Raw genomic sequence first — 144,179 nt, forward strand, 5'->3', positions numbered from 1 at the left:
CACCCATAGGTGCCATTAGGCTCCTCACTTTTAAATGCAGCAGCAGTAACGATCCGCATCACAGCAGCAAACGCATCATCTTCAACCTCATCAAAGTCCAGCTTTCCTTCTTTTTTTTAGGATTTTTGTTGTTGTTGTTGTTGTTGCTTTTTCTTCTGCTCATCTTCAGGATCCTCCAGAAAGCCCTTTCTGCACATCTGCGTCTCCCTGTGAACGCGAGGGATCATCAGGGTCCAGCTGCTGTGCCCACCCACCACACACACATTCAGGGAGGGACTCTGCCTTCCACATTAACCAGTGAGCACCCTGATCCCGGTGAGACAGGGGGACTTTTCAAAACCTGGACCTAACGCGGCAGACCAGCAGTGAGCCGAGGAGCCTCGCGTCACTGGGGTCAACAACGCGCGTGTAGCCTAATGGATGGATCCGCTGGCGGCGCGGTGCGTGGATCTCAGAGTACCGGACCGGGTTTATGTTCGTAATTAAGTGGATGGACAGACTGAGTGAGCGCATCCTTCCCGGACTTCTCTGCCTCCAGGATCCGCGTCTGGGTCGGATGATATAAAGGAGAATGTACGGAATCAACCAGCGCTGCGTTTGCATGTAAGAGCCGCTGACCGAGACGCGACTGTGTGTTGATGATGATGATGATGATGATGATTCATAATCACTCTTCATGTTGCTTCTGCAGATCCTTCCATCTGTTCGTGCTGTGGTGTCATGCTCAGGTAACGAATAACTCCTTCTGGATGTTGCATGTTAATATGAATAGAGGGGATCACTTGTTATACTTTATATCACTTATTTATACACTTTATATACTTTTCTTCATCCCACATTCTCAGATTAGAAAGAAAAACATTATGTATTTCATTTTTCCCTTTGCATAAAAAAGGGGGAGAATCACCCGTCTCCTAATTTTAACCAGTATGTGAGGACGCAGGGCGCAGTGACGGACCAGCTCAGCCGCAGGCAGGTCCGGGTCTACCAGCTCTACAGCCGCACCAGCGGGAAACACGTCCAGATCCACGGCAAACGGGTCACCGCCACGGCCGAGGACGGGAACGTGTTCGGTGAGTGCTGATCCCAGACATGTAGCTGTGTGTGGACTATAGTGCACCCACACAGGGTTTCCATAGACCTGTACCTACAACAGATCCAGGACCAAAGCAGGTCTGGACGACACAGCTGTTTCTGAGAAATACATAGACTCCCTTCTGGATGAAATAACATGAAAGATGTCTAACTGTAATTCAGAGAGCTGGAAATGAAACAACACTATCAAAAATATGAACTCATTATTATTATGAAAATGTAAAGTATTGGCCGATATGAAGGACAACGTGTCCATGCCGGGTCCAGACATCATCTTTGCCTGGATTTGTTTTCATCCTGACAGATTAGTCTACAAATAACAAGCATCAGCTGTTTAATGGCTCATTCTTCTCTGATGTAACGCTCACATATGCATTCTTCTGATTTCCTGCAGTCATACTCTCAAACCTTCTGCCTCCTTCTATAAAGTTATATATGGGTGTGTTCTTTGATTGGCCAGTTCTATATTCAGTGCAGAGATATTACAGAGGAGTTAGATGAAGATCCTGGATGGAGCAGGTCTTGGTCCCTGACAGTCCAGGCTCAGAGGCCCTGCTGGGGACCAACGTCCTCGGGCACAACCGGCCTGCTTGTCCCTCCCTCTGTGAGCTGTTTTCAGGCTTCTATGCTAATTCAGCCTCCCTGCTGTATCCATGAAGCCATCGTCTGGCAAATTAGCGGCTGATTAGGACACGGCCTTTGTCTCTGCAGCCCAATACACAACGCTCAACTGCCATCATTGACGGCGGGACACATTCAATTGAGAATGTGTCTTCTGCTTCCACTCTTTAATGTGGAGCAACAACAATTGTTTAAGGGTTTGTTTGAGGCACAGAGTCTCTTATTATTATTATTATTATTGTTATTATTATTATTATTATTATTACCATCCACTGAAAAAACACAATTCACATTTACTAGAAAGTAAAAGCAACAAAATTACCAAAAATATAACGTTTTCTACATTTTCTACATGTCAGATATATGAAATGCAGATAATGACCTTTAATGAACAACTACAGATTTTAATGCTGTTTATTTGAACATCAACATCAATGGAAAACAATTCTAAATTATCTTTGCTATTCATCAAGTGACCTGCATGATTATGGGATGTTCCTGTCTGGTTTGTCTCTGACTTCCTCGTCTCTCCTTGTACAGCTCGTCTCTTCGTTGAGACGGACACCTTCGGCAGTCGAGTGAGAATCCGAGGAGCAGAAAGTGGCCGCTACCTCTGCATGAACCGGAAGGGGAAACTTGTTGGAAAGGTAAGACTTTTTTAGATGCGTGGAATCATTGCTGCGGTTCTAAAATGGAGACAATAATGAGTGGCAAGCAGGAGTTGTATCAAGTATCTTTGCACATCAAGGCAACATTTATTTGAGCAAGTTAGCATTTATTTTAAATGTGCACTCTTTGGGAGACATTCAGATCCAAACGTAGTCTGTAATATCATATATGAGCGGGTGTTGCCTGAACGGAGCTCCGGCTTCACGTCTCAGTCAGCAGAGGATGTGATGTGCTGGAAACGAGGATTCTCACAGGACTGCGTGCTCGTCGCTCAGTCTGATTGGCCGATGATGGCGACGAGAGGAAAGTACCCTCCCATCATGCACTGCTGTGTGTTTGGTCATAAGTCAACTCTCCACTTCCTTCATGGAAATGGAAAAGATAGATTCTCATGACAAGTCATAATATTTCTCTTCATGGTTCAGAAGTATAGAACTTGTGTTTAAAGAAGGATATTCAGAGAAAAGCTCAAAGGAGAGCAGATGAAATTCTTTTTAATTTCTTTGTCCCGCTGAGTTCACGGTAACGTAACAACTCCTGCATCTCGTTACGTCTCTGTTGATGATGTAACGTTCACCGTTCATTGTTCAAAACACACCACGACAATATTTCTGTTAAAAAATGTTTCCAAATGCAGCACTTTGCTGAACTTATATGATTGTTGCAATTTGGATAAAAGTGTCTGATAACTGAATGAAATGTAAAACAAAAAAATACGAGACATAAAATCCAGAAATTTTCACAAAAACATAACGTATTACAATGGAATATCTAAAAGTTTGCTAACATTTAAAAAACAGTGTTAGAACTTAAAACTGTTGTTTTTGTCATGAATCATTTCCCACAGAACGTGAATATTACCCGGCAAAGAATGATATTTATATGTAACTACGCTCATTTTTCTGAAGTACAAAAATAAGAATAAAAAAAGGAAAATATTGAGAATAATTTTAACAATAATAAAATATTAAAACAGAATGCTCATATATATATATATATATATATATATATATATATGTATAAATATATGTACAGAAAAGAATAACTACATTTTCCTCCTAAAAATTATTTCATAATGATTTCTGATTCCTCCAACACTGTGGTTCAGTGGAGATTCTAACTCCTGATTGCATTTTTGGGGTGATAAAGATTTTTCTTTTGGCATCCAAACAGAAGTATGTGTTTTTTTATGCGTGTGTGTGTCTGTCGTGTCCAGCTTTAACATATGAACGGTTTCTGTGTCGCCACCAGCCCAACGGCCGCAGCAGAGACTGTATCTTCACCGAGATCGTACTGGAGAACAACTACACCGCCTTCCAGAATGCCAAGTATGAGGGCTGGTATGTGGCTTTCACCAGGAAAGGGAGGCCCATCAAAGCCTCCAGGACGAGGGAGAACCAGAGGGAGGTCCATTTCATCAAGAGGCTCCACACAGGCCCGCCCCCCTTCCCCAACACGGACCAAAGCAAACACTTTGAGTTCATCCGATTTCCGGCCACACGGCGGGCGAAGCGGAACAGGAAACCACACACGTCTTCCTAACGCACAGCCAGAGACTAACGGACTGATGACAGTTGTGATATAGGAAGATTTTATTTTTGTATATTTTTGATAGGCAAAAGATGGTTAAAATGCCATAAATCTAAAGTAATATTGCTGTAAAATGATGAAGTGTAAATAGTGAAAGAGAGTAAAGAAGATGGATTATATTTATCGTCCCGTGTGCATGTGTTGACTGGTGGAGCTTCACCTTCATCCAACATGAACAGTGAACCAAAATACACTGAGAACAACGAAGAAGCTGTTTCAACGCTCCAATCCACCCAAACATCAGCTTCATATCGTGAATGATGCCACACAATAACAACAGGAGTCCCGTTGGAGCGGTCTCACGTGTTTAGTGCTGCGGGGGGACAGAAGAAGCAGGTGGAAGGTTTCTAGAAGAGGATTAAGTGTCAGACTTTGAAATGAAACACGGAAAAAAACTCCAAATGTTCTCAGCATCCGTCAGAGAAGTCGCTCATTTAGTCGAACACACAGCTGACGTTGACAACGAGGAGCCGTTGTCACGACAACCTTCGTTCCGCCATTAAGTCTTTACATGTTCATTTGTCTCTCCTGTACACTTTATCATGCACTAATTATAATTATCAACCTTGTGTGTTCTGATATGTTTATCATGACTTAAACTGCCTCATAGTATCGAGTAAAGTGTTCACCTTCTATTTTATGAATGAAATATGTATTTGTCCAATGTTATAAAAAAAGGAAAAATAGAATCTTCTATAAGGTAACTCAAAAAATTGAAGAAGAGCAATTTAATTCTCAACATCTGGCGTTGGACATTTCATTTACATTACGTAGTGTAACAACGTAGAAGAACGAAGCGGCAGGAAGCAGCAGAAGAGATGTTGGCGACTTGAAGGTGAAATATCGGAACGCTGGGTAGAAAATGAGTCCACGTCAACAACCGAGTCACAGGTCAGACTCGGTCTTTGTGTTGCCAGGACACACTCGGTGTTGTGACGGATCTGAATGCATTTTGGAGATCAGCCAAACAATGAAGCTGTTTAATGAAGCTGGCAGAAGACGGATGGCCGGAGACTCGCACTGAATTAACACTGATTGTAGGAAAGATGGCCGAGTTTGTGTGTAATGAGATCTATTTTTACAGCGATGATGAAAGAAAAACATTTGATAACAGGTTGGTGTGACGAGTCCAACATTGCCAGACAAGTACATCCACCGACGCTGAGAAATACTTTCATTGGTGAAAACACACCTTCTTTCTTTCTTTCTTTCTTTTTAAATGTATCTTTTTTTACAGAACTTTATTAAATAAACTGCACGCATGTGTATCACATAGTGTAGATGAGCTGCTCGACGCTATGTAAAAGTAAATAATAAAAATACTAAAATAACCAAAAAGGTAAATAGATACATTGATGCAAACAAAAATACAATATTCTAAAGACTTGCATATATTTGTCACAGTAGCAAATGTGACTAACAGTAGTATTAAGAACTTGATAATTATTCTTTTCAATCAATCATAAGTTATCTATTCAGTGGATCGACGTTATGAATCTTGAATGAAACACACTTCTCCAATTCCTTCTTCTAATAAGACTTTCAGCGGTCTGAGTTAATTATTATTTTGTATCATTTTTTTGGGCCATTTATGCCACATTTATTCAATTATTCTTAGTTCAAAAAAGCTCTTCTCCTCGACAGCCGTGTGTGAGGTCAAAGGTCAAGCTGGACTACAGGGCAGGCAGCGTGCACATCGAGCAGACCTTTCAACGAAACTCATGATCTTCTTCCTCGGACCTCCTGCTAAAAGCCACATTTCACTTTCTCTACCAGCCTCTGGCGCCCCCCAGTGGAGGCTGCAGCTCAGTAACTGCGGGTCAGGTGGAAAGTCAGCTGACTCCTGCACAAACAGGAAGAGGAAGTCAGAGTACAACAAAGTAGTCATGTAAAGGTTGCTAACTCCTCCGTGTACTTGTTTCATTGATATAATAATATAATAAGAAAAGGCTCCAGACTGAGACGATGTTCGGCGGAGACGATGAGGACGGGGACTTCCTGTCTCCATCGGGGGGGTGAGTCCGCCGAGCTAACGCTCTTAGCCTCGAGCTAACTAGCTTACACCACTTTGCCACGGCTAGCTCTTCTTCTTCTCTTGAATGAGCCAATTTTAATATTAAATCTGGTTATTCTTTGTCACAGCGGTTTTTTAAAATAGCTTTAAGAGATGAAAGTGAACCATATGCCATTTAAAAGTTTTCTTCTTCTGCATACATATTATACCATGAATCACATATTTCAATCTATATTTCAAAGTAATTATTGTTGTGTCCATAATTCATCTTCCACCAAATACCGGAGAATCTCTGTTAACCACTTCCAAAATAATATTTCGATTTAGACAATGACCTCTGATATTCATCACAAGTATTCCTGGTTTAACAGTGAGCCTTCATAATTCTGTTGATCAGATTTTTTAATCGCTGAGAATTTTATGAATAAAACAATCACATCTGCAACTTATTTAATTAGATTTTATTTATTCAGCCCCAAATCCCAAATTAGCCCTAGAGGTATTTACAAGCTGAACAGAAGGACACCGTCTGTCCTGACCCTCCATCACATGATGAGGGACACGAAGAAACCTGCCAAAAATGACACCAGCACGGATCCTCCCCCCACTGGGACGGATCCCAAACCCGGACGGATCCTCCACCAGGACTGTGTGTGTGTGTGTGTGTGAGTGTGAGTGTGTGTGTGAGTGTAATAACAGCCCGGTGTGTGTGAGCTGGCGAGGGAACGCTGTAGAGGGAGGAGTGTTATGGCACCTAATTCCTATCACATGCTGCCTGTTAGAGGAGTCAGACGAAGCCCATCTCGGCCCAGCAGAGACCAGCACCAAGGAGCTCCTCGGTTTCTTCCTCTGCTACGCTGTTGAATCTGCTGGTGAACGAGAGACCAGCGGAGCCCGGAACCGAAGACTGTAGAGTTGAAGACGTTCACACATGCAGACAGGCTGCCTCTTCCCGTCCGGGTTCCTCTCCATGGGAGATGAGGGCCTCAGGGCCTTCAACATGTCCGTAGTGGGGGATTCCAGTGATTACCAGTGGAAGGAGTTCCAGGGGTCGGTATTTAGCGGGGCTCTTTTTTAACGCCTGTCTGCTTTAGTTTAGATATGACAAAAACTTGCAGGTTTGATGCCAGGTGCCTGTGATTTATATAACAATGTAGGAACTGTCAGGTTGCTTCTACACTATTAGTGTGGATTTGTTGATCATCAGAATCAGTAATCAGTAGTTTGACCAAGAACGTAGTTCCGTGATGCCGAGCCGGAGAAGAGACGCTGAGTAAAGATCCGTGAATGTGGTCCGTCAGCAAGCTGCTGCCTCCATGACACACGAGATCTAGTGAGTAATGTTCAGAGCAGCTGAAGGAGCCTGACATGGAGACGGGAGGCTTCACCTTGTGTGTAGGAACTAGGGGCACGTCCACAAGTTCATCCTTTATCGCCATGGAGACGGGAGGCTTCACCTTGTGTGTAGGAACTAGGGGCACGTCCACAAGTTCATCCTTTATCGTCATGGAGACGGGAGGCTTCACCTTGTGTGTAGGAACTAGGGGCAAGTCCACAAGTTCATCCTTTATCGTCATGGAGACGGGAGGCTTCACCTTGTGAGTAGGAACTAGGGACACATCCACAAGTTCATCCTTTATCGTCATGGAGACGGGAGGCTTCACCTTGTGTGTAGGAACTAGGGACGAGTCCACAAGTTCATCCTTTATCATCATGGAGACGGGAGGCTTCACCTTGTGTGTAGAAACTAGGGACGAGTCCACAAGTTCAACCTTTATCGTCATGGAGATGGGAGGCTTCACCTTAGGTGTAGGAACTAGGGGCACGTCCACAAGTTCATCCTTTATCGTCATGGAGACGGGAGGCTTCACCTTGTGTGTAGGAACTAGGGGCAAGTCCACAAGTTCATCCTTTATCGTCATGGAGACGGGAGGCTTCACCTTGTGAGTAGGAACTAGGGACACATCCACAAGTTCATCCTTTATCGTCATGGAGACGGGAGGCTTCACCTTGTGTGTAGGAACTAGGGACGAGTCCACAAGTTCATCCTTTATCATCATGGAGACGGGAGGCTTCACCTTGTGTGTAGAAACTAGGGACGAGTCCACAAGTTCAACCTTTATCGTCATGGAGATGGGAGGCTTCACCTTAGGTGTAGGAACTAGGAACGCGTCAACAAGTTCATCCTTTATCGTCATGGAGACGGGAGGCTTCACCTTAGGTGTAGGAACTAGGAACGCGTCAACAAGTTCATCCTTTATTGTCATGGAGACTGGAGGCTTCACCTTGTGTGTAGGAACTAGGGACGGGTCCACAAGTTCACCCTTTATCGTCATGGAGACGGGAGGCTTCACCTTGTGTGTAGAAACTAGGGACGAGTCCGCAAGTTCAACCTTTATCGTCATGGAGACTGGAGGCTTCACCTTGTGTGTAGGAACTAGGGACGGGTCCACAAGTTCATCCTTTATCGTCATGGAGACAGGAGGCTTCACCTTGTGTGTAGGAACTAGGGGCGCATCCACAAGTTCATCCTTTATCGTCATGGAGACGGGACGCTTCACCTTGTGTGTAGGAACTAGGGACGCGTCCACAAGTTCATCCTTTATCGTCATGGAGACGGGAGGCTTCACCTTGTGTGTAGGAACTAGGGACGCATCCACAAGTTCAACCTTTATCGTCATGGAGATGGGAGGTTTCACCTTAGGTGTAGGAACTAGGAACGCGTCAACAAGTTCATCCTTTATCGTCATGGAGACGGGAGGCTTCACCTTAGGTGTAGGAACTAGGAACACGTCAACAAGTTCATCCTTTATCGTCATGGAGATGGGAGGCTTCACCTTATGTGTAGGAACTAAGGACGCGTCCACAAGTTCATCCTTTATCGCCATGGAGACGGGAGGCTTCACCTTATGTGTAGGAACTAGGGGCGCGTCCACAAGTTCATCCTTTATCATCACAAGTGACTTGAAAAAGCAGAGTTTGCTGTGTCATATAGACAAGCGAAAAATAGAGCCTAAAATGCATTATTCTGTATTTATGCAGGGAGGCCTTATGGTTTATGATCATCTTATTTAAGATTATTTGATACTATTTTTTCACTAAAAAGTATGTTCCCTTCAAAAAAACGTGTTTACGTTTATATATTTATCGTATTGTGGTGAGGGTGTTTCTATTCTCTGAGTGTTACCATCGACGGAACCCAACGTTTCGTGGCCAACATAACAACATGGTGCTGGTCTGGTTCTCCTCACAGGGCGAAGCTGGCCTCCCTGTTTGGACTGGACCAGGAAGGTAGTCGGGGGAACGAGTCTTTCCAGTACACGGCACCGAAGCAGCCCAGAAAGAGCTCCGGTTCAGGTGAGGCGATGAGAGCGGAGCTGTCGGGGACTAGATGAAGCCCTGATGTGGAGGTTGAACAGGGATCTGAACTGGGATCTGTCTCGTTTGCAGCTCCAGCTTCCCAGAAAGCCGCTCCACCAGCTGGAGCTTCTGCAGTGTTGTTTGCAACAGCAGTCCAGGCCTTCAGACAGTGAGCACCCATTTCTTTCATTAAAACCATGAATGTAGCTTGAACTGCTTTGAACGTGCTGTTTTCATGTGTGTTCTCAATGGGAAACTATAAGATGGGTTCCCATAATAAATGCATAAAAGAAGTCAGGATTCCCTAAATCGTCTTATACTAAGTCAAGTGAAAAGCTTTTGTGCCTCGTGCAGCCTGAACGGCCAGTATGTGAAGCAGGGGAAGCTGGGAGCAGCCGTGCTGGGCAGCCACGCAACCAAAGAGGTTGGACATTTGCTAATTGGTCACTGGTTTCAGATTATTGGTGTGACTTCTGATTTCATGAATAATGCCTTTCTCTTCTCTGCAGTACAAGCTCCTTCTGTACTTGAGCCAACAGAAACCAGTGAGCGCTGCCAGGATTCACGTGGGTTTTGTGTTCACGGTGAGTGGTGGCGTTCAGGACGGAATCATTACAGGAAGATAGATTAATTTATATCATATAAATTCAGTGTTTCTGTAAATAAGTATCTTTTTATTTGATCTTATTGAGTGTATTTAACGTAAAGCTTTAAACCGTGATGATGAATAAGAGTTGAAAGCTCAGCTGCTGTTTCTCACCTGCAGGTCCAGCCAAACAATTACTGCACTTTTTATGATGAGCAGAGGCAGAACTGGTCCCTGATGTTTGAGTCGGAGAAAGCTTTATCGGACTTTTGCAAAGAGGTGAGTGACACCGGGAGTAACCACGGCAACGGGCTGCCTGCGTTGGGGGGTCCACAAGTATGAGGATTGGTCTTGGATTATTCTGACCTGCATAAGATACTAGTTATGTTAATTAGATGCTGATTTACTTTTTGTTTCTCAGGTGTGTTTAGCGAAAGCCAACAGTGCGGTCTCCTTGGATGCTGTGGTGGTCCAGGATCTGAGTCTTGGTGAGGGCCAGGCGGTGGAGAATGGAGACTCGGTGGAGGTGGTGTACACAGGCTGGCTCCTGCAGAACCACGCCATCGGCCAGGTCACACTTTCACCATTATTTCATTAATTTACTCATTCTGGCCCGGTCCCAATGTCCCCCCCTAGGCCTTAAGTCCTGAACCCTCTGGGACCTAACTCCACTGGTATATGGTTGAGTGAGGGACATGTTAGTTACTTTGTTAACTGGTTGAGCTAAAATAATCTATTTACTTGTTTTAGTTAAAACAACTTCAATTAGCAAAGTAAAATTAATGAATAAAGCAGATGGATCATATTTCCTGTTTATGTTTTATGTTCCATATTAATACTCAATGTGTGGTTGTAATATACCAGTCTGAACTTGTGCAGCCCCGGGCTTCCCTTGGTAACCCCATGTTTAACATCACAATGCTGAATTATGGGTAATTCCCTCAGGCAAAGTCTGCAGAAAGTCTGACAGAAAGAGTTCATAAAGGGCTTCAAATCCCCGGTGGTTCGACAAGGGGGGATTGGGATTGTGATTGGGCCTTTGTTTTCACTTCCTGTGGGTTTAACTATTTTGATGGAATTTTTCAGATGTTTGACTCCAATCAGAACAAGGACAAGTTGCTACGACTGAAAATCGGAGCTGGAAAAGTGATTAAAGTGAGTGAAAAGCAGCTTTTGATCCCATATAATTTTCTTTTTATTACTATCCTTCTATCTCTGTGTATCTTTGATAATGACTGGTGCTGCTGTGTCCACCAGGGCTGGGAGGAAGGGATGCTCGGCTTGAAGAAGGCAGGCCGGCGTCTCATCGTCATCCCACCCACCCAAGCCTACGGTTCCAAGGGGGTCCCCAACCGGGTCCCCGCCAACAGCACTCTGATTTTTGAATCAGAGTTTCGACGGGTAACAGCCGTCTTGTGTTCTCTAACATGAATACTAAGTGATGTCTGTGTTTAAGGAGCTTCTCTTGTACGTTAGGTGAAGTTTTCCAAGGATAGCGGCAGCGTCAGCTCCAGAGACTCTGCTGCTCCCTCCCCTGTTCCCTCCCCAGCCCCAAGTGTGGAGAACCTGGCCCCAGAGGCTCCAGTACAGACCACCTCCAGTCCAGGCAGACCAGGGTGAGGTTTCAGCATCAGGACAGAGTTACTAGCATGATCCTGAACCCTTTTGTCACTGAAGATGATTTCTCCGGCCTCTGTTTGCAGGGAGCCACCTCTTCGTGCGAAGTCCAACTCGTTCAGCGACCAGCTGGCAGTAAGAAATCACTGCTACTTAGCTTGTTAGCTTCTTCACCACAGAGTCTGATCACATTCACTTATTTTGCCTTGATGGACGCCTTCGTTTTCAATTCAGAATCCAGAAAACACAAAGGCCAAGCTCATCTCTCGCATGGCGAAGATGGGCCAGCCCATGTTGCCATTTCTGACAGGGGGGGCCGGCCAGCCCGAATCCAGTGACTCTGAGCTTGAGGTGGGTCGGCTGGAATCTTGGGAGGGCTTTTTCTCTACGTAGCTCTGCTCTGATAGCACCGGCCGTCAGAACACCATTTTTAGCATTTGCTTAGTGTCATGACATATGAGAGACATTAATCAATACCTACTTATGTTATTAAGTAATTCAGCTACTGGGCACCTTTTTTATTTTGAACAAACTGCTCTCAAACTAGTCTTGTGAGATTCTGGTCTGTTGTGTTGCTCTGATCTCAGGACACTGGTGGCGGCAGAGCGAAGGATCAGTCTGTGGCTGCGTCTCCAGTACAGATCTGCACGGCTGCTCCAGTGTCAGCACACGGTACGGCTGCTTACAAGGAACACACTCTTCTATTATGTAGTACCCTTTATTACAGCCCGACCCAGAGGGTCTCTGATCAATGTCCATATTATAGAGTTTAAAATGGCTGGATGGCTGGTTAATTTATGCAGTGTTAAATGTCATAGGCGTACAGTATTTGGTGGTAAATGACAGAACTGTATTGTTGCTCCTGCAGGTCATCCTCAACCTCCCACCGCTCATCCTGCCTTACTTCCTTTTGTGAGCACTGTTGTCCCTCAGCCTGGACTGTCAGGCACCAGCCACGCTTTCCAGGTGAGAGCATCTTCTGTGATGCACGCGTTGTGTCTCGACTCATCCTCCCACCATCATGGACATGCGGTAATATCAGTGCATTTTATTGTTCCGCAGCCGTACTCCTACGCAGCATCCCAGCTGCAGCCTGTTAGCCAGGTTTACCCAGCACAGACCGTCCCATACATGGGTAAGCGTTCACTTCTATGACAGGCCGCCATTATGACCAGCCAGTGGAGTGTTGCTGTGGAGGGTTGTATGAAGGGGAAATGACAAATGTCCTGCAGCTTGTCCCCTAAGATCTTGACTCATGGTCCTGAATGTAACTACACGGCTGTTTCAATTTAAATGGTGAAACCTGTGTCTGTGTTGTTCTCACCAGGCTCCAGTGATGTCACTTCCTTCCTGATGACTGAGGCCCGACAACACAACACAGAGATCCGGTTAGCTGTCGGAAAAGTAGGAGACAAAGTGGATCAGCTGGCTTCACAGGTATAAAGACGAGAATATGTTCATTACTGTTATAGCGGTGACCTCATTCACGCTGACACTTCGGCAGTATTATGGTATTATGGGTATTTAGAAATCCAGACATAAATCAGTCCACTTCCTATGACGGTTTATTGATGTGATGTGTTGTAGTGACCAGCAGCCGCCACCAGGGGTCGTCTCTGTAGTGCAACAGGAAGCTGAGCTCATAAGATGGAGACTCAGTGTTTCCATATCTTTTTTTTAACTTAAAAAGCTTGTGTCACTCTTCACGCTGTCACTTTTGGTTAATTATGCTTTAGAAAAAAACCCTTGAGTCACTTCACTGACTTGTATCAAACTCTGCCGCCTTATTTTGAAGGCTTATATCCATCCAGTGCTGTTGGTACCCGCTGTGTGTGTGGTCGAGAGACAGGGAGGCTATACTAAATAGAGATACATCTGATCTTATTTTGTTTTACCAGATAGATCAGCTTCAAAGACAAGGAAGTCTCTCCGTGGGCATCCCCAGTATGTCCATGGAGTCCTCCATGATCATGAACAACCTCCAAAGAATTGTCCAGGTATGATGACTCGGCTCCTTTCGAACACAAGTACGGATCCTCATCTTCTGGTGTCCTGGGATCTAATCATTTTCTTATTTTACTTTTAGGAAAATGAATGTTTGAAAAAGGAAGTGTTTGAGAAAAGCTCTCGCATTGAGGAGCAAAACCATAAGATCGGGGAGCTCATCAACCAGAACCAGAGGTGAGTCAGGAAGCCAGAACATCAGAACCTGTTTAGAATCGCTGTCATCAGGATGTGGAGCTGTTACCTTTAAAGCATCATTATGGGACTTAGGTTGTTTTTTTGTTTTGTTTTAAATGTCTTCAAATCAGGATCAAATTCCCTTAGTTTTATCTGCAGCTGTGTTTTTATTTTAGATATCGTCTCACTGTCCTTTCCTGTTATCCTGCTATGTGCAATGATGGGGGGATTTAAAATAAATCCAGTGTCACTGGTGATGATGATAAAAACGATGAACTGATCTTACAGTCGCCCCACTGTGTCATATTTACATACCAGGGAGATTAACAGCCTGAATGCGAATGGATGTGATGTGTTTTTTTAGGTACATGGAGCAGAGCAACCTGCTGATGGAGAAGAGGAACGACTCCCTCAAGTCGTCCACGGAGCAGAACCAGGCCAGATTACTGCTGGCTGAGCAGGACAAGGTGAGGACCGTAACCATAGTTACCATAACCACAGACACAGAATAGTGACATTTACCTGACCAAGGCTTTTAAACACCACACAGCCGGCTGGACGTAGCAGTGGTCCGAAGTAGAGCCCCCCGATGCAAGATCAGTCTTAAAGACCAGAACCCACTATTTTTAATACTTTCACTATATAAGGGCTTCAAATGTAGAAAAGAAATTTACAATTGAAATGTTCACCTGGAGCAAGTACCAAGTTGTTCCAGGTGTCAGATACACACGCATCGTTATCTTCTATTCTACGCTATCTGATTTTCACTTCAGTCGTTCCCTTAATATCTATGAAATCATTCACTGTCTGTTTCCTGTTACACTCCTGATGCTTCGCCGCTCTCTGCCTGCTTATTTGTGCTGCAGTGCTGCTCTGGGGACAATCTAGCATTTCCTGCTCTCTCTCCTCAGGACCTGGTCTCCGGCCAGGTGAGCCTGTTTTCTCTGTGTACCGCTACCAGACGGGTCAAAAAGTATTTGCAAAAAGTAAAATAGCGTGAGCCGTTGTTTTGCGCAAACAAAGCAAAGAATGAATGTCCGTTAAGAGCACAACAGATAAGTCTTTGCTAGCAATTCCTGCAAATTATTTCAAATTCCCTTTGGATGTAATTCTCTATCATGTTTAGCTACTGTTTGACCCGGATTTGACTGCTGCCCCAGAATCCTCCTTTTTACATCAGCTTCCCTTGCTTCTTTTTCCTCCTCCATCAGTCACTGCTCACCCTTTTCCTCCCACAGGGTCATGCTGCTGACATCACTAACAGCAGTAGCCACTCATCTAAGGTTTCTGTGTGGTCCCTCCTCTCCTCTCACCCAACCTGTCTGTCTGTCTGTCCCCCCAGGTCCGTCTGAAGGAGGATCTGGCTTCGTCCACGGCCCAGCTGTCTCAGCTGCAGCTCGAAGCGACAGCTCACCAGCAGAGTGCCATGGTGCTGCAGAGTAAACTGAGCTCAGCGCTGCAGAACAGTGAGAAGCTCTGCCAACACATCGCTGCCCTGGAAACACAGCTGGAAGGTTTTTATTGTTGTAATACAACAGTGGTTAAATTGGGGTTTAGAAGGCCCTTGTTTACATATTCCTCCCAAAGTCAAAGTTTCAATGCATTTTTATTTACATCTGTGGGCTCCACCAGCTCACAATACCATAGTCGAATTACAAAGTCAAAGCATGGTTCACTTGTTGCCCCTATACTGGGTGATTTACGGTAGTATGAAAAGCGTGGTGGCTCCACACGCCTCTTTACAGTTTTCTCATATAGTTTTTACTATGTTTACCTAAGAAAGTAAAAACAGCCATTTACAGTAGGTTTTGTCACCAAGGCAACAACACCGCTGCCGAACACCAAATATTAGCTAATATTAGCTCAGAGGTTTCAACAGAGTTAACGACTGAATGGTGAGAAGTTAAGGATGGAGAGCATGTTGTCTACCAACGCTGCTTCTGTCTGTTCAGAGCTGAAGGAGGCAGCAGAGAGGACTCAGACTCAGAACCGCTCGGAGAAGCAGAGACGCAAAGAGGCAGAGCTGAGAGTCCACAACATGGAGGAGGAGCTGCAGGACCTGAAGACCGACAAAGAGAGTCTAGAACGGGTAAGTGGGCCTCATGGTTCTGGTCACTGAAAGGGGGACATTATGGTTCTCCAATGAGGGGATGCACCTAATATCAGTAGCAGTGCATATATGTATGTATGTGTGTAAATATACTGTATGTATACTCTACTATGCATATTTACTGTATGTATTAAGGCAGGAGTTTTTGAAGTGCTAAATAGTTGTACTGTCCCTTTAAGACGCTTTCAGAAAGGAAGAGGAAGTGGCAGACTGAGTGTCGGCGTCGGGACGAGGAGGGGGAGGAGCTCCGTAAGAGCAGCCAGCAGGAGGTGGACCAGCTTCGAGCTCAGCTTCGCCAGACCAGGACCAGCACCCAGAACACTGCTTCAGACCAGGTCTCACATTACTGTCGAAATATGATGATCTTCTGTGTGAACCGCCTTCACTATATCTCTCTCTCTCTCTCTGTGTGTGTGTGTGTGTGTGTGTGTGTGTGTGTGTGTGTGTGTGTGTGTGTGTGTGTGTGTGTGTGTATCTCTCACAGCTGGAGGAGCAGTGGAGGGAGAAGTGTGAGCAGCAGGTGAACTCTGTTAAACAGCAGCACAGAGTCGAACTGGCCGGACTAACGGAGCAGAGAGATGCTCTGCAGGAGCAGGTAGACGGGCTCGCCATGATTTTGTTTGTATTATTAAGTGTGAATAAACTATTTGTGATGCCTTTTTTTGGCTTCTCTCGTTTTCAACAGTTGACGGTTCTGAAGCGGTCGAGAGATTCTGAAGAACAGACGTTCCTCCAACAGACCGAAGAGCTGCAGGAAGTCCAGCAAAAAGTAAGATGGAGGACTAGCTAACATTAATGATCAGGGATGCATTTGTCACCTTCCAGGAACTGTGGAGGAACTGACTGTCTTTCTCACACACACACACACACACACACACTCACACACACACACACACACACACACACACACACACACACACACACACACACTCTTCCATCATAGTGATGTGTGTTCCTATCTAAGTATGCAGCGCTGGAGCAGCAGGGTGTCACTGTGAGGGAGAAACTGGAGAGAAGAGTTGCTGAAGTGGAGAAGAAGCTGGCCGAGCAGCAGAGTTCAGGAGACACTTCAGCAGAGGTGAGGACACACACACACACACACACACACACACACACTCGTACATACAGGAGTCAATGAAATGAGGGTGGCACAATTATTACCTCCTGTTTTCCATCATTCATGTCACATAATGAAAATCAGAATGATCAGTGATAGCTCATTGCCACCACCAGATGGCAGTGAAGACTTTTCACCACCAACAAACAAGGAGCGTTAACAGAGGAGATGTTACACCTTATCATTGGAATAATCTGGTTTGCTGGTCTAAAGGCGCGCTAGCTGCTCCAGGATCAGCGAACATGAGGAGGATTGATTGGTTTCACCGAGGTGGGCTTCCCAGGAGCCTATGTTATGGGTGAGAATTACAAATCTGGGTTTCAGTATCTTGCCCAAGGACACTTCGGCATGTGGACCGACTTTGCCGGGAATCAAACAACTGATCTTCTGATTGGAGGAAGTGTGAATGTCAGAAAAGTCCTAGAATACAGAATAGTGTCTCCGTCCCCGTACAGAAGAAACAGAAACGTTCCAGTAAAGTTCCAGTTATCCCATCATCGATGACTAAAGCTGCATATCAGAGCTCTCAGGTTGCATTTCATGTCTGCAGACGTGTGTTTGGTTAGCCTGCATGTGCATGTGACATGGTGACATCACTCATCATGTGACCAACAAGGCCGGCTGTCTGTGCCTGCAGGTGAAGCGTGTGATGAACGGAGTGTTCCATTCTCTGCGGGGCGAGTTCGAGCTCCGTGAATCCTACAGTGGGCAGGCGGTGCTGGGGGTGATCGTCACCACCATTAAGGTGAGTTCATCATGCTGACATCACATGACATCATCACATGACATCATCACATGGCAACCAGGTCTGTAGTAGGTAATAAACCCACTGTTGGTCAGCTATACATTATATTATATTTATATAGTAACATTCAAAACAGAATTACAACAAAACACATATTAAAAGTAAATAACATCCAAACACAATAATAATTACAACAAATAACATCATTTAAAGTGACAGTTCAAAACATCTGTTTCTTCTTCTCAGGTTTTATTATGAGGTGATATTATATTGAAGGTGTCACTAGCATGCACACTACCGGGGCTCCGCCCACCTAAATGGACCATTTATATTTACATCTGTCTGCTTTAGGGGCGGGGATACCTGCTGTTTTAACTTCATACAAGTTTCATACTTTTTGTTCCTCCAACATGTCGTATGAAGCATCTCAGTTCCTCTCGTGTCTCTGATTCCTGATAGTAAAACAAAGATGGTGGTGGCGAAATCACAAAATGCCAAGCCCGAAGCTTCAAAAGGGCGTGCCACAGACCAACAGCTGACTTCTATAGAGTCTAGTGCCAAGCATGTTTAGTCATCTCTCTTCATATAATCCTATTTCTTTTCCAGAATGTGACTCTGCAGCTGCTGGGTGACTCAGACGGAGCTTCACTGAGGGCGAAGGCTGAAGAAAGACGGGAGACTGGACATCATGTCCACGTGAATGGAGAGGGAAAACAAGACCAGGTCAGTGAGACCCAGACGGATCAGGAAGTAGCAGCAGACCAGGAGACGGGGACAGTAACTGGGTCAAAGACACAGAACCAGGCGGACGAGGAGACGGGGACAGTAACTGAGTCAAAGACACAGAACCATGCAGACCAGGAGACAGTAACTGGGTCAAAGACACAGAACCATGCAGACCAGGAGACGGGGACAGTAACTGAGTCAATGACACACAACCATGCAGACCACGAGACAGTAACTGGGTCAAAGACACAGAACCAGGCAGACCAGGAGACGGGGACAGTAACTAAGTCAATGACACACAACCATGCAGACCACGAGACAGTAACTGGGTCAAAGACACAGAACCAGGCAGACCAGGAGACGGGGACAGTAACTAAGTCAATGACGCAGAACCATGCAGACCAGGAGACAGTAACTCGGTCAAAGACACAGAAACAAGCAGAAGAGGAGACAGTTACTGGGTCAAAGACACAGAACCAGGCAGACGAGGAGACAGTTACTGGGTCAAAGACACAGAACCAGGCAGACGAGGAGACAGTTACTGGGTCAAAGACACAGAACCAGGCAGACGAGGAGACTGGGACAGTAGCTGAGTCAAAGACACAGAACCAGGCAGACCAGGAGACAGGGACAGTAACTAAGACATTAGAGGCCACTGAAACCAAACCGCAAGAGACGACAAAGTCAGCAGAACAGCTGGATCAGGCAGGACATTCTGGTCCAGAAGTCTCTAAGGAGGACAAACACACCGACAAGTGTGCAGATCCAGATGAAGAACCTGATGAGGTTTCACCACCTGAGGATGGACAGGAAATGATGTCAGAAAGAGATGCGACAGTGAGCAGGGAGAGTGTGGGTGATGGACAGCATGCTGCCTCTCAGAAAGCCTTCGGACCCCCAGCCAACCCCCCTCCACCACCCAACAGCTCAGCAGACGACACACGGTGAGTCCCGGATCACCTCTACTAGATACTATATGGATGTCATAATGGAGACTCACGTTTCTCTCTTGTATGAATGTTTTAACAGAGATGACCTCAACCTTAGTGGGGATGTCAGTAACATTCGTAATGTTACAAACACAACCAATGCTGAAGTGCCTTAAACTTGCATTCTCTCTACTGGCCACCGGTGGGCCCTACGTCATTCACGCAGTATGAAAATTAATACTATAATATAATAATAAGACTTGATACTTTTAGGAAGTGATGAAATCAGACAGTCATGAACCCTGAAGTCTCCCTGCTTCGATAAAGGAGAAATACATTTTCAAGAGATTGTATTTAGTAACATGTATTTTTGAAATCAGGCTCTATTTTTCATGTCTACCATGAGAGCAGCTAGACGGCTTTTTCAAATCACTCGTGATGATCATCACACTAATGGAAACTCACCACTATCAACTCACTGTGAGGGTTTTTATCCCCATCCACGATCAAATCCTGCCTCGTTCACCGTAGTAGAGCCTTTGTTCCCGTGGCGACGTCCGTCTGTCTCAGTGATGATGATGATGATAAAGGCCAAGGTGAATGACCTCTGACCTGTTTGTGCTGCTCATCTCCACTAATGAACCACAGACTCCTGCCAGCTAACCGCCCGTCTGAACTCTTCTTTCTCGCTTGCTTCATCTCCTTTTTCCTTTTCTCTTTCTTGCTCACTCTCCGTTTGTGCGACTCGCCCTTCTTCGTCTCGTCTCTCAGCCCGACTCAGGCGATACGTGAGCAAAACGGGGAGGAGCCTTTCTTCCAGAACCCAGCTCTTCCCAAAGCGCCTGCAGCACCCAGCGAGGAGGAAGAGGAGGATGAGATGGTGAGGAAGGATTGAAACACTGCATCACACTGTAGACTATTACAGCGTTTTATGATTTCATGTGTGTGTCGTCTGCATCCAGAGCTTGAAGGGCTGCCCCCCCCCTGCCCCCCTCTTTGGTGACGATGAGGAGGAGAATGATCTGGACTGGCTGAGCTGAGACGAAACCAGAATGATCCTGGTCTGGTTCCACTAACTAACTAACTAACTGCTGCTGGAGTCCGACGTCCTGCTGCAGCTACGATTTTAAATCACAAGCCGGTAAATCAAAGAGAAATCAAATGTTTAGTAATTCTGTGAGATCTGTTGTTGATCTGTTATTTAATCCAAAATGTTTTCATGGCACTGTAGCAGATTAGTCAGCAGTAATCCTGTTGTTTGAATTATTATCTTGCTGCTTTTACACTATTTTGCTAACCTGTAATTAATTCCAGAAAAAATAAATTACATGTAAAATGTGGCCTTGGCTTCTCTCTCACTGCTCTTCATGTTGTCGTGGTCAGTAGTTTATCATTCTTTGGTTTGATTTCAGAAATCCTAAACCGGTCCGGTGGGCTTTGATTGGTTTCTGCAAATTTAACAACTTCTGTAACTAACGTAACATAGTCATGGAGGTTTCAGCTGCTCGCCGTTAGGTTTCCTCTGGAACTCTGGTTCCAACCAAGCAACAGGTAGCTGAAAAAAGATCCAGTGAATCCACATTAACTGACCAGAGACTACCTGGCAAACGTCAGGCAACACCTCCGCTTCTGAAGTGAATCCAAGCTTATCTTCCTTAAGCGGGCATTCTTTCTGTTGGCCATCAGGGGGCGACTCTTGTCTGATTGTATAGAAGTCTATGAGAAAATGACTCTACTTCTCTCTTGATTTATTATCTCAGTTAACAATGTTAACATGAGTTTATGGTCTCAGTCTCTGGTTTCAAGTCTTCTTCATTCCAGCATGATGGTCATTTAGTACATTATGGTCCATTTAGAGTCAAACAGACCAGAAAGCAGGGGATGCTTTAGGGGCGGGACTACTTGCTGATTGACATGTCACTACTAAGATGACTTTAACACTTAGCTGTAAAGTTGACCTTGAATTATGAAGCTAACTTTGTTAGCATCTTCACACCAGAATCCAGATGGATGGATGGATGACAGCCAATGATCTTAGTGATTAGAAGTTCACAGCGCCTCCCTCTGGATTCTCATCCGTCCTGAGAGGAGAGTGGATGACGTCCCAGGGAGGGCAGGGCCACATGTGTCTATAAGTACAGGACCCACACAGGGAACCTCTCTGTGAAGGACACCAGTCCAACAGAGACCAGGAGACCAACAGAGTCGCAGACCAACAGTTAGGGGTTAGGGTTACTTCCTTTTTTTATTTTGGTTTAGGTTTAGGGTTAGGGTTAGGTGTTAGCTAGTCAGTAAATAAATAGTTTCCTGTGTCTCTCCTCCACAATGGGAGGAAGTGTCAGGAGTCTGTCCGCCCCCAGGAACTGGGCCCAATCACCTTCGCCGGATGCTGTCATGTGGATCCAGCGCTGCAGCTGCAGTACGAGACCCCGTAGCCTACACATGGGGGCTCCGGGCCTCCAGTCAGCCCGCACAACAACATGCACACCTTCAGGGACTTAATGCATGTACTGTGTGTGTGTGTCTCCTTCACAGTTTAAATACAATAGTTATTTTTGAATATTGAAATGATTCTATATATTTAAGCACCCGATGATGGTCAGCCCTGTGATTGACTGGTTACCTGTCCAGGGTGTACTCTGCCTTCGCCCAATGTCAGCTGGGATCGGCTCCAGCCCCTCGTGACCCTGAATACAGGATAACTGATAGAAGATGGATGGATGGATAGACCTGATGATGATTGTTTTGTCTGTAAACTCCTGCACATCAAATACAAATACATTGACCTGTAATGTGTCTGTTTTTTTTAGTTAATGTTTGAATTCCGTGTAGCCTATGAAGAGAGTTTTAATGTTGTGAGTAACTCGACCATTTCCAAGTGACTAAACTGTTCTAGTCCTGAGTGTCCTGAGATAACTTTGGTTTGATATGACACTATAAATAAAATGTAACTGAGTGCATTTAGAATAATGAGCGTCCACTGCCCTCTAGTGCACTTATTGCATCACTTAAACGCTTTATTTTTTATTGACATTTTCCCACATTTCTACAACATCCAATTTAAGAAGCTTAATTTAAAAAGATGAAAGATTTGCAAAGTCTTGTTTATTCCAGAAAAATAATGTTGATTTCTGATAATTTAAGGAAAACACACAGTCACAGTTTGCTATTTCTGCTCTTTTCACTCATCCGTCACATCTCACCTCATATATCAGGACATTCAGTAGAAACCTGCCAATGCCTGCTGGTTGCACCATTATGGATGCTGTCCTATACTGGCAGTCCACCGGACCTACAGCAGACCAAGACCAGGACCTACTAAGACCCTTATCCGCCCTGCTGTCGTACCCTTGAGCAAAAATGAATCCCATCACTGTCAGAAGTGCTGTGTTGTCCGTCCTGTGAGGTGAGTTAGAAACAAAATGTCCTCATCATATTCCATACTTTGTACTTTTATCGCTTTATGCAAGTAGGTTGTTGACGTTAATGGCTTTATTCAAATATTTCAGTGACAGATGATGGAACGATACGGTTATTGTGACCAAAATAAATAAATCATGATAATATGTAATGATAATATATATATATATATATATATATATATATATATATATATATATATATATATATATATATATATAGAGAGAGAGAGAGAGAGAGAGAGAGAGAGAGAGAGAGAGAGTCAATTTCATCTTTAACTTTGTTTATTTTTAATTTTGTCTCTTTTTTGGCAAATTAATTACAGCCAAATTAAAAGTGTAAGGAGGTGGAGAGGTACTTTATTGCTTATAAGATACGTGTGTAAACATGTTATCAATATTTCATGTTATTTAAGATGACATCACAGCTATCAACATCGTGACACACACACAACCACAAACACACACTCACTAAAATAAGAATGCGTGGGTTGTTGTCGAAAGGGCCGATATAATATTTTATGTTATTTTAAGTTTATCGTGGTGAATTTTCATGATCCTATCGCACACAGTGACGTTCTACGGGGCGTCAACGTGCATGTTAATGAGCCAGTAGAAGCTCATAAATCATTTTGACTGAGGGCACGCCCCCTGCTCTCCTATTGGCTGCCGCGCGCTTCGTGTCGACACGCCTCCTCTTGCTCATTTAAATAGCCGCTTGATGGATCGCGCCGCTTTCAGAGCATCGCGCGGACATGAAGGCGTGTTGACGGACAGGAAGAGGAGCTGCGTCATGTCTCCTCCTCGCGCTTACGTGGAACAGCGGTTGTGACGTCGGGGAGAGTTTGCTCAACTATCCCGTCACCGTCCGGCCGTCTCGGCTTCACTGGAGCCCCGGAAGCCGCGGAGAGCAGGACATGTCCGGTCCGAGTCCTCCGACTCAGACCGGCTAAGATTCTCAGAAGTTCACCGCGGGAAAAAACCAGAGAACCAGGTTAGTCTCCTTCCTGGGACTCTCCCAGCTGATCAGGATCCAGGTTCATTCAGGATCCAGGTTCATGTAGATCTCTTCTTCTCGGTTACTCTATAATTCCGGTTACTTTACAATACCATATATATATATATATATATATATATATATATATATATATATATATATAAAAAATAGTATTTTATATTTACTCCTGTTTCCCTCTCTAGATAATCACAAACAGGAGCTTAAACCACGTTTAGTATTTATGAGTTCACATGTCAACATGTTTAATATGGTTAACATGGTTAGTATGTGACTATGGTTACCATGGTGAATATATTCACTGTGAGCTGTAGCAGGTTGACCTGGACTCAACATGACCAACACATAGAAGAATAAGTGAAATATTCCTACATATACCATATATCATGTGTTGTACCTTTCTTCTGTGTTAGGGGCCTCTGAGGGCCACATCAGCATGGTGAACAGCCAGGCAGCAGGCGCCCCGCCGCCCCCCCGGTCCTGTGCAGGATGTGGGGGGAAGATCGCCGACCGCTTCCTGCTCTTCTCCATGGAGCGCTACTGGCACACTCGCTGCCTCAAGTGCTCCTGCTGCCAGGCCCAGCTGGGGGACATTGGGACCACCTGCTACAGCAAGGGGGGCATGATTCTGTGTCGGAGCGACTACGTCAGGTGAGAGGAAGGTGGAGGCGGAGGGAGGAGGCTGCTAGGGTTAGATTCTGGAGGCTGTACAAATGCAGCAATCTGTGTGTGTGTGTGTGTGTGCAGACTGTTCGGGCACAGCGGGGCATGCAGTGCCTGCGGCCAGTCGATACCCGCCAACGAGATGGTGATGAGGGCGCAGGGAAACGTTTACCACCTCAAGGTAGATCCCCGCGCTCCGTCTCTCCTCCAACAGGAACATCTGGGGGGAAGAGATGCCGCCCTCCATCTTTTTACCTCACATACCCACTTTAAAACCTTGATTTGACTTCATGTGTCAGTTCAATCACAAACGTGATATGATAATAATACATAGGTTTTATATATCGCTATGATACTCATAATGGAGCACTATGCTTTAGCTCTGCTTTCTTTCTGCTCCTCTGGAGTGTTTCAGCTGTGCCACCTGTAGAAACAGACTAATGCCTGGCGACCGCTTCCATTACATCAACGGCACGATCTTCTGTGAGCATGACAGACCCGGCGCTGCCTTGCTCAACAGCCACCTGCCTCCACTACAGAGCAAGTCTGTGCTGACGGACCAGAAGGTGAATATGGGCTTTTGTATTTACACTCTGCTGTCATATTGTTGTTATTAAGAAGAAATAGTGCAGCAAAGTGGGTCAAAATAATAATCAAATATGTATCATGATGCAGTGTTTACAATGTGTCGGAGCAGTAAGGATACGACATTAATGTTGGAAGAGTCTGAAAAAATACACTCCAGACAGAAGATCTAATGTACACACATGTAGTACTGTAGCTGCATTATGAGGTGTACTACAGTATTTCCTTTTTATTTCCTTTAAGTATAAAAGTTACTTACAAAGTCATATTTTATATACATGCCACATCAATTACTTATGAAATACATTGTTTCCCATTAATCGGCTTAGATTTACAACATTACGATACTACTGACACGTTAATGCATCAAACATAAATATAATCAGAAGCATTTGTGTTCATGACTCAATGCGTCTGTCGCGTAATGTACTTACACAAAAATAGAAGTAAACGTTAATATAGATAAGATGTAAAATGTCTAAGTATAGGTCAAGTAATATATAATAACACAATGAGAGTACATTCTGCAGTAATACTTTTTATAATTTGTAAAGTATTTTTTTCTAGTGTGATATTGCTTCTTATAAATCTGAATACTTCTTCCACCACTGAAAAATTAAATACGATCAAATATGATTGAAGAACAGTGTCGCTATGGTAACTGAACTGAAAAAAAGCTTAGAATTTACTTTAATGAACTCCTGATTTTACATTGCTCTAACACATGCTTTTATCTTGTATTATATTTAGTTTTAAGAATTGATCCTCCATTGATTTTGTCTGTTATGTGGGAGCATTTAAGGGAGTTATGACGGGAGCAGTGTCGGTGTTAGGCCTATTTAAGCTACCCTTAATTGTTCTCAAGCCCCCCCAAATAATTTGGCTTTTTATTTATTTATTTATTTTATTTATTACATTTTTTTTTTTTATATAATATATAAAATAATATATAATAATATATATATTATTTTATATATAATATTCTCATACTGATGAAACGGTAGACAAAGAGTTTTAGGATTATAGCGTCATAGTCTGTAGAAAGAATATACTTTTTTTAGAAGCATTTCTGTAAAGCCTATTTATCTTTTTATTTTGGATTTTGATTTATTAATTTTTTTACAGACACGTTATCCTCATTAAGCCGGAATAAATACAGAATAAATACATGCAAAATACAGTTATTTGGGTAAAGTTCATATTTGTGTTGTCAGATTTCACTGTGACCTTTTAAAATCCGTCTTGGTTTATTCTACTGTATACTTTATGGCAGGAAATTACAAAAGTTTGTGTGTAGTTCTAATACAGTACAATAAAGATGCAAGCGCAAAGATTTTGTATGTTTCTCCTGGGGGCTAAGCCCCCCTGTCTTTAAATCCTAGTGACGTTCCTGGATGGGACGATGTAAAAATGTCACGATTAAAATAACTGCGATTCACCAAATTATCCTGATTGACAACAAATTAACTTAAAACAATAACTCTAAATCATTCTGGAATCATTTTACATAAGTTTTTAAAACAAACCATCAGACCAGAAACAAGAAACGTATTTTAAAGTGAAGATCAAATATCATAAATGATAAAGTCATATCCTCTATTTTTGGTACATAGAAACAGAAATTGACGTTGATCAACTTTAGTGTGTAAAATCCTAAATTGTCCCGTTTATACCGACACATGAAGATGAACCTGACTGTGACCCTCGCTCCCTTCCCCCCTCTGTCTGCAGGTTTGCTGAGAGGCAGGATACTGCGCTGCCTCGTTGTTCCTCCCAAGCTTCACTTCTCCTCATCCACTCTTCTTCTTCTTCTTCTTCTTCTTCTTCTTCTTCTTCTTCTTCTTCTTCTTCTTCTTCTTCTTCTTCTTCTTCTTCTCTTACAGTCTATTTTGTTGTGGATTCTCATGGCGCTCCCTACGAGGACGCCGTTTCTCACCCAGCCCCCGTCCACCAGCCTGTCGGAGACTAAATATACCGCATACAAGTCACATTTCTGTTCTGTTCAATGTTAAAGTGGTGTGTGCATCATCAAAGACTTGCAGTATGGGGACCAGTATGTGGACCAGTATGTGGACCAGTATGTGGACTGTACTGGCAGTGGGAAAAGGGCAGGGAGACAGCGAGGATGAAAGCCGGCGCCACATGGAAGAGAAGATGCTTGAATGAACGTTTGATGGACTTCTGTAAAGTGACTGTCAAAGCTTTGCTGATGCCGTGTGGCATTATTTCCCATGAGCCTCTGTGTTTTTAATGAACTCTTGATCTCTCTCTTTTATGTTAATCTGAGATTTTAGACACGGAGGATGGAATATAAAATCCAGAATATCTGAAACTGCTCAGTTAAAAGGAGATGCAGAGCCACACTTTTTAAACTCAACTAATATGTAATGTTGCTGTGTGATTTTTTTTAATTTTTTTTTTTATCAGACACCAGTTCATTGTGTGAAAAACTAAATGTGGAGTTAAAAAATCCCATTAAAAAGATTTTCCTGTAACGTGAGGAAATGAGCCGAGGTCATTAGAGTGGCATTGTGTTGCATGGGACTCTCTCTCTCTCTCTCTCTCTCTCTCTCTCTCTCTCTCTCTCTCTCTCTCTCTCGCCCTGTATGGTGAAAACATGCCTGATTACCCTGAGGAATGGAATTAGGGGCTTGAGCTCTGACCATTTACAGAAGCAATTAAACATGAGCCCTGTATCTGCTGCCGGAGCTCCTGGGAGGCTGAACTGGGGGCCGATCCCGCGGCTGCCTGGCTCAGTGGCTGCCTGCCTCCAATAAAGCCTAATCTGAAAGCAGGCTAATTAAAGGGGAGTGCCCCCCCTCCCCCCACATCCGGGGTATTTGAAACAATCTGATGTATTTACTGTTTACCGTGTTACCAATTCAGGCTCCAACACAGACTGGTATTTTCCCATCGCGGCTCTTTGTTCTCCACCTCTGCATGCTTCGGAACATTTCGAGCCGAGCTGCGATGTGAAAGTTCTCATCTGGTGTTGGCGGTAGGAGGTAATGTTGGCGTGATAGAGGCGGTAGGAAGCAGCAGATAGGATCTGCTCTACTTTCACACCTTGCTGGGAGCGCGGCAGCCATCAAACTCACACCTTAATGCGCTTAGCTATTTCAAAAACATCCCACTTGTCATGGTAGGTGCTGATACGGCATCAATTATTTATTCCACGTCTGATCACGGAGCGTCACGCAAATTCATTAACGTATGCAAATGATCACAATTACAGTTATCTTTGTATCGTGATGGTGAGGAAATCAAACTCGGCACATTCCCGGTCCCACTGCACCACAACTTACACTCTGCATTCAAACTCATCAAGCCTCATCTGCCGCCTCCTAATTAGCCGGAACGTTTTCAGATGCCAATTAGCAGCTCTCATGAAAAGGCTCTTTGCCACGAGGCGTTGTCTTCTATCAGAGCGTCTGCAGGTGTGTGGCTCACCATGCAGCCGGTGACATAGAAAAGTGTTTATTCCTGCTAATTAATCATATTAACACATGCAGACGGGTGTAATTGCCCAAGATCCTCCACTTCACACTGTGTGAAGACACAAGACGGTGCTCGGGTATTTTTACATGCTATGAAGAGGAGGAAGGGGAGCTCTGAAGCCTCCTCCTTGCCCAGACACTTTTGGGATCGGGATCCAAGATGGCTGCCCTCCTTCAGTCCGGTTTCCTTCTCATGCTTATCCTCTTTGGAACCCTATTTCTCATTCGCCGACAACGTGAGAAAAAGTTTAAACAGCCGAAAAAGACGTTGTCACTCACTCTCATCACTCGTCTGGTTCTCACTGCAACATAGTACTTAAATATGATTAACAACTATAAAAAATCTATTTATTTTGGGGTGCAGCTTTTGCTACATGTAAAAATGTGGTTGCCATGGCAATTAAGCCCAAGTTTGCTCTCAAAGTGGTGAAGTGGTGTAATGTACATTTAGCTCCAACTTCAGATAATGAAGATGGAAACATCGCTGATTTCTGTTGAACTCGGATCCAATGAACTTCCTCGTATTTAAATGGAATCATAAATCACGGCTATTAATGATTCTACATTTCTGAAGACGAGGCCGATGAGCTGCCGATGAAAGATGTGAGACAGGTATGTGTCTGTAGATGAATGCTGATAGACAGGTCTGGTCCACCCTGAGGCACGGAGCTCAACATAAGTATGTTTGCTGTAAAACCGCCATCTGGCTGTCACCATTTCCTAAATCCAAGCATGGAGACGGTGTTGAAGCTGCTGTCGGATCCCCGAGCAGCAGATGCACCTCAACAACCACCAACATGCAGCTCATTTGTCATAACCACAGCGTGTAAAAAGCGTCTCTGAAGGTGCCGGGACCCTGCATGGGAGTGAAACATGAGCCGCTGCAGTAGGAAGGGAGGCATGCTGCAGCCATAACTCACTGCTTTCACAAAGACAAAGAGAGACTTTACTGAACCTCATACAGGAATGTCAGCGAGGGGAGAGGGAGAAAAGTTCTCCTGGCCAATCGGAACGCTTTGAATAATTAAAGTGATCGGCTTAATTAGCTCAATTACGTTAATTTGACCACGGAACACGGCCATATGGTGAAAGGAAACAAAAGAGGGGGGAACTAATTAAAAGTAAAATAATGAGGATTTTAATTAACTGGCTCCCCAGACAGCGGAGCGCAGGGATCAGGAGCCTGCTACCATAATTAAAGTGCTGTAACGCTGGCAACATCTCCTCTCTTTCTTATATCTGTGAGGGCTCTATCCATCTAATTAAATCTGTAAATAAATTAGCAACATCGAGGGTTCCTGCTTGACTTAACACCGCCTGCAGTCCACCCCCACCTTCCCAATAACACGCTCACCTTACTTCCAGCACGCTGCACCACCCATATGTAGGCAAAGGTTGAGCTAAGGTCTGTCATTAACAGTGTGGTGGAGGAGTGTGTGTGTGTGTGTGTGTGTGTGTGTGTCACTCTATTATGTTTGTGCAGGCTGCTGCTTGTGTCTGCTCCCTTTCATAATGTAACATCACATTCGGTCTATCTGCTGGGAACCCTGACAGATCAGGAGGCCGAAGCATCATCACCTCCATGTTACATGTTCAGGCCACGCTTCCATTCTCTGCACCACATCCAACAGTGACTTTCAGGCGGGAACCTTCAGCTTTGATAGGAAGCCAATGCTAGTGGCCACCAGGGGGCAACTCCTCTCTGATTGATTGATTGTGTTATTATTCAGAATATGACAATATTCTGAATGTAAACATGTAAACATCATATTCCGTTGCATGGCAACAGTGTGTTACTGACTTCAGACAAAACCCGCCCCGTTCAACCTGCACCAACCTGCAGGAGCCCCGTGGAAGTATCAGCCTTTTCATTAAAATGCATTCAGATTGACAGGAGACTTATTTGCATATTAAATTAATAAGCACTTAAGAGTTCTGAGCTGTTCCACTGCAGCTCCCAGTAAATGAGCAGCGAGGGAGCGTCGGTGCTCGCCGGCAGACACGTTGAGGAATGGCGTGTTCAGAGATAGCGACGCACACACTGATGGATGTGACGGAGTCAACAAACGAGTCGCCTCCTCCACCTCCAATGGCCCACAATGCATCAGTCTGATGGTCATACGGCTGATATGGGTTTTTATTACAGTCGCTCCACATGATGGAGTTATTGTATTGATCAGCGCTATACACTAACCTGATAATAATGAACTGTTGCTACACACAAAAACACTAACACACAACATGTTGCTACACGCTAACACCGGAGACACACACAGAGGTCTGATTGCAGAGTGAACACCTGTTTAAGCCCCTCCCCCCCCACTGATGGAAACAACACCACCTCAGTTTCCAGACTGCAGAACACGACTTTTACAGCAACGATAACAGTTGGAGTTGATCTTGTGTGGTTTTTATTTTCTCAAATCAAAGCAAATTAATATTGAAATAAAGCGCAGCGTTGCCACTTAATTGGAACCATAACATTTCAGCGACTTTGTTTACGATGGAAACTGGCGTCTACCAGCGGCGGCCTCCTCAGCACGGCAAACTTCCTCACTCACTTCCTGCAGATCACTAACTTTGACAAAGTTGCCGTTCTCTGTTTGTGATTGATGCTTTCCCCTCTCTGATTGTCATTCTATTATGTGTTTATTTTTATTACTGTGCTCTATGATTTACAATCTGTTCATGTTATCATTGCAGTTGTATCACTTTTTCATTTTTGGTTTATTGCTTTTACTCTCATGGCACTTTGTCTCAAAACAACTTTATAAATGTTATTTATGAAGTTATTTATATTTATTTATAAAAAAAATATGTGTATTCCTACTGTTTCTGTGTATCTCTACTGATTCAGTGTATTTCATCTGTCATTACTTAAAATGCCTAAGAACATTCTGTTTCTCTGACAGTGTAAGGTACAGCAATCAGACTTCTCTTTGCAACCAGAGGAGTCGCCCCCTGAAGGCCAGCAGAGAGAATGACAGTTTAAGGCACTTCAGTTTTGGGTTTACTTTTCAGACCTAGGAGTTGCCGTCTGGTTCAAATGTATTCACTGTTGGCTCCACCGGCACAGCGTGTCCACCAGGATGTTTAAAAGCTCCGTAGCAGCTTGACAGACAAGCTGGTGGACGTTCAGGCTCCCTTCAGGTCCTCCTCTCTTATGGGAATCTGGTTTGTTCCAGGTAGAGTTACAGTCCTGCCGAGCAACGCCGCCGCTGAGCATCACCTTCATCATTAGAGGAGGAACTGCCAAACTGTTGTCAGATGAGCGTCTGGGGATCGAGCTCCCCTGTTTGTCTTGAGAGCGTTTTTATGATGGCGGAGCTGGGAAAGGCCGCGCCCTCATCAACCCCCTGCCGCCGCCAAACCAGGTGGAACCCACGTGCGTTCATTAGCGCCCTTTAATGAGGAGCAGATGCAACAATGCTGCCGCTCACTCTCTCGCTCTCCCACACACAAAGAGCTGGAAACACAGATAATCCTGCTGATGCTATGGAAGGTCATGGTGGCAATGATAATGTGTATTTATATTTATGCACACACACAACCACACTGGCAGGCATTCACATGGGGACCCGTACTGTGTGTGTGTGTGTGTGTGTGTGTGTGTGTGTGTGTGTGTGTGTGTGCACGGACACCACACACACCACCTCCATTACATTGGCCCATTCATTCGTCCTACTGGGCGGGGGAGGGGCTTTCACAGCTCAGACGTGTGGACCTCATTTGTCCAATTTAGATGAATGACTGAGATCATATATCATTCCCCCGATGTCACACTATTTTTATCTCGGCGGAAGTCCGAGAAACGCTCCATCTGTGGATCAGAGTTGAGTTTTAGCGAAAGGCTGAACTTCTCATCACGGACAAAAGAAGCAGAAAGAAACACAAACCTACAAACATACCGGCTCTACTTTCTGTCGGGGAGGCAATCCCTAAACTCGGGCTTCAAATATTTAGCAAAGCCAACAAATCTAATAGATCTTAGATGGAAAAGCAAATTAGCAGCAGCACATATAATAAATAATCTGAGACATCTAGACAGTTTTCAGATTTATATGTCAATAAACACATTAAGTCCCTGCAGTAGCACAACTGGAACTGGAGCGGCTTGAAGCTCTGTTTTCGGAGGCCAGAGGCAGAGATGGGCAGGTAAAAAAGGGGTTTCATGAAAGAACAGGGACGGCAGCGGAGGATAATTATCTCTGGAGGGGATATGAGAGCACAAGGAACAGACACAAGAGCAGCGAGCAGCGGAAGCTCATGGGAAATCTGCACACACAAGAAAAACCACTAGTGAACTCAAACACCGGTAGCTCACCAACATCTATGTAAAGCTCTGCCAGAGTCGTGTGAAGACAGGCTTTTATTGTCAGGGTGACGAGGTGAGAACAGGTGTGCCTCGTTAGCTGTAGCAGGAGAAGCCAGGCCCCCAACCACGCCCATGGCCACGCCCCCTGTCACACACATGCCCTGCAGCAGGAAATGAACAGGAAGGGAAGGGGGAGAGGGAGAAACCTCCAAGCTGCCATGTTGGAGGGTTTCTCCACCCAGCAGACCGTTGTTCGGGTCCCACCGTAATGGCGGCAAGGCGAGTCAAAATATGCCGAAGACGTGGGATTCGTCAAGATGAGAACACAGGTCCAAACATTTCTGTGGTTTAAGAACACGTCATGAATCCGGCTTAGCTTCCGTCTGCTCACTGTGTCATCGAAGGCATGTTTCCTGCTCCCATTCCTGCTGTTTCAACAGGCACGTGTTCGGGTGATTTTCACCCAACATTAGTGATAGAACGTAAAATAAGTTTCAGGTGAATTTTTGCATTTTACCTGGGAAAGGTATAATGCAATTCACTTCACGGGACAAGGCTCACATGTCCCAGGAATGGGTGGACCGAAGACGAGTTCCCTAGCTCCAATATTTTTATTTTTAGGAATATTAACAGTCACTACTTTTAGAGCCTTTTTATGGGGTCCCTCCATGATACCTTGTTCTTGTTTTATGAGAGGTTGTATAGGGGGAAATAAAAGAAGAGTACTTCAATTTGCCATGTATCGTTGTACTTTAATATATTTTGATGAGAAGTATTTTTTATCGGATGATGTAGTCACCCATCCATGAGTGGACTGCTGATTTGAAGTCTTAAGTCAGGTATATGTGAATAAATTCACAACACACTGTGAAGGGGTTAAAGTTGTAAGAAAAAAATACGAACAACTCCCATAATGGACAACGACAACGTCAATCAACAGGTAGCCCCGCCCCTAAAGCATCCCCTGCTTTCTGGTCTGTTTGACTCTAAATGGACCATAATGTACTAAATGAACATCATGCTGGATTGAAGAAGACTTGAAACTAGAGATTGAGATCATAAACTCATGTTTACAATGTTAACTGAGATAATACATCAAGAGAGAAGTACGGTCATTTTCTCATAGACTTCTATACAATCAGAGAGGAGTTGCCTCCCTGGTGGCCAGCCGAGAGAAAGACAGTTTAAGGCACCTCAGACTTGGCTTTACTTTTAAGAACAGGAAGTTGCTGCCTGGTTCAAATGTATTAATTTCTCATTTAAAATGTGTTTTGTGTTCACATAGCTTAGTGGACCATTGAGAGCAGCAGACATGTTGCCCTTAAAACAGCCTTTTGTTGACTCTCCCGTTCTGCTGATTACATATTTGAGGCAACAATAAATTAACGTTCACCTACAAGCGACAGCCACTCACCATCGATATCATTCTGAAGAGCCGAGTGCACAAAGGAGAGTATGCTGATCAGGAGAGGTGCAGCTGAAATGTCAGTGTTAACGTGTGTGAGTGTGTGTGTGTGTGTGTGTGTGTGTGTGTGTAGGTTTGGCATTTCAGACAGAGATATCATAGCAGAACAGGGTGAGAGGTGTACAGTCCCGGTTCAGAAACGGAGGGGGGTGTTCAGGCTCACCCTGAGAGCAGGGCCCCGCTGCCAGACACTGTTGGGTGAGATGCTGGGATACAGGCCGGGAGTTCAAGTCCCCGTGGCTCCGCTGGGCGCCTGGTCCTCAGTCAGTCGGCTTGATAAGCAGCTGCTCCCCTCGGTAGATGCTCCCCGGTTTGGAAATGCCAGCGCAGGGCCGAGGGCCCGATGCTGCCTCACCTTGATGAACCACGGGCCCCCTACACTTCTTATCAGCAGCCATACACCTGCACAGCTACTACAATAGGGGGCCATGGATGTGGTGGGGGGCTGGTCGACAAGGTGGCCTCTTACTAGTTTGATGAACTCATCTTTAACCAGAAAAAGAATCCTGACAGTTTGAGGTTTGTGGGATTGTTTCTGCTGAACTGAACTTTCTCTGTGAAGGTTAGCGAAGGTGCTGCTGGGTAAGAGGTCTAGAGGCCTGGAGGTCTCCAACAATCTCTAGCCTCATCTTCTGCTGTGTTTATTCTGCTGGTCATGACCTCAGAGTGAAGCAGAACCATGTCTCTCCACAAAACCGCGAATCTTTTAGGTTTTTAAAATACATTCAACTTTGATGAACATATTTGAGGCATTCTATTATGGAATGCTTTAATAGTGTGAAGAGCTGGTAAATAGGACGCTGTGATGGATTCTAGTAATAAAACCACAATATTAGACTTTCTGGTCTGTGATGGATTAATAAAACCAGTATATCAGACTTGTCTGTGATGGGATAGGTTAATTGACGACTCTAAATTGCCCGTAGGTGTGAGTGTGAATGGTTGTCTGTCTCTACATGTCAGCCCTGTGATAGACTGGCGTCCTGTCCAGGGTGTATCCTGCCTTCACCCAATGTCAGCTGGGATCGGCTCCAGCCCCCCCACGACCCTGAATACAGGATAAGCAGTAGACGGTGGATGGATGGATGGATGGATGGTCTGTGATGGTCTGTGCAGCCACTCTGCTGCCACCAGGAGTTAAGTTGATCTATTTTGGATTTAGGTGGGCTGCTAAATGCCTCTTTGCGTATGTGTGTATGGACACACACACACATGGCTTTGAGTGGATGCATGGCTACACACACACACACACACACACACAAAGCCATGTGTGTGTTTTCTCTTTCTATAATTACGTAAGCCAATGAGAAACTGATAAGCCGAGTGGAGCCAGACGGCAGACACTTCCAGATGTCTGCGCTGATAATGAACGGAGAGTTTAGTGAAGGCAAGCTCTCCTCCAAACACACACACACACACACACACACACACACACACACACACACACACACACACACACACCATACAGTCGCTCTATCACGGTGAAAGTGGTGAACACAGCTGCATGTCTGAATAAAAATTCCTTCAGGAAAGCCGGTGAGCAGCTTGAATCTTGGTCTGTGTGACGTTATCAGGACGCCATTCGTTGTGATAACCATGTGAGAACAGCTCTGCTAACGCTGCTAACGCTGCTAACGCTGCTAACGCTGCTAACGCTGCTAACGCTGCTGGTCGGCTGAAGAGAAATATCAGCTGGTCCATATTGGGAGAGGAAATGTAAACAAGTGGATGTCTGCTCTGGTTGTTGAAGATCAAAGCCTGAAGTGGGCTTATCTAACCGCCGTGGCAGGAGGTCAGCGGGCGCCACACCGCCACGATGAGCTAATTTCAAGGAATCCTCACCCTGAAGAAAACAGCTTCATTGATTGATTGATTGTAGTCAGAGTGCAGGAATTGTGTCTGTGCACGTGAACATACTCACAAGGATTTTACAAGTGCCTCACCCCCATCCCTCAACCCCATCCCTCAACCCCCATCCCTCAACCCCCTCCCTGAACATGGAAGAGACCGGCAAGCACCCTCGTCTCCTCCTCTCCTCATCTCCTCGTCTCCCCGTTTCCCCATCTCCCGGTCCCCTCATCTCCCCATCACTTCGTCTCTTCATCTCCTCGTCTCCCCGTCTCCCAGTCTCCCAGTCTCCCAGTCTACCAGTCTCCTGGTCCCCTCATCTCCCCATCTCCTTGTCTAACTGTTTCCCTGTTTCCCCATCTCCTCGTCTCCCTGTCTCTTTGTCTCCTCGTATCCCCGTTTCCTCATCTCCCCATCATGTCTCCTTGTTTTCTTGTCTCCTCGTCTCCCGTCTCTCCTCTGTGTTCTTCCCGACTGTAAAGGAAGATTGTGTTTCCGCTGTAGTTTGGATTGGCAGCGTTGATAAGCGTCGCAGGGACAATTAGAGGAAGGAGTATTCATCGAGAGGCTTCCTGTCGTAGGAGGCTGGTACCCGTCGGGATCTCCTCCTCGGGGAGGAACCAGCCCGCCTCGAGGTGGAGTCCATGTTTGGGTGCATCAACAACCTTTTCTTGTTACTGCATCATTCTGAGTAAACGCACACATAGATGTGTGCAGCAGCTGCTTTGAGTCCCTTTTCATGTTGTTATCTTGTGAAGCACATAATAAAGACAACAAAAAGCTTCAGCCCGGTTGTATCTGGATGTGTGTGATGAACCCGTCGTTCTCTCAGAAGGCTCCGCCCACATCATTTTGACGTACCTTTCCTCTTCTCCCAGAGATGGTGAGGAATGAGGGAAATGTCTTGCTGTGCTGCAGTCCCTCAACTAATTACTGTTAAAAGGTCTGATGTGACTCAGAGGCAGGCAGCGAGAGGCAGACAGGAGTATGGAGGTGTGGAAGGGGCTGGGGGGGGCTTGTTTATGAGTGAAGTGAAGTGGACCATCACAGAGGGAGTCAAGGAAAGGCCAAAGAATTGATGGAGGGAACGATTAGAGGAGCGTGAGGGGGGAGGAAGGCCGGGGTAGACAAGAGCAACATTCCTGCATCGGACTCGAACCCCCCTTTCAGTAACAGGACACTCGTGTCTCTGCTGCCGTGTTAGAAGCAGCCCGGCGACCTCATCGTGTTCCTGTTCAGCGGTTAAGTGGAAGAACTCAGCATTTTTACACGGAGAGGAGAGCTGTCGAAACGCCGCAGTCGCAGCTTTTATAAAGAACGCCACAACGGCGTCTCCTTCTACAGAAGCGTCCCGGCTTTGAAGAACCAGTGAGACTGTGACGTGGAACACACCGACGCTATAGTGTGACGTATTAAATAAGTGTCAAAAATATGATAGGCGCTGGCGCACCAAAACAGTGTAAGGTGAACTTTTGCTAGTCGTGCACATTTACAATACTCTTCAAGTTGCTGTGCATCATAAACATGTTGATGATACAACGGCGGCCTCATGGCATGGCTTTAATCTTCTTCGGATCAATGCCTGTTAAATCCCTCTGTTGGCGGGTCGCCCACATAACACGTCTTCAAAACATCTCCTTCTGTTCCGGCTCTCCCTGTTGAGGTGCTCTCTCCTCGTTCCTCCTCGGAGACGACCTCTGAGACAACCTCTGAGATGACCTCTCAGACAACCTCTGAGACGACCTATGAGACGACCTATGAGACGACCTCTCAGACAACCTCTGAGACGACCTCCGGGACGACCTATGAGACAACCAAGTGTGTTTAGTTTACTATAAAACAATAATCCTCTCTAGCTAGTCATCAAGGTCTGCCCCTCTTCCAAATCTCAGGACCAGGTCTCCAATTCTCTCATGCATCTGGGGTCAAGTATGCACCCAAACCTTAAAAACCTGCCACGTTTCTCATGAACTCAGATGAAAGCTGGAATAACATCAACGCTCGTTGAGTCAGCGGCGCTCCGTTCACAGCGCACTGCTAATTGGTCATAAATGAGCCCATCTGGTTTGGTTTGCAGTTTGGTGAGGCAGCAGAATAGCGGTTCCCTCCAAGATACGCTGCCTGCTCAGCCCACGGCCCCACCAAGACCCAGGACCACCTAAGCCGAGCTCATAACCTGAAACCTAAACTACACCTCTCTGCACCAATAAAAACACGGCTCATTCCTTATTGGCTGGGTTAGGGCTAACCCTTGCCTTCAGGGACATGTTACACAGATCCGTCACACAAGGAGAACATGCAGTAGACTTTCAATAGAAAAGCTGCATTTTATAGCTACATCACAATAGATTTCATATAGCTTATTCCATCGCCATAGCAACATATCTTCGTTTGGCCATCCTTCCGTCAGACTGCTTGTTTTTTTATCCTCGGGTCTGATTCCATGTGAATGCATCAACACAACAATAAAGTTACATCCCCAAAGTCACTAACTCCAGTAACCTTTGCTTAGTTTAAACTCAAATAATGGGAGCTTTGACTGGTTCCAGTCTGTGGGGTCCAGACCTGTTGGCACCACTTCCCCCCCACCTTTAGCCTCAGATCAAACCCACATCCTGCTGGCTCTGTTTGCACAGCTTGCTGCCTGTGCTCATACTAATACAACACATCAGTTCCAAGCAGAGCAAACGATCACAACCTGTCAGGATGGCACGTGGCTGCAGCTGGATCCGCGGGCAGGTAGATCATCAGGCAGGTGGATCATCAGGAAGGTGGACCCGTGGCTCCCTGGACCTCAGGACTGGATTTGAAGGGACTTAGAAGTGTTGGTGAAGTTAACTGACTGATACTTACAGTGTAGTTGTGTTTCTGAGGTCATTGGTTCATTTAGCTCCACAGGCCTCTATGAAGCTGCCGTCCTGCAGGCACAGACAGCAGGAGACGATGGAGCATCAATCAGGAAGGAACACATTGACTTATTGTAAGTCGCTTTGGACAAAAACGTCTTCTAAATGATCTAAATGTAAATCTAACACAAGAGGACGGGAGGTCAAGATATCTGAAGGTAGAACAGGAAATTCCAAAATAAAACAGGAAATGGAAACAAAAAGATGATAGCGAATAAAACATGACAGAATTTAAGGAACAGATGTGACAAATAGCAGTTATTGTCTTCTTAAAAGCATAATTTTTACCTCCCAGTCCAGTTCAGAGTGTATGCATGTATGTGTGTATTCGTGTACGTGTGTATGAGTGTGTGTGTGTGTGTGTGTGTGTGTGTGCGTGTGTGTTCCTCCCACCCAGGTGCTCTAATTGAGAGGATTCTCCGTTATATAAACGAGAGGTACCCCTCAAGTAGAAAATTAAATATTTGGAGAGCGGGCGTCGTGCGTTTCCAACTGATGTATGTTCCAGTGGGTGAATGTGGAGTCGCAGGGTGCTGATGAAGAGGTGGTTATTGGCTTGGAGAGCCTGCTCTCTGATCTGGAGTCAGTTCTCACCTCGTCTCTCCTTCACAACGATGAGCACAACAAAGCTCTATTTCTGTGAGCTCGCTGGTTGTTCTACATCTCAACAGGCTGTTAGAGTGCTAACCTGCATCCTTGTCATTGCACTTTTGATTTTGTCTCCATATTTGGTGCGAAGGACTCGTTACTGCAGCTCTGCTCTCCGTTTTCCAGAGATCGTTGGCGTTTCTGTACGTAGCACACTTTTGTCTTCAGCTGTGTGCCAGTGCTGCTCAGGCTCATTTGTGTTTGAGACATGGCAGAAAGTGTGACTCCAAGGTAAATGACTGCTGAACAAATTGTGTTTCTTTGTTGCCATAAAGTTCAGTCTGTCAGACTTTTATAAATGTACATCATTTAAACATGCTCCAAAAGGACATTTGAGCTCAACCTATGAACTCGTTCTGACTGTCTCAGGTCACATTATGGTACCTGAGCCAATTCAAAGGATGAATACTGAGAGATGTGGCTGAAAGCTCTGGAAAAGCTGGTAAGTTGTGAAACACAGAATGACATGTGACCTTTGTGGGTGCTACCGCCGGATGATAGGCACAGTCCAAATATGGTCACTTCCTTCACTGGTTGCAAAAATTCCAAGCTGGCGATGGACAAAATGCCAAATTTGAGACTTCAACATCGTAGTCCACACCAATAGGGTCACCATGACAACGCCCACTTCTACAGACTATGTAACTATCCCATGTAACAACCAGCCCCAGTCTCCCCTAAATACAACCAGGGATTATTCCTGCTGCAGTCACAAAAACATCTGATCTGGATTATACTGCACACAAGTCAAGGTCAAGGTTCTGGTCAAGGTTCTGGTGTCCTTGAAATATTCCTTTTCCTGCTGGTTTTGTGTGTACATTCTTGTGTTATAAAGAAAGATTGAGGTTGTTTATTTCTTGTTATATATATATATATATATATTCATGCAATTAATGGGAGACATTTGAACGTAGAGTAACTTTAATTTGAGATGTAAAAAGACAACGTTTACTTCTGCCTACACTGATCAGTCCTATCGGTAGAACAGAATAATACTCTGAACAATAGGTGCTCTGCAGATACAGCTGCTGTCTAAAAGGCTCGTGCAGCATAGCAGAGAGTAAACGGGAACTGGGGAGTCTGATGTGAATCGATAAAAGCCATCAAACACCCGAGGGGTCCCCAATTTTCCCTGAAACCACTCGGCCCCCCAGGCAGCCGGAAACAATGGCAGGGCATCAATACCTGCAATTGGTAGAAGGTGGGGCAGGAGAGAGTGAGCAGCCATACAGGCGGGTCGCCTCTCCTCCAGACGGCAAATGGGGGCTCAATCGTTTGCATCAATTGAGTCGGCCGGGGGACGGGACGGGAGGGGGGGGGCATTAGGAGTGTGTTAGTATAGAAGGTGGAAGCAGGAAGAAGGGGTGTGGAGGGTTCAGAGCAGGTAGAGATGGAGACACAAGGGGATAGAGGTGTTTTCAATTACCTAGAAATTCAGAGCAATTTCCTTCCCTTTCTGACCAGACCCCCCCGCTGCGAGGCTGATGGGAGTCCTGAACGGGAGGCGTGGACATGGCGATTGTTTGACTGTGGGTTGGTGCGGAGGAGCAGTGGGAGGTCGCTTTCATCCGTCTGCTTTGTTCAACCTCTGTCACCTTGCGGCTTTTAGTGGAGCAACGTAGAAACTTCGAAATTCATTTCAACTTCTGTGTCCATGTTGATAAGCTGCTTCCTGAGAGCAAGAGATGCTCCAATGCTGCCGAGAGATAACAGAATAACACACACTGCATTGTTCCACGGAACAAACCACTTCTGTTTCATGTAGTTACATTTACTCAGCGACGATGCTCCTCGTCTCACCCATCGCTTTCAGGGAAAAACTCCTAATGGTGAAGGTTTGTAATGCTTTGGATTAAAATATTGCATACACTGTTTGCGTGTGTGTGTGTGTGTGTGTGTGTGTGTGTGTGTGTGTTCATTAGAAGGTGGGTGTAAATCATGATAACAGCATCCACCCCACCCATACAGACCTGTATCCACTCTGACCCAAGATTGAAACTATGCCATTTAATTATTTTTGATAATTAACTTTAATTAATTGTTTCCCTTTGGTAGTAACCATAGGGAGAAAAAAAATAATACAAAACTTCAAAGCTGCAAATAAAACAAAGCAGGCAACGCTCCCTAAGCCTCTCAAGTGAGTATCAATCAGGCAGCGACCTCCTGTTCTAGTGAAGTGAAGACAAACTGAAGTGCCTTAAACTTGTATTCTGGCCACCAGGGGGCAACTCTTCTCTGTTTGTATAGAAGTCTATGAGAAAATGACTCTACTTCTCTTTTGATTTATTATCTCAATAAACATTGTAAACATGAGTTTATGGTCTCAATCTCTAGTTCCAAGTCTTCTTCATTCCAGCATGATGTTCATTTAGTACATTTTGATCCATTTAGAGTCAAACAGCCCAGAAAGCAGGGGATGATTTAGGGGCGGGGCTACCTGCTGATTGACAGGTCGCTACTAAGATGACTTTAACACTTAGCTGTAAAGTTGACCTTGAATTATGAAGCTAAATTTGTTAGCATCTTCACACCAGAATCCAGATGGATGCATTTGTGTAAGTTCTAAGTTAATACCGGTTCATGTTTCAAGTTTTGGACAATTAAATTAAATAAATATGTTTGAATTAAAATCTGACGATAAAATGTTTACATTTAATATGTATAAATTTAAACTGGTTTTATCCACCCAGCCCGTGTTTACATCATGATCCCTATTGATCTTGTACCTTCCTCCCCGATCGCCCATCTACACATCAGAACCCCTAGAGAGACAGGAAGTCGCCGTTTGCAGATGTTGTCACACGAACATGTGAGCGGCCTGATAGGAGCCTCTATCAACCAGCCACTTCCTCTGCTGCCTGGCTCACAAGTAAATAGTCATCTCACACACACAGGGGTTGTACATCACAAGGTGTGTAGGTGTGTGTGTGTGTGTGTGTGTGTGTGTGTGCAGCGGTGGGTTGGGCTTCGTTCTGGATGGTTAGCCTTATCTTCCCTCCCATGCAGTCTAAATGTGCGCTGCTCCAGATGGCCGAGAACACAGAGCTGCTAATGGAACCACTTGATCGTGTCTTCGCTCTGCCATAAATCAGTTTATTAACAACGCACATAACCAAACAAGCGCATTTGATTGATCCCCATGTGACATATGAAGCCATTCGATAGAAGGAGAGTAAACACTTAAGGGACGATGGGCTCAGGCAGCATCCACCATTTCATTATATTTACTTGAATCTAATTAGAAGTCATGTTTGCATTTACATACATTTCTGAGTTTATAGAGACATAAGATTACTGATGAACATGTGCTTCAATGTAAACAAGTGGATGAGTTCAAACACAAGCTAGAGCTATCGAATTACAAACACACACACACACACACACACACACACACACACACACACACACACACACACACACCCACAAACACATACACACACACACACAAACACATACACACACACACACACACACACACACACACAGCTAAATGAGAGGTAGTTCCTCCATTAATACTTTACTGCTCCCATGTGGCCAACGACAGAAAGTCTGGCTGCACTTTTAAAGGTTCAGTTTACCCAAATAGGAAGAAGTGTTTATCAACGCTGTTTGGCCTCCATTGACTTAAATGACAATTTTCCTGTCCTGTAAATTGTAACATAATAACCCTAACCCCAACCTTAACCCTAACACCTAACTCTGACCCCTAACTCTGACCCCTAACCCTAATCCCTAACCCATAAACCTAACACCAAATCCTAACCATAACCCCTAATCCCTAACCCTAATCCAAATATGGTTATTTCCTGTCTAATGTTAATACTAATTGTATTTGGTGCTTTGGGCCATCTAGTGGTTGTAATGCTTATGTTGTGTCTTTTTTTTTTTTGTATGTACATTGTTGTATTGCCTTTTCTCTCTCTCTCTCTCTCTTTTCTTTTTTTGAAGAGACACAGAGGGGGGTCACGAGATGATGTTCATTACTTTTATTCAATATATTATAACAATTTATATGATTTTCTTCTGGTAACATGGAAATTAAAGTATTGTGTCAAATGAAGTTTGCACATGACAGCAACAATGTTCACGCATACGTTAGATGGAGATTACTTTGACAGAGATATTCTGCTTTTATCTTATAGTAAATTGTTTATGTGAAATCATATCATGGTTGTCAGGCTGTTCTGTTATTTTATGTTGTAGTTATGCCTGTATTTGGACGCGCCTATTAGTATGTGTGTCCTCTACGCACATATTCTTATTCAGTTTCAGTCACCTCGGGGGGGGGCAAATTTATAAGGAAAATGAAAGCCACTACTGACCTCTTGCTGCAACTGTAAATAATTACTTTTACAGTGCATTTTTCGTGTATTTGTTGGCTCTTTAAGCCAATAGGAAAGGTGTATATTACCTTTTCATTTTGGACTGTGAACATTGAAATTACGAGGACATGTTCCCTTGCTTATGTGAATTACAACATCTGCCTGTAAAATTGATATGTTCAACTATGGTATCCTAAGGGCAATTAAGTGGGAAATGTATTTTGCAAGAAGAGCACTATTTACAACCCTATTTACATTCAGGCTGGCTCTGGCCCTCTCTGTAGCTGGCAGTCTGACCCTCGCTGTCTCTGCTCTGGACTCACTGACCTATTTTTAATGAAACAGTTCTGTATATCTCCTTTCCATTTCATTGTCCGTCCAACATATCATAAAAAAAATGTGTACAAAGTATAACTTCACTAAACTTCAATTTAAGTAGTTGAGAAGTAGCTGAAATGTTAGCCTATAAATGAACATAGAACTTAAAGAATTACTTTTACACCCATTGCATTAAGCTTTGCATCGTTAGAAACCCAGTAGTATTTTTTAATGGTCGTGCAACATTCCCTGAGCCTGCGATGACGCAAATATTGTCGTTTTGCATCATTGGAGGCTGCTTTGGTGAGAGGGGGTGAGACTACAACACTAGTTCCTCACGTTTTCAACCCGCCTATAGGGGGCGGGACCCACTGGGGCTACAGACCTATCACAGATCAGTGTTGGGACCTCACTTAAGACTTGGGGTGTGAGTAGAACTGGACCAGTCCTGTTATAATAAAAATGCTGCTCTGTGCTGGGTCCGGCAGCAAGTCCGCAATCGCAGCCACCCCTGGTCTACATGGATGGTGGTGGTTTACCCACAATGCCTCTCTTTAGCCTAGCAACCAGTCTGGCTGCAACATATACAGAAACTTCTGTCTCACATTTGGACATTGGTAGTTGTAGCTCCTGTTATCACAGTAGAGTACTTGTAGTGGAGAAAGGCCAAGCAACACTGCCACCTAGTGACCACAACCAGAATGCCTCCAGCAGGGAGCTAACCTACCAATGAAAATTTCTGCATAGGTTTGAAATTTGTAGAACCTTCTAAATCAGAGAACTGGTAGAATTCACATCACCTACTGTTCCTGGAACACTTTCTCATAGTTAACCAGACTTGCTTTGGGTTCCGCTTCGCAATCGGTAATACCTTTTAAAAACCGGCAGTCTCAAGTTCTGATCCCAACAGCAGTTGTGCAGCAAATTGACACGTAGTCCAATCCATATTACAGAGCAGAGTGCCATGCACTCTAATCTGGTTCATTAAAGACATTACTAGTTATATACAGCTGTATCATTTGTTTTAAACTTAAGATTAATGTTTGTCCATAAGCAGATACAGCACACAGAAGAAGCTCATGTGTTGCATATGTACTTTACATTTCAGTAAAAACTTGCATTTTGTGCTTCATCACCTAGAATTATCTGTACATTAATTCAGTGAGGAGTATTATGAAAACCAGGACGGCAGAAAAATACACAGGAGAACTTTTATTAACATGAACAGCAGACAAGACTGACTACTGGAAAGAACGTTGAACATTCCAATCAGAATTTTGGAAAAGACATTTAGGCCAGCTCCTCGTCACCCTCTTCATCGAACTCGCCCTCCTCCTCGGCGGTGGCATCCTGGTACTGCTGGTACTCGGACACCAGGTCGTTCATGTTGCTCTCCGCCTCGGTGAACTCCATCTCATCCATACCCTCGCCGGTGTACCAGTGGAGGAAAGCCTTGCGCCTGAACATGGCTGTGAACTGCTCAGAGATGCGCTTGAACAGCTCCTGGATGGCAGTGCTGTTGCCAATGAAAGTGGCGGCCATCTTGAGACCACGGGGAGGAATGTCACAGACGGCGGTCTTCACATTGTTGGGGATCCATTCAACAAAGTAGCTGCTGTTCTTGTTCTGCACATTCAGCATCTGCTCGTCTACCTCCTTCATGGACATGCGACCACGGAAGATGGCAGCCACGGTCAGGTAGCGGCCGTGGCGTGGGTCACAGGCAGCCATCATGTTCTTTGAGTCGAACATCTGCTGGGTGAGCTCTGGCACGGTGAGTGCTCGGTACTGCTGGCTGCCTCGGCTTGTGAGGGGAGCAAAGCCTGGCATGAAGAAGTGCAGACGGGGGAATGGCACCATGTTGACAGCAAGCTTACGCAGATCGGCGTTGAGCTGACCTGGGAACCTGAGGCAGGTGGTGACGCCGCTCATGGTGGCAGAGACCAGGTGGTTGAGGTCTCCGTATGAGGGGGTTGTGAGCTTGAGGGTACGGAAACAGATGTCATAAAGGGCCTCATTGTCAATGCAGTAGGTCTCGTCTGTGTTTTCTACCAGCTGGTGGACCGATAGTGTGGCGTTGTAGGGCTCAACAACTGTGTCCGATACTTTTGGGGAAGGCACCACGCTGAACGTGTTCATGATGCGGTCTGGATATTCTTCACGGATCTTGCTGATGAGCAGGGTGCCCATCCCGGAGCCGGTACCACCACCCAGGGAATGTGTGAGCTGGAAACCCTGAAGGCAGTCGCAGCTCTCTGCCTCCTTCCTCACCACATCCAGGACAGAGTCCACCAGCTCTGCACCCTCTGTGTAGTGACCCTTAGCCCAGTTGTTGCCAGCTCCACTCTGGCCTGCAAGAGATTAATCAGGTTATGAGTCACACAAACGGTGCAAATTATGGGTAGCAGATTCAACAGTCTCCATATATGCAGAAAAAAAAAAAAAAAAAAGTTACCAAAGACAAAGTTGTCTGGTCTGAAGACCTGGCCGAAAGGACCAGACCTCACGGAGTCCATGGTACCCGGCTCCAGATCAACCAGCACAGCACGGGGCACATATTTGCCACCTACACAAGAGAAGTTATGGTGAGCAAATCTCTCAGAAAATATCATGTAGTTCATGAAACTAAAAAAAAATACTTATATTAAAAAAATAATAATAAATTTACGCACCCGAGGCTTCATTGTAGTAGACATTGATCCGGTCCAGCTGCAGGTCGCTGTCACCATGGTAAGTACCAGTTGGATCAATACCATGCTCGTCACTAATCACCTCCCAGAACTGTCAGAGAGAGAATGCAAACGTTAGCTCTTCACAGGCAACGTTTAAAGCAGGACATGGTGCAGATTAAATCACAAGGCAGCCTCATTTTCAACCCAAGATGGTCTCAAATCACTATATACACTCCATGTCATTGTGAATGACAGGAGGGCGGGGCTGGGGAATATAGGTTGATTTAATAATATCCAGAGAATAGGGAGTGAAATTAGCTGGTAAAAGAGAAAAGGACGATGACGTCATATCTAGGGCGATTTGGAGACACCAGTTTTAATAGTTCATGTTACGTTGGAGTTCAGAGAGGGCATGAGTATTTTAGTAATTAGGGGATTAAATGTAGCACAGCAGACAGTCTCATGCACATTCCAGGCCAGGCGGCGGCGCTGTAACGCGCCTAAAGGATGTTTGCTACTTCTTCAGGCAAAAAAAAGGGCGCTGTTCAAACGGCATCTACGGGTAGGCCTCAACGACCAGGCCTCGTTCACCACCAGAGAACCGTTACAAAACCGATTTACAGCCCGTTTACAGAGAAAAGCTCGGTGTTTCATCTATATACACACACACTACTCGTTTAACGTTACGAATCGTACAACGCCCATTTTCATGTCACCGAAAATGCTCACGTCACTTTTTTCGCATTGCGGCAACGTTAGCGAACGAACAATGCGGATTTTCCGCCAACGGTTAGGAATGTTAACGGGGATTTCATTTATATTCAACATAGACGGTTTGCTAAAACAGACGTTAATTTAGAGACACATTTTACAACATTAAATCGTTTTTATTCGTATTTAAATGATGATACATTAAAGCAAGGAAGACAGTCCGAAAGGGGATTCGTTTAAGTGAAACATAAATGTTAACGTTCACAAAGAGGCGCATTGATATTCCATGGGTGTGGTTTCTCTGGCGCGTAAGAGCACAAAGCGCTGCTTCCCAGGACCGAAACTCGGTGTTTCGGGATGAAAATAGTCACTTTAGGATTAAAAAATCGAAGACACTTTACTGACCTTGGCACCGATTTGGTTACCGCACTGGCCGGCTTGGAGATGCACGATTTCCCTCATTTTTCGTCTTCAGATGCTGCGGTAGAATCCTGTATAAATGGCGTTGCCTGTCTCTGTGCTCGTACTCGATGACTCGACACTCAGTTTTATACGACACCAAGGCCCGCCCTACACGCGTCAGCTCGGCTGTTTATTGGGTCATTTTTGGAAATCATTCGCTGACACAGTTTTGAACCAATCAAGTGTTGACATGCCTATCCACTATTGGTCTGATCCGCCTGTCAATCACGTTTATTTTAACACGTTATATTCATTTTGAGCAAGTTTAAAGTTCCATACAACAGGATTTAAAATACAATAATCCGTTATTTATCCCACAACAGGGACATTTGCGGCGTTTACAGCCGCAGGGAAAGGGTAAATAATAAATAATTAAACACGCAAGAAATACAGACCATAACATCAAACAAACAATATGAACACATTTAAACATACATTCAGGTTTAAACTGGTTTTAAAATGAATCCTTGTCGGAGCCACCCAGCCAGTCTTCATCTTGAAAAACTGCTCCATGGATTTGAGTGGCGAATACAATTTACATCACAAGCAAGCACACACGCACACATGCAGATAAATGAGAGGTAGTGCCTCCATTAATACTTTACTGCTCCAATGTGGTGAAAGACAGAAAGTCTGGCTGCATTTTCAAAGGTCCAGTTTACCCAAATAGGAAAAAGGACGTTCAGGTTTCTCTCCATGCAGAGCAGCCAGCCTCCACCCAACTACAACGGAAGCCAATGGCCTTTTGTTCCTGGCACACACTAGCTATTAAATATTAAAACGGCCACTTAAGCATTTTAAGGATATCTTCAAACTGAACTTTGACTGGAAGAAATAACATTTTAGATATCTAGAAATACGATTTATACTGGCAATGTGTTTCTCTATTGACATTCTAACTAGACGACGATTTTTACTGGGAAAATGTCATTATATCTAAAACTAAGTATATGTAGTATAATCCAGATTAGAGCAGACTGGCATGTACTCCATATCTGGGTCACTAAAGACAGTTAACATCTGTATGGTTTTTTGGGGGAAGGTGTTGTAGACTCCAGTACAAAAAAAACACTTAATTTTAGCATTAATGCTCAAATACAGAACACCATACCAGCTCATGCACTGATTGTGTACTTTGAAACATTTCAGTATAATAGCTGCATTATGTTCAAGATAACACATACACCTGGGGCACAGCTGCATTTAGGCTTTCATTACATAGTTATGTTCCCATGCATGTTCTTGTCTGCATGACTTTGCTTTATTGTTTATTCTTTTTAACTATTGTGCACACTTAATAAGGAAACGTTTTGGATAAGAAAACATATCTTGGGATAAACTCATTTTGGATTCTAGTTCTGGCATTTTACAGGAAATCTCACCTGACAAAAAACAAAAATAAAATAAAGTGAAACATTCTCTGGGTGGAGTCTATCACATAGGATTATCTTTACATTAAATCAGTGAGCATCTTCATATATGCGGTCATAAAAACCAGGACAGCAGATTCAAATACGCAGAAGAACTTTAATAGAACAGCAGAAAGAACATTGAAAACTGGAAATGACTGAACATTACAACAGACAGCAGAGCTTTGGGAAAAAGACATTTAAGCCAGCTCATCACCCTCTTCATCAAACTCGACCTCCTCTGCAGTGGCATCCTAGTACTGCTGGTACTCAAACACCAGGTCGTTCATGGTGCTCTCTGCCACGGTGAACGCCGTTGCATCAAATATACAGGAAAACTTTAACATTAACAGCAGTCAGAAGACTGAATACTGGAGAGGAATTTGAACATAAAAATCAGACAGCAGAGCTTTGGAAAAGAGACATTTAGGCCAGCTCCTCGCCCTCCTCCTCGGCGGTGGCATCCTGGTACTGCTGGTACTCGGACACCAGGTCGTTCATGTTGCTCTCCGCCTCGGTGAACTCCATCTCATCCATACCCTCGCCGGTGTACCAGTGGAGGGCCAAGCAACACTGCCACCTAGTGACCACAACCAGAATCCCTCCAACAGGGAGATAACCTACCAATGAAAATTTCTGCATAGGTTTGAAATCTGTAGAACCTTCTAAATCAGAGAACTGGTAGAATTCACATCACCTACTGTTCCTGGAACACTTTATCATAGGTAACCAGACTTGCTTTGGGTTCCGCTTCACAATCGGTAATACCTTTTAAAAACCGTCAGTCTCAAGTTCTGATCCCAACAGCAGTTGTGCAGCAAATTGACACGTAGTCCAATCCATATTACAGCGCAGAGTGCCATGTACTCTAATCTGGTTCATTAAAGACATTACTAGTTATATACAGCTGTATCATTTGTTTTAAATTTAAGATTAATGTTTTGTCCATAAGCAGATACAGCACACAGAAGAAGCTCATGTGTTGCATATGTACTTTACATTTCAGTAAAAACTTGCATTTTGTGCTTCATCACCTAGAATTATCTGTACATTAATTCAGTGAGGAGTATTATGAAAACCAGGACGGCAGAAAAATACACAGGAGAACTTTTATTAACATGAACAGCAGACAAAACCGACTACTGGAAAGAACGTTGAACATTAAATCAGAATTTTGGAAAAGACATTTAGGCCAGCTCCTCGTCACCCTCTTCATCGAACTCGCCCTCCTCCTCGGCGGTGGCATCCTGGTACTGCTGGTACTCGGACACCAGGTCGTTCATGTTGCTCTCCGCCTCGGTGAACTCCATCTCATCCATACCCTCGCCGGTGTACCAGTGGAGGAAAGCCTTGCGCCTGAACATGGCTGTGAACTGCTCAGAGATGCGCTTGAACAGCTCCTGGATGGCAGTGCTGTTGCCAATGAAAGTGGCGGCCATCTTGAGACCACGGGGAGGAATGTCACAGACGGCGGTCTTCACATTGTTGGGGATCCATTCAACAAAGTAGCTGCTGTTCTTGTTCTGCACATTCAGCATCTGCTCGTCTACCTCCTTCATGGACATGCGACCACGGAAGATGGCAGCCACGGTCAGGTAGCGGCCGTGGCGTGGGTCACAGGCAGCCATCATGTTCTTTGAGTCGAACATCTGCTGGGTGAGCTCTGGCACGGTGAGTGCTCTGTACTGCTGGCTGCCTCGGCTTGTGAGGGGAGCAAAGCCTGGCATGAAGAAGTGCAGACGGGGGAATGGCACCATGTTGACAGCAAGCTTACGCAGATCGGCGTTGAGCTGACCTGGGAACCTGAGGCAGGTGGTGACGCCACTCATGGTGGCAGAGACCAGGTGGTTGAGGTCTCCGTATGAGGGGGTTGTGAGCTTGAGGGTACGGAAACAGATGTCATAAAGGGCCTCATTGTCAATGCAGTAGGTCTCGTCTGTGTTTTCTACCAGCTGGTGGACCGATAGTGTGGCGTTGTAGGGCTCAACAACTGTGTCCGATACTTTTGGGGAAGGCACCACGCTGAACGTGTTCATGATGCGGTCGGGATATTCTTCACGGATCTTGCTGATGAGCAGGGTGCCCATCCCGGAGCCGGTACCACCACCCAGGGAATGTGTGAGCTGGAAACCCTGAAGGCAGTCGCAGCTCTCTGCCTCCTTCCTCACCACATCCAGGACAGAGTCCACCAGCTCTGCACCCTCTGTGTAGTGACCCTTAGCCCAGTTGTTGCCAGCTCCACTCTGGCCTGCAAGAGATTAATCAGGTTATGAGTCACACAAACGGTGCAAATTATGGGTAGCAGATTAAACAGTCTCCATATATGCAGAAGAAAAGAAAAAAAGTTACCGAAGACAAAGTTGTCTGGTCTGAAGACCTGGCCGAAAGGACCAGACCTCACGGAGTCCATGGTACCAGGCTCCAGATCAACCAGCACAGCACGGGGCACATATTTGCCACCTACACAAGAGAAGTTATGGTGAGCAAATCTCTCAGAAAATATCATGTAGTTCATGAAACTAAAAAAATAATAATAATTCATAATTAAAAAAAAAGAAAAAAAGAAGCATTTACGGACCTGAGGCTTCATTGTAGTAGACATTGATCCGGTCCAGCTGCAGGTCGCTGTCACCATGGTAAGTGCCAGTTGGATCAATACCATGCTCGTCACTAATCACCTCCCAGAACTGTCAGAGAGAGAATGCAAACGTTAGCTCTTCACTCCAACAGGCAATGTTCAAAGCAGGGCATGAATAAGTCTATATGTCCAGTTACTTTAACTAAATTGCTAAAGTGCTAAGAGAATATGGCAGTTTGTGGAGAGAACGCACTTTAACGGACAACACTATAAGTTAAAGCATATTCCCGCCGTGCTGCTTCGGCGCGCGCGGCCTGGCCCCCTTATTGGCTGGAGGTCACGGGTTATGATTTGAACGACTTACGTCGCTAACCGCCAAGCGGGTAGGCCAAATGACAACCGTTACAAACCGGCCCATTTACCGGTCTAAACACGGTGTTTGTTCTCATTAATGTCATAACGTGAAAAATCGTAACGAACCCGTTTTCCTTCCACCGAAAATGCTCACTTCTCTTTTTCGCATTGCTGCAACGTTACCGGACGAACAACGGTTATCAAGCTAAAGCCGTTAACGGCTTCATATTTTATATTGCTACAACAATAGGATAGACGTTAATGAAGAAATACATACAACGTTTTTATTAGTATTTAACTACGACACATGACCGGATTGAAGACTAGTCGAAAGAGAAGTCGTTCAAATGTGAACGTTCACAAAGGGGCGCATTGATATTCATGGGTGTGGTTTCTGGGGTTCTGTGGCACGTACGGGAACTAAACGCCGGTCGAAAGAGAAGAAACTCGGTGTTTCGGAATTAAACGAGTCCATTAAAAACTAAAAAGGCGAAAGGACGTTTACTGACCTTAGCTCCGATCTGATTGCCGCACTGGCCGGCTTGAAGGTGGACGATTTCCCTCATAGTTTATTCTATTGTCGGTATAGAGTAAAATCAATGGCGTTGCCTGTCCGTCTGTACTCGACCCGGGCTCAACGCTCCTTTTTATATGACAGAAAGTCCCGCCTTCTTCTTGTCAGCTCGAATGTTTATTGGCTTATTTTCGGAGGCATCTTTCGCTGACACAATTTTGAACCAATCAAGTGTTGACATGCCTATCCGCCATTGGTCTTATCCGCCTGCCAATCACGTTCATCTCAGCCGTGTGACTAACGTCTGATCCGTAGACTTTGGCCTTCTTCCCTTATTGTGGCGGAGTTATGCGACAATGGCGACAAAATTTATTCTGCATGTCAAGGCGGCACGTTGGCGTCTGTAAAACACAGGGAAATAATTGTTTTCGTCGATCAACGGAACACATTTTGATCACTTTTGAAACCGCAATGCGAGCTGAGCCGAGACTGGATCGGCTCACAGTCCACGTGGCTGCCTAGCAGAATAAAATAGTCCAGTTGAGCCAACAGAACTGGACATGGAAAAAATGGTTCGGTCTGGGGCCCATGACACAAATATCTCCATTCTTAGCCTGGATAGTGCCTCATTGGAGCCACATGGCAATAACATATTTCCAGAAACTCAACATTTGTGTGGTGTCAAAGAGACAAACATAATGAACACACTTAGGAACATTTACCTGGCCTCGGCCATTTAGATTATCTACTAGGCAGGCGACCAAAAATAGCCCTGCAGTAGCAGCTGTGTTGTAATCACAGATTTGATATTCAGAATGAAGAAACAGAATTATTTTACACATGATAGGTATATCACACCAAATGCCTATCGTCCATATCTTGTGAAGTGACTTCTTCCAGTCTGAATGTCGTCTTTTAACCTGGGGACATCACTACTATGGTTGTTGCCATGACGATTAGGCTTTCCCACTGGGCGTAATGGACCTTTATGCCAAGGCACAGGGCTTTATATGCGTTTACCGCAGCGGACTACACAACCTTTAGCACAATACTTATGCATACCATACATTTTTATGGAGATTTAGGCTTGTTCAGAGTAGTTAAGTCTTTTGGGGGGGGGGGCTAGATATTTTTTTTTTACAGGAACACCACTGCTACACTTGTAATGATACAGTATGTAGGTCACATAGTCTCTTCAGTGTATGCATTGTAGTCTGACACACAAAGGCCTCCTCTGTTTGCTCCATGATAGTGCTGTGTCACAGGGAGGATGTGCTCTACTTACACAGCATAACCATCTTATACAAAGTAATTCCTCAAGTGAGTGCAGACAAAACAAATGAAATATTATTAGATAATGTTTTGACCACATGCGGTGGCAGAAAAACCATGGAAACAAGATAAACAGAGTAAATCATAATATCTTGTTGTCGTAGGATGTTAGAATAAGAATTCAAAAGAAGATGATCTTAATTTTTATAGAACACCATCGTTGAAGACACCATTTGAAACAAAACGCAGCCATTACAGACTGACTGGCCTGATGACATCCTTAATTCAGTTAATATCAGTCTTCTTCTTTATCACACACAGTGATAAATCAATTCGAGGGAATAACAATAAATTAGAAACAGCAGAAACCACAAAGCTGGCATCCTCCTAAGCAACATTAGCATGTTAGCAGAAGAAACATGGAAACAGTTTAGCTAGCTAACATTATAGCACCACTGATCGACCTTAGCAACATTAGCGTGCTCGCAGAAGTAGCATGCAAACAGTTTAGTTAGCTATGTTGCAACAGCACTGATCAAACTGAGCAACATTAGCATGTTAGCAGAAGTAGCATGTAAACAGTTTAGCTAGCTAACGTTCTAACAGCACTAATCAACCTTAGCAACATTAGCATATTAGCAGGAGTAGGATGTAAACAGTTTAGCTAGCTTACATTAAAAAAGCACTCAACGAAATTAGCAACGTTAGTGTGTTAGCAAAAGTCACAGACGGATTGTTTTACAGACAGCCTCAACTAATTGTAGATATTCCCTTTGATTTTGTTTTTCTACTGTGACCTTTGAGCTATTACCGGTCAATTATTCATTGATCTCTTTCTTTGGGATGATGGTGCATTCAGTGTTTGCGGTTAGCTCAGCTGTGGTAAAGGCTTTCAGTGCACTGGAAGGAGATTTTGTTCTTTGATGCTTTGTATGAGTAGTTCATGATGAAGCATTTTCATGGCAGTGTGTCTCTTTAAAGCCCAGATGAACCAGCGCTGCTTCCCATGACTCAGCATCTCTCAGAACACTGCCGCATTCAGCACTCAGCCTCCAGCCTCCAGCAGCGATCAATATAACAAGAAGGAAAGATAAGCTGTTGGGAGAGACACGCCCGCATTAGAGGTCATAATGCTTTAACTAGATTACCTGAAACATGAAACATGTTCTGCATGTCTGTCAGGATGGGATGATATAGGATTGTATTGCAAACTGTAGGATACAATTTTATTGCAATAAAAGATACAAAAAATACATTGTATTTAACATTTATTCATGCAGGGAAATGTAATGTTTCATTGTCCACTAAATGTTCAGTAAAAAACATCTTATCTGTGACATCATCAAACTATTGGCTTCTTAATGATTCAAGTTATTTAAATACCATTTTAAGTGTTTCAACCATTTTTTGATGGTTACCGGGATACTAACGTGAATCACTATTATTTTGTCAGGATAATCCTGACATGACTGGTGGAAAAAAACAAGATGGCGACGCCCAAACACAAGATGGATCATCCTCTGCACGTGCCTGGTAACAACAACAATGGTGTAGTATATATGTGACATTGGTTTCCAAACGTTTCAAATCTGTAGAATAACTACGCAGGCACAGAAATCACAGCTAAACACGTAAATGCATTTTGAGATGATGCACCAGCAGGGGGATCAGCCTTCTGTGACTGGTCCTATAGATACTGGTGGTTGTTGGGTGACAGGTGTGAGACAGGAGCAGCTGTCTGTCTGCTGAGACACTGATTCCCTCCCAGATCAGGTTACTGACTCCCCACTGCATTCAGCTTCACATTCTGCTGCAAAACCACAACACGTTCAAGGCCTGGAGACGCACTAGACACGGTGGAAAGGTGAAACTGGGATTGTTGGACTGCAGGTTTCACCCACAGAAACAAGCAGGATGAAATGACACAACATATCAGAGAACGTTTTTCAAATCACATTAGAACTAATTAAAATCTGACATTGAATGGCAGAAGGCGCGGCTTTGTCCCTTCCATTTCTTTTCTTGTCAAGTTTCACTGACATGGATGGAAAACTAGCTCTGCCATATTTGGTGTTAAAAAGAATGGTGCATCCTGCCTTTTAAATAATGCAGAGGGAGGAAGACATCCTGACATTGATTTTTCTATCCATGCATTATGTGCCTTTAAGAGAGCTGTGTCTGTCTGTCTGGCTGCTTTCCAGACAGTCAAGCCAGGAAGCCCATTTGATGCTAATGTAGTCAGACAGTCACCAGCAGGCTATGCAGGGCCACCGCCCAGCCGCATAATGGTCAACGTGGTCCGGGGAAGTCCACCATGCATCTGCCCCCCTGCTAACACAGGAGATCATGTTACAATCATATCTGTGCAGGCCCAGCTGGCATTCTACTGACCCATCAACTGTTCATCTGGGACTTTTACAGGGTTCTGAATGGATTCATTTCACCTCTGCTCATTTCACTGGTCTGGTCCTTTAAGTCATCTTAGTAGCTAACTGCATTGGTAGCGGTAGCGACCTGTCAATCAGCAGTTAGCCCCGCCCTTAAAGCATCCCCTGCTTTCTGGTCTGTTGGACTCTAAATTAACCATAATTGACAAAATGAACATCATGCTGGATTGAAGAAGACTTGAAACTAGAGATTGAGACCATAAAATAATGTTTACAATGTTTACTGAGATAATATATTAAGAGAGAATTACTAGGTAATTTTCTCATAGACTTCTGTTTAATCAGAGATGGCTCGCCCCCTGCTGGCCAGCAGAGAGAATACAGCTTTAAGGAACTCTGAATACCTCTGAATTAGTGAGCAAATTATTTTGGGATTATTATTTGTGTGTGTTTGTACTGTTTTATTGTAAAGAGGGAGCTCCTTCGTTTTAATATAATCAAACAATATTTGACCTGTCAAAAAACCTTTTATGTGATTTTACCATACAGGTTTTGAAAAAATTATAACGCCTAAGAACAATATAATATAATAAAGTTAGCGCATATGACTTTATAATATTCATAATTTACTCATATTCAACAAAGCCTTTTTATATGAGGTTATATTATATAACCCCCTAATATCACACTGTTTACAGCGTTCATGGACCCTTTTGAGCTGACGTGTTGCACATTGATGCACCCCCCTTTTTAATGTATTTTATTTTTACATAATTAAAAAAAAAAAAATCATATTGATTAAAGTTTCAAATAGACCTGCGAAAGACTGGTGTCCTGTCCAGGGTGTACCCTGCCATCGCACAATGTCAGCTGGGATCGGCTCCAGCCCCTCTGTGAAACTGACTACAGGATAAGCGGTAGACATGGATGGAAGAAGTTTCAAATGTTTTAATTTCTGTTCTTAATGTTATGTAATTATCTTGGCACACCAGAGTTACACATGTAAATTAAACATTAGGCTACTTTTATGAAAATAGTTGCAATCATATCTCATCTTATTTAATGTTAATTTATAATAAACAAATACTGTCCTGCTATATTTAATAAAACTAAATATATATATATATATATATATATATAGATAGATAGATAGATAGATAGATAGATAGATAGATAGATAGATAGATAGATAGATAGATAGATAGATAGAACACAGAAACCATCAGATTTCCTGCAGGTCACGTTTTTCACGTTGTGTTACGCTGCCATCTAGTGGTACATTTATGAATTATTTTCACATCGACAGGAGAGACCATAGTTGTTAAAAACTATTAAATATATATATATATATATATATATATATATATATATATATATATACACAACCTGATCTATATATATATATATATAGTATATCTCAATATGCTGAATTTATTTATATTGAACTTCAATACAAACACACATACACATACAAATATTGTGACTCAAGACAATTTCATTCAACATGTTTTATTTGATTGATTAATTTACAGTGCGTGTGGTGTGTTTGGGGTTGCAGCTCAGGGCCGTGGTTCATCTACAGCAGTGTGCATGTTTTCCTTGGCCGCCCTCCACCTCCCTCACCACAGCTGCTGTCTGCTCCGCTCACCTCTCTGCCGGCTGCAAAATGCCTTTACGCTGGAAATGACAGTTAATACTGGTGATGCGGGCGTTCTAGTGTCCAACTGTCCAAGCATATGAATATGAATGAGTCGCCATCTAGTGGACTTGAGGTTGCTGCATGACAAATCCTTGTCTGATGATTGAAACTGGAGCATCTACTTACACGCTTTGAGCAGAAGATATTCATTAAGCTGACTGTTATGGCTTTTAAAAACCAGACCAGGTGAAACCTTGTATCTGGACCCTTTTCTGAATGTGCTTCATTGCAGATAAGCTAAATTTCTCAACCTCAACGATTATCTTGTGAAACACCACACGAAATAAACTCCATCCGTCTCTCTACAACCTGCTCGTCTTTAGAGCAGATTTAGACACCAAGAGAACTTAAAGGCTTCGTTATGTTGCATTTACAAGACGTCTGGAGCCTGGGAGGAATTCAGACAATGTACACATTATTGTGTGAATGTTACCTGGCAGCACGTTTTTCTCGAAGTATCCCGGCATGTTCATGTTGCCGGCCGGCTGGTACTGGCCAACCACAAACACCTTCTTGCCATTGGTGGCCACGCCCACGCCCAGCTTAGTGCTGTCGCTCCACACCACCTGAGTGAAATGACCTGCAGGAGGAAGCATCATTTAAAACTACAGGACAAGATCATGACAAACAGGAAATTACAAAATAAAAGAAGAAATTAAGAAATGACACAAGATTTTACAGGAAATTATGTAATAAAAGAAGGTTGTGTTTTACCAGTGTTACCGCTGAATCCAGGGTTGGTCCACTTGTAGTCCTTTATCTCACTGTACCACGAATCTACAGCTTCTTTACCTAAACATGATAAATATTAATAAATGAATAGGAATATTTGAAGCCTAAACAGAGCTGCTATGGAATCTCCTTGTTTGATTTAAATCTCAGTCAAAAACCGTTTAAATAACCAACGAAATCCAAAGGCAAAGAAGGGATTCTCGTAAAAAGTCACTCCAACTACAGTGTATTAAAAGTTTAAAGTAGAGTAGGTGGCTAACATTAGCCTCCACAGCTACTTCTCATACCAACTTTTTAGAGTGAAGAGCAGTTTTTTTTTTAAAGTGACAGTTTTCTTTAAGCAGGTGAATAACTAACTAAATAAATAAATGCTATTATCTCTACCTGTCAGTTTGATGGGTGCTGAGCTGTACATGTTGAAGACGTTCTCTCCATAATCACCCTTGCTGTGCTGAAGGGCGCCGATAGCCAGCAGGTGATTGGCCCATTTCTGAGCTGAAGCAGTGAGATCGCTGCCGAGGGTCATCGGTGGAGCGCCGTGCTTCGCCCTGTAGGCGTTGTGGCTCTGCAGGAACTCCTGCTGGAAGCTGGTGTCTGTAGATACACAACACATTATCCATGGATGAGCTTTTAGTGCTATCTAAGTGCTTGTTTCGTGCCTTGTGCATCACTGAGGCTGACATTTCCAAACACTGTAGGTGAAGACGTTGCACTAACCTGCCATTGTGTCGGTGGTGATGGAGGCTGAAATGAAATAAAAACAGAGTTAATCAAATCAAATTACAAATATGATTTAGCCAGGCGCTCAGGCGTAGTGTGGAGGAGATGAAAGGAGTAAATGTGGTCTAACCTGGTTGGAGGTCTGGAAGGAGGTCCTGTAAAGATTGGGTCCCTTTGGCTCTCTGAGGTCTGTACTTATATCCTCTCCTCATCGTCTGAAGGAGGAGGAGACACACAACCAGACCTGCCTCAAATTATTTCATGTATCCTGGTTGAAAATGACTCATTCTTCACACGCACATTAAATTCATTAACTGAGGATTAAATTTTTTTAAAGATAACAAACAGGTGATAATGAGTATAGGCGTTGTCCTGTTCTCTTTGTCTTTGTTTTTGAGGTGCAGGTTGTAGAAAACCCTCCAGGGGAGGACGGATCCTTCCTGCCGCCATCAGCAGCGATGCCAGTCAACGTGTTGAGGCCTGAAACAAACACGACCTCACACACACATGGATCTCATTAGCTCGCTATAAAACTCCTAGATCCATGTTTACGTTCACCACAAACCTGGAGAACGGCGCCCTCATCACAGCGATTCTCACATCATTCATCAGTATTTCTGCTAAAGCTTTATATCAAAGTTATTTAATATACAGCTTTATATTAAAGTTATTTAATAGGTTATAAGGCCTTTACATTTACACTTAACATTCATGTGTTAATACGATTGTATAAGTGATAATAACAGCATCACAGACACGTTTATTATATTTATTACACCTTTATTATAGCGCCTCATGAGTTTATTTTATATAATTCTATATAATATTATTGTAGCATTACAAACACATTTCTTGAGTTTAAGCTTTTTTGATGCTGATATATGATATATATATATATATATATATATATATATATATATATATATATATATATATATATATATATATATATATATATATATATATATATTATAACCATACAACTAAATTTGAAATAAAGAACAATGCTGTATTAAGGTTAATAAATCCTCATAATGCACTTAACAGATGCTTGTTGCAGTGTCCCCATCTGGACTTCATGTTGGTGAGAAGTTAAACACAGAAACGTAACGACCCAGAATGCACCTCTGATTCCGTCTTTCAGTGTAAAGAAGACGTTTTCCAAACTGGCAACCAGCAATCTGGGTTTGGTGTCGGGATCGAACCTCGGATGTTCTGATGTACCGTGTTTGTTCAACATCCATATTGTTGTCTTCACTATCAACAACCTCTCATTAAGGTCTCCATTTAAAACACTATTCTAACAGCATCCACCTATCTGATTTCATCTCTTTTTTATTATTATCATTATTTTTATTATTATTATTATTTCTATTTCTATTTCTAACAGAGAGGAACATGTGACAGCAAACGCTCCAGCCGGCTGGGACTCGAACCTGCGTGACGATCTGATTTGCATACAGACGCCTGTCAGGATCCAGTTTTGACTTGTCAAAGAGACGTCTGAAAAGTATGTAAAGTATAGATTCCTCTGTTGTGTGCAACGATGAAACCTCTCATTATGAACAACCTTTAGAGATGTAAAGATCTGAAGCCCCGAAGGCCGAACTCCGCCTGATGTGATGAAACGGTGTGAGTTTGCTCGATAAACACACATCTCACTGTCTGTCATTAGAGTAGGGAGGGCAGGGAGGGGGGGCGGATTCACGTATGGATGGATCTTAAATGTGAAACCACAATGGTTTTATTTCCTATCACAGACAACCTGATGTGTTGTTTCTTTTTATTATGTTTTCAACACAGATGATACATTTAATAACTTTTTTTTGTAAATGGTAACATTTGCTTGTTGATTCTTCTTCAGCAGAAAGGGATTTGTTGCCATTTGTATAAAACGACTTTGTGCTTTGAGGGTCGACACTGAGGGGTCATTCATGAGGGCCTCGGCCAGGAGGTGAGACAGCATGGTAGAGGTGAGACAGGACAGCCCTGTCCATGTGTGGTAACTTATGTGTTTGGAAGATCTGGATCCCAGGTGATCAGGAGCTGAGGATGTGTGTGTGTGTGTGTGTGTGTGTGTGTGTGTGTGTGTGTGTGTGTGTGTGTGGTTTTCAACATGTTGTTCCCAGTCCTGTGACTCCCACTTCACCTTTTTGTTTCTGTTTTCTCTCTCTCTGTCATTCTGATAGAATCAGTGTGAGGCCACTTTACACGTAGGGTATTTAGAGAAATTAATATTTCCCTCCCTCCATTTTAAAAAATAACATTGTGCACACAACATCGTTTTCAAAAGTTGTCATTTACATCAACCTGCATAAATCCGCTGTCGAGCACCAATATAACTATATGCCAAACTTATGGGCAGCAGTGTCGGGAGAAGGATAAAGCCATGCAAGCCAATCAGAATCCTCAGAATCAACAACAACGAATAACACGAGCGACTTCCTGTGACGCTTGAGAACCTAAAATCCCGTTTCTCCCAGTTGACACGACAACACATAACCGGCATCAGAAATCTCCACTTTTGGCCGGAGTTTTTAGAAATAATCGTTTTCTGTGATAAAAAGTGAGGTTTCGTGTAAATGAGAGGCCAAACCGCGTGGAAATATCTGCGTTTTCCCTTCGTGTAAACGGGGCCGGAGACTGATTTTTAATTTCTCAAGTCATCTTTTTGAACCCCCATATCTGTGTTGTTGTGCAGGATTTTGTCCTTCAGGCTCTCATTTCTGGGATCTGAAATGAACCTGTCATTTGTCATTTTGAAGCTATTGTGTTGGCTCGTTCACAGCACACGTTATGGAGTTCAAGTTCGACTCATGTGTTGAGAATCCATCTTAGTCAACTTATGCAAAAGGAAGAACTTCTCACGGTGACAGCAGGAGGCAGGAAGGACTCGATGAGAAGGGCTGTAGTAACAGTAAATGGAGGAACAGGTCCTCAATGTTGACTCGGAAGTAAGAAGGTGCAGATGAACCTGCTGCTGAGTTGAAACGGAGTTCAGGCTCCGATTATACGGCCGTTCTCACAAGTCCGATGCCAGAACTCATGTGGAAGTTGCGAGAGAGCGACAGATTTGATCTGACTGTTGGTGTCACATGACGTGAGAGATTCCGAGGAATTGAAAATCATCATGTTGTGGTAACGCCGTGTTCCTGAGAGGACACGAAGGTCCAACTGGTTGAAGCTGCTTTTCCAGCTGACAAGTCAAAATTTCTAACTAACCGACACACTGCCTCAAAACCCCCTGAACATGTGGCCCTGCCCGACGCTCTCCGTTAATGAGGCCAGGTTATGTAACTTCACTGTAAAGATCATAGAGGTGGAACTTCTCTTGTGGAGAACCCTCACATGAATACCGGTGAAGCCCGAGGCCCGAGCCACATTAAGGAGTGGTGGCATCCGACTGAGGGATGGAAACGGAGAGAAAACTGGCTAAATTTGAGGAGAATAAAATCAGCATTCTGCAGTAAACATTCCACTCAACTGAAGCACTTAAAGCATTAAAGCATTCCCCAACTCTTGTAAAACACACTGCTGTTTACAACATCCAGGCTACTGTATCACTGTATGTTCAGGTGGAACAGACAGACAGATGGTCCTTAATGGACAAATACATCATTAAGGATTTCAGTTGACTCATCTCTTTTGGAAGGTTTTTATTTTCTCATGTCCTTAAAATTCCTGGGTTCGATTCCCGGGTCGGCCCGGGTTCCTTCTGTGTGGAGTTTGCATGTTCTCCCCGTGTAAGCGTGGGTTCTCTCCGGGTTCTCCGGCTTCCTCCCACAGTCCAAAGACATGCAGGATGGGGATAGGTTCATTGGTGACTCTAAATTGCCCGTAGGTGTGAATGTGAGCGTGAATGGTTGTTTGTCTCTACATGTCTCCCTGTGATAGACTGGCGTCCTGTCCAGGGTGTACCCTGCCTTCGCCCAATGACAGCTGGGATCGGCTCCAGCCCCCCCGTGACCCTAAATACAGGATAAGCGGTAGAAAATGGATGGATGGATGTCCTTAAAATGACATGGTGTTATTTTTGCAGAAGGATGACAAAATAACTGTCTTATGTAACCTTTATTTACTCCAACTGAGATCAAAATATATTTTGCAAGAGAGACCTGATGCAGCAAAACCGAAGGACAAGTTCATACAGAGAACGTTCCCAGACACAACATCATTAAACGGATTCCAAGTTAAGCGTCTAAAAAAACAGTCGTGGAAGGCAGTCTCTCTGAAGTTGCATATATATATATATATACATATATATATAATAGGACCTCTGGGGGACCACAGGTCAGGTCTCTGACCTGTGGACAGGTCAGGTCTCTGGACTAATGTGAGCTACTACCGTAGTCCTCTTGGGGACCATAGATGGTCTCTGGTTCTCCATTTAGGATTCAGCAACGTCAGGAGGAGAATCTGGACATTGAGTCGAGTACAGATGTTCTTTAGGATTAATTAAATTGGTGCCCAAAAATCACAGAATGAATCCTTTATGAGTGTTATGATTTTAAGTGAACTTGGACAGGATCCATGTTTGAGGGTCCGGAGATCCCACCAGATGCAGAATTTACTAAAGTAGTTAAAATATGAGATACATTTGATCCAGGAAAGAGTTCTGAGATAAACTATAATTTTCTACGAGTTCACTGAATTTGATTATACAGTTTTTCTCAGTTGCTTTGGTGCTTTTCTCAGATCAGAATGAAAATTCTCATAACTATTAGTTCAACCTCCGCAACATTTAGTCATTTGTGCACATCATAGTAGCAATTCCTCCTTCCTCTGAACAAATTGCAAATGCTTTTGGACATGTATCAGTTGCTTTCATACAATTCTCTGCTGTTTTATAACATTATCATTTGCTTATGTCATGTCAGTCAAAATTAACTATACTTATGGATGCTGAAGAGTTGTTCCCAATAAAACTAATAGTCTTCATTTCATTGCTTGAGTCATTACATACAAACTTGTTGAACTCGTTATCAAATTCTGTCAAGCAAATTTTATACCTTTATTTATCATTTTTTCCTGGAAATGTCTCCTAAATTGAACAATTGCTCTCAGATTAACTTCAGCTTTCACTCAGGAGGAGGTGTGAGAAGTATTAGTTGTAACCAATGACGAGCCACTTGTTCACAATCACTCAGGGATGAATCCCATGAACCGTCACTTGGCAAGCATAATGATCCGAGCAGGACATAGGGTGGACCATTTCTACAATTCTGTGACACAGAAATGGAAGGTCAGCATCGTGAGGATGCAGGGTGGAAGGGGAAGGGGACAAAAGAGGGGAAGAGTTCAAATACATCGGCAGATTCCTAATGAAAGGAGGGCTACGGTTGTGGACCATGTCATCAATCACGGCCTCACGATGGCTGAGGCTGGTCGGAGGGTACAACCAAATGTTGGAAGAACCACTGTGAATTCAATCATTCAAACATTTCGTAGGGAGAACCGATATGTATAATATTCGACAGTTATCCAACATCTCATAATATCTTTTGTTTACTGTACATTACTGTAATTTAGTAACAAAGTAACAAGTAACATAGTCCCTGAGAATGAGAGGGGTGGAGGCCAACTCAGCAGGTATGTTGTTGTGTGGGATAATGTCTGTTTTCACCACTCACATCTAGTCAGACAGTGGTTTGCAGCACATGACAGGATGCTGGTCGAATATCTCCCTGCCTACTCCCCATTCCTTAATCCAATAGAGGAGTTTATCTCGGCCTGGAGGTGGAAGGTTTATGACCGGCATCGACATGTGCAAAGGGCCCTGCTAGCAGCCATGGATGCAGCATGTGACGACATCACAGCAGAGTCATGCAGAGGGTGGATTCGCCACTCCAGGAGATACTTTCCTCTCTGCATTGCAAGGGATGATATCCGTTGTGATGTGGATGGAAATATGTGGACAGACAGACAGGAACGTCTGGATGTGCAGGAATGATTTACCTGTGTTCAGTTACAATATGTACTGTGATATTGTTCACATTTGTGCACAGCTCTACCACGGTTTCTTATGTTTGTTCTAAATAAGTGACTGTAGTGTATTTTTCTTTTACACAATGCTGTAGAATTGCAAAGAGCATATACAGTAAAAATGTGAAACGTACGTTTTCAGTGTCTTGTACTCACTTACTCCCCTAAGCAATGTGTAACTTTACTGTAGTTTTCAAATGACTGTACCAGTAGTGTATACTGCTGTCTTGAGCATTTTCGATAGCATCACTGAGTTCTGACCTTTTTTTTGCATTGGAAAACACAGAGAGAATAAACTGTCATAATGAAAACATGACAAAGCCATTTGAATATCTTGTTCATAAACAATGGTGTCAAGACTTCTCATTTTGATGACACTGGCAGTTTCACTGACATGAATACTTGCTTTTGAGGAATGGACTATCCATTTTGAGCAGGTGACGTGCTTTTGCAGGTTATCTACTAGGTTTTGCAGTTTGAACTAATTGTTTTGAGAAATGCACTAACTGCTGTGCAAATGTTAATAGTGATGTGAAAAAAGCACCAAAGCCACTGAGAAAAACTGTAATGAGAAGATCTCAAATAAAGAGAAGAAAGATTGATAAACATGTTAACGTTTGCACCTTTGAGCTGTCAGTCACATGATCTGCTTCAACATTTTGTAATCAGAGTACATCTTCCCCCAAACAGAAAAGGGCTGAATATATTCCAGTTTTTCTCAGTGGCTTTGGTGCTTTTCTCACATCACTATTAACATTTGCACAGCAGTTAGTGCATTTCTCAAAACAATTGTCACTTATTGAGAACAATAAGAAACACTCTTTTAGAGCTTCAGTTCACAGTGGTTCTTCCAACATTTGGTTGCACCCTCCGACCAGCCTCAGCCATTAGGCTGATTGACAGGATGATCCACAACTGTAGCCCTCATTTCATTAGGAATCTGCCATGTATTTGGCCTCTTCTCCCTCTTCCTCTGTTCTGTAGAATATACACACTATGTTCTGCTCGGTTCATATATGCTTGCCAAGTGAGGGTTCATGGGATTCATCCCTGAGTGACTGTGAACCAGTGGCTTGTCATTGGTTAACTAGTTCAACAATTTTGTATGTAATGACTCAAGCAATGAAATGAAGACTATTAGTTTTATTTGGAACGACTCTTCAGCATCCATAAGTACAGTTCATTTTGACTGACATGACATAAGCAAATGATAATGTTATAAAACAGCAGAGAATTGTATGAAAGCAACTGATGTCCAAAAGCATTTGCAATTGGTTCACAGGAAGGCGAAATTGCTACTATGATGTGCACAAATGACTAAATGTTGCGGAGGTTGAACTAATAGTTATGAGAATTTTCATTCTCATCTGAGAAAAGCACCAAAGCTACTGAGAAAAACTGTAATTTAGCTCCAGCACCCTCTGGTGAACAGCGGTGTGAATAGCAGCTTGGTGTTCTCCTGCATCATTAGCGCCCTCCAGTGGACTCGATGAGGCAGCTGCAGTCAGCCTCAGATTCAGCTGGATCCTCCTCAGTCCACTGATCCATGCAGGATGTTGTATCTCTATGTGTTTATAGTAGAATAGTCACTACTCTGTTTATACTCTGAATGCACCCAAAAAAAAAAAAAAGTAACAATCTATTTTTCTTTCATTGCATTTTCGTAAGAGCAAATTTCAGCTTCCGCATTTGGAATAAAATGGTTGATGACAAACAGTTAAAACGGATTGATTTTTAAACGTTGTATGGGTGAATGTCTTATATTCACCGCCCCTCTGACAGGATTTACATCATCTAGTCAGCTGTTCCACTCTGACAGGATTTTACTTCCACAAAAAAACACATTTGACTAAATGTTGACTGTTTAGCTTCTGTTTGGTTTTTCTCCATAGAAAACGTCTTCTCATTCTTCTGGCTTGGCAAGGGTTTGATTGACAGATGGTTCATCCAATCACCTGGCATGTATTTTTTTTTTTTTTTAATTGCCCTTTCCAAACCGTTTCCAACAGCTGCTTCTCAGATAGTTCTGTGTAACAACCTGATGGGTTAATAATATCAGGGTGATGATGATTTAACTAATGTTCCTTCTCGCCAGTTGACCACAACACGATCCTGCTGATTTACAGACGTTTCTTCCCCAACGTGGATCTATGTGAAAAGGTCTTTTTGGGCCAGTGGCATTATGGGATGGAACCAGAAGTTATAATTCCACCATTTGGCCACAATTTTGCTTCAAAGTCTTCTGCTCTGCCTTCATTGAGCTCCAGAAATACTGCGTTTCCCATAATGTCACTTGAAATGATGACATCATCAGGTTAATGAACACATCCCATAGTGTCAACAGGTCAGTTAGTGCACATTATGACCTTTTATATGTCAAATCTGCTGAGTAACTACATTTTACAAACCTTTTTAACTGATGTTTGGTTGCATGTCGTGTTGTCTTATTACAACATCTGGCAAAAACAGCCCATAATAATAATACAGTAGCATGGCTGTCTGGTCCGTCGTCCCCTGCTGTGAATTCCTGAAGAAACAAAGCGAAGCGGAGGGACTCGATCTTAAAAGCTATGAGGAATGTAATGTTTACTATTATATTTCCTTCCAAATATGACCGTAGGACGTTTGCTTTCATCCTTCCAGCTTTCGTCAAATCCCTTTCATTACTTGAGTGTTTTGGGGGGGGGGGCATACTTCAGACCTGGTCTGGGTGATGAAGGGTTAACAGAGGATGTTTTCAACGGTTGGGGGCCCACTGGGGGGCCACGGCTGGGAGCAGCTGTCTCTCTGGCTGATTAGCCCCTCATGAAGATTACTGCAGACGGGAGGCCAGAGGACAAGACGATGGATTCAGCCCGACCATCTCTTTATACGCACTGAGAAAATATCAGTAGGGAGATGGTAGACAAGGTTTACCTTCACATCCGCAGGCAGGTCAGAGTGTTACAGACCCTCAATAAGAGACAGGAACAGAGACCCTCGCAGACGTAATGAGAAAAGCCACAGTTGGCGTGTAAATCACTTTATTAGATAATCAGGTATTAGACAGAGAGCCACAGAGATTTATGGGCCGGCCGCCGTCATTTCTCCCTCCATGTGAAACCTCGAGGATTTGGTCATGGATCTGCTGCTGTTGCTCTAAGAGGACCAGAATCCTCTTACTGGGAACCACCAGCATCCACACTAATTCCCAGTGGAGCACACAGACTTTATAACATTGGAGTTATCATCGCTTCAGCTGTCAGACCGATGAAACCTGCACACATGACCCTATAACATGGACATCATCTCATATATTTGTAAATGTTTGCTGTGTTGAACATTTTTTGTTGCCTAAACCGAAGCCGTCATTTCACCATGTTCACCACGACACAAGGCTGATATGAAACATTTTATGACACGTTTTTCCTGCGTCGACATTCAACAAATCTGTTGTTCACAAAATTGTAAATTTACATTTGTTTTCCTGCTGTGTTTTTCCACCTCGATTATTTTCAAATGCATCAAAAGAAACGCTGACATTTAGCTGAATGGAGTGTGAATGCCCTGAATGTGGAGGGTTAAGTTAAGGGTCACAAGGCAATTGGGGGGACTTTACAAAGAACCCCATAAATTGTACTCAGACCTGGTCCTCCTCTCAAGGGACAGGAGGAAACGTAAACACAGAAGAAGGTGCTATCTATCTATCTATATGTTTTTGTATATATATATATATATATATATATATATATATATATATATATATATATATAAAGCCGCACATCCCAAAAACAAACTAATAACATTGTTTCTACAAATCCCATAAAAAGACGAATGCCCAGAATGCATTAGTCCCTGCCTGTCTGTGGCATGCAGATCCAAACCCCTTCGGTTTACTGAAGATATAAAAAACATAGTTTCATTTTCCAAGGCTCAACAACTTCATAGTTTTTATTAAATGTTACTCAAACAGGAGGAAATGGTGCATGTGTTGGGGATTACTTTCAGTGGAGGAATAATCCACATTTGGGGTTTTAGTGAGTATCTGTGGGCAATATTATTATTGTTATAATAATATATGATATTCTTTCTTGGCTGCGTGTTGGCTGGATTATCAACAGCATTGTTGTCAGTGTTTCCCTAAATGTTTCTAACAGTTAACGAATCATTTATACACGTGTTTCCTGATGCGTCGCCACTAAAACCATTTGGATGATTTGAGGGGAAATCATGGCCGTTGTTGTAAGAAGGTATTGTTGACTGTTGGAAGGTGATGGGACAGGAACGATGGCGTCGTAAATGTAATATCAAGCCAATGACATCAAAGATTTTGACCTTTGAACAGAAGTACAGGAGACAGTTCCCCTTCAGGTGTTTGTGATGTTGTTAATCCCTCTGGATTACCACACAGTGGCGGTGGAAGGAGGTGGAGCTGAGTTAGCTGTTGTTCTCCAGGCGTGAAGGTAAGAACTGCACCCGGGCATGTAAACTGCAGTCAGAGGGGCAGACTGGTCTTGGGTCTGTTAATCCAGCTTGTTTATCAAGATGATGGTCGACTTGTCTGGATGAAACTGGATTATTATCCTCATGACCTGTAGATTAATAATGTGTACTTATTTTGAATGATTAGCTCTGTCAGTGTGAGATGATTATTAGTAATAATACAGTAGAAACAATCCTTCAGTGTGCTGGTATAATTAACATCATGAGAATGATTGATTGATTGATTTTGATTCCCTCAATTCTTAGCTTTTTTTTTTTTTTATAATTTTTTTTTACAAAATTACTCTATTTCTAAAAAAGTCCTTGAAGAGTAATGAAGGTCATATGTGTACTTCTACTGTTAAATGTTAGACTGTTATAGTGATTTGTATGTTTCTTGTGTTTAATCTCTCTACATTTTAGTTTGATATGTTGTATGTATGGTCTCTCTCTCTCTCTCTCTCTCTCTCTCTCTCTCTCTCTCTCTCTCTCTCTCTCTCTCTCTCTCTCTGCTGTTTCTCCTCTCTGTTCTGTCGCTCCATCGCTCCTCTTCTCACTTTCTCCTGCACCAAAGCATCTGAAACTGATTCACCATCACTGAGCTTCCTGAAGTGGAACTGACCTGGAGTCAGACTGATTAAGTGTATAAGTTTGTACAAAAGTCATGAAATTAAAATCATGCCGATTTGTCGACATTGGACACTGATTTTCTATGTTTCTGTGTTGCTCAGCACAACTTTCATATACAAATGTATTTAAATTGGAAGTTTTATTCTGTCATTACACTACAAAACCAACGTTAGGTTGAGGAGACATGTCATGGTTGGGTTTAACATATGTACAGCTCTGTTTTGGCAACACGACCTTTGAGACAGGATTAGGGAAAAGGTCATCTCAACCTGCAGAAGATTAACGAGCGGTGGAGTCGCTCAGCTTCCCCCATCGTTCAGAAGTCACGACCCCGTTCATAGTGGACCCTAAGAAGGTCCCACTTCTATCTATCTATCTATCTATCTATCTATCTATCTATCTATCTATCTATCTATCTATCTATCTATCTATCTATCTATCTATCTATCTATCTATCTATCTATCTATCTATCTATCTATCTATCTATCTATCTATCTATCTATCTATCTATCTATCTATCTATCTATCTATCTATCTATCTATCTATCTATCCATCTATCCATCTATCTATCGATGGTTAATGGTGGGTCATTGATAATCTACAGAGAGACCAAAGAAGTATTTAGCCTGTTCTAGACAGTTCGGGGAAACCTCGTATATATTACAGACGAGCAGAGAGACTAAGACTCTACTTTTCATTGTGTTTCTGCTTTAGTGCTCAGCAGCCGGTCACTGAGGAATGTGGAGCTGCTGTGACTCAACTCTACTCATTTGCATGTTGCTGGTTGAATGCCGCCCCCGCCCCCCTTGCCCACCCTTGCCCCCTCCCCACACACCCCCTTGCCCCTCCCCCTCTCCAAGTGTTTAATTAAACTTTTTTGTTGTTGTGAACGCAGCAGGTTGGAGTTAAGCCCGACGCTGAGATCAGGTCTGTGGGTGGGTGGGTGGGGGTATGGATGGGGGTGGGGGTGAGGGTGGGATTGGTAGTGGGGGTGAGGGGGTTGGGTAAGCTCCCAAAGGTGGGGGTGAAGGTAGAGGGTCTGGGGAGCAACAACCCACCGATCCACAAGCAACATGTGGAATTTTCGTATTTTATTGGTGATACAACAAACCATGACGTTACTTCTTCCAAAGAGTTTGTGTCGTCACTCATTCAGGCAGAGCAACATTTTTCATATCGGCGATGGAACAGAAAGATAAAAGGCCAATTCATGAAGTAGCCTATAGGCTATAAACAGTGACATTTTTGATATTCTAATTCCCACCAAAAGATTTGGATGTCTGGTTTCTTTAAACAAATTTTTATTTAAGCCAGCGATTGTTTAGGAAAATGATAGAAATGACTTTTGATAAGTAAAATCTTTATTTTTTCATCTAATGTGATAGAAAACTGAATATCAGCCCTGAAAATGTCCACATGTAGGAACTTGCATTCCAGCATCTTTCTGGATTAAATGCAGGTTGTTCAATGAAATACATGTGGATCCAGTCCGGTCCTCCAGCCCACGTCTTCCTCCCCTCTCGCTCTGCTGGGCCGATTACTCCGCTTTACTCCAACCCTGCTCTGTCTGAAGAGGGACTCAGTCAGACCAGGAGTCCCTGTGGGGCATGCAGGTCTGGATGGAGTCTGCTGTGAGCTGATGGGGAACCGGTGGACCGACAGCATCACTCTACTCTGAGAACGCAGCTTCCTGTTCACCATGGAGTTTGGAAGAGTTTGGTCCAGATATCAGAGGACCCTGCTGATCACCATGATGATGTTCAAACTGGGTAAGACTTCATGTGCACTTTACTACTGCTGCAGAGATGGAAACATATAATAGAAACATAATCATAACAACAATAATAAGAATATATACACGTATGATGGACATCAGAGGAGGAACTTTTAGGCACTCTTTGGGGGGAAAAACAAACGATTCACATTTTCATCTAATATCTGCATCCATGGCTTGTGTGTGAAGTGCACATTATGCGTACAACCCTGCTGCTCTTCAGTGTGTGTGTATGTGTGTGTGTGTGTGTGTGTGTGTGTGTGTGTATGTGTTCACATGATAGTGCGTGATGTGATTTGTGTGTAAAGAGTCACTACAGGTCCATCCTGTAGAGGTCAATGATTTTCACTTCATTTTGATGTTAACTTGGCACACTTGTATATGCTTTATAAGCTCTAATGACCTGGAACCTGGCGGGTCTTTGACTCCGTGCAAAGCAGGTCAGCTGAACATACACTAATGTAAAATCTAAATGATCCAGAAACTATGAACAATAAGATAATGTATCATATTAGCTCATAATAATAATCATGCATCATTGTTTGTCAATACATCACAGAGAGTTTATGAGACTTGATTCATGATATGAGAGAGTAGTTTCCTTATGACTCCATCGTGTGTGTGTGTGTGTGTGTGTGTGTGTGTGTGTGGGGGGGGGGGGGTTCCTTGGACCCCACCACCTTATGAAACCCTGTTGACCCATTTTTCCCGCGACCTTCATTTGTGAAGCTCGTTTAAACGGTGGCAGACCAGCAGCAGGGATTGGCGGAGGGCGGCATTGTTGAAGATCGCCATGGTAACGAGCTCAGCGTCCGGCTGCACTGCTACACAGCTTTTTTGTCTTTGCTTTGAATGGAAGGAGAGACGGGTGTTAAGGAGCACGGCGAGAGACCTGGCATTGGATTTAAAGCAAAAGACAAAAATAACATGTGATGATGGAGGAGCAGTCGATCATAACTCCTTATAAACTCCTCATTACTCTGAAGTTTGGAGTAATAATAACTACTTATTAACTCCTGAGTTTGGAGTAATAATAACTACTTATTAACTCCTGAGTTTGGAGAAATAATACGTCTTTACAAACTCCTCATTACTCTGAAGTTTGGAGTAATAATAACTACTTATAAACTCCTGAGTTTGGAGAAATAATACGTCCTTACAAACTCCTCAGTACTCTGAAGTTTGGAGTAATAATAACTCCTTATAAACTCCTGAGTTTGAAGAAATAATACGTCCTTACAAACTCCTCAGTACTCTGAAGTTTGGAGTAATAATAACTCCTTATAAACTCCTGAGTTTGAAGAAATAATACGTCCTTACAAACTCCTTGGTGCCCTTAAGTTTGGAGAAGTAATAACTCCTTATAAACTCCTGAGTTTGGAGAAATAATAACTCCTTATAAACTCCTGAGTTTGGAGAAATAATACGTCCTTACAAACTCCTCAGTACTCTGAAGTTTGGAATAATAATAACTCCTTATAAACTCCTGAGTTTGGAGAAATAATAAGTCCTTATAAACTCCTCAGTACTCTTAAGTTTGCAGTAATATTGAGTCTGGTATTCAGCCTGCTAACTAGAGGAAACCTGTGTAAGAAGTGAAGCTTTGCAGCGGCTCACACAGGAGACACAATGATGTGTGAGTCAGTAACGGACTGATTGAGAGGATTCCTCTGTGTTTCGTATGAAGGACGACGCCACCTGCTGTGGAGGACAAAGATGAGCTGCTCGTCTGATTCAACATTCCTCTGAGACCAACTTGTGTGTCAGGCGGCGACTTCCTCTATGATTCATACATCGCTGCTGTTTCTTCTGTGACTCACTCACATAAATGTGTCTTTATCTCATTAAGGAACATTCACACCAAACAATGCAAAGACGCAATAGAGATGCAAATTTGTGCCTGACGGCCTGAACAACGTGAATGAGTGAAATGTTTTATTTGCGTGACACCGTGACATGAAAGCCAATCAGCATTGAGATTCTACCAACAATGCACTTCTTCAGGACTGAAGAGAAGCATGGGAACTCTCATTTATCACAAATATGATAAAACACTAGCACGTTGGGATTGCTTTTAACAATGAAAAGTGCTTTACAAATGTAATGTATTATTATTATTATTATTATTATTATTATTATTATTATTATTATTATTATTATTATTATTAATAATAATTAATTAATTAATATGATGTCTGTAGCTTCAAATACTTATTTTGTACATAGTTTTGCTCCAGATGTTTCCGTGCTTCTATGTGAATGTTGGCCAATGGAACGGAAAAGGGAAATGTAGGCTGTTAATCCTATCAACTTTTAGATTCAGATAAAAAACTATAAATGAAACCCTGTCCATTTAGAAGAACAGATATATTTATTTTATACCAAGCAGATGAAGCCGCATGGTTCCATGTGATCAGAGTTCAGACCTGAAGAGGATCCCGTCATCCTTCTACCTGCTAACAGCCGGCGGCTCTGCTCAGTGTTATTGATGAGATGCTGGTACCAGTCAGTGCCGGGGATCAGCCCTGTCCCAGTAACCATGATCTATGGGGCTCCGTAATGGGGGAGGGGTGGGGAGGACCCCTTATCAGCGGCTTGGAATGTGTCGAGGCTTGATTGGGATTGGATGGAGGATTGAGGAGTGAGGAGACCCCCACGGTCTCTGGCAGCCCTCATTGAGGGTACAGGTCCAGGGAAAGATGGTGGTGCTCTCTGAGGAGGGAGGTGGAGAACAACAATGAGAAACAGTCAAAGATGGGAGGGGATGCAAGTCGGAGGAAATTACACTTCACAGCTCAGAATGAGATAAAGAGGAAGGTTGGAAAACAAACCAGCTTCACTTTAACACTTTAAACCAACGCATCCTGGAACGTTGCAGAAACAACATCTTCCTATTGCTGTGAAAACAATGTGGCGCTGAACTGAAGCTATTTTTGTACTTTGCTCAGATTCTGCACTTTTTGTCCCTAATATTTATTACGAAGCTTTTATCTCATTCGTGCCTTATTTGTCTGTAAAAAGCAACCTTCATCAGTGCAGCAAGTTATCTGTTATGTGAAAATATCATTTTCATTGGTAACCTGTTGAAAGCCCATTGAAATTAAATTGCGTCCCTAAAGCTGTCTGACGCTTGTTTGGAGCCACGTTGCTTTTGTGTAAATCAAACAGCTGTTTCTAAATTTAAGCAGAGCATGAAACTGTTTAAGCAGGAGACAAAAGTGAAGCTGAAGTGCCTAAATCTTGCACTCTCTCTGCTGCCCCCCAGGGGGCGACTCTTTTCTGATTGTATAGAAGTCTATGAGAAAACGACTCTACTTCTCTATTGATTTATTATCTCAGTAAACATTGTAAACATGAGTTTATGGTCTCAATCACTAGTTTCAAGTCTTATTCAATCCAGCATGATGTTCATTTAGTCAATGATGATCCATTTAGAGTCAAACGGAAAGCAGGAGATGCTTTAGGGGCGGGGCTACCTGCTGATTGACAGGTCGCTACCACGCTACCAATGCAGTTAGCTACTAAGATGACCTTAACACTCAGCTGCAAAGTTGACCTTGAATTATGAAGATTACTTTGTTAGCAGCTTCACGCCAGAATACAGATGGATCCAGATCCAGTAAGGTCCACTTCTTATTTACAGTAACATGTTACTTACATGTAAGTATGATGCATGTAAAACATTCTTAAATGTATTTTCCTTACACACGGATTTGGGATTGACGAAGGTGAATATACATAATTTCCCTGTTTGGGAATGAGCCTTGTAGAAAGAACATGTTGCATCTTTAATGTAAATGGCATCTTTCCTTGCAGGCCTCCTGTGCACAGCTGCAGCAGACTCGTGTTTGTCTTCTCCCTGTAACAACAACGGCACATGTCTGGACCACCTGGGGGACTATGTTTGTCTGTGCCCCAAAGGACCGGTCCGGTACATGGGCAAAAACTGTGATGAGCTATACGACGCCTGTATCGTGGCACCTTGCACTAACTGTACCAGCATTCTGGGGATGGAGGAGTTCACCTGCCACTGCCCGGACGGCTTCACCGGACTCAACTGCACCCAGGATGTAGACGAATGCCAGAGCAACCCCTGCAGAGGCATCCGGTCCAACTGCATCAACGAAGCCAACGGCTTCTGCTGCTACTGCCCCCTGGGCCTGGGGGGGCAGGACTGCCAGGACAACGTGACCACTTGTTCAGAGACAACATGCCAGAACGGTGGCACCTGTTTGGACATACCTGACACTGGGCCCAGGTGCCAGTGTGCTGCCGGGTTCCAGGGGGTCCGCTGTGAGGAGAACGTGGACGAGTGTGCCTCTGAACCGTGTCAGAATGGAGCCATCTGTAAGGACGGGGTGAACACCTACCAGTGTTTCTGTGTGCCTGGTTTCCAGGGCTTCCACTGCGACCTGGACATCAACGAGTGTGCCTCACGACCCTGTCAACACAACGGCACCTGTCTGGATGAGGTGGATCACTACAGGTGTGACTGTGCTCCGGGCTTCAGAGGTGAGCTGCTGGGTTTCTAGTCGGGTCGAGACCGGCTCTGTAGCGACGAGGTGGATTTAATTAGATCACAGATTCTTGGCTAATGATATGACACTGATTTGAACACTTTAGACCCTAATGCAATGGTTTCAGATTTTCTTGATCTTCAGGCTGGTTTATGGATTTAGAGGAGGGATTGAGAGGTTGGAAGGTGATACGCATTTCTAAAATCATACATTTCTACTTAAAAACATGTGGAGCTAAGAGAGCATGTAGAGTACATAATTAGCTTGAATTAGCACTTCTATGCTAAGCTAAGTCTTTGTCCTAGTGATGGGCTTTTTTCTGTTTCTATGACAACAATAATGTTGTTTGATAGATGGCGTCGCCCCTGCATTAGCTATATATAGATTCTTTGTTTCTGTAGCATTCAGTGACTTTAAAGTTGATAATTTGAATGATTGAAACAAACACTAGATATGTGATTGATTTGAACAGTCAGTACAGATGGTATACTTTACTGTTACATCGAGAGTAAGATGAGTGGAGCTGCTACATCACTACCACTATGAACAGATGTCGCCCGGCTCTGTTTGAATAGTCTGTGTTGCTTGTCGGCCTGCAGCTGAGCTCCCAGCAGCGCCATGTTGTCGTGTTGTGTCTACGTGTGTTTAGATAATCAGGTGTGTAGCCGGTCTCACTCCTTGGCCCGGTGCCACCCCCTTCTGCCATCCCACCCCCCCTCCTCTACCCCCTGCAGGGACGAATTGTGAGGCAGAGATCGATGAGTGCGAGGTGCATCCCTGCCAGAACGGCGCCGCCTGCCGAGATCATGTGGCCACGTACACGTGTGAGTGCATGGCGGGCTTCCAGGGCCGAGACTGCGAGGTCAACGTCGACGAATGTGCCAGCGGTCCCTGTTTGAATGGGGGCGAGTGCATCGACGGGGTCAACAGGTAGGATCTTATGCACACCCCCACATATATACAAGGTTGGTTAGTTATAGACCGAACATATGGGAGGGAGAATGCACATTTGTTTATGAAAGAGGTCTGACACACAGAAAGATGTGTCAGCTGGTGTGATGTTAATTTCAAAAACTGATCAGAGGCATAACGTGATCAATAGTCATAGATGCAAAGTGTATCACAGTGTTTTCTCTGATGAATCATTTTATAGTGAAGGTTATTATGTGTTCATAATGAAGCTTCCATTAGGTGCACACACACATACACACCAGATTCACGGATGATACTTCGGTGCAATCTGATCAGAAGCTCGATGATGTCACTCACACATTAATCTAGAAGTGAGTATCATCGTGTCCATGCTGGTTCCTGATCACTGTCGGTTCCTGTGTGTCTCCCAGACTACGTGTCAGCAGCAGTTTGTTGTGACAGCTCGGCTGCACGGCAGACATTAAAGTTGACCGGGGATAAGAATTAATCCACTTACTGCCAGCCATTGTGATGAGTCATTAGACGGCTGGAGGTGCTGAGAATACCTGGTAGTAGCTGGTTGGAAGAGCGGGGATGAGGGGATGCTAGGAGGTTATATTAACCACACAGTTGGTGTCAAATGCTGCAGAAACAGGAAATCATAAATGACACCAGCTGATCATCAGCTGATCATCAGCCTATACACTTCCTTCTCATCCGATTGATTCTGATTTATTTTAAAGAGCAACATTATAACTGTCTTTTTCAAATCTCCCACATGATGTTTGTTTCCAAATGTTTGATCTGAGTCTTTATAACATTTGAAAGCCTAAACTGCTCGCTGTGGCTCATTCAGATGAAATACTTGACTATTTATCCCTCTTGCCTGTATGTCCTCCAGCTACGAGTGTGACTGTGAGGAGACGGGATTCGTCGGCGACCACTGTGAGGATGATATCCCTGAATGTGCTTCTGACCCCTGTCAGCATGGGGCCACTTGTTTGGAGGGAATCAACCAGTATGAGTGTCTCTGCTGGCCAGGTACGCCATCTCTACACCTGCCAGAAGCAGGCGGCAACCTGAAGTGCCTTAAAGCTGCATTTTACCTGCTGGCCACCAGAATAAATAAACATTGTAAAGATGAGTTTATGGTCTCTAGATTCAAGTCTTCTTCTTCTTGTCTCCAGGTTTCGAGGGGGAGAACTGCCAGCTAGACATCGATGAGTGCGAGCAGCAGCCCTGTGAGAATGGTGGCGACTGCTTCCAGCGCTCAGATGTCCTGAACTACAGAACGCTGCCTGAACACAGCACAGCCAACTTCAGCTATGAAGAGGCAGCCGGGTTCGTCTGCCGCTGTCTGCCAGGATTCACCGGTAAGTTAAAACTCTGTTTTTGTCTTATTAAGAGCCAAAGGAGGACATAAGAAGCTCATTTACACGTCTGTGTGCAGGAGACAACTGCTCTGTGGACGTGGACGAGTGTGAGTCTGCTGCTTGTCAACATGGAGGACGCTGTCAGGATCTGGTCAACGCCTATCAGTGTGTGTGTCAAGATGGCTTCACAGGTAGGAAGACAAGACCTCCTATCTGCTCTTCGTCTTCAGACACACTGAGGCGTCCCACAGGGTAGTGTCCTGTCTGTCTGTGTGTCTGTGAAAGCTGAATTAAAAACAACAATCTTTATTTCTAATATTTTGGGGTATTTTATTCCTATATTGGCAGATGTTTCATAGAATCATTGAATCAGATCAATCAATAATGAAAATAATGGTTGCAGCTTTAAATCCTCACGCACAATAAATTAAATAAAAACATCAGAAAGTACCTTTCCTTACGCAGATATTTAATTTGAGATCAGATTAAACTTTGTTTAAAATGTTTTATGCGTCAGCCAACTCTCTTTAAAGTTGATAGCATTGTTTCTTCCCTGCGGAGATCTGGGTTTGGAAGTGAGGAATCCAACCAGACGCCGTCATTAACACAATGAGAGGCTAATTTCATTTGCTAACGGTGTTATGGGCACGCGATGAGCCGAGGATGAGGAATGAGGGGGCATATGGTATGTAGGAGCACAACAAAGCCAATAAAAGGTGCCATATGTCCGGCGCCCACCAGGGTATTAAACGGGGGTCTCCTATGAAATTTGTTAGGCGAGGACGCAGATTAAAGCAAAGCTGCTTAGAAGCCTAATTAAAGCCTGATGACAAAATAACAAAAAAGAAGATGCAAAACCTTGTGAGCAAAACACGAGTTGTTTTCTAAAAGATCTGCATTTCTGGTCCATTAAACTCTAAATATGTCACTATTGTTCATCAGCAAGTAAACATAGAGCAAAACTCAAAAATATGATCCTATTCATATCCTATTCACATATATATCCTATCCTACTCTCATATCGATGATTCTTCTTCTGGTTCTCTCAGAATTACTGTTGTTAGAAGTCTAAATTTCTGAAATAATTTATGAACTCGAACATTTCCCGTGGCAATCAGCTTAGTTCTTACTCACTAATACCAGAACATACTGTCATATGTTAGTGTTGCATATGATCTTCTCAGACACGATGAGACTGCCTCTGTGTGGGTCCAGCCCTGCTCAGAGCCTTGAACCTGCAGCACCTCCTGCAGGTCATCGGAGCAGCTCTCCACCAATGGGCATCCAAAGGCCAGCCCATGGAGCAGGGAGGGGATGCGGCGCTGCATTCCTCTGGTCCAACTGTGACAGGAGCCAGCTGGAGGTCGGAGGCTTAGCACTCTGCTGGGGCTGGGCTGCAGACAGGAGAGGAGCTGGGGGAGGGAGGGAGTCACAAACCGAGGGAGGAGGGAGTAAGGGAGGAGGAGAGGAGGTGGGCCGGGCTGCAGAAAGGAGAGGAGGTGTAAGGGAGGGAGTCAGGAACCGATGGAAGGGGGGAGAAAGGGAGGAGGAGAGAAGGTGGGCAGGGCCGGCTTGTAATCACTTCTGCCTGTCTGTCTGTGTGGAGTGGAGGAGTGGAGGCACTTCTGCTTCGTAAGCTAGAGAGAGAGACTGGTTGTGTGTGAGGAGGAGTGTGTTGGATCAGTGGATCATGGGGGGAAGCAGGTTGTTGCTGCTGCTGTGCTGCTGGGGGCTTGGGGGGCCAACAGGTACAGTATGCTACAGCTACTTTAATGCTACATTAACCGAGAGGAAAGTTGCGTGCTTGTGTGGGAGGACAGATTCCTGGCACCGCAAGGACAGGCAGCTTTAGGGTTCCTTGGGTGTGAATGTTTTAAAGGACTAGGTTAATGCAAGCTGACTGCTGCTGCCAGGGCTTAATGTTAGACAGGCAGATAGACAGTGTAAGTGTGTGTGTGTGTGTGCGCGCCTTGTTTCAATGTCTCGCTGATACAATCAGTATGGTTCAATTGTGTTATGGAAATCGGTGCAAATTGAATTCTCTTCTAATTGTGTAACTCGGTCATTTCCTCCGGTCATCTATATGTGTGCACATTTAGCTCCGTATCTAATGATGTCATTCTTTGTAGTTTGACTTTCCAGACTCCCAGTGCTTTCCTCCTGATTGGTTAACCAGATTTATGTGCTTGAATTATGATTGAATATGTGATGCGGAGGGGGATTTGTATCAGGGATGCTAAAGTTAGTCAGAGCACTAAACTGAGGGTCTCTCCATGCAGGCGTTCACTGTGAGGAGGATATCAATGAGTGCGACAGCAACCCTTGCCAGAACGGCGCCACGTGTGAAGATGCTGCCAACTCCTATAGGTGCCACTGCCCCAGACCGGAGCCGGGCCAGGAGCCCTGGGGAGGGCAGGACTGTGACGTCAGTCTGGTCGGCTGCCGACAGCATCAGTGTCAACAGGAAGCAGACTGCACGCCTGTGCTGACGGATGGTGGCGAGCACAGCTATACATGCCTATGTATGCCTGGCTGGACGGGAGAACGCTGCAACACCTCCACCACCTTCTCCTTCAACGCCGAGGGCTACGTCCACATGATGCTGCCCGTCTCAAAAACACGGACAGAACGAGAGACGAAGGACAGAGAGAATCACGGCCTCCACATGCAGCTCCGCTTCAGGAGCACCCAGCCCAACATGGTGCTGTACTACCGGGGGACCAGAGACCAATTTGTCTCCTTGGAGCTGGTCGGAGGCTCCCTCCATGCCAGAGTGAAGTCAGGGAAAGTCCTGCATGTTACTCACCCTGGCCTTGTCAACGACGGGGAGTGGCACCAAGCCATGGTGACCATGGACGAGAGGCTAGTCCTGGTGGTGAAAGGCCCTGGCTGTGAGGACGAGTGCCTGGTGAAAAACGAGGGTTATAACCATCTGATCTTCCTCCAGCCGAGCTCCTTCCAACAGCTGTACATTGGAGGGACGCCGACGGCATACTTGGCCCGCACGATCAGTGGAAGGGGCTTCATTGGATGTATGGAAGACCTGCAGGTGGACCACAAGCTGCTTCTGCCGCAGGACCTGATCAGAGAGGAGAACCAGGGCTTGGAACTAGGATGCAGCAAAACAGACTGGTGTCTGGATGACCCATGCATGCAGCGTGGACGGTGTTTGGACATGTGGGTTCGTCCAAGCTGTGAGTGTCATCGGCCCTACTACGGAGACAGCTGTGAGAAAGGTGAGAGTCCTTCTGCTCAACAGACTATTAATATTCCAATCTCCAGATTTAAAGCTATATTCACAAATTTAAACACTGATGCCATCAGGATCTAATCTAATCCTCACTCACACATCGACCGACCTACCTCTGAGCCCACATCCTGGCCCTACTGTATAGGTCTGCAAGAATGAGCTCTACTTTTAAATAGTTATGGATATATTGAAGTGTTTTTGTTTCTTTCATATAGTTATCTCTTACAGCTGTTTAGGCTGCTTTCATGACAAATTACAAGTTTGGTGCAAAAATAATTTGCTCCCAGATGCATGTCAAGCAATTCTGACAATAATTGCCACTGAAATTCTGCAAGATTTACAATATAATATTGCACTTCCATAAAGTTGGTGCAGAAGATAAAAATAAAGAATTTTAAAGGCAAAGACATTTTATTTGTATGACATTTATTGCCTACAATATGGGTCAAGCTCCAAAAAGCACTCGATCCTTCAACTCAACCAGTTGCCTTTCTGCTAAATTGACCTCCTTCAAGATTTCTATTCAAGCTTGAGACACTGGTTTGAAGATGGTCTCCATTGTCTCATAAGACCGTTTCACAGATGAGACAAATAACTGTGTGCTCCTTCCAGTCGACTCAAATAAAGTCTTGCTGATACTGTTGCAGAGTTAGGGTTCGGGGTAAGATACTGACCTCTCTGTGCTTCCCACCTCAGAGTTTCCATCCTGGACCTTCGGTCATGAAAACACCACCAGCTACATCGGCTTCAACATCACAGAAACTCACGGAGACAACTTCACAGTCTCCTTTCTGATGCGCTCCCTCAAACACAGTGGTATGCTCCTGCAGCTCCGGCGGGAAGGGAAGGCCTACCTGACGATCTACCTGAAGGAGGGCACTGTTGCTATCTACAGCCCACACACCACGCTGCTGTCAGAGTCCACCTTGGTCACTGATGGCAACAACAATCTTGTGACTGTTAAGGTGCAGTACGGCCATGTGGTCTTCCCCAAAGCCGGGAACCATCGTGCCCTGGGCAACGTGAGTGTGGAGGCGGGGGATGTGCTGTATGTGGGGGGGCTCCCTGCAGGCCAGAGCACCGACGCTTGGGGGGGGGACGTGAAGGGCTGCTTGCAGGACCTCAGGCTGGACCAGACTCATCTGAGCACTGAGGATCCTCCAGAGGGTCTGGAGGTCTACCAGGCAGACACACAGGAGAACGTGCTGCCAGGATGTCACAGTGATGACACGTGCAAGGTGACGAGACATTTATAGTATCTGTTTAACTACTAGGTGCAATTAGCACCATTCATGATGGCCCTGTTCCAATTAGGGGACCCGGTGCCCTCGTATTGTGCTTGCTGGCTCAATGGCATGGCTGCAACACTAAAGGGAACAGGACAATAATTACACCTGTTTATTTCCTGTAGTTACGACATGGAATCGCCATGATTCATTGCATTAGAAATAGTGATGTATTAGACTTGGAGTCTGTAGTAATGGTAGTGTAGAGTTGGAGGTTGCTAGTTCGCATGGCTGCGTTATGTCATTTAGCACAAAGAGTCCACGACAAACAACAGATCAGAGCCGTCTGGCTGATATTGTGTTTGAATGAGAAGCCGCTGATACTATTATGCTATTATGCTTTGTCAGTGTGTAGCACTAATTGTGTTAGCGCCTTGTGACTTATAGCTGCTGCACTGTTTTGCCTCCACCCTATTAGCATTGATCTGTTTGTGAAATCTTGTAATCTGTAAATTAGCGTTCAATCCTCTGCAGTTTTCACCTCGCCATCGCTTCAGGTGAGAGGCGATGGTCTAATCCATCGGTGTGTGTCTGTGCAGGATCAGCCCTGCTTCCATGGCGGACGCTGTCAGGTGACCTGGAATGACTTCAGGTGCGACTGCTCCGTTAAATACTCTGGTCGACTGTGTGAGACACGTCTGTGGTGTGTCGACAGCCCTTGTTTGGATGGCGTTCGCTGTGCAGACATGCAGGACGGTTACGAGTGTAAGTAATCCTGTTGCTCTCTCGATCAAGTCAGGTCAAGTTTATTTGTTCAGCTCCTAATTTCTTAATTAGTCTTGCACTCTTGAAAACCGCCCACGCGCTGACATCGAAGGGAAACTCCAGGGCACCAGACATCATCGACCTCATATTGAGAAACTACAGATAGATAGTTTATGGTTGCTTATGGTAGCATAAATGTTACTACTACTACTACTACTACTAATAATAATAATAATAATAATGATAAACTTAGATAAAATAGGATAATCCTAGTCCCACTGCAGGGACATGTACAATATTACAGCACCAAACAAGAAAAAAACCCCAAATATAATCATGGACATATATAAGAAGAAGGAAACATGAAGCGTTGATATTGCACGGAATAATTGATATTGCAGCTAAATGCTGAATGCTATACAGGAAGATAAACATACAATGAACATTAAAAAATACACAGAAACACAGAACTTCCTACTCAGTTACACTGAAATAATAATTTTCTCATAACACACATCCCCGTCTTCATGTCAAAAACTACCAACAGCTGATAACAATATTACAAATACAATTAGAAAACAGGTCAAACGAGGACGACAGGGACGAAATACACAAGAAACTAACCGGGCAACGAGTCACATGTGGGCAGCTAGAAGCTGATTGGTGGAAACTGAGGAGAAAAAAAATGAGGGGAAAAAGACAGAAAGTCAAGCATAAGAATACACAAATGGGGAAGGAACTTCAAAATAAAGCAGGAAATAACCAAACGTGACAATGTCTCGATGTTCTCATCCCAGGTTTAACTGACGCCATCTTCCAGGACAACGCTCTGCAGTATGCTGCTAACGGCTCCTTGATCAGCCCTGTGACCAACATCACCATGGACATCCGGACGCGGGACCGGGATGGGATCTTGTTGCGAGCCTTCAGCAGAGCAGAGGTCTTCTGCGTGGGTCTGCTCAACGCCTCCCTGCTGGTCAAGATGGACAGCGGGGCGAGTGCAGAGCTGCTGGCCTTCACCAGCGACCGCGTCATCGCAGACGGGGCGTGGCATCACATCCAGCTGGCCATGGTTGACCCGACGCAGTCCGAGTCCCGATGGCGTCTCACCATCGATGGCCAGAGAGTCGGTAGCAGCTTCGGTGTTGGCGGCAACCTGGACTTCCTCAACGACACCAGAATCTGGCTGGCTGAGAAATACACCGGGTGTTTGGGGGAGGTGAGAGTCGGCGGAGTCTACCTGCCACTCATAGAGGTACCAGATGCCCCTCAGAAGAGCCGGTTCTCCAGACTGGGGGGGCACGAGCCAATCATAGGATGTCAAGGAGCACCCATTTGTGATTCGCAGCCCTGCCTCAACCAGGGTGTATGTCTGGACCAGTTCAACGAGTTTAACTGCAGCTGCAGTGCAGGCTGGGAGGGCGAGCTGTGTGACACGGAGGTGGACGAGTGCTCTTCAAGTCCCTGTGTCTACGGCACATGTAAAGACCTGCTGGCAGACTACCGGTGTGACTGTGAGCCCGGATACACGGGGACCTCCTGCCAGGACGAGGTGGACAACTGCCTGGACTTCCTCTGTGTGAACGGAGGAAGCTGCGTTGAAACGGACGGAGCTCACACGTGTTCATGTCCTCCAGGATACATCGGCAAGCGTTGCCAGTGAGTATGCAAGAATCCCACCTCTTTAGCTTTTATCCATGTGATGAGAATTACTTGGACTATGGTGGCCCTGAGGGTCAAAACACAACAACATTCAGTAAAGGAGGCGACTGTTGTACCGGTACTGATGAGATATTGTTGTTGCCATTGTCATCCGAAGACGATCTGGTGTCTCATCAGGGTTGGTGCATGGCTGTATATCATAATTAAATTACAATGTCATGTATGTGTGTGTCCAATAGGTGGCGCTACCCTCCAGTGGCCTGCGATGCAAACACAGACTGTCTTAATGGGGGGGTTTGTATTGGAGGGGAGTCTGGAGGCAACTGCACCTGCAGGCCAGGATACACTGGTGCAAGGTACACACATACACACACACACACACACACACACTCCCTCCCTTTACACTTGGATGTGGTTCAGACACGTTTACACACTTTCTCATAAGCAGCAGGTGTGTGTGTGTGTGTGTGTGCGCATGTGTGGTTGTCGGTCTGTCTGTCTGCATCGTGTAAAACCCCGGTGATGTGTTTCAGGTGTGAGACAGAAATAGACGAGTGTGAGTCCAGCCCGTGTCTCAACGGCGCCACCTGTCTGGACCGACTGAACCGCTTCCAGTGTGTGTGTGTTCTGGGTTTCAGCGGCACTTTGTGTGAGAGCAACGTAAGTGACTTTCAGTTTGTTCGTTTTCACACGTTTGAGCTACATTAAAGCCAGAATCCCACATCCTACATCCCACAATGCATTGTGCCCGCCATCGGTAACATTTTAGGGTTCAACAAAAGATGTAAAGGTTGTAGAAAACATGAAAGGGAAGCGTGGAAACTTTAAAGTTACACTTAATACCTGATAATCACTTGAAGTTATAGTTTTGTATCACTAAGGCGACATAATGAAACAAACACATGTAAATGAATAAGATAATAGACAGAGGTGGGTAGTAACGCGCTACATTTACTCCGTTACATTTACTTGAGTAACTTTTTGGAAAAATTGTACTTCTATGAGTAGTTTCAAAGCAGCATACTTTTTACTTTTACTTAAGTAAATTTGTGAAGAAGGAGCGGTACTTTTACTCCGTTACATTGGGCTGATTCTGCTCGCTACTTTTTTTTTTTATCGATCCGTCTGCTGCATGGTCTGTTTTGTTTATGTGGGGACCAGAGCAATGATTTAAGGTCAGGACTTCCCAGAGGCTCTGTGACTATCACATGACTGCATCTCACCAATCAAATGTAGCCACTAGCGACGTCTAACTCCGTTTCACCAATCAGGCAGAGCCTAAGCCATCACATGACCGCACACACATTCCCCGCGGCAAACAGGCGGAAAAGAGCGCAGAAACAAAACGATGGAGACGGCATGCAATTCCGAAGAAGCCGAAGAGGAGGAGGCACAACACCCCTGGCCCCACATAAAAGAAATGTTCACACTCCAGGCAAAAAAAAAAAACAGCTACATTATGCGTTGCCATTTGTGTCTCCCGAAACAAGTGGAGTTATTTATTTATTATTGTTTATTATAAACTGTTTCAGTTGTCTAAGGGAATTCTCCGTGCATTATTTGACATTATTTGACCTGATTAATAAAGGAGGTTAGTCGGCAGTTACTCTGTACTTGAGTAGTTTTTTCACCCATTACTTTTTACTCTTACTCAAGTAACACAGGGTGACAATACTTTTTACTTTTACTTGAGTCATATTATTCTAAAGTAACAGTACTCTTACTTGAGTACAATTTTTGGCTACTCTACCCACCTCTGATAATAGAAAGCAAACGTTCCTCTCTTGCTTCTATCTTACTATGATGTTTGTATTACTTCTTATACACTTCATATATAATATTACTATTTTATTTTTTTGTATAGGTTCTTTTTACTGTATTGATTTTTAATATTCTTCTGTTGCAATTTTTGATCAATTTCCTTCGGGACAAATAAAGATTGTTCTTATCTGATAGCTGGATGAGACTTAACAAATGAATAATAAAAATAACGAACCCATAAGTAACATTGTATAAACCTTTTTTTAATGCTCTGTCTTCGTGCAGAAAGAGGAGCATAAGGAACGGATCCCCTGGCTGGTAGTCACCATCCCCCTGATCACGCTGTGCATGCTACTCGCCATCCTCGCCGTGTTCTGCCTCGTCATGACAGCGAGGAAGAAGCGTCAGTCAGAGGGCACCTACAGCCCCAGCTCACAGGAAGTGGCTGGTGCCAGGCTGGAGATGGGCAGCGTCCTCAAAGTGCCCCCGGAGGAGAGGCTGATCTAAGGAGAGGCCCATCCGAGGAGAGGCCGACCCGAGGAGAGGCAGACCCGAGCAGAGGCTGACCCGAGTAGAGGCAGATCTGAGGCGAGGGCCCGGCCTCGCCGTAACAGACAGAGACAACATTTGCTCTGCAGTGTCCCTCTGATCGACCTTCCTGCCCCACGAGGGCGATAGAGGATAAATCAATGACTGATCCTCGAACTGGGAAAACTACTGAGGTGGAAGTGTGACAGATGGACAGGTAAAGACCTGAGGCTGTCTCCCGAGCGAGGACCATGTGCACTAAAGGAAAGTGGTTGTTCAGGAAGGTATTCACACACGAAACCCTCCAACGGTCACATAGGGTAAGTCATTCATAATTTATGGTTTAACAAAGCAAAACATTCAAAACCTCCTGCTGATGCTGATTTGCATGATAGAGGGAGAAGAATTCATTTGAGTTTTGGGGGTTCGGGCACTAATTTAATGTCCTGCCAGCCTTCATGCCCTCTCCCTGCACAGTCATTTCACTTATTTTGGTCTTAAAAATTGGAAGCAGCAGTTGCAAAAATCACTTGAAGAAGGAGTATTTTTGATTCAAACCACATGTTATTTTTGCTGAATCAGAGATTTAGAATTTTTGTACAATATTTTTGTACAATATTTCCTTGAGCTATACATCGAACACTGTTTTGTCCCATAGAAACATTCAGTGCTCTTCTACACATCTGCAGGTTTTCATTTACTCTGTTTACTGAGTCTCCTTATTTAAGTCGCTGCAGTTCAAACGATGTCACATGACTGGAGGAGTCCAACACTGTTGTGTTAATATTTGCTGTATTATATTGTAAATGTGTGGTTGTGTTGTGTTTCATGTGGTGCAAAAGTTCAAGTCACTGTATTTTCCTTTTTGTAATATTTCATGTGTATTTATTGTAGGAAACTTTTTGCTGTAGTCTGACGTGTCACATCAGTATTTTTACTTTGCAAGGAATGAACTTGAATTGTAGCTTACATAAAGAAATAATTCACTGTGTACTTATACACTTTCTTTCCAAAAGTGAGATGAGAAGATAAGTTGTGGTAGTTAGCCTAGCGTAGCATAAAAACTGGAGACTAGCATGGCTCTGACCCAAATCTAAACAATCCACCGACCCACACCTGACCTAATGACATGAGGCCATGACGCCATGAGGACATAATGACATGAGGCCATGACACCATGAGGACATAACGACATTAGGCCATGACGCCATGAGGACATAACGACATGAGGCCATGACACCATGAGGACATAACGACATGAGGCCATGACGCCATGAGGACATAAGGCCATGACACCATGAGGACATAACAACATGAGGCCATGAGGACATGAGGCCATGACGCCATGAGGACATAACGACATGAGGACATAATGCCATGAGGACATAACGACATGAGGACATAACGACATGAGGCCATGACGCCATGGCGCTATGAGGACATAATGACATGAGGCCATGACGCCATGAGGACATAACGACATGAGGCCATGACGCCATGAGGACATAATGACATGAGGCCATGACACCATGAGGACATAACAACATGAGGCCATGAGGACATGAGGCCATGACACCATGAGGCCATGAGGACATAACGACATGAGGCCATGACGCCATGAGGACATAACGACATGAGGCCAAAACGCCATGAGGACATAATGACATGAGGCCATGACGCCATGAGGACATAACGACATGAGGACATGACACCATGAGGACATAACGACATGAGGACATAACGACATGAGGACATGACACCATGAGGACATAACGACATGAGGCCATGACGCCATGAGGACATAACGACATGAGGACATGACACCATGAGGACATAACAACATGAGGCCATGAGGACATAACGACATGAGGCCATGACGCCATGAGGACATAACGACATGAGGACATGACACCATGAGGACATAACAACATGACGCCATGAGGACATAACGACATGAGGACATGACACCATGAGGACATAACAACATGAGGCCATGAGGACATGAGGCCATGACGCCATGAGGCCATGAGGACATAACGACATGAGGCCATGACGCCATGAGGACATAACGACATGAGGCCAAAACGCCATGAGGACATAATGACATGAGGCCATGACGCCATGAGGACATAACGACATGAGACCATGACGCCATGAGGACATAATGACATGAGGCCATGACACCATGAGGACATAATGACATTAGACCATGACGCCATGAGGACATAATGACATGAGGCCATGACACCATGAGGACATAATGACATGAGACCATGACGCCATGAGGACATAATGACATGAGGCCATGAGGACATGACGCCATGAGGACATGACGCCATGAGGACATAATGACATGAGGCCATGACACCATGAGGACATAACAACATGAGGCCATGAGGACATAACGACATGAGGCCATGACACCATGAGGACATAACGCCATGACACCATGAGGACATAACAACATGAGGCCATGAGGACATAACGACATGAGGCCATGACGCCATGAGGCCATGAGGCCATGAGGCCATGAGGCCATGACGCCAGCTACTGAACATTCATTTGAACCTTCTCATCTGACTGAAAGAAAACAAAGAAGTACATTTAATACCATTTTCCATATTCTAATCTCATACAGCTGATTCTGCATATCAGACTTCCCTCAAACCTGAAAGTAAAGTTCATTAATATTTCTTCATGTGAAGTAAGAATTAGATTTAGTCATTGAACTTGTTTAGTCGTTGTAAGTCTCTCTGCTCACCTGCCTTCCACTGTGTTCACCAGTGCTGCTAACTGTAATAAACCGTTCAAACAGGATGCTTCTAAACGTGTATATATATTTATATGCATTTACACTGATGCACTGAACCCGTTTCACTACTTTTGCATGTTTTTAGGTGTTTGGTCCTTTTTTCCATTGAAGGGGAATATTAATGCTGCAGCTGTTTCTCTCCTCCCTGCTTTAATGTTTCGTCTACAAAGCCAGTTCCATAGAAACACTTTTCCCAGTTTGGCTTGGAAGTGGTGATCCAGACCAGGTGATCCAGACCAGGTGATCCAGATCCAGGTGATCCAGACACTTGGTGATCCAAATCCAGGTGATCCAGATCCAGGTGATGCGGACCCTAGGTGATCCAGACCCGATTAGCCCAGCATGCTCTTCTGGCCAGATATTCAACAATGGCTTCATTTTTCAGAACCAGAGTTTTCCCTCTTTTTAACTTGGCCAAAAGAAGCAAATATATAATTAATGTGAAGATCATGATCATACAATATTCTTTTGAGATGAGTAAACCTTTGATGGAGGAAGTTTACGTTTAGTTTTTGTTCAAACTGAACAAATATGCACTATAATATTCCTTTTCAAGTAAGACGATACATTTCAATATGTGATGATGTGTAATGTAACTCATAGTCGTGAGTGCGAGCTAGCAGTGTTTAACATCCATGTATTATCCTGTTATCGTCCCCTTCCTTATTGTCTTACATTTGTATTATTAATGCAGATAGTGTGAAGCTGGTTTAATAATCATTACTAGAACACGTCACCATCTACTGTCCCCACACTGAAATGTCAACGTGTCCCACGTGTCCCTCAGACATGTTGACGTGTATCGACATTTTGCTTTACAAATAAACGTCATTATGGCCGTTCCCTCCCTCCCTCCCTCCCGGCCCTCGGAGTCGTGCACGGTGCACCCGGCCTCCCTCCTGACCTCCCTCCCTCCCCAGTGCACCTCCTCCTCCACCCATCTGCCCCTCGCTCTCCCTGACTGGATGGCTGGCTGGCAAGTGACAGGCTGACAGACGAGGCCTGTTCCTGGGTTAGCATGGTGTCGGCGGGGAGCGAAGCCTCCCGGCGGTGTCAGCCATCACAGTGCCAGCTCCAGGTCTAATGAGGAAGCCTGCCGCCTCGGCGTTCCCTCCCCGGTGTCAGGAACCGGCCAACAAATCAGCGGTGCATCACGGGCCCGGCACAAATGATATGTTGACAAATGCAGATATTTCACTTTTAATTGACACTAAGAGACAGAGATGATCCGGCTGCCAGGGCTTCTGAGGAGACAAGGACAAGACAAGATGGGAGATATGGAGAGGTGGGGAGGGGGGGGCTGTGTTAGAGAAAAGAAGATAATGGAAAAGGCCTCGCAAGATGTTTAATATTTGCACAGGGTGTCATTTTCCCCGTGTGTTGTGGTTGAGGGGAGAAGGAGGGGGGGGGGGGGGATTAGAGCTGTGTGTTTGTGTGACTTGTCATCGCTGACAGCTGCTGGATTATACGGCAGCATCACACTGACTCTTCTCCCCGACAACGCTGCCTTCATTCAGCCAGGTGGGCTTCCCCAGTAAAGACCCCTCTCAGCTGCACCTGACAACATCAGGGGACATTTGAGATTCTCATTCTGTCTGCTGATTCATTTGAAATAATCACACCGTTCTTCATAAACTAGTTAGTTAGTAAGTTTTTATTAATGTGTCACACAAAGTTATTACTGTATAAACAGAACCAGCACGCTGCTTATACATTTTACATAATACTACAAAGAATAATACTATTTATGTCATTTTTAGACCTTGAAACATACAACTAGATTCATAGATTCCTGGTCGAGCATTCTCTTCTTATGTTGGACATCCTGATCATGAACATGATTATTAGAGGAAGAGAGAAGAACAGGGCTGTTTCACGATAACATCATCTCTTAGCGTTTTACTAACACTCTTCAGGTATAACTTAAATAAGTTGTTTAGCTTTTAAGTCGCGTTCCCTGAAAAGAGCTACGACATTCTACATCCTGTTTCAAATCAAAAGCACGACTGTTACGGATCCCTTTAGATCTGGATCCCAGGTGATCCGGAGCTGAGGAGCACCTGTGCTGATCTCCCTCAGCTGACTGCAATCAGCCAGTCAGAGAGGTTATTTAAGGGAGCTGCAGATCCCTGATCAGGGTCCGGCTGAGTCTGGAGGGTCAACACCTTCAGTTGGAGCTCTGGTTTTGTGTGTGACTGAGTCTTGAATGTGTGTTTGTAGTTTTCACCGTGATGTTCCCTGTCCTGTGACTCCCACTCCATCTTTTTGTTTCTTTGTCTTTCTGAATCTGAGTTTTTATTCCGCCACTCACTTTTTTAACCCAAGTTGACCCATATCTGTGTTATTGTACAGAATTTTGTCCATTTCTACCTGCGGACGTAACATTGTTAGTAATTATCTTCGTCATGTTATTTGTTAGAAAATGAATTATTTTAAAAACAATCGGAAGTGTGCTCATTTTTCATAATGGCTTGCTTAAAATAGCTCCAAAAACATGTGAGAAAAGGTTGAAACACGTTATTTTGACAAATTTGGAAATCTACTTGGTTAATTTTCCACCTGCAATGTTTTTAAAAATCGATCAATCAGTTATATATTTAGTCGTTGAGTGAGATGTTCAACAGCGTCCTCGTGTTTCATCGTGTTTCAACAATGAGGACTCACTCACTCAAAATGTCCGCAACTAGGTGGACATTCATATGAAGATAGATAGATAGATAGATAGATAGATAGATAGATAGATAGATAGATAGATAGATAGATACTTTATTGATCCTGAGGTAAACACGACCACATTTGAAGGCAGTGTTAGATTCTACTTTCTCTTGTGACTAACTGATGGAGATCACATGTTTCTGGTCACGTCTGCCTGCCTTCTCTGATTGTCCCTGGGTGCAGTTCCCAGCCGTGACCACGAGAGGGCAGACGCAAGCTTTAGCAGCACAGACGAACTGAGGGAGAACATCCTTCATCGTGTTTATTTCACATCCTCGGGCTTCATCAGATCAGTTTAAATAACTAACCCTCCGAGCTCCCACATCTCTCTCATGAATAAAGCTGTGGCCCTTAGTCGTGCCTGCACCGTCTCCTGGCAACGCTAGAATGATCTCTGAAACTTATAGTACACGCACACACACACACACACACACACACACACACACACACACACACACAGCCCGGGTACTAGTTGCGGGTCACAACAGAAACATCATTAGATAGCCGGCTGTCAGACACTTCCTTGGGTTCTAAATTGGACGAGTGGGTGAGAGAGATGCAGCGCCGCCAGATAACGACTCAATTGCATATTGTCTGATCTGTTAAAAACAGAAACGGTGTCTTTTCACCTTTAACTGTCTGCTGGAAGTGAAGGCAGACACACTGAAAGGACCGCAGGAACAGTAGAGTCTGGGCTGAATCGCTTGACTGGGGGAGGGGCCTTTGGAGGGCCCGCATTCTCACGGAAGTATGAGTTTAGGAGCGTACGTTTCACACCAAGGCAATGGAGAGTATTTACTCTGCTGATGAATTTGTGGTTAATTGTGAGTGTTGGTGTGTGTGACTATGTGGGGGGAATGTTAATGTGCACCCTTGGGTGCTGATAGAGAGGGAGACATCTCTCATTAAAGTAATTAGACCTGCAGGAGAGGATCCCCCGGCCCAGGAATAGATGTGCATACCACACACACGCACACACACACACACACACACACACACACACACACACACACACACACACACACACACACACACACACACACACACACACACACACACACACACACACACAAACAGCATACTATCTGATAGTTCTCTATGTGTGTCAGACTTCTCCATATGAATTATTATTATATATATATATACCTTCAATATGCCTGAAAACAAAGCCTGGATTTTTTGGAAAAGAGCAAACATGAATTAGACTGTATGAATATGTAGATTACTATGAGATGTTTGTCTCCCCCTTCTGGCCATGAGAGTAATGACAGTGTAGTAGACAGACACCTGATTCTTCCATAGATGACCTCTCTCATGTACTTCTGTCATGAAATAGTGACAGTTTGAGCAAATAAAAAGTTACTTTAAGCAAGGCACTAAACCCCTATATTAAAATATCTCCACATCGGTGTGTGTGTGTGTGTGTGTGTGTGTGTGCGTGTGCGCGTGTGTGCGTGAGAAGACAATAACAACAGAATGAAAGAATGTTTTCCCTCTTGCCAGGTCAGAGCAGGCCATAGGTTTAATTTCTAGACATTCATGCAATCAGATTTCTTTCTGCAAACAGAGGAGTCTCCCCCTGATGGCCAGTAGAGAGAATGCAGTGTAGCTTCTTTGTGTCTAACAAGGAGGATCCGCTTACTCTATCAGCTAAATCTTCCAGGTTTCATCTTCCAACTATAGTTTCTTTACTTCTTCTGTCCCCACAACTCCCTATGTACGGTGTGTGTGCATACAGGACTGTGTGTGTGTGCCACTGTGAGTGGTGGAGAACTGATTAACAGAGTGGTGAGCAGCTGGAAAAAAGCACGTCCTGAAAAACACACCGCATGCAAATGTGTTTGTCACTCTGACAGAATGTCTCAATTAAGGCCCGAAAAGCCGAGCAGAGCCGGTCTGAGCTGCCAGCTTCACTGACCCCCCCCCCCCCCCCCCCACACACACACACACATATTACATCCACACACTCCCTTAAAGCATAGCGGAAAACTGAGAGGACAAAGAAGAAAGAGTGAAAACTGAAGGGAAGGGGAAAGAGGAACCCTTCAGCAACGTGACAGCGGGGGAAATTCTTGAGAGGAGTCTGGAGTGTAAAGTGACAAGTGGAAAAACACGGAGAGGCGGGACGGTAATGATAAGACGGAGAGCACACACACACACACACACACACACAGCAGCGATGCCGGAGCTCGCCGTAATGACAACAATAATGGCAAACAATAAACACTAGGATCCGACATCTACCCCCCCCCCCCCCCCCCCCACACACACACACACACATGGCTTCTGTGGCACAACTCTGCTGGAGCGGTTTATCCTGCAGAAAAAACACACATGTAAAAAACACACACACCAAGTGTCCTGAAGCACACACACAATAATACACACATAATGTGTGTGTGTGTATATATATATATATACAGTATACGTAGCTCTCTTCATTCAAATCTCAGTTATCCACATACAGACACCGAATACATCAAGTGCAAAGGTACAAATTTAATTGGACACACACATTCTGTGCAGACCAAACAGCTGAATAAATATCCACACAAACTGTACAACTCTGTGTGTACACACACACACACACACACATGCACACAGACGTACAATAAAAGTCCTTTCTCACTCACAGACACACACGTGTACACACAACTACACAAACAGAACATGCAGCAATGAACACTCTTGAAGAACATCACTTTGTGCAGCTCACACATTAAAACACACACACACACACACACACACACACACACACACACACACACACACACACACACACAGGACACACATTGTGTCTCCAGCGCCGCTGTAGCAGGGAGCTGAAGGCGAGGAGCTGAAGGCGAGGAGCGAGCGATGATGGCTGATGTGGCGGTGGCTGGCTGGGTAGCCATTTAATTAATCTCCAGATAGACAGTGGCAGAGAGAGAGAGAGAGAGAGAGAGAGAGAGAGAGAGAGAGAGAGAGAGAGAGAGAGAGAGAGAGAGAGGATGGTCTGTCAGCCACCGGGACACATCAGACGAGGAGAACCCATCCCCGTCTCCGTGGGCCGGTCCCAAACTACGGCGGGTTTGAAGGCCGGCTGGAAAACTGTTGAGATTTCCATGGAGTTGATCAACCAAAGCAACTTGTTTGATTGTTTGTTGTGTTGCAGTCCGATCTGTGTTGCGCAACATTAACTCAATGAGGAAAAATCACCACATTTACCCCGGTAACAATAAATAAACAATATCCACGGCCCTCAAACCACAATCATAGCTGAATAGATTGATTATATGCAAAATAAATTCCTAAAATAAACTCTGGAGAGTAGAAACCATCTGATCTAATAGGCTACTGTACATGTCTTATGTGTGTTGTAATACTGTACATGTCTTATGTGTGTTGTAATACTGTACATGTCTTATGTGTGTTGTAATACTGTACAGGTCTTATGTGTGTTGTAATACTGTACAGGTCTTATGTGTGTTGTAATACTGTACAGGTCTTATATGTGTTGTAATACTGTACAGGTCTTATGTGTGTTGTAATACTGTACAGGTCTTATATGTGTTGTAATACTAGGTCTTATATGTGTTGAGGCTGCAGGAGTCTCGTCTGCTGTGAAAGAAATAAACTGAGCAGGGAGACGATGACGAAGCATGTTGTGCTGTTGTGTTAGCTTTTGTTTTTATTTGTTTAGTTTGTCTCCTGCAGATTATCTATTTGTATGTAATGGTTTGTAATTCTGCAGTATGTATGCATGTATGTAACAATATTATTTTAGCAGCAAAAAGTTTAGTTTTGCTTTCTTACGAGATACCAACAGCGCCCCCTGTGGGAATCTCTGGTCTTTTCAGACTTTCATGTAAGGAGTCTGGTTTAAATTGCATGTGATGATTGTGTGTATGTGTGTGTGTGTGTGTGTGTGTGTGTGTGTGGACTGTTATGCTACATGTGTGGGCCTGCTCCTGAATGTAGCTGCTTACCTGTATATATCTGGTCCCTTGGCATGGAGGGCCTGGTGACGGGGCTAATTGAGTGTAAAGGGAGGGATGTGGAGTGAGTGTGTGTGTGTGTGTGTGTGTGTGCGTGTGTGTGCGTGTGTGTTGTGTGTGGAGAATCTACAGCATCAGCTGCACCTTATCTGGCTGCCTGATTAAGCTGTGTAATCTCCTGCATGAAACAACAGATGACCAGCTCCCCTGGGCAGTGGCCACACACACACACACACACTCACACACACACACACACACACACACACACACACACACACACACACTCACACACACACACACACACACACACACACACACACACACACACACACACACACACACACACACACACACACACACACACACACACAGGTGTGCTGGTGGCCATGACAGCAGGCACCTTACGCTCCCAGAGGAAGGTGCTCTCTCACACACACCTGGCTCTCCAGCTCCCCCGACTCAAAGGTGAACCTAACAACAGAAAAACATTTATTTTTCTGTGAAAGGTTTTGGGAATCACAGCTGTGATTTAAATGAAAACTGGTTCCCCAAAAGGTCTCAACATTGTTGATCTGCACTGTAGGAAAAACATCAGATAATGTAGTGACAGAAACCTTTTCTGTTAAGTTTACGGATCTCCTTATAGAATATAATAGAATATATAATGCTTTAACTCCTCATCATAAATACTTATTATTAGTTTAATTCTACTACAGAAGTGTGAGGAAGGTGTCTGAAGACTCTCAGTCATCCAGGTTTATCAGCAGCAGCTGGACATGGACAATATGAACATTTTATAATATTCTAACTCAAAAAACATATTGAAATCACTTTACATTTCGTTCAGAAACAGAGAACATAAGAAACTATTTTGTTGCATCACAGATAAAACATAATCTTTTATGTAGTGAATATTTTAAATAAATAGTAAAATACAATATTTATGATTATCCCAAAAATGGAAATCCTATATGTTCCATCCTCTAAAGACAACACTTCGCTGATCAACATCCCATGAATTGTTGTGACAGTATTTTGTCTTTAAGCCCCTGAAATTAAAAACAGCATAATAAGCAACACTACTCGTGTAAAAATGTAGTCAAATAATAATAATAATGTAACTAATTAATAAAAAAGTGATTACAATGGGAAAGCTCCTAAGAGTGTGAGGACGGTTCACAGTAAACTCAATATAAGAGAGAAGGTTGTTTGAATTCTTCAGAATAAATGTCAGCAAAATCTTTAGATATACATATTTGAACATGAGCATCACCGCGGAGACTCTGAGTATTTTACCGTCTGAAACTTCATATTTCTGCAGATCGTTCAGACATGACGGTGCATTCGACCGGAGGGATCTGATGCAGACGCCCACACACACACACACACACACACACACACACACACACACACACACACACACACACACACACACACACACACACACACACACACACACACACACGACTCCAATAACTGGCCTCCCTCGGCAGCGTGCTGGGGGAGCTGGTCAGCGGCGTCCTCCCATTGATTGAGCGCCGAGGAGGAGGAGGAGAAGGAGGAAGGAGCCGCAGGCCATGAGCAGCAGAGGAGGTGAAGACCTATCGGAAATCAGTGCACCGACAGCATTTCTGCCCCATATGGGCAAAACACGTGTCAGACACACACACACACACACACACACACACACTGGGAGGGAGGATGTGAGCCGCAACGTCCACCAGCAGCTGATCATTCTGATCACTTCTTATTGATTTCATAGGAAAGGCTTCTGGAGGTCCATACTGACAAACAATAAGATAGAAAGATTACATTTAGGATGACAGTTTGTATTTAATGCTTTCTTGTCTCCCAGTCGTTTCATTGGATGATTCGTTATTTTATTGTCCAATGGGAATCAACCTGCAAACACTTCAACACTGTTTGCAGGTGGACACTGCAACAGGTCAGAGGTGATGTCATCGGCAGGTCAGAGGTGATGTCATCACCAGTATGATTGGGTTCCAGCAGAGAGTCTGAACACAAGGCCAGCTGACCTGAGATTAAAGATCAGGATCGAACCGGATACCCCCGTAGTCGATGACCAGCGCTAAGAGAAAACGTACACCTGAACGTTTCGCCGCCGTATGCGTAATGTCTCCTGCTTCCATAATGGAGACCAACACGCTGATGTACAGCAGCAGTGATCCCAGAGATGCACAAGGAGTAGGACCCCCAATGGAGAAGGAGGCTGGAGGCCAAGATCATGGCTACATGGAAAGAAGTTAGCAGCTAACAGAACTACAGATGTGGTCGGAAGGAACTATAGGAAGTTCACCAAACTGTCCAGACAGAGAAATACACAACACAACCTCACAGCTCCCGTTCTCCACAGAACCATCTACAGCGTTCTTCCACTGCAGGGTTATAAGAACCGACCCAACAATACTGGAACATCCAAAGAACCGACAGCGTTAACGCATTCAAAATTATCATGTTAATTCCACAATTGAATCATGCAGTGACAATAAATAATTATTGTTGTTATTATTTATTTATTATTATTTAAAAATAAATAGAAATACTGATATTTTCAGCTGATTGCTGATTCTACCAAAAAGGTCTATTTTTCACAATGTTCCTTTTAATCATATTATTCTCGGGATGGAAAACAGCCAACATGGGAAACTCACACGTCTGACTGAAGTTAGGTTTGTGTCAACAGCTCGTTAACAGAATCAGGTTTAAGACGAAGTCAAATCCTCCAAAACATCATCATAAAAAATAAATAAATAAATAAAAAAATCAGAAACAAATCTCTGTTGGGTCTTTCATTCAAACCATCACGCTTGTTCAGTCCCTCATGCAGCTTCACCTGCATGTCGTTTCAACACGCTGGCTCAGGTTTACATTTCTGCATCATCATCAAATTATATATATCTGGACTGTATAATAAAGAGCTTCAGCCTCCTTCAGTCCCAAAAGGAAACAACATATCCCAAGTTATGGTGCTGTGGTTAATAAGTGCCTATTTATAGACTTGGTGGTGGTGATGATGGTGGGGAGGGGGGGGATGCAGTACCTACCGGGGTCTCTGGGTGCCAGTGTGGTGTCAGTAACAAGGTGCCTGATGAGGAGAGGGAGGACGGGGAGTTGGTGATGAAAGCGATGGACGAGCTTGAAGGCGAGGAGGAGCCGGCGTTCAGAGGCCGAGAGCGACTGGAATCTTCTCTTTTCTTCATCTCTCTGTTGTCGGCGTCCGGCTGCACATCCCACTTCCTCTCATTCTGCAGCGTGTGTGTGTGTGTGTGTGCGTGTGTGCGTGTGTGTGTGTGTGTGTGTGGGTGTGGGTGTGTGACTGTTCTTCTCGTCCTCGCCGCCTGTTTTCCAGCGTGTGATGGAGGTATACCATGGTGTGGTAGACTTGTAGGCTGCCTAATTAATGCTCCAGAGCCTAGTGTGTGTGTGTTTGTGTGTGTGTGTGTGTGTGTGTGTGTGTGAGCGAGAGAGAGAGTGTATTTACACTTCCAGTACTATGTACTCTATGTGACTGTGCAGTGTGTGTGTGTGTGTGTGTGTGTGTGTGTTTATGTGTGCGTGTACCCCCCCCCCCCCCCCCGGGGCGTGCAGCAGACTGCAGGGGCTGGTACAGGAACAGAGCTGGGATCATGGAGGCAGCACTGCAGGCATCTGCCCCCAGGAAGCAGCACCAGCCCCGCACAGCTGGCACCAAGGCCTTCGTGAGCCAGGAAATGGCACACCTCTCCGACTACCCCCCACCCCACCCCACGCACACACACACACACACACACACACACCTCACCCCCTCAGTTCATCAAACAGGCTAACATCATTGATTCCTTTTGGGGGAAAACCAATGCACGTTTAAAATGGTCTTCATTTGCTGTTTGTCTGTCAGATTTCAGGGAGACGAGTCACATGACCAAAAGCGTGATTCGTGAGAGGAATCGCTGCCGTTTCACACGTGTGACATTGATTCTTGCACATTTATCATGTATTCTTGTATTCTGGGAAACAAAGCTGAACAATTGTGGTCAACATATTTACATACAAAGTTCTTTGGGGAATTCAGAGATGGACAATTTGACAATTACAAGCCCCCCTCCCCCCCCCTACACTGAAAGCTTTGGATTCCCTCAAGAATACAGCATGCATGACATAAATGCATGAGTATGTAGCTCTCCCTGGGTTTCATGTAAATGCACTTTGATTTATTGTTTGCATGTGTTGTGCGTGGGTTTGTGTATGTGTTTTCAGAGGCATGCTGTGTGTGTGTGTGTTTTGTGTGTGTGTGCAGAGGGCAGCTCAGAATACATATCTGTGTCTTGTGTCCATCATTGTGTGGCGCCGGTAGACAACCAGCTGACAGAGCGACAGGCCCTCACCTTGGATTACTCCCGTGCTGAGCCGGCTGCTCTGGGCCTGGCCGCCAGGTCGAGCAGGGCGCTAACAGGCCGGGCCTCAGCCAGCCTCCCTGCACCCACACACAGGCAGGACTGCGGGGTACAATTAGGTGGACAGGACGCCATACCGCCGCTCACCTGTCAGCCAGACTGCCGACGTGCGTGGGGTGCAAATTGACACGAGTGCCACAACCGCGCCGACAGGAAATCCGCGGCAGGGACAAATCTCGCTAACAAACCCGGGTGTCCTGTCAGTCAGAGCGGGGCCACCTCACATTGACCCCCCGGACCGGCGTTGGGCTCTGCCTCTTCCTTGGCACTCCCCTGGCAGACGCTGGCTACTGCAGGCCCTGTCACTGAGCCGAGATGACACGGTCACATGCAGCCGCGGCATCACCATCAGCCGCGCAGTCATTACCTTCCATCAGCCGACCAGGAAGTAGACTGGTACAGTCTGCAGGGGGACATGGCCTAAAGGCCTGACCTGAAAATGGCACAAAAAGCAGGGAGATGATGCTACTCGCTCCCAAAATAATAGTGTGTGTCAGCGCACCTGGCCACTAGCCACTAGCCACCGGCCACATCACGGCCTGCCAACGAGACGCATCCGTCTCAAACTGCCTCGACCTTCAGCTGGAAGGAACAGAAGACCAGAGAAGCTTTGCTCAGCTTCACAAACAAAGTTGATCATTAGAGATATAAAGGGAGTAAAAGAAAAGTTCTTCTTTGGGTCGGCGGCAGAATAACAGCAGAGAGGAAACTTACAGACAATGATGTCAGACAGGAAGTCAGCGAATCCTGATGTCTGTCTGCGATCTGCCATCATTTGGACTGTTGCGAGGGTAATGCACCGCTAAATCTACTGACGTTTGTGCTAATCAATTTAATTCTCTTTTAAGGGGGAAAGTGTTCACATGAGTGAGCGGCGTGTTTTAATGTTGATGATTTAAAGATGGACGGAGTTATGGAAGCGGACGGACCGAAGCACGCAGCCGGCTGGCCGGCCGGGCAGAGGATGCTGTATGTTCGAGGGTAGCAGGAGGGGGGGGGGGGGGGGGGGGGGGTTAGTTGGTGGGGAGGTGAGTGGTTTTTTCTGCTTCTGTCTCAAAATAGATTTGGGAGCTGAGGAGGAAGGTAGCACTCAATTAGGCTTCCTGTATCCTTTAACACAAGTAATGGTTCTCCGTATCAGGGACTATATGGGAGCCGAACGCCGGGACTGTATGCAGGGCCGGTCCCCCTGGCGAGGCGGGCTCATCCCAGCCCATTGTTCTCTATCAGTGGACAAGGCTGATTCCTGTAATTAGCTGTCAGCGCAGAGCCCTCAGCAGCTTAGTGCTGTCCGCTCAAATCAAACTAATGAAATGCAATCCGCTCAAATGTCCTGGATGCATATCTGTAACAGGCCTGCGCACACGAGAGGGGAGTCGGGGGGAGCAGCGCCGCGCCATGGAAACATCCCCCCTCCGCCAAACTTAGGATTCAAATCCATGCTCATTAATCCGTTAATTCAGCACATTTTTGACAGCCAATTAATGTGGATGAGGAGTGGCTGATTTGGGCAGGACAGGAGGTGCCTGTGCACGGTAAGAGGACCAGGCGTGAGGGGGTGAAGGGCGAGCGGACCCCAGCATCACCCCACCGCTTCTCCTCCTGCAACCACAGCGTAGTCATCATCGTCCCTGCACAACAGCAACACACACACTTATTCTATGAATGCATCGGCTAGACGATGACGCAGCACACCGATGAAGTAGACGCTGCCAACATCCTTCACGCTAAATCTCACAATTTAACATTAGACTTCCTGTAAAAGCTGGGAGGCGAAATCTACCTGCACGTGTCGGACGCACACACACACAGACACATGCACCCAGCACGCTCACATGCACGCACGCACGCTCACATGCACGCTAACACGCACGCACGCACGCATGCACCCAGCACGCACACACGCATGCACGCACGCACGCATGCATGGTATAAAGGTGAACAATCAATATTTCCCAGTTGATAATAATTTGTTATTTTCAATAAACTATCAAAGTTGAGTATTTCAGAATTAAATTTTCATCCTGTCAAGGAGTATTGTTACTCTGTGTGTTGTTACTGTGTGTTGCTCTGTGTGTTGTTACACTGTGTTGTTACACTGTGTTGTTACTCTGTGTTATTACTCTGTGTGTTGTTACTCTGTGTTGTTACTCTGTGTGTTGTTACTCTGTGTTGTTGCTCTGTGTGTTGTTACTCTGTGTTGCTCTGTGTGTTGTTACTCTGTCTGTTGTTGCTCTGTGATGTTACTCTGTGTGTTGTTGCTCTGTGTGTTGTTGCTCTGTGATGTTACTCTGTATGTTGTTACTCAGCTGGTTCAGTGTGTTTGTCTCAGGCACTTTCTTCTCTTCTTGTTTTGAACATGTTTGCTGCTGTTTTAAATTATGCTGTCGCTCACTTGATTCATCTCTTCCCCGTCCTTCCTTCCCATCCTGCCTGTGTGTGTGTGTGTGTGTGTGTGATGCGAATGTGATGGAGGCCTGAGGGCATTAAAAGCAGCCAGGGTTTTGCCGTTGTGTTGGTGGGCTTGTGGTCTCCGCTGAGCCGTGATCAGATGGGTCTGAGCCACTGGGGGACTCGGCCTCGGGCGTTCGACAACACCGCCAGCGCCGCCATGTGTGAACACTTGTTCTCTTCAATTAAAACAGTCATCTAAATATTCCAATCACATTGCTTAATGACAGCTCTCCGCTATGCGTGCATGCATGAAATGGGGTTCGAGGTCAGGCCGATGAGGAGTCGGATGGATGGACGGCTCACAGACGCCGCACACCTACAGAACCACCTACAGAACCGGCTATAAGGCCTGAAATCTGGCACAGCTGATATAATGTTTGTATCGCCATGGTAGTGCAGATGCATCAGCTGCTAATCATTTAATTAATGTAAACATATATGGAATTCTGTATATATTGTTGGACTGTTCCTTTATTTAGCCATTTCTCAGACTGTTCCTCAGGTTTTTGGTCTCAAAATAAAAGTTATGGATTCATGTCAAACTGTCTCTGCATGATTTGTCTTCTGTTTTGACAGAACTAAAATGTAGCTCATAGAAATAAAATATAAAATGTTTTTGTATTTTATGATAAAAAAATATGGAAATCAACAACATAGAAACACAGCAAATAGAAATCTATCCGCCTGTCCGCCTGTCTGTCTGTCTCGCTATCTGTCTATCTGTCCATCTGTCTGTCTGTTTGGATTGTTCAGGTTTAGGTTGAGTGTCACTGCATTTCTGGTAATGTGTGTGTGTGTGTGTGTGTGTGTGTGTGTGTGTGTGTGTGTGTGTGTGTGTGTGTGTGTGTGTGCGTGCGGTTGTGTGTGTGTGTGTGTGTGTGTGTGTGTGTGTAAACATGATGTGACATGACAGGCTTCATGCATTCACCCCATGCTGTCACACACACACACACACACACACACACACACACACACACACACACACACACACACACACACACACACACACACACACACACACACAAACACACACACACTCTGATCGTCCACCGCCACCACTCCCTATCTCATTCTGCAGTGTGTGTGTATGTGTGTTTGCATTTCAGATTGAGTTGTGTGTTTTGTATCCTGAGTGCGTGAACTGTCTAGAACCAGCAACATGAAGTCCAATAGAGAACAGGATGCGTTAATCCCAACTTCAGCAAGTTACCTATTTGCTTTTTATCGTTAATCCGGTAATCTGACAGATGATAATATTTCATTTTATAAGTAATGTATCTACACTGGTGTCCTGCAGTGACTGCATGTTATAAATGTATTTTTATTTACAAATATAGAGACCATCTAAACATTAAGCTTTCTCATTTTTGAGTATTAATATTAACTCACAAATATCCAATTTTAAATTATATATATATATATATATATATATATATATATATATATATATATATATATATATATATTCAATTTAAGGAAAACAAAGATTTATTTGCCGATAACCAACAATTATATTTTTTAAAATTCTGGGCATAATTTTATATATTGATCATAAAATATGTGGAAACCTAATGTAAAAACGAAAATGTTTCAACCATTGCTGAAATTCCAGATCATTTGATTACTCTTTATACAGTTTTTTTCCCCAAACATGACCTTCTATGTGGAGGGCTACATTAATCACAGATTGATTCGACAGAAGAGACAAGAATTGTAAATCACTGATATTATTGCAAATCTACCAAAAATATTTAATTTAATTCAATAACATTTTATTTATGCAGCCCAATATCTCATGTCAGACCTTCACATCAGTTTGGTTGGACAGAATCGAGAAGGCGATACATTAAACAACATAATAAAATTAAAATTAAACAATTTGACAGAAATTATACATGTAATCAGAGCAATAATAGCAATTCTAACTTACAGAAATAAAAGAAGAAAAGGTGGATATAATAGAATGATAACAATAATAAAAGCATTAATGATAACAATATTAGATATATGACTTATAGTAGTAATAATAATACAAAAAATGTCCAAAGCACAGACCTATTTGCTTCCCAAATGTATTCAGAGGTTGCTTTTAGAGAGAGAGCTAGTATGCATTTGGTCTCATCTTTTACAAATCAAGGATAAGAAAATATAAAGAATACATGTAAAACAAGATATATCCTAACCATTAAAAAACAAATAACATATCCAAAATGAATGAGAAACTGCTCCTCAACCATAAGGCTCATATCCATTTTTCTTGTGTTATGCTGCCATCGGGGTGGACGCTGCATTTAAAGAAATGTTTAATATAAGGAGTGTGTGTGTGTGTGTGTGTGTGTGTGTGTGTGTGTGTGTGTGTGTGTGTGTGTGTGTGTGTGTGTGTGTGTGTGTGTGTGTGTGTGCGATGTGTATGAGATGTTTGTAACGTTAAGATGGTTACACGTATAATAGGATTGAATTTCATCTGTTATCTTTTTGGTCAACATTTATTTTTATTGTTGTTTCATTTTATTGTTTTTATTTTTATTAAATTTAATGTCTTTTTGTTATTTGTGTTATTTAAGGACCAAAATAATTCAATAATACTCATAATGTTCCGTGGTTCTTACAGCAACAAGCCCTGAGAAGATATTTCAAGTGATAGAAGACAAAAATCCAACACACAGGTGAGCTGCTGGATATTTTACTGTTTATCTTTCTCTTCATCCCTGTTTGAACGGTGATTTATAAGATGCAACGGTCTTCACATTGGGGAAATTGAAGTCAAGTATAAATAGGATGGAACTTGAGAATTGTTGAATCACACCATTATTCCTTCATATCTAACTACACTTCTATACATATCAAACAGTTGCATTGTAATCAATGTTTCACTGAATAATCATCTCATATGGACAAAGAAGCAGAATCAGTCTCATCAACCACAAACAAAGTGAAGTTAAAGATTCTTCTCAGATTATGTAGAAGAGACAACGAGAGGACAATCTCTCCACATGGTCCATTGAGTAGCTGTTTGAGCTTTCAATCAGATCACAAGCTTCATCTGCAGTTGTCTAAACGTGCAATGTTCTCCAACCTGACTGGAGGTGTGTGTGTTCCTACACTAAGCTCAGCAGTCGGAGCTCATCGGAGCATCTGGGGAATAGAAGAAGCAGTCGGGTTGTTCATTTAAACTCGGCCATATTGAGGCCGGCCGACTGGCTCAGGTATGGCAGTTTTTAAATACAGCTCATTACTCATTACTGCCGAGCCCGGGCCCTTTAATTTGCGGAGCTTGGCAGCTGGACCACCTGGCCACACATTAAACACTAAAGGCTGCTCTCCCTAATGGCCGCAGATTAGATCATTACCTTAACAAATCAGAGAGGAGTCTGGGCCGAGCTGGCAGGAGGGACGGGGCAGAGGAAGAGGCGGTCGGAGGGAATATGGAGGAACACACACCGGCAACCTGGTCATGGATGGGTCTAATACTACACTGGAAATTCAGTACAGACCAATATATCTTCAGATCATTACCTCCATGGGAATTCATTTCAAATGAACCTGTTATGCAAATTAAATTGAATTATACTGAAAAATGTGGGGTCCTTAATTACCAATACAAAATACACATAACCAAATGATACCCAAAATTATAAACATTAACCATTTTCAATAGATCCAAACTCAATTGACTCGTCACACAAAGGTTCAGTCAGTGTCTGGACTTTTGCCCTGTCTCCGTCGGCCAGGTTCTCCACCAGCCAGCGCTCCCCACTCACTTGCATCCTCTGTCACTTGCTCTTGGTTCCGTTCCTCCACCACTGGTCTCCAACCTTTCCCCATTAGTCCTGCCCCCCCGCCCCAAAACCCAGAGACTTTTCCCCCACTGAGCATTCAGCAGTCTTCCTCCCTGCAACTTTAATTATTGTTGATTGTTCTGCATCGTGGGGACTGTTTGTCTGAACGCTCGGTCAACATGTAAGTCTTTAGACTTGAGTATTGGTGACATTGTTGTTAACTAGCTGCTACTTGGCACCAAGAAGTTACACAATAACTTCAACAGGAAACCATCATTAGTCAAGTTAGAAGTTATGGACCCGACCCCGTCTCATATTAATAACCGAACCTTGTTGTGTATTGGTAAATCTATTGTCTGCTGTCCGTGGTGCTGAAGTCGCACATGGATTTGTTATTGTGACGACGTTCACTTCACAGTTACGTAAAAAGCAGGGATCATACATCTTGGTATCTTGATTCTGAAATAAATGTGAGAAAGGCCTCGGCTCACCATGATCTCCCAGCCTGATATGAATGTTGTCATGGAAGATGCACCCGGTTTGTCAGGAAGGACCGATGCTGGAAACTTCTGTTGAGCTACAAAGAAAAAATGAATACGGAACAAGAGGGGCCAAGATTCAGTGATAAACACTCCTGGAAATGGTTCTCATCTGTCTGTGTGTGTGTGTGTGTGTGTGTGTGTGTGTGTGTGTGTGTGTGTGTGCGCGCGCATGTGCGTGTGTCCATCTCCATCTTCCGTGTACGATGCCTGTCCCCGTCTACAGACGATTCCTTCTGGGTCAAAACTAATTGGTGCGGCAGCGTTGAGACGATGCTCTGATAATGACCACAAGCACTCCGGCTGCTCTCGCATGAGCGACCGAGCGCTGCCGAGCGACTCCCTCCTCCTCTCCCTCTGCAACCCCCTCAACCCTGAGCACACTTACACAGGCCAATGCCAGTGCAATGCATGGGGGGCTGGGGAGGGGGGGCAAGACAGGAACAATGGAAGATATGCATGAACACAGAGAAAGTAAGGCTTTCTAGACCACCAAAAACTAATCTCCAGCAGTTTTGTACAAAAACTGATTCAGACCAGGTTTCTAAAACAACATGAACTCCTACTATTCTACCAGGCTTTGCTGTCTTTGTCTTGTTCACTATCAAACTAAAATAATTATAATATAATTTTGTTTTTTACATAAAATGTAGTTGGCTTCAATGTGCATGATGGGATTAACGTTCCTCAAATCCGAGTTCAGTCGGCCTCAGACATGTTTGATATTGTGATTCCTTTATTCCTCTCTTTGCATACGCATTTTTTTTACCCACAAGTAACCTAGAGGGACAGCAGGTCTCTGTATTGTAGTAGCACAGAAGAAACCACCAGGAAATTCACTGGATTCTGTTGGAAGATCTGGATCCCACAGGTGATCAGGAGCTGAGGAGCACCTGTGCTGATCTCCCTCAGCTGACTGCAATCAGCCAGTCAGAGAGTAATAGCCAGTCAGAGGGCAATAGTTCTACCCACTACACCACCGTGCAGCTGAAAATAAACTTATAGATGCAGTTAAATATGATGCTATCTATTTTCAGTGCAAACAGCTGGGTAGCCTCGGGGTCATGATGCTGCACTAAGTGTCATTAGAGTAATAAAGCCGATCTGTTGTGGAGCAGCAGAGTCGAGTGAAATAACGTGTGATTTTTGAGCTGAAAGGATTTTGAATGCTGTGAATCATAACTGAAATAAGAAGTTGATGTCTACATGGTGATGTCACCCAGTCGTTTGTGGATATGTTTTTGGAGCATAGTGTTCGGCATTTTGACCGGTGACCGGTTTTGGCTGGCGGCATTATATCTAACTGACATCATATTCTCTTCACCACCAGTCGGACAGGACTCTTGTTGGCCTAAAAGTCTATCAAATGACATGTAAGATAAATAAACCGATGTTGTTTTTCTTATATTTTTTCGCTTCTTGGTTGGGGGATGTCCAAAGCTTAATATCTGACAGTATTTATTTAGACAAACCTTTATTTCTAAGTTATTTTTCTGGGCCATTTATTGAGAGAGAGTCAAAGGGGGAGAGAGATGGGGGTGACATTGCAGAAAGGGCCACCGGTTGGATTCGAACCTACTCTACCACTGAGTTTCCCCGGTGCCCCATAATAAACCTTTTAAACCTGGATAAAGTTTGGTGGATTGGCCGTGTGTTGGATGTCTTTCTCTCACCCTGATGCCAGCCTTTTCTGCAACCCATTGTTACCTTCTGTAACCCCCCCATCATCAGCTGCTGCCCCCCTCCACTCCCCCAACAGGAAGTACTCGCCCTCCCAGCTTGTATGAATCACTGCTGTTGAACACCACAATAGCCCAGAAAGTAAACCTTATTCCACGCCACTTCCCAGCACATAGTCTCCTCCTCCTCCTCCTCATCTCCCCTTGTTGTTCTTCTGACACTCGTGCTTGTTCTGCTGTGGCTGAAACGTGTGAGCAGGGCTCAACCTGTAATCCAGTCAGATCCTGCCACTGCCTGCCGGGGGGAGATGCCAGTAACTGTATATATGCACACGTATACATTACCTCTCTCTCTTTCACCACATGCCCTCTTTCGTCATCACCAGTCGGGCAGCGTTGGCTGAGTGTATGCACCTGGCAGTGGACGGCCTTCCTGATGTGTTGATTTACATGGGAGTTAAGCTGCTGTGATGCATGGGGCTGAATGTGGGGGGGCGAGGAGCCTTGGGAGACCCGCTGAAGTTTACAGCTCCTCAACAATATGGGGGGAGGAAGGAGGGGCTGGAGAGGCAGCAGGAAATGGGGATTGGAAGATGGACTGAGTACAACTGTCAGGACTCCTCAGCACTGGCAGGATTGTAGACTTCACAGGTGCATGCAGACCTGTGTGGTCTGGAGTGCCCTGCACTATTGAAATCCACAATTCATCAAGGGGGTCTCACTGTCTGTGGACCTCCAGAGACTCGGCTCACTAGCCCAGAGGCGTTGAGTCTCATGACTTCTGCTTCAGTCAGACTCGACTCATCGATCCAGATGAAACACACAAAAACAGACTTGTAACAAACACCGACGGCTTTGCCTGTTTTACCTAACTTCATATCCTCCCAAACAGTTGAAATGTTATTAAATTCTAGTATAACTTACAAGCCAAATCACATTCTGCAAGGAGGAGTTCTGGTCTCAGACTTGGCTGAGGACTGACCTGTCAGGACGCGACTCAGAACTTTACTTGACATTAATGCTTGTAAACTACCAATATAAACACACACATCTTACATCATCTAATTTGTTTCTTCATTCTTCATCTGTTTATTTATGTATCGAGGCTTGAGCTTTTATTCCAAAAAATGTAGATGGACTACAGGTTCAAGACCTGGTCCTGGGTCTTCATAGAAGTCCCAGCTCATAACGGATGAATGGCTGATAGATAACAGCAGAGACGGAGTGTGCTGAGATCCCTTTTGTAGCAACTTTACACCAGCAGGTCTCTGAAGTGTCGACATCCCAGTTGACCACAGAAACACTCCCGTTATCCGTTCCATGTGTGGGTGCCGCTCCACGCTTCCATCTGCCGTGCTTCATCACAGTCTTCACATCCACTTCTCTTATCAAACGGCTGTGACTGCTGTTCCTCCAGGAAACATTTTACACTTCATCTCCCTCCTAATCGCTTCCAGATTCCTTCCGATCCGCCCGGCGACCCGGCAAAGGGAAGGCAACACCTCAGCAGCCACCTGAAAACATGACAACAAATGGAAAGCAATGAATCAGTGGATGGACGGCAGAGTGAAAGGGGAGCCGGAAGTGAATAATGAAAGGTGTGTGTGTGTGTGTGTGTGTGTGTGGGGGTCTTTTAAAGCTTCATGACATTCCTGTGTGGATGGAGGTGGGGGTGTGGAAGGGTTGAGTGGCCTCTGATGTTCCACAGTGGTCCCAGAACCCCACTTTCATTAGTGGACTGGCCCATAAAAGGGCACCCACAGCACCTGACTGCCGACCCCGCCAGCGCCGGCCCCCCTCTGCTCGTTGCTGACTGCCTGCCTCCTCCATGCCGCCTGCCCTATAAAACATCTGGTGACACAGGACCTCGACTGTTTCAGCCAAGTCTGTCCGCCGCACTCGTAAACGGTCTCTGGTCTAATGCAAGACAGAAGTGGCACGGCAGTCCGGGGCCAGACCAGACCAGATCCAGCACTCGCATACAGGAGATGGCGTTCAACGACTAGAGCACAGGATGCATGAGGTCTGGTGTTTACCCACATCAGATAAATCAGCACACAAATAATACATCAAACACACCGGAGGAAACACATACACACAGTCTTATTACAGGCGACGCTTTACAACGTGTCTGATTGGTCCAGAGAGAGCCGAGACCTTTCCAGGTAACACGGCAGGGGGCTCCGGCCCTCGATTAGCCTCCCCCCCCCCCCCTTCTGAAGCACACTGCCGTCCATTGTCAGGCTAAGCAGTCACTCACATCAAACAGAATGCAATGTACAAAAAAAGCAACAGCTTATGAAGGAAAAGGGCTGAACTGTGAGAGGGATGTCTGCCCATATTTAATTTCGGCTGCTGCCGGGTCGGCGGGGACGGAGCGGATCAAAGGCCAGCAGCGTGCTGCTGCAGCGCCGAGCCACTTAGCACCTTTTCACTGCCTTTGATCTGATAATTAAGAGGCTACTCCACGAGCAGGTGGCACTGATAAGTGTAGCTCTAAACCAACAGCAGAGTGCACACGCCGCCAAAGTCCCGGTGTGTAGCGCACGGACACACAACAGCACTCAGGTATAAAGAGTGCAGCTCATCCAGCCGAAGCTAAAACACTAGCTAGCTATACCTGCAAATGGCACAAGCCACTCCAGTAAATGACGAGGCGGAGATGAAAGTCCTGACAGTCTGAGGCTGATGGAGGATGTTGACTGCTGAGAGCGTGGAGAGGAAACCGAAAGCAGGGGGAGGTGGAGGGGAGGATTGTGTGAGAAAGGGAGGGGAGGGGCACCTCGAGGTGGCCTGTACATTAATGGATGTGAAGAGAGAGGTCCCTGCTGTTTAGTTGGACCCAGAGGAGACAGAGCTCACGGTGTCATCGCACCGGCTTTGAAGATGTCCCCGATCTAGAGAGGAGGCTCCACAATAAAACCGGCTCAGGGAACCAGACGACCCCCAGTAAGGACACACAGGGGGGGTCACACTGCTCAGGGTCGGAACCCCCTTTATATTATTACTAAGGTTTTTAAAATTCTTGCATTCTACAATATCTGTGCATGACAACGGGATAGTTACGGTTAGGAAATGATCATATGGGCATACAAATGCATTTGTTTGGTATACAACAAAGCAGCGTGATTACAAAGTCAATGCAAAGATGACAACAGACGCAAATTAATTCTGAATTCACATGATGCTGTTTCACTAAATCCTGTCAGCCTTGAGATCTTCCTCCTGTCGTCGCCATGATGCTGCTGAATCAGAAACATGTTGTCTCCTGGGTCTGTGGTCCCCCAGAGGTCTACGATACTAGCTTATATTAGTCCAGAGACCAGACTATGTGGAGAAACATGTGTAATCTGTTTATTTCAGATTTCTTTCAACTTGCGAAATGGTATCAAATACAAACGTTCAGTGTTACTAATCCAGTGGTCCTTTTCATGAACTTCTTTCATTTCTTCACATTCTGACTGCATCGACTTCTCAGAAGCTGATTTCAAGGTCTTTTAAAGTGAACACACACTTCCTTTATCGTGTAGCTGAGTTTGTGTGTTGACTTTTACATCCGAACGCATCGTCCCGGGGGATCAACAGGTCAGTGTTGTTGAGATTATGGCTCCTGTTTGAGTCCATTACAGGCAGGAACCTGATCCAGCAGCTCCCTTTTGAAGTGGGTAAATGTGACAAATGAGGTAATGAGAGGCGAGATAGAGGAGGAGACATCAGCCAGGTAGTGGACCGTCATCCTCAGATGGCCTCCATAAATCCCTGCTGGCCTTTCCTCTGTCGACAGGGCCGCATCCAAACACTCTTTCTTCTCTGTGGTCAACAACTCCGTCCTGGGGAGGAGAGATGGGGAGCATGCAGCTGAATAGTCCTCTCATACAAGACGTCACTGATGGGGAGACGTTGAGCTGCAAATTTAAATCTTACTTCTGAAACCAAATGAAGAAATGACGGAGCTTCCCAGAACAGAATGAAACCAATGTTCTTGACATTAAATATTATGAAGATTTCTCAGGTTTAGTCTTCCAAACAGGAAGTCATGACTATTCTCTGGACTGCAAACATGCAGAATAGTTCCTCACCTGAGCCGGTGCCAGTAACCTGCATCCCCACCAGACAAGTTAAAGGTGCAATCAAACAAATTAAAAAGAACATTTATATCCGTCAAACCATCAGAAAAATTAATGTGGAGATATTGTCCAATAGAGCCGAGTTTGTGTCAATAAATGACAATAAACCACATAATGAATCTCTTCCTGTAAATCAGCTCCACAAACAGAAACTCACCTCGCTGGCCGAGAGCTAGCAGCACATGGGGAAAAAGGTTTGGGGCAAAAAGGAGTAGGAGAGAAAAATAATTGGACCCCCCCCCCCCAATCCTCAACCACACACATAATTAACACTGGCCTCGTCAGAAGGCCTGGAGAGAAAATCTGCTATTTGGACAAGAAAAATGACCAGTAACATATTGTCTCCTCTGTATACGTGCATGCAAATATCGTTGGTAGCTCGGTCCGATGTAATGAAGCCCTGTAAAAAAACCTGGCAAAGTCATTCATTCATAAAATTCCAATGTGTGACTATTACTCTAATTAGAGAGCACGTCGGCCCCAATTAGCCCGCTGCTGCTCCTCTGTTTCATTGTTGATTATCGGAGGCCTGGTAATTACAGGTTTCATGAGAGGGGGGTTTCCAGGCATTAGCCAGCCCACACAGCAAGCTGTTAACTCCATCCACGTCCCTCCACCTTCCTGAATGCTACGCCGCCGTCTACATACAACATGATTGGCTTTCTCCATCAAGGTGTTGTCTTTGTCTTCTGCACTCACTTTGAGCACAGCGTGAGTCGGCTCAGAAGCCATCATGTTTCCTAATGAAGAAGAAAGGACGGAGAAGTAAATTGAGGAAAAGAAGTGGAGAGAAAGTCATGGTGACAGGAGCGGGGCTAAGGCTACGAGCAGCGCAGGCAGCAGTGCCATGTGTTAATTACACATGTAAAGCCTATTATACCCGGAGAAGACACCTGCTGGCAGTGAAATGAGGCCAGCGCCGCCGCTCCGAGTCAAGCGAGCCCTCGCTCTGCTGGGGAGACGATGGCGCTCTGATTACATCTTCATACGCTGCTGCGATTGGAGGGCGCTTAGCATTCACATCGTTGTGGGGAGCGTCACAGGTTGGAATGAAATGTTCCAGGTTGAAGGGTTATCACTTAGAGCCGTCAGCGGCCGCCGCCACCTCGGATCAGTGTCGCACTTAAAAAGGGACCGGATCAAATGGTGTTATATGAAGTGCACTCACACACACATGCACACAAATCTTGCATGTATTTATTTTTTTATTACACTATAAAAATAAATATCATATTTATTGGCTTCCTGAAATGAAGTAACCTCCCCAAAGCCCAAAGCTAAACATCATTCTGGACCTTAACTTAATCCTAAATTAAAACCAGAGCTAAAAGGCTTTAATCCCCATTAATGTCCATCTTCATGAAAACGTTATAACGAGTTATCTTTAAATTGCTGTTTACTTGGACGGAAATGGATCTGCATAACAGTGAAGACTGATCAGCAAAGTCAGATTTCTCTCCAGAGTTTATGGGATGGAAGGTGGACCCCTGGACCTCCCTAGGGATCTGAGTGGAGCCGGCCTGGTCAGGTCCACGTTGCGTACCCGTGCTTGTACCTGTGCATGTACTTGTGCATGAGCAACTGTACCTGGCTGAAGCATCTAAGGCTCCTATCAGGCTCATTGGTCTCTGTTCCTGGGAGGTCAGGGAGGTCAGATTCACCAACCGACCACCAAACCTCTCTGTCATCAGACTTCCCCCTTGAAGACTGGCTCCTATCATCTGCTGTCAAACTCAAGCTTCCATTTTCAATGACAGTCCATCCCACATTTCATATTTCTCCATCAATCTTTAGTGATCTTTATTTTCCATGAAATGATCGAGAAGCAAACCTTGATTTACGGGTACCGGCAGCAGACATCAGACGCTCTGAAAGACTCCCATCATGCCCGACTCTTCCTCGTGCTCCACTTATTCTCCACGTTACAATGAGCCCCAGATTAAACTCTGTACCAAATGAGGCTTGCTCTTTGGAAGGAAATTATATGATCAACTTCACACCCATCAGGGGAGCTTGTGTACATCTTGCCTCGGGTCTCGCATCCTCATACATATTCAAAAGCCTTTCACAGTTCATTATAAGCTCACAAAATCTCTGCTCCTTCCTCTCCTAGATAGCCACGTTACATTCATTAAAAGAGAGGAATACAAAGCCTCCCCAAATTATAACGATACAAATTCCTCACGCAATTAGAATTTAACTATTCACCATCCCACATCTAGGTCTGGCATCAAAAAACATCAAACACCAGCCTGCCTAATGGATGTCTCTCTACATCGCACAATTAACACTCAAGGACAAACAATAAAGGAGTGGGAATCATAGCCGTCTGATGTTAACTTCTTTAAAGGGCTTTCTGTCCTTCAAGGCCATTTGATATGCAGGTTTAAAAAGTAAACACCTTTGTTTGCCGCGATCAAGAGTCCTCCCCCGAGACGAGCGTGCTACAATCATACAGTCCTGTTCGCTGAGGATTCTCTCTCTCTCACACACACACACACACACATTCAAAATGACAGACACATGCTGTAAGGAGAGGCAATACACTTTTTCATGCAACCATGTCAAAAGCCATCGTTGGATGTGATGGTGACAAATGCGAGCAAACTACACAAATCTAGCATTGATTGAACACGTGGATGAGAGCGGCGCTGGTAGACGGGACGTAAAGTAAAAGTAGCTTTAAACTCTATTCATTGATTCACTTTTTGTAATTCTGTTGAATTTGTTATCGGCACTCATGCCCATGAAGTAAATGAACCTCAGGAAGGGAAGGGGAGTCAAATGAGCGCGCGTGTGTGTGTGTGTGTGTGTGTGTGCTACATGAAGCCAGATGATGATGTGGTTGACTGGTGTTAGCAGATCTGATCTCACCGTTCCCCGGGTTGGGGAGAGCTGAACGCCAATCGCCTCTCCTGCTGCTTCCCGGACCAAGCTGGCGGTTTCTAATGAGACAAGCGGACAGGGAGCTGTCATGGAGATGGGGGCCGCCTGACACATGAAAATGAGACCCCCGATCAGCATGCTGGGATGGAGGGGGAACAGTGGGAGGGACTGGGAGGGTGAGGAGTGAAAGGGGGAGGGCTGAGGAGGGCAGCCTACCAGCTGTCAGAGGACTGAGTGACAGGTCAAGGAAGGTGGCTGAGCAGCAAAACTCCTCCAACAGCCTCCGAGTGACAGGAGACGAAGGCCATCTATGCAGATCTAGCTGCTGTCATGTGACAGCCACCAAGGAGCGTCCCGGTCCACTCCGGGACTCTTCACAGCCAGGATCCGCACAAAGGTGCTTAGTGATCTCTCATTTCTTCAACCAAAACTCAAAGTGCTACTTTCCCTTTTCCCAAATTCCTCTCAGTACCACGTTTTGATAAATACGCCGGCTTTAGCGACATTTACCTTCTAAATGTTGCGAAGTGTCGCTGGATGTTCCTCCAAGATGCCCTGCAGACATGCCTCTCTGAGTGATGACTGTGGGATTATCTCTCCATTACAGTGATTCTACCTGACAAGGCGTTCTGTCACATCTCAGATGGATGCTTCCCTTGAAGAGCCAGGTGCTCGCTCCGCGTCGCTCACATGCGCACATCGCCATGATGGGAGACAGCGCCGCGTTACGTTTCATCTGCGGGGGAGAAGTGAGCGCTCGGGCTCTGCGACACTCCCATCCTTCAAGGTGTTCTCGTTCCATCTGCCGGAGGGTCCGGCGGGAATACTTCTCTCTGAGCTCCTTCCTCAGTCCCAGCAAGCAGCCTTTCATGTCAGACAGGATACCAGACAGGAATCCCAGCTAGCACTCGGCTTCACTTAAGACTTACATGTTGACAGAGAGGGAAAGCAGCGTTCTCTTATCTCTGAATGGGCTCGTTTCTTTCTGAGACAGCCTGGACTCAGATGCCAAACTCAAAACATATGCAGCGTGTAAAGGATGGATCAAGAGGTATGTACAGTATTGGAGTTACAGTCGCAGGAGAAGAGCTTCTTATAGGACTCCTTCCCATGCAACTAAACTGCACTCAGTTATGTTTCGAGGAGAAAGTAGTTCCTCCTGGTTTTAAACAGAAACACGTGGTTAACGTTGTAAATTGAAATAAGATAAAACAACAAAAGTACTTTTGTTGACGTCGGACACCAAAATCCGTCTCCGTGTCTTCTGACATTTCCACCATTTTACAGCCTTTTATAGAACATTTTAGTCCAAAAACATGGAGCAAATAGATGTTTCTTTGCATCCCTTTTGACAGTATTTTGTGATTTAAGGGGCGATACAAAGAGATATCTGACTTTCCCTCTGTGAAACCTTCCTGTTTACCTCCTTCACCTGAGTGTCTCCTCTCTGAAGGCTGATGTCCAACCCTCCTTCTGGTGAATGAGTCCTTCTCTGGTCCTTCCTACCAAACCACAGGACAGAAACCTCTTCCTGATCAGCATGCCACTATGGGGGGTCCACCACTTTGATTGGTTTTCATGCAAATGATGAGAGAACACAAATGATTACGCTTTTTATAACCATATTGTACTGAGAAGTCCTCCTGCATGAAGACCGACAGTGTCGCAGCACTGAGATGAGGCCGTCCCATCTCAAAGAACCAGAAACTCAGTCTTCTTCTCCTTTTTCAGTAGATCCAGCTGATGGATCCTTGACAGCTCAACTTATCACCAGTAACGATTCGATTTTAATGAACTGAGTGGATCAGCAGCAAGAGATGCAGAAGAAATTCAATCTCAGCCTGAAATATAATATATAAACAAATATGTCATGAAGCATCTCCTCCATCAGAATCAGATATGATCTCCATTTCAATCAGATAACGTTAGTCACCTCGTCTATGATCTTAATGGTTAACCACAGCTGGCGACGGGAGCAGCAAATGTGACGCAGACAGGAAATCCTCCGTCGACCGGACAGAGATCGCTCGGTTCTACCTCCGCGGCCTTCAGGGGACCTGAAGACTGGACACCGCGTCCTCCAAGAGATCAATCATCCGGGGGTTTGATACCTTCCATTACAGTACATTTATCTGGCTGACACGTTTGACCAAAGTGACTTCCAACCATGTGGGTACAACCCAAATAGGGAAGGCTGATCTGCTACAATTGGAGACACGTTTTCAGTCTGCGATGGATGAAATGTGTGAAGTTTGTGTTCGAGGTCACTGGGACTCATTCAACCATTGCGGAGCCGGGATAGAAACAAGAAATATTCTGTAGAGGTTTGTAGTGAGGTAGTGTGAGAGAGTGTTTAGTCTGACAAAAACAAGCAGAATCATAGGCTTCTAAAAAATCTGTATAAAAATTTGTATTTGCAGTTCATGTTATAATATTCTTAGAAGAGCGCTCTAAATACATTTCAAACAGAACGGTGTGCAGATTTTAACTTGGAAAACAGATCAACTTGGTACAAGCCAAGCGTCAGCGGTCAACCCAACAATATTGTTGAATAATCCATGTCACGGCATTTGATTTCCTGTCGCCCCGGTTCAGCAGGAAGGCTTGCATCGCCTTCAACATTACAAATCATTCTTGAGGGCCGTGGGCAGAATTTAATTCCCTTTACAAATATTGAAACTTATTCAACAAGGTTACCAAGCGACAGTAGCTATCTAGCATGTCGGACCGCAACACAACAAACCAAGGCGTTGAGTTAGATAACCACTTAATTTGCTTCTGATTTAAATTTTTTTCCAGAGAACAACCATTTCAAAATTAATTTGGTGCAAAGGTTGTAGAACACAATGAAAAAAACATGAAAAACATCAATTTGATTACAATTTTCTTAAAAACAAACTAAAAAAAACAAACTATAGTAAATATTGCAAACAGCTACCTGTGAAATAAGTCCTGCATCAACTCTACAAAAAAATGTAAAATGTATAAAAACCACGGAAGGAACAATTTTTTTATGTAAATACATGAATTGCCAAATAGCTTATTTGATGGCAGCAGACTTCCATGTGTTTTTAGATTACAGGACATAATGTATTATAATTGATCGGCACAAAGAGAACAGATCAACACATTAGTTATAAAAAACTACAAGGGGCAGGCTTTATGCACCATATGGCAATATTATTTAAAGAAAAGGACTGCGTATGCTTTTCCATTGGGCCATATGAAACTGTTTGCAAGATGTGCTTTATTTATTGATGGGGTCCTGAAAGGCAGACAAACATTCTAGCCAGGTGTCTTTTATATGTGGAGATGTCTGACAACATATGAACTGCTGGAAATAACAACAACAAAGTGAACGGCATTGATTTTCCATCACAGTACAACTAAAATGGACAAAATGTGAAGAGTGTGAGAGCAGGGGGGTGGGGGTGGGGGGGGGAGAGTGGTATCTCTGGTGAGTGCAGGAAATGGGTGCAGATGACATAAATGGCTGAGGGAAAAATGAACATGTTAGAGAAACATGGAGAAAGACGGAGAGTCGGATGAGCCGATGAAAGGCTGAAGCTGAACTGGTCGAGACAGAAATCAATAATTTGTTTGAGCTGAAGCTAAAGAGGCAGTCGGACGGGAGGAAGCGCAGTGATGTTCACAGTAGTTAAAACACTGTAGGTGTGTGTTTGTGTCTGTGTGTGTGCGCGTGCGTGTGTGTGTGTGTGTGTGTGGTGGACAGGGAGAGGTGGCCTACGAGGCCTCACCTCTCCACTGGAGTGGTAAATCAGCCATCAGCCATGTGACAGGCTCAGTGCCCCCCTGCTCTGCCCAATGAGACATGACCCTCTCAGCCCACCCCCCCTCCCCCTCCACAGAGCTTTGATATGCCTCCTCGCTCCACTGCCCAACCAATGGGAGGGGGTGCACCCCCAGCATTCCTCCAAACCAGCCGAACGGAGCAGCTGAATATATCCCATCATGCAACAAAAGCCCAGAGGACTTTGGAAGCGGAGGGAAGGGCGGCTTGATGTTCCCTCGGTCCGCTCGGCCCCTTGACCCTTATGGATCCCGCTGACCCGGCGGGAGTCAACAACTGCTTCCTGTTTGCTGGTATTAGCGTAGCCAGCATTGAGGATAAACTGACTGCACTGCGGGCCGGGGAACACTGACCTGGTGTCAGTCAGCTACCTTCCTCCATATCCGACCGCAACGCAGACACAGCTAGGATGATTATCCTGCCATTATGATGGCAATCCACAATCGTATCCTCATCAAAATATGCATGTATGTAAACCGTAAGATACAATAAATAAGTAAACAGTCCAAATAGTGGAATCACTAAATTATTTGCAGATAGGACCAACATCTTGTTTTACTAAACTAGAGAAAAACAATCAAATATTCTAAAATAATCATAATATCTCCCTGCATGCCCACGCAATTACTTCATGCTTATAATACACAGAATAATAATTTGTATGTTTTTCTTTACTGCATGATATTGACAAACTAAATCAATGACAACTGCAGAATGTTATTCAGGCTGATAGATGTACTTCAGAGTAACGTTTACCAGAAAGATGCGTAGATATAATCACAGAGGGAATGTTCGTGAGCCCCTGGCATCTAAACCATTAGAAGGCAGTAGTTGCACCTGCGACGTCAGCGTCGCGTGACAGCACTGCCACTGTCGGCTTCTGCCGTTTCTATGGCATCAGCATCACAGTGACTCTCCGAGGGATCCGGAGCTGCACATCTCCTGCCTTCGCCACCTAAAGCCACCGGCGGCACAGAGCACAAACACGGCCTCCGCCCCGCCACAGTCCTCCGGGACGCCGACTCACTGTTGCACTCACACGCACTCCGCTTGCATCACTCCAGGAGTGGAAACCAGAACCCAGCCTTGGAGAGAGAGACGGGGATTAGGGAACTCACTTCCTCTCACCAGGTGGAGATTAAAAACACAAATTAAGAGGATAGATCAAGATCTCCTGCTCTCAGATTATTACATCCCTGTGGATGGAACGAGCAAACCAGACTAAAATAGAATTAGGGGGAATCTGAGTTTAGAAAGAAATAGTTCCTCAAAAAATAATGCTGTGAGTTCCTTTGAGCAAGGCACGGAAACCTCCAGTTGCCATGTATGTTGTGATGTGATTGTACAGCTCTGAGCTCTGAATGTCGACTGACAGAGCATGATCAACCTCTCAGCTGTGTTTGGTTCACCGTCACCGTATTTTCGGCTGTTCGATTCACCTTGTGGTTAGAAGAGGTTCTGAAAAGTGAAGCCAATGCTGATGTGCCTTCTGACCTTTTGCACAGTGAATAAAGGTATCGGCTAATCACATGGTGACGAACGGACACATTCATAACATAACAGGGGTTATAGGTCGAAAGCTCGGGAAAGGTTTCAGACAATGCAGCATGAACAATTCTTTCTTAAATGCTGTGCAACGACTCTCAGTGCCTACGGCCGTAAACGTATCGTTGACCGTCCTGCCCTCAAAGAACGGATGCTAATATCCACTTAGCCAATGCACGTCAAAAGTAACTGCCTAAATGGTGGTAATTGGATGCATTTCTGTGGCAATGCAAATCAAGGCTAATTGCCACTTTCACTTCAGGCCAGCGAAAGAGGCTCCGGCGACTGGAAGAGGAGAAAGGGCCCGTGCCGATGCCGCGAGGCTCCCTGCAACATACAACCACCTTCATTCCTATTCATAGCGTGCTCGCGTATCTTAAACAGCTCATTTGAATTGGTCCGCTGCCAGCCGAGTCTCTCTGCCTCTTAACAAACAAACACGACAACAATATTGCGAGTCAAGCTGTTGTTTGTTACTGGGCAGCGAGATGACGGCGGCTCCGTGACTCCCGCATCCCAAACCGGTGTGTAGTGACCTGACCCGCCGCTGAAGGAGCGTGTGAGGATGGCGAGGATGGCGAGGAACGGGAAGGAGACATCAAACGCAGGCAGATGGGATGAAACGACGGCACAATGCAGCGCGTCTGTGACAGAGCGCTCCAGCTGATCAAGGCAACGGCAATTTACTGGCTACGAGATCTCACAAACACCAAATGTTACCAAATAGCAGAGCTTTGCTTTTAAAATGACTATAATTTGTCTCCTGACAGGATCTATATGAGCAGTTTCTTTGTCTTATTATCTCCTCCGGCTACAGTGGCTGTCTTTTATTTTCCCAAGTATTGTTCTTTATTAAGTGGAACACAGAACATTACTCTGTGACATGTCAACTCATGCAATTTCCTATGTAGGATATGTTGTCTACATCCACTTAGCTAATTAAGACAGTCACAGCAGTGTAGATTTCAGGGCAGATCAAACAGCACTGTGTTGATCTGGGAAACAGAGGAAGACTAGTCTCCACCAACTCTCTTATATCATAATCCCTGTTCCTTCAGCCTGATTAAAACATTTCAACGAGAGCTGGCTGCCTAGCGTGGTAGCAGCGCGGAGAGGCTCGCTGTAGAAATATCACAGCTCCCTCATTAGTGAGAGGGGATTTCATTTGGAATATCTCACCGAGCACTTTGAGAGAAGCGTCTGTATTTACATTTAAAAGATCCAAAGTGGCCGTCTGAAGCTAGCTACCTCTTTCCTTAATTGCTGGCTTCAGTTGTCCATGAATACATCCACTGTATTACTGGCTCTCATTACCGGACGCCACTGAGGAAGGAGACTTTTCTTGGTGCCCCCCCCCACCCCCCCAGCCTCCTCTCCAGCAGGGCAGGACCACATCAGAGTTCTCCCAGTGGCCAAAAGACACAAACAATCGAGAGGGATTAGACTGTAATCCTGTTTTTACTTTCATCTGCCACATATTCAAAGGGAAAGCTCTGTGAAGCATGGAATTCTTGGAGGATGTGCTCCATGGAAAAATAAGGGGAAGCGCTGTAAACAATGCAGTCGTGGGACGGGGATTAGACCTTTTTAAATGACAAGAAGACCATGAGCTTGAAAACAGATTTAGACTTAGCCTACACCGAATAAATTTGCTTGTCATTTAGACAATGAAAAAAAGATTCTGTGGAAAGTTAACAATGAGAGGTCACGCTCCTTCAGGTATCAAGTTCAACATTCAACCCAAGGTTTCACTTCCTCCTTCACATCTGACCTAAACGTGTAGTTGTTACATTCAGATGAAGCTGTAGGCTGTTTATAAGAAGTAGACTTTCTATTGTCAATTTAACAGCTAAGTGTAAGTCATCTTAGTAGTTAACTGCATTGGTAGCGTGGTAGCAACCTGTCAATCAGCAGGTAGCCCCGCCCCTAAAGCATCCCCTGCTTTCTGGTCTGTTGGACTCTAAATGGACCATAATTGACTAAATGAACATGTGAGAAGTACATTCTTTTTCTCATAGACTTCCATGCAATCTCTATTTTTGCAACCGGTTGCCCCCTGATGGCCATTAGAGAGACTGCAAGTTTAAGGCACTTCAGCATGGCTGTCTGTGACGCCTGTCTGGTTAAACTGACTTGAGATGATCAGAAAACAAGGTTTGGTCCACTAAGATATTCCTTCCTGACAAAGACGTAGAATAGAACAAGCGTGAAACTTTTCTGCAAAATTGAACAATAATCATAGCATCAAGCAGCAAAGCACCTGAGCAGTTTGTGTAATTCTTGTGGGCCCCTAAGAGTTCATTATTGAGTAATCCAAGCCAGTATGTATCAGCGCTCCACCGCCTTCAGGTCCCAGAGGGGAGATTGAGGCTGCCACATCAACACAGGACTGACCTTGTTTCCCTTAGCCCCCCCACCCGTCACACAAACAGATTACAGCCGGGACGACCGACACCTAACCCGTGTCACTCAACACCAGCAACACATGCACACGGATCCAACGCCGTGTCTGTGATGTTCAGGAAGCGCCGCTGTGACATCATGCATTCTACTTAACGTTGTTAAAAAACACGTAGAATCAACATCCCCAACAGCTGACAAACACATCACTGGGCCTGAGTCACATGATCACTGGGCCTCAGTCACACATCCATGATTCATCAATGGTTTCTTGGCTGAATGTGTTATTTTTTCTTGGCTGCATGCACCTTGACTGTTAGTCTCTGTGTTTCTCTGTGCTGTTTACGTGTTTTTTACCTGCAATCATCCAAAGCCACCTAGAATGTGGTCAGTCGTAACTACGGACTACAGATGGAAACCAGAATGCTTCACATACCAAAATCGTGGAATTTGTTTTTGTCGCAGATTGTTACTTTGGGCAGCACAAAGTGCTAAATGGGGCTCAGACGAGAGCAGATAAGAGCGTTGTGTACGTAATGATCCCTCTCTCAGAGTGAGAGTTCAGCTTCCTATGTGACAGACAGCCATCAGCTTCTGTGTAATCCGGGTTTTAGAGTAAAGCGTTGACAGCTAGACAACACAGCCTGCAGAGAGGAATGTGAGAAATGATACAGATGTGAATCCTGCACGCAGTCTCTGCAGATGTGACTCAATCTCATTTTATTTAATACTACATGTCTTCACTTTCATGAATGAGCAGCGTTCTCTGTAGGTACAACTTAGAATTAAGAATCGTTCAGTTCATCCTTTGCACACAAAATATGTTGCCAAAATTACCGTCAATTTAGTTTTTTTATTATATCTTATTATTATTATCCCTGCTACTATTTCTTCAGTAGTGTACCGGTCATCTTATAATGTTTATATGACTTGACACCAACCAATTGTCCTTTATTTTACATCATTAAAGGAAAATAGTTAAATAAATAAATAATAAAAAATGTTCAGGCACATAGTCCCGCCTCCATTTATCCATAAGGAAATTCTCATGATAAAATAAAGAGACGGTGAATGTTATTTGGTGGCGCTGCTCAAAAAAGAAACGGTTCAAAATGAGGAGATGAGAAGAAAAATGAACAGGTGGTGGAGGAGGACGAGCAAAAAGAAGACCTGATCTGTCGGCCGAAGATGAAACTCACAAAGGTCCATCAGGGGGAGACGGCCATGAAACGACAGAGGTCATTGGCTTCATCATTGCATCGCAGCTCAAAGCTTCATTCAAAACGTGGACATGCGATTGAAAATCCACTTTTTTGCATCTCTAATCATTGTGTTAATTCTGTATTTCTGTCCAGGCAAAGACCACTGATATTCTGAGTATTGTAGCTACTATTTGTAGAAGTAGATTAGTGAGTTTCCTCTTCCCAGTCCGGACACGTGGTTTCCATCCCGCCTCGGCTCCGGCCATCATCCAAATCCCCTTTGAAAAGCAGAGATGGAAGTGAGGCCTATAAAGTTTATGGGGAGAGCCTCGGTACCACATGCCGTTTCAGTAGCAGCGCTGCTAGCATGCCTGCCGATTTATGGCTCATGACATGCATATATTTAATTTGTAACCAAACACTTCCTCTTCCCCTCGGCCTCCTCACAACTCTGGAACATGTCTTGTTTTCTCAGGTCAGAGGTTAAACAAAGGAAACATAGTGGTGGCTGGCTGAAGGGCCAGATTCAGGGGGTGTCAGGGCCACCTCCGAACCCAGAACCCGGACCAGAGCCGCCTGTGGGACACATCAAGGTCAAAGGTTTCTCCATGTTATCTGGCTGCAGGGTTGGACCGCTGCGAGTATCTTACAGTGGATAAAGAGCAGGAATCAGATCCTTTTATACAACGAGGTCCTCCGACTCTGGAAGGAGCCCTCCCAGTTGTTGGCTTTGACATATTTACTGCCCCGTTGGCCATAAACCCCCCGAGGGGCGGGTCCAGATGCAGTTACACGCCCCACTAGCTCTCCACCTCGGTGCTTCGCTGGATCAACATATACGTTTATTTAGTGTGAACGTCCCGCAGCGTTCACTGCTCGTCCCCTCTATGAAGTCCGGACCTAGTGAAGCCCTGTGGACCATCAGACCTGGATCTACCGACTCTCACAATCCTGGATGTGGACTTGCAGCGTGGGGGGTTCATCCAGAGCTGCAGCACAGTGGAGACTTCTTCAGGTCTAACTGACGCATAACTGGGCATTCTGCCATGAACCATGTTCAAGTAATTAGTCACATTAAGAACATACATGTATCATATAACAAGTTTTCTGAAATGTTACGTGTAAATATGATGAAGAAGATGACTCTGAAAATCACGAGCGTGTTCTAGTCCTGCTCAAAGTGTTAAGTGTCCTGAGATAACTCCTGTTGTGATTTGACACTATAAATACAATTTAATTGAATTGATCTAATGGCAACTTTTGGTGAATGTATGAAAAATCAACAGACACAAATTGATAAAGTAATAAAATAAACAGCTACATTTATGTTTTGGATGTTTTCTTTGCACCAGTCTGAAGGCGACTTTTTATGGAAGATCAATAGACCAATAGACCAATAGATCAATAGATCAATGGAAAATAAATATCCCAAATAGTGTGTATATGAAGTAATTCCAACTAAAAGCAGCACAAATTAAATCCCCTTCACCTCCGTTGTGGAGAGGAAGCAGAAAACTCTTCACATGGCTCGATACCAGAAGAGGACGTGAGGAAATATGCTTTGGGTTGATGAGTTAGATTAACGGACTCTTTTACAACAGAAACTGGTTTGACAGACGTGTTGAATCCTGAGTCACTCTGTGGCGACACAAAGACGTAGAAGCAGAAAGCCGAGCTTTCTATCACACGGAGAGCTGCAGCCAGAATCCCTCTCTGCTCCATCTGCTCAGCACAAAGAGCTGCCAACACACACACACGCACGCACACACACACACACACACACACACACACACACACACACACACACACTCAGCACCGTACGTACATGTGTTAGCATGTCTCTGTTACCTAAACACACTTCAGGAGCAACAAATAGGAGTTTATCTTTGGTACATAATGAGCTTCAGTCCGACCGGAGCTGGCGGTCCGACCGCTGTGACGAGCCGAGCTCTCGCTTAGAGGCTCTTTATGGGCCATTGTTCACCATATGGGGCGCGTTAAAGCCAGGACAGCAGGTAAATCACAGGCCTGGGCCCAGCACGCACACACACGCACACACACAGACACACATCAGCAGACCGGAGGAGGACGTGGCCACCAGCCTGGGTGTGGATGAGAGAGAGAGAGAGAGAGAGAGAGAGAGAGAGAGAGAGAGAGAGAGAGAGAGAGAGAGAGAGAGAGAGCTGTGGATGTTGTGCACTCCCCCCCCCCCACCCTGTTGCCGGGCTGCTCACCAGCAGGGGGGCCTGTAATCCCAGCAGCACCATTGTGAGAACCGGCAGGTATTTCCCCCGCCTCCACTGAGCAGCCGACTCAGCTGACTGGCGGCGCTGTGGGAGCTGGAGAAGTTCTCCTCCTCAAAGCCTGACTTCCCTACTTCCTGTCAGCGAAGCTTTCCTGGAGACGCACAATAATAAAGACGACCCTGTTTGTTGGGTCAGAACTGGAATCCACGTTGTCTCCTTTTCATTCCTTCCATCAACCGGAGAGGTTAGCACTTAGACTCCAACAGGAGGGGTAAACATTTAATAACGACTGATACTTACTAATAATGAACTGTAGAAGTGGAGGTAGTAATGGTGATGTAAACAAGCTTGAGATACGTAGGTTTGGTCCTTTAAACTGGTTTACTAAGGTAATAACTCAAGAGAGAAGCAGATGCATTCTCATAGATTTACATGCAATTGGACTTCTTTTTGCAACCAGATGAGTCGCCCCCTGATGGCCAGTAGAGAGAATGCAAGTTTGAGGCACTTCAGCTTTGGCTTCACTGCTCAGAAGCGGAAGTCGCCGGCAGTCTTTAATTAGGGGAAAGGATGGTGGGTCGACAAAGAGTTGCACTGCATTTCACAATAATCTTAATCTAATCCAAGTTGTTTTAGTTCAACCAAAACACTCCTGTGTCATTTTGGAAAGGTCGTGTTAGGTGACGCTGAGAATAAAACGATTTAGTCGTTTATGAGTGTTGTTGTTTACCTGACTAGAGATGAGAGTGTGTCGTCTCTCCTACACTTTGTAGTTGTGTTTGTGCGACCGAAGCGGATGCAGAAAGCTCTGGTGTAGCTACAGTAAAGCAGAGTTGAACTGGGACTCTCCAAACAGTGGCTCACTACTGTAGCGGCTTGTTAGAAGTTGTGTCCTGCTGCCTGTGGCCTTTGCAGCCCTGGTGGGGCGCATTGTCCCCCCCGCACCGCTGCCCTGCCAGTTGGCAAGCCTAAGCCAGGAAACTGTCAGTGTTGATTGAGCTGAGTGGAGGAGGTCCTGCTAAAGGATCCTTGCTAGTTCCAGGGCCCACCTCTGTTTCCAAAGCATGGGAATAAAGAGCTCTGCATTCCTCAGGTCTGAGCTGCCAGCTTTCCCCCTGCCCACAGTTCACAGGGAGCCCTGAATGAGATTAACAAAAGCGTTCTGTTGGACCCCTCTTGGCCGGCTTCCACGTCAACAGCTCGCAGGGTCAGAGGTCACACTAACTACATTCATTCCCAGCAGACCCCGTGCTCCAAACACAGGCTGCCAGTCGCACAAACTCCCAGCTTTCCTCTAATCCCCCGAGATATGTCTGATCTCTCCACATGTTTCTGCTCAATTAAAGCAATATCACACCTTCCAAATGGAACAGAGAGAACGAGGGAGAAGATGGAGAGAGTGCAAACGCAGAGACGGACAGAGAGCCGAAAGTGAGAAAGCGAGTGAATGGAAAGTGGATAATGGAATTATTAATCTGCTTGTGTGAGGCACTTAGACATTAGGCTGCACACCTGATGGAGCACCGGAGGCAGAAGCTCAATTGTTGATTGGAGGACACACGGCTGGCATGGTAGTAAAGGCAACACGCACACACACACACACACACACACACACACACACACACACACATGCTCGTTCTTTGGCTGTAAAAGGTGTTTATGAAATCCTTCTCTGAGTTTCTTCACCAGATATGACCGTTACTGCATCATGTAATCATCATGTATCTTATACTTTACATTTTCAGTTACAATTTGCTCAAACTGATTTATTTGAATATATAGTCCACCATGATTTTATTATTTAAAAAAACAAAAAAACAATGAAAACATGGATGTTTTTGTCGTTCAGTCCGTCCATCCTGGTAGAGGATCCTCCTCGTCTCTGATTGGATGGAGGATGTTGTGCACCACACGGATTGTAAAGATCTCTGAGGCAAATATGTAATTTAGGGCTTTATCATTTAAAGTGAATTGAATTCATTCACACAGATGATGCCTTCCAGATATATATCCAGATATGTACGTGAGTCTCTAGCTGAAATAAATACTTCTGGCCTTCACCGTTGAACTTCACAATGTTTTGGTGACTCAGTAATAGAACTTTTTTTGGATATGACCAACTTAACAGCTGAAGGCCAAAATGGTGTGACGCTGCCGTCAGTAAACACAGTCGCCTAACAACATGAACTATTTTATATTTCTGCCTGCAGACGAGGATGGATGCTTCATGCTGCATCTGAAACCAGTTAACCCAGAGAGGAGCGGTAAACCAGACTGGACAGGGGGACTGGGAGGGGGTGAGGGTGAGACAGTAGAGATATATGGAAACTGGGATGAGGGTGAGGTTGGCGGGGAGGCGGAGATGGTTGGTGCTGCTTGTTCACAGAGAGGATCATCCATTACTTTTTTCTCCCCCAGTATTTCTTGTCCTTGATCTGCCTGCTTTTCTTTAAGCTGCATCCAGAGCCCTGCCCCCCTGCTGAGTCTCTAGCCCAGAGGAGGGGAGGCCTCGGCCAGCTGCAGGCTTCACTGCAGCCCTGTGCACAGAGGTGGAGGGGGGGTGGGGATGGGGGTGGTGTTGGGGTGGGGGTGGGGGATGGGGTGGGTGGATGGAAGCGGAGACTCACAACGAGGCGGTCGGAGGCAGCTGATGACAGCGTGAGTGCAGCAGAGGATATTGCAGTCAAAGACACAACACAGGGACCCTGAGAGATCCGGTTTCAAACAGCCGAGGATTTCCCGATCCACTTCCGCAGCTCAGTCGGTCGGGGGCGATTCGCCAGATCTACACGGTAGCACGTTATTATAAAGATCTGCTCCATCCCAATAGACTGTTGTGTTTTAATAAGGGTTAATAACAATAATACATTGTTTATCAATTCATTACAGCTCAATGTTAAAACATTGATAAGGAAACTTTGGGGTTGCCAGTTTGCTAAAATCCATTGTGACAATAAACTCCAGCCAAAGAGATTATTAATGGCTGTTGACTGACCAATGAATATGAATTATTAAAGTATCTTACAGTGAACTTATTGTAAACTAAACTAATTTTAAACCAATGGAAATCATCAGAAAAGCGGGTTCCCAGAATGCATTTCGACCATGTGTTCTGCCTCTTTTGCTCCCCACATTGTTTACCTGCATTAAACCAAAGTCACTCCAACAGGATTGGATGAATGTAATGCAGATTCTGTTGATGGAGATGATGAGGCTGCTTATCTGCTCAAACCAATAAAACTCCAAAGATATTTTTTTAATAAATCAGAGAAAAGCATAAATGTTTTTCTTACTTGGATGATCATCCATGATCAAACTATTGGTCAACTTTTGTTTGATTGAATTAGTCAACTAATAATTTCTAACTTGGGTGATAACAATTCAATTTCAGACATTTTACAAATAAAGTCTAAAGATCAATCTGCACATGAAGCTCACAACTGTTTGCATCCACGTAAGGGAGGAACTACCATAACACATTAAAAATGTAAACCTGTAGATATATTTTAATTTATTTCTATTTAAAAAAACTGCATATTATTTTATCTTTTATTTTTAAGTAATTAAAAAAAACGATATTGTCCTATTGCACCATTGTTTGTATTTTGTATAATCATAATAATAATAATAATAATAATAATAATAATGTTATTATCATTAGAGCCCTGTGTCTGAGCCCCTGAATGCTGAGTTACTACACGACTTACAGAATATTCCAGTTCACAACAACATGCACGGCCTCGCAGCTCTTCTGGATCCAGGAGGTGTGATGTGGTCCCTCTAGGACACCTCCCCCTTGCCGTCAACAGAGGGCGCTAGGACTCAATATGTGGATCCACTGAAAGAAAGCAGGAAAGATGTGAAAAACTCGATGAAAAAACACAAAATCAACCTTAAAAATCTAAACTGTAGACTTCTGCGTTTGCACTTCTGTGACATCCAGGCGGCGTCGTGTCTACCTGTGATCACTGAAGGAAGATCCGGCGCCTCACATGCAGCCAAATCACATCTTCCAAACTGAAGAAAAAAAAAAAAAAAAACAAGATCACAGACATCCTCTCTCTAGAGCCGATGCTCAGACAACCAGCGGCATTACCATAAGGCGCCGCTGCAATATGTGTAACCAAACAGTCAAATCCCAGGGACGGTGTTTTATGATCTGTTTGATAACTTGTGTGACACAGCACTCCCTGTTCATTTATAAATCCCTGGTAATCCCCGAGAGGTAGTGACAGCTGATTTAGAGACGCTCAGGGCTCCGTGGGTGAAGATAAACTGAGGTACTTTCTAGCAGCAAGGTCTGCCGAGGGCCCGGAGAGTCTAAATCACTCCTTAAAGAGACAAGGAGCCATGGGGTCCGCGGGTGTTGCGGGGCCATTGGCTAGCCCGTGACACATTAGCTTCATGTACTCTGTCAACCACACTATCGTGTCGGGCGGAGAGTTTCTCCCAAAAGTTTCCTGCAGGAAAGAAAGGGAGATAATTCATACATCTAATGGGAGCCATAAATCCTCATATTAACTTCACTGCAGCGCGTAGAAGGGCACGGCCGGCGAAATCAGAGACAGATGAAGGCGGAGAAGAAAAGAAACATCAATTACAAGGAGGAGGAAGAGAGGAAGAGGAGGTGTGTGCTGAAGAGAAGACAACACAACACAAGGAGGAAAGATGTGGGTTCATATCGAGATGTAATCAAAAGAAGAGGAGGGGCAGCGCAAAGGGAGAGGGGACAGCAGGGTGACAGCGGGCCCCGGTGCAAGGGTTAGACAGGAGGCAAGAGGGGCCTGGTGGCAGGGCCCGGGCCTGGGTGGTGTGGCGCTAACAGGCCCCCGGGGACCTGGCGCTGCAGGACCATATGGGGAGCAGTGAAAGGGAGAGGAGCAGCGGGAGCCTCGGGCTGACAAGCCACCGCTGCCCCTGCTTCAGCTGTTCCTCAGGAGCCCCAGGGACCCGGGGATTACAGGCACACAACAAAGATAACACACACACACGCACGCACACACACACACACTCACAAACAGGGCGGACACTAGTGGAAGAAATCCATCCAAGAAAAATCACAGAACCACACACACATATATAAACCCATTCACATATAATGGAGTCCGTCCACTTCTAGTCTGCAAAAAGAAAACCCTGAACACACACACACACACACACACGTGGAATTCAATTCACTTTTGGTCTCAATGATGGGTGCTACACAAAGGCTACACACAATACACCACCAGCAGCCACACACACACACACACACCCACACACACACAGATTTTAAACAACCAGATCTGAGTTGTGCTGAGTCATCATAGCAAACAACCAGGACACACAGTGAGAACATAACAGGAGTAAAACATGCAGCACAACAGAAGAAGAAGAAGTCAAAAACAAGCAGTATTTCATCCAGTGGAGGAAGTGACCATATTTGGAGTGTGGAGGAGCGACGGGTGGATCTGAGGCTTGTGTGAGGTTGTCGCCTGGTCTCTATACAACCAGAAACAATGTTACCTTTGAACTTTTCTGCAAACCACCGATGTGGTTAAAAGTAGAATAAATCTGTTTCATATCAGCCTCATATCACGTTTTCAGAAACCCCCAATAATTGTCTGTTTGTGTGAAGCATTAATGTGTGTGATGTATCCGTCTAACAACCCAGAGACGTCAGTATTAGGCCACACACTCAAACACACACAGTGCTATTAGATGTCTGTGGTCGCAGCATAAGATATGAGTATATAATGTAACTGGTAAATCCGTAGCAAAGACACTTGAAGCCACCTGTTCTGGCGAGCTGCCAAGTCCTCGTCAAGCCCACAAGCAGACTTTCAACTTCATCTCCCCTAAAACCGGAGCTGGTGAAAGTTAGCGCCTCGGTAATGCGTGTTGGAGAGCTGAACGGTTGTCGTGGCAGCGAGCGCTGCCTGCTGTCTCCGTCCCGCCGTCGCTCGAGGCCATGAACACAGCCTCGCTAACATCCGGCTCAGTGAAACACAGTACCACCTGTCCTCTAATAACACACACAGTAGCTTCTCCCTGCTCTCCATCCTCCATCTTCACAACAATGAGCCTCTGCCTCCTTTACAGTGAGCATTGAGGTCAGGCTGACGGGCAAACCCTCCTTCAGGCTCGGGAGATGGAGGGGGGGTGGGGAGCACCTGCAGTGTCACACCAACCCACCATCCTCCGATCCATCCCAGTCATTGTGCTGCCCGACTGCCATTGAGTCTCCAGTCTTCTCCCAATTCCCCCAGTTCAGCTCGGGATGACAAACAGCTAATTAATTTCCCTGACGCCAGGAGAAGCGAGACTCAAGCTGGGGTGGAAGACCGCCTTCAGCGAAAAAGAAGTGGAAGTGGAGAGATTAATTCATGAAGCTCCTGGGTTTTTTTTTTTTGTCTCCTCCTGGTTGTATTTGCATGAGGAGTTCTGGCTGTGGACTTCAGTGTGTGCTGTCCACACACACACACACACACACACACACACACACACACACACACACACACACACACACACACACCTCTAATTCGTATTCACCTCCTCCTTGTCTGCATTCTCCTCAACTTTAGCCTTTGGCGCTCTCCCTCTCCAATGACCTCATACATCAATATGAACCAGAATGCATACATTACACTCATTAAAATTCATCTTTAATCCGCTATATTCATAAGAATTAAGGGGTAGAATACTATGAAGACAAAGCAGGAACGGGACTTTAGCCTTTATGAGCCCGAGGATGAACTCCACCTGTTGAATTTGTGATTGGGAGATTATTTACGCAGCTTAAAGAATAAGAATCAGACAGTCGTCAGGCCTAAAATGCTCATCTGCATTTTTACAACGTGGTCTTTATTATCTGACGGAGATAAACAACTTGAGTCTTTACTGTTTTTCTAAAACCCGAGAAGAGAGCGATGCAGTGAGGCGGTTGTAGGTCATTACATCACAGCGCTGCTTTATCCATATTAAGATGTATCGGATTCACTTCCTCAACGGATGTCTCCGTTTCCAGTGTGTCACATGAAACGGGCCTTTATTAGTTTCACACTCAAAATGATGTACAGAAAGGTTACTTTAGTGGAACGATCGGCCCTTTGCTTTAACGAGTGCATATATCATAAAGCGATCGGAGGGCAATAATCGTTCATCATCATTGAGACGACGACGCGGCTTCAGGGACCCGCTGGACCAATGGGAACCAGATTTCCTTCAGAGGGGTTTGCTCTTCAGCATCCAGGACTTCACTCTCACATGTGATACAGAATGTTTCTGATCGTAGGCCTGGACCATAGACCTGGACCATAGACCTGGACCATAGACCTGGACTGTAGACCTGGGCCGTAGACCTGGACCATAGACCTGGACTGTAGACCTGGCCACAGACCTGGGCCGTAGACCTGGGCTGTAGACCTGGACCATAGACCTGGACCATAGACCTGGACCACAGACCTGGGCCGTAGACCTGGACCATAGACCTGGACCATAGACCTGGACTGTAGACCTGGGCCGTAGACCTGGACCATAGACCTGGACTGTAGACCTGGCCACAGACCTGGGCCGTAGACCTGGGCTGTAGACCTGGACCATAGACCTGGACCATAGACCTGGACCACAGACCTGGGCCGTAGACCTGGACCACAGACCTGGACCACAGACCTGGACTGTAGACCTGGCCACAGACCTGGGCCGTAGACCTGGGCTGTAGACCTGGACCATAGACCTGGACCATAGACCTGGACCACAGACCTGGGCCGTAGACCTGGACCACAGACCTGGACCACAGACCTGGACCATAGACCTGGACTATAGACCTGGACCGTAGACCTGGACCATAGACCTGGACCACAGACCTGGACCATAGACCTGGACCACAGACCTGGACCATAGAACTGGACCACAGACCTGGGCCATAGACCTGGACCACAGACCTGGGCCATAGACCTGGACCATAGACCTGGGCCGTAGACCTGGAACCACAGACCTGGACCATAGACCTGGACCATAGACCTGGGCCGTAGACCTGGAACCACAGACCTGGACCATAGACCTGGGCCATAGACCTGGACTATAGACCTGGGCCGTAGACCTGGACCATAGACCTGGGTCGTAGACCTGGACCACAGACCTGGGCCATAGACCTGGGCCGTAGACCTGGACCACAGACCTGGGCCGTAGACCTGGGCCGTAGACCTGGACTATAGACCTTGGTCACAGCTACCAAGGAGGTCAAGGAGGTCACGGAGGTCACGGAGGTCGCATCCCTGCAGTTCTTTCTAACAATACAATTAAACATTTAATAAATATTTAATGGGCTGATTTCATCATCAAAACGTACTCTGATCTTATAAGTCTGTTAAACTAAACTCTGCATTCAAAAAGTAAAAAGTACAAAAGTACTGGAAACAAAACAAACTCAAAGTACCAACAGTAAAAGTACTAATTATGAAGAATGGATGTATGAAAGAGTTGTTGGATTATAATTATTGATCACATTAATGTTGCTGCTATGTGGCTATTTTTAATGACTGTCTACTGCTGTGAATTTCAATAAAGTATTATCTTATCTCATTACATCATCATTTATTTGTTGATTTTATTTTGTATTATCAATCTTAATTTACAAAGTAAACAAAGTTATTGAATAAATGAAGTGAAACGGAAAATATCTGTCTCTCTTTTACATAGTAGAATATATTTAATAAATTCAATGTGAAAAATGTGTGTGTGTGTATATGCATACAAAGTTATTATTATATAAGTTATTAGTTATTCCCATCAGTATATTTTATTAGCCATAAGCATGATCCTCTGCTAACCTTAAGTTTTTGTCTTTCTGAGAATGGAGGGGCTGTGTGTGTGTGTGTTAATGTGTGGGTGTGTGTTAATGTGTGTGTGTGTGTGTGTGTGTGTGTGTGTTATTGTGTGTGTGTGTGTGTGTGTGTGTGTGTGTGTCCCTGAGCGTAAGGTGAGAGGGTTGTTGTGCTCTGTGTTTTATTGCGCTCCAGCCTGCAACTGAGCCAGACTTTTAATTGCGGTGGCGGCAGTGGGAGGGGCTGCTGGGAGGGGCTGCTGGGGCTGCTGGGAGGGGCTGCTGGGCGGCTCATCACCCTGCTGCTGTGAGCTGGGAGGCTGGGAGTCAGGGCAGGTCCTGATCCCCTCCCCGGGGGCCCTGGGGCCCAGCAAACTGTCACCTCTTCCTCCTGACGCTGCACACCTGAGGCTCCCAGCGCAGCACCCTCCCCCCACCCCCCACCACCCCCCCACCCCCTCCAGCCTCACATCCGCCGGCCCTGCTGACATTATACAGCTCACAACGTCTGTCTATACGCGTCCACTGATCAATAGGCTTGACTCGCAGCACATCGACGCTGGCATCGGCCTCATTGATCACATCCAGCCTGCATGGTTGGGTTTTCAGAGATAATTGGGCCCGGGTACCTGCCTCCTTATGAGTGACAGTGGGCTGAGATGATAATCAACTGGATCCAGTCCAAGTAGAATCCCAGCAGGACGGGCTGGACTCCAGGCAGACGGCAGGGTTTCCTGTTTTCTAAAAGGATCTTTGGTTAATCTGTAGCCTCCGACAGCCATTCAGGAATCATGAATGCCACATCTACGCCAATATCACGTATGGCAACATGCGCAAGAATCACTGACAAAATGTGTCTGAATAGCAAAGCATTGATTTAATACTCTAAGCAGACGTGTTACAACAAATACATCCCCGAAGTATCGTCCCCACGGACACCCGGACCCTCTCACAGTGTCTGAGAGATGATGTAAGGCTTTAATAAAAGGCCAGGCTGCTGATATTGATATTCATTATTACGTGGCCTGAGCTAACCCCATTATGTTCCCATTAGAGCTAATAACACATACAGCTAACTCATTTGTTTCATTTAGCTTTGCATTCTGCATATACACATTTTAATGACAGCGGACGGTGACAAACGGAGACGGAGTGGTTTCATTTCATTCAAAAGGTTTTAAGAGAACAGAGTCGTGTGAAAATCAGGAGAGATCTACGGAGGATAATGAGCGCGCTGAATCAATATTTCATATGTGAAGACGGAGATTTATAGTGCATTGTGTGTCAAACTGTTCTCTTTTGTTCCTGACACAAATTGTGAGCTGCTTTCCAGCAGGTAGCCACAACAGTGGATGAGCAGCACCAGAATAGCTCCGTAGCTGGCTGGTGAACGCCGGCGAGCCCAGGGCACAGGCCTACATATTCAGAGAGGAGAGGACTCAACCTGCTTTCCGAGGATGAAGGCTGCTAAAAATAAGCCGGAAGAGACGGAGGGAGAAAGAGAGAGGGAAAGAGGAGGAGCTGCCATCAGCAGGCTGGGCCGGGTTTGGCCCCTCGCTGATTTAAGCCAGAAAGCTCCCACATCTCCACGGCTGATCCCTCTGCCCCTGCTGCCCCGTCTCTGAGCCCAAACCCCCTGTGAGAAGCTGTGCCCCTGTGCTCAGGCTGTCAGGCCAGCACACCAGCTCGCTACCGAGAGGCATTATGCTAATGAAGGGCCTCCTTCCCTCGCTCCCTCTTTCCGCGGCCCTTCACTGCTCAGTGGATCGGCTTGCCTTAGGGCCCTGCTGCTTGTTTTGACAGAGCATCCCCTGATAGTTGGGATTAGTCCAGCTTGTTTGGCTAAACTAGGAGAGGGGGATCTTAGGCTACTTTGAGTTTTTGGAGCTCCGCTGGAGCCAGATGCCTCCTGCTTTTATCCCCACCAGGAGAGGGCCTGCACCCCCCAAGGCCTGCCTACAGCCATGGGCAGCCATAACCATCTAGGCAGAGTCAGGACCCACACACACACACACACACACACACACACACACACACACACACACACTCCTCATACCATATCCAAAAGACAAAATATTCACAGCACATAAATAGTCTGACAGTCTTGTGAGAAGAGCAGCCTGATGCAACCTGCAGATACACGTTCCAACAAATACAAAACCATTGACACACAATAAAAAGAGTTAAGAATTATAACGTTTCTTTGGTTCTTGTATTCTGGCTGCAGTATTCGTGGCAGGATGGAGGATAAAACACCGGGGTCCCGGCACTTCCCAGGGAAGCCTTACATGAGGAAGTGCTGTTTTATGGCTACATTCCTGCTCTACATTAATGGAGGCGTCGGGCTGCTATCCCTTTGAGAGAGGCTTGAACCTCTCTATTAAAGTGGCTGACCTGTGGTTGGCGGTTCAAACAGCCGGTATGCACATTAACGTCACATTCCCCGCGTTAGCGTCTGAAGAAGGAGGAAAAGAGAATAAATAAGAGGAGGTGGAGTGATCTCCCTTTCAGCAGCCGTCCCCAACAGGAGGCCCACGCTATATTTTATTCACTAATGTCAGGTGGGTTCAGGCACACTCAGGGTCATCGTCAGACCGGCCTGCGCCGCTGTTTTCATCAAGGTCAGCTGGATGAAAAATAGAGCTATCCCCCTGTTGGGTCGGCTACAAAACACTGATGCTGAGGCGAAACGCACAGAGAGGGAGATTTAAGAGGAGAGAAAGGAAAGGAGAAGAAAGAAGAGATGAAGATGTGAGAGCAAAGAAGAAGAGAAGGAAATAGATGAGGAGAGCAAATTGGAAGTAGAGAGGAGAGGAAAAAAGGGAGGATGGAAACAAGGAGAAAAGAAGTGGAAGAGGAAAAAGGAAGAGACAAAAAGGAAAAATAACCCAAGAGATGTTGGAAAGGAGAAATGAGAACCAGACAATCGATACAAAGAAAAAAGAGCGGAGGAAAGAAGAGTTGTTGGACAGCAAAGAAGAAGAAGAAATTGAGAGAAGAAGAGGAGAGGAGGGTCTCTGGAGGGCCGGGTCACAGAGGCCCAGGGGTGATGTCAGCCTATTAAACTGATTTCACAGGTTCCCTTAACGAAGCCTCTGGCATGTTAAAGGGCAGGAAGCATCCTATTTCAGCCCTTTCTTCCCCTCCCCTTTAAAGCCCAGCGAGTGCGGGACTTATCGACAGCTCCTGACAAACAGGCGTGAAGGAGGGCAGCTGCTGGGGCAGATCTCTCAGGATCCACAACACAAGGTGGTATTCAGACCTGCCGATCCTCAGCACTCCATGCCGCCGACAGCAACCTGATCCCGACTGTGGAGCAGCAGGGCTCACTGATGAGGGTTCTCCAGGCCGATATCAGGCCCGGTGCTTTTGGAAGACCAGAATGTGGAGAAAGTTCCAGATCGGGTGCAAAAGTCAGAAGCTGGGCAGACACTATGCCTTTGATTTTATTTATCGTGTATATTCACTAAATTATTCCAATATTTCAGTTGATACTCTATTTACAGGGAACAATTATTGATTGCAATTTCACAATAAGATGACGACTGATTAGATCCCATATTAACGGAGAATATTAAAGGGGAATCCATCCGATCAGCCAACTGAAGCCCCTTTCATCATTTAGGCATGAATCAGGCAATGTGACTCTGTCAGTCACAATGACAACATTCATCCCAGTTTACCTCAATCTCAGATGGCATCAAGTGGCTAGCTACACTGGTAGCGTGGTAGCAACCTGTCAATCAGCAGGTAGCCCCGCCCCTAAAGCATCTCCTGCTTTCTGGTCTGTTTGACTCTAAATGGACCATAATTGACTAAATGAACATCATGCTGGATTGAAGAAAATTCAATGTTTCGTGGTTTGAAGGACGACTATGTTGCATTGGCACATACATCCAATATCATCATATTGATGGAAAAAATAAATAAACCTAAATAGAGTTGTTTTTGCATCGTTTTACTTAATTTAAATAATTTTTTAATCAACTTAATTTTAAGAAGGCAGGTTTTAATTAAATCCAGTTGTGAGTGCGTGTGTGTTTGTCTGTGTGTGTGTGTGTGTGCGTGTGTGTGTGTGTGTGTGTGTGTGTGTGTGTGTGTGTGCGTGTGTGTGTGTGTGTGTGTACATCCTCTCCAAACATACACAATCTGCTGAATCGTCCTGTCTGTTATCCGCAGCTGGCACTCTGTTCCTTGCTATGAGTCCCTGCAGCATCTGCTAGCAGGTGCTCTCTCCCTCCAAATGCAATCATTCATCAAGGTAACCCGACTGCAGACAAATTAATTAGGAGAATATCAAGTCAACAGTGAAGCCCAGAAGTTGAAGATGGCATATCAAAGCAAAACGGCAGATTTCTTGGCTTTCCTCGTCTCCCTGTGTAATCTCTTCTCCCCGATCCTCCCGAGGCGATGGGCAGCAGACTCTCTGCTCATGATGTCTTGGATGCATTGGAACCATATCAATGTTCTTCATGTTAAAGTGTTTGTAACTGGTAACAGGAAAACAAACATAGTAGAAATTCAGTTAGGGGCCCAAACGTCCCCTAAGTTGTTATTTCATCTTTATTTAACGGAGAGTAAAAGACTTGTTGAGATTAGAAGGAAATCCTTCCCTTCCTGTGATATTTGTAGGATATAGATCCGTTAGTAAGCAGTGAAGAAGAACAGCCCTATAAATAAATAAGAACCAGTTAAGCTTAGGACAAGGAACACCATCCATCCACTCAGAGAACATGAATCATATCATCTTAGTGATGAACTGCAAACATTCAAATGAATAGACGTCATTTAAAATGAAAACATGTAGTCTCTGTGTCTGGACTGAGTTCCACATTTGAAGGATTCTCGCTGAGTATTCATTTTTATACAAAGTCAAGCTTTTATTGTGAAAGGTAAGAACAGACGAGTGGATCTGTCCTGTGCCAAGTGTCGTTGTATTATAAATCAAGTTGATGTGTTTTATCCTTTTAAATAAACACATTTCACACAACATGATGAGTTGATGCCTTTATTCAGTGTAATCAAATCAAAACATGACATTGCTTTTTCACCGTGTCTGTGTGAGTATTTCTGATAAAAAAAAAAAAGTTTGAAAGAATTTGCCAAATTATCGCACGATAAAGATCAAGTCAGCGTCCCAGTTGAGGTAAACCGGTTCCACGGTCCGAAGCAGAATGTAAGTTGGTAACAGTATCTATGCAGGTCATGTATATATTGCATCATAAGCACATTTATACGATGGCGTATTAGGGCCACTGTCGAAAAAAAAAAAAAAAAACGGAGCCGAGAGAGGTGGGCAATATTCTGAGATTAAAAGTCACAAATTTGCTAGTTTTAAAGTGGCAAATTTGCAAGTTTTAAAGTGGCAAATTTGCTAGTTTATTACGATGCTAACAACCGGCATTTATGCTAGCTAACTTCCCATGAATGTAGCTTTTATCTTTCTAATTAATCCATCCCGTGTGTCAATGCTTTGCTAAGGTCCTTAGGGTGATGGCTCTTGATGGTTAGTGTTGGTTAATTTTATATGGGCCAAATTGTCATCTTACGGTATGTGTGTTTGTTGATCGGGTGGTTTGGCTAAGCTAGCGGTCATAGAGGAAGTAATCACGTAGCTTGACCCGGATGTTTGCCGTTGCTATGACAACAAGTGAAAGCTACCGCTAGCTTAGGCAAACTACCTGCTCAATAAACACAAATAAGATGACAATTTGGCCCAAATAAAATTAACCAACAATAACCATCAACAGCCATTACCTTAAGGGCCTTAGCAAAGCGTCACACGTTGGGATGAATTAATTAGAAAGATAAAAGCGACATTCGGAAGCGAAGTTAGCTAGCATAAATGCAGGTTGTTAGTATCGTAATAAAGTAGCAAATTTGCCACTTTAAAACTCGCAAATTTGCTAGTTTTAAAGTCGCAAATTTGCCACTTTAAAACTAGCAAATTTGTGACTTTTAATCTCAGAATATTGCCCACCTCTTTTTTTTAATTTTTCGACAGTGGCCCTAATACGCCGTCGTACATTTATAACA

General features: G+C 44.7%; 7 protein-coding genes across 14 annotated transcripts; 4 read left to right on the plus strand and 3 right to left on the minus strand.

Annotated features, from left to right (window-relative positions):
- The first annotated feature begins 351 nt into the window (after window positions 1-351).
- On the plus strand, window positions 352-3,935 carry fgf17 (fibroblast growth factor 17). 2 transcript variants are annotated; one of them, XM_084023867.1, is made up of 5 exons: window positions 352-603; window positions 692-728; window positions 896-1,073; window positions 2,257-2,363; window positions 3,637-3,935. In XM_084023867.1, exons 1-5 carry the CDS (start codon window positions 572-574, stop codon window positions 3,925-3,927), a joined length of 645 nt encoding a protein of 214 aa, XP_083879993.1. In that variant the 5' UTR covers window positions 352-571; the 3' UTR covers window positions 3,928-3,935. The 2 variants fall into 2 exon arrangements, with proteins under 2 accessions (XP_083879993.1, XP_083879994.1); XM_084023868.1 differs by having other exon boundaries at window positions 929-1,073.
- Window positions 3,936-5,816: 1,881 nt separating this feature from the next.
- Window positions 5,817-20,700, plus strand: fkbp15b (FKBP prolyl isomerase family member 15b). Of its 6 annotated transcripts, none has more exons than XM_084023860.1 (31): window positions 5,817-5,990; window positions 9,243-9,346; window positions 9,440-9,518; window positions 9,704-9,773; window positions 9,859-9,933; window positions 10,116-10,214; window positions 10,357-10,506; window positions 11,022-11,090; window positions 11,193-11,336; window positions 11,412-11,551; window positions 11,639-11,687; window positions 11,787-11,903; window positions 12,140-12,224; window positions 12,421-12,518; window positions 12,615-12,687; window positions 12,880-12,989; window positions 13,451-13,549; window positions 13,639-13,733; window positions 14,098-14,200; window positions 14,600-14,662; window positions 15,076-15,247; window positions 15,686-15,822; window positions 16,023-16,178; window positions 16,328-16,438; window positions 16,529-16,612; window positions 16,808-16,921; window positions 17,598-17,705; window positions 18,312-18,995; window positions 19,044-19,375; window positions 20,009-20,240; window positions 20,323-20,700. In XM_084023860.1, exons 1-31 carry the CDS (start codon window positions 5,941-5,943, stop codon window positions 20,398-20,400), a joined length of 4,080 nt encoding a protein of 1,359 aa, XP_083879986.1. In that variant the 5' UTR covers window positions 5,817-5,940; the 3' UTR covers window positions 20,401-20,700. The 6 variants fall into 6 exon arrangements, with proteins under 6 accessions (XP_083879986.1, XP_083879985.1, XP_083879988.1 ...); XM_084023859.1 differs by having other exon boundaries at window positions 18,312-18,842; window positions 18,879-19,375; XM_084023862.1 differs by having other exon boundaries at window positions 18,312-18,842; window positions 18,963-19,375.
- A 2,825-nt stretch (window positions 20,701-23,525) lies between these two features.
- On the plus strand, window positions 23,526-27,555 carry LOC311023221 (LIM domain transcription factor LMO4-B). Of its 2 annotated transcripts, XR_014598195.1 has the most exons (6): window positions 23,526-23,773; window positions 24,208-24,445; window positions 24,542-24,638; window positions 24,865-25,023; window positions 26,774-26,871; window positions 26,923-27,555. XR_014598195.1 is itself a non-coding variant. In XM_084024927.1 (5 exons), the coding sequence occupies exons 2-5, from the start codon at window positions 24,231-24,233 to the stop codon at window positions 26,780-26,782; spliced, it is 480 nt and encodes a 159-aa protein (XP_083881053.1). In that variant the 5' UTR covers window positions 23,526-23,773; window positions 24,208-24,230; the 3' UTR covers window positions 26,783-27,555. The 2 variants fall into 2 exon arrangements, 1 of the variants encoding a protein (XP_083881053.1); XM_084024927.1 differs by having other exon boundaries at window positions 26,774-27,555.
- An 18,003-nt stretch (window positions 27,556-45,558) lies between these two features.
- On the minus strand, window positions 45,559-48,294 carry LOC311022899 (tubulin beta-1 chain). The gene is made up of 4 exons (XM_084024491.1): window positions 48,150-48,294; window positions 47,034-47,142; window positions 46,817-46,927; window positions 45,559-46,712 (listed from the first exon to the last, which is right to left on the minus strand). The coding sequence occupies exons 1-4, from the start codon at window positions 48,204-48,206 to the stop codon at window positions 45,652-45,654; spliced, it is 1,338 nt and encodes a 445-aa protein (XP_083880617.1). The 5' UTR covers window positions 48,207-48,294; the 3' UTR covers window positions 45,559-45,651.
- Window positions 48,295-50,709: 2,415 nt separating this feature from the next.
- LOC311023774 (tubulin beta-1 chain) lies at window positions 50,710-53,180 on the minus strand. Its single transcript, XM_084025820.1, has 4 exons — window positions 53,057-53,180; window positions 52,194-52,302; window positions 51,965-52,075; window positions 50,710-51,863 (listed from the first exon to the last, which is right to left on the minus strand). The coding sequence occupies exons 1-4, from the start codon at window positions 53,111-53,113 to the stop codon at window positions 50,803-50,805; spliced, it is 1,338 nt and encodes a 445-aa protein (XP_083881946.1). The 5' UTR covers window positions 53,114-53,180; the 3' UTR covers window positions 50,710-50,802.
- A 5,079-nt stretch (window positions 53,181-58,259) lies between these two features.
- On the minus strand, window positions 58,260-60,098 carry LOC311022998 (Golgi-associated plant pathogenesis-related protein 1-like). Its single transcript, XM_084024629.1, has 6 exons — window positions 60,002-60,098; window positions 59,869-59,895; window positions 59,536-59,745; window positions 59,134-59,211; window positions 58,853-58,999; window positions 58,260-58,397 (listed from the first exon to the last, which is right to left on the minus strand). The coding sequence occupies exons 1-6, from the start codon at window positions 60,081-60,083 to the stop codon at window positions 58,393-58,395; spliced, it is 549 nt and encodes a 182-aa protein (XP_083880755.1). The 5' UTR covers window positions 60,084-60,098; the 3' UTR covers window positions 58,260-58,392.
- Window positions 60,099-72,350: 12,252 nt separating this feature from the next.
- Window positions 72,351-89,827, plus strand: LOC311022990 (protein crumbs homolog 2-like). The gene is made up of 13 exons (XM_084024621.1): window positions 72,351-72,715; window positions 76,537-77,232; window positions 77,972-78,167; window positions 79,051-79,190; window positions 79,337-79,522; window positions 79,600-79,713; window positions 81,802-82,758; window positions 83,469-84,010; window positions 84,598-84,763; window positions 85,561-86,422; window positions 86,665-86,781; window positions 86,959-87,085; window positions 88,472-89,827. Exons 1-13 carry the CDS (start codon window positions 72,646-72,648, stop codon window positions 88,691-88,693), a joined length of 4,395 nt encoding a protein of 1,464 aa, XP_083880747.1. The 5' UTR covers window positions 72,351-72,645; the 3' UTR covers window positions 88,694-89,827.
- The last annotated feature ends 54,352 nt before the right edge of the window (window positions 89,828-144,179 follow it).

Source organism: Eutrigla gurnardus (assembly GCF_963514095.1).
Source record: "Eutrigla gurnardus genome assembly, chromosome: 13".
Lineage (NCBI taxonomy): Eukaryota > Metazoa > Chordata > Actinopteri > Perciformes > Triglidae > Eutrigla > Eutrigla gurnardus.

Excerpts from the sequence above, each read along its gene's own strand:
- LOC311022998 (XM_084024629.1), bottom strand. The coding sequence starts at position 60,083 with ATGAGGAGAGGATATAAGTACAGACCTCAGAGAGCCAAAGGGACCCAA. Across the intron at positions 59,896-60,001 it reads CCTTCCAGACCTCCAACCAG|CCTCCATCACCACCGACACA; the intron begins GTTAGACCACAT and ends ATTTCATTTCAG. Across the intron at positions 59,000-59,133 it reads TGGATTCAGCGGTAACACTG|GTCATTTCACTCAGGTGGTG; the intron begins GTAAAACACAAC and ends TTCCTCCTGCAG.
- fgf17 (XM_084023867.1), top strand. The coding sequence starts at position 572 with ATGTACGGAATCAACCAGCGCTGCGTTTGCAT. Across the intron at positions 729-895 it reads TGCTGTGGTGTCATGCTCAG|GGGGAGAATCACCCGTCTCC; the intron begins GTAACGAATAAC and ends TGCATAAAAAAG. Across the intron at positions 1,074-2,256 it reads CGAGGACGGGAACGTGTTCG|CTCGTCTCTTCGTTGAGACG; the intron begins GTGAGTGCTGAT and ends CTCCTTGTACAG.
- LOC311023221 (XM_084024927.1), top strand. The coding sequence starts at position 24,231 with ATGGTGAACAGCCAGGCAGCAGGCGCCCCGCCGCCCCCCCGGTCCTGT. Across the intron at positions 24,446-24,541 it reads TGTCGGAGCGACTACGTCAG|ACTGTTCGGGCACAGCGGGG; the intron begins GTGAGAGGAAGG and ends GTGTGTGTGCAG. Across the intron at positions 24,639-24,864 it reads GAAACGTTTACCACCTCAAG|TGTTTCAGCTGTGCCACCTG; the intron begins GTAGATCCCCGC and ends GCTCCTCTGGAG.
- LOC311023774 (XM_084025820.1), bottom strand. The coding sequence starts at position 53,113 with ATGAGGGAAATCGTCCACCTTCAAGCCGGCCAGTGCGGCAATCAGATC. Across the intron at positions 52,303-53,056 it reads GCAATCAGATCGGAGCTAAG|TTCTGGGAGGTGATTAGTGA; the intron begins GTCAGTAAACGT and ends TCTCTCTGACAG. Across the intron at positions 52,076-52,193 it reads CTACTACAATGAAGCCTCAG|GTGGCAAATATGTGCCCCGT; the intron begins GTCCGTAAATGC and ends TCTCTTGTGTAG.
- fkbp15b (XM_084023858.1), top strand. The coding sequence starts at position 5,941 with ATGTTCGGCGGAGACGATGAGGACGGGGACTTCCTGTCTCCATCGGGG. Across the intron at positions 5,991-9,242 it reads TTCCTGTCTCCATCGGGGGG|GGCGAAGCTGGCCTCCCTGT; the intron begins GTGAGTCCGCCG and ends TTCTCCTCACAG. Across the intron at positions 11,904-12,139 it reads CCAGTGACTCTGAGCTTGAG|GACACTGGTGGCGGCAGAGC; the intron begins GTGGGTCGGCTG and ends CTCTGATCTCAG.
- LOC311022899 (XM_084024491.1), bottom strand. The coding sequence starts at position 48,206 with ATGAGGGAAATCGTGCATCTCCAAGCCGGCCAGTGCGGTAACCAAATC. Across the intron at positions 46,928-47,033 it reads CTACTACAATGAAGCCTCGG|GTGGCAAATATGTGCCCCGT; the intron begins GTGCGTAAATTT and ends TCTCTTGTGTAG. Across the intron at positions 46,713-46,816 it reads ACCAGACAACTTTGTCTTTG|GCCAGAGTGGAGCTGGCAAC; the intron begins GTAACTTTTTTT and ends AATCTCTTGCAG.
- LOC311022990 (XM_084024621.1), top strand. The coding sequence starts at position 72,646 with ATGGAGTTTGGAAGAGTTTGGTCCAGATATCAGAGGACCCTGCTGATC. Across the intron at positions 79,191-79,336 it reads TGAGTGTCTCTGCTGGCCAG|GTTTCGAGGGGGAGAACTGC; the intron begins GTACGCCATCTC and ends TCTTGTCTCCAG. Across the intron at positions 84,011-84,597 it reads ACAGTGATGACACGTGCAAG|GATCAGCCCTGCTTCCATGG; the intron begins GTGACGAGACAT and ends GTGTCTGTGCAG.